Genomic DNA, 144,179 nt, shown 5'->3' on the forward strand with positions numbered 1-144,179 from the left:
AAGTATATCTTAGAATTTGCAGAAAAACTCAATTCAACCAGAACGTGCTACTTTTGATCCAAAGCTCAGATCCGAAAAACAAACGTATATTGGTAGTGTCCTGAGTCGGGAATGCTAAAAAACCAACCCATTTTGTGATCTGATGTTTCCCTGGGGAGTTACACCCAAGTATATCTTAGAATTTGCAGAAAATGTCAATTGAACCAGAACGTGTAACTTTTGAACCAAAGCTCAGATTCGAAAAACAAACGTATATTAGTAGTGTCCTGAGTCGGGAATGCTAAAAAACCAACCCATTTTGTGATCTGATGTTTCCCTGGGGAGTTACACCAAAGTATATCTTAGAATTTGCAGAAAAACTCAATTCAACCAGAACGTGCTACTTTTGATCCAAAGCTCAGATTGGAAAAACAAACGTATATTAGTAGTGTCCTGAGTCGGGAATGCTAAAAAACCAACCCATTTTGTGATCTGATGTTTCCCTGGGGAGTTACATCCAAGTATATCTTAGAATTTGCAGAAAATCTCAATTGAACCAGAACGTGTAACTTTTGAACCAAAGCTCAGATCCTTAAAAGAAACGTATATTAGTAGTGTCCTGAGTCGGGAATGCTAAAAAACCAACCCATTTTGTGATCTGATGTTTCCCTGGGGAGTTACACCCAAGCATATCTTAGAATTTGCAGAAAATCTCAATTGAACCAGAACGTGTTAGTTTTGAACCAAAGCTCAGATCCGAAAAACAAACGTATATTAGTAGTGTCCTGAGTCGGGAATGCTAAAAAACCAACCCATTTTGTGATCTGATGTTTCCCTGGGGAGTTACACCCAAGTATATCTTAGAATTTGCAGAAAATGTCAATTGAACCAGAACGTGTAACTTTTGAACCAAAGCTCAGATTCGAAAAACAAACGTATATTAGTAGTGTCCTGAGTCGGGAATGCTAAAAAACCAACCCATTTTGTGATCTGATGTTTCCCTGGGGAGTTACACCAAAGTATATCTTAGAATTTGCAGAAAAACTCAATTCAACCAGAACGTGCTACTTTTGATCCAAAGCTCAGATTGGAAAAACAAACGTATATTAGTAGTGTCCAGAGTCGGGAATGCTAAAAAACCAACCCATTTTGTGATCTGATGTTTCCCTGGGGAGTTACACCCAAGTATATCTTAGAATTTGCAGAAAATGTCAATTGAACCAGAACGTGTTAGTTTTGAACCAAAGCTCAGATCCGAAAAACAAACGTATATTAGTAGTGTCCTGAGTCGGGAATGCTAAAAAACCAACCCATTTTGTGATCTGATGTTTCCCTGGGGAGTTACATCCAAGTATATCTTAGAATTTGCAGAAAATGTCAATTGAACCAGAACGTGTAACTTTTGAACCAAAGCTCAGATTCGAAAAACAAACGTATATTAGTAGTGTCCTGAGTCGGGAATGCTAAAAAACCAACCCATTTTGTGATCTGATGTTTCCCTGGGGAGTTACACCCAAGTATATCTTAGAATTTGCAGAAAAACTCAATTCAACCAGAACGTGTAACTTTTGAACCAAAGCTCAGATCCGAAAAACAAACGTATATTAGTAGTGTCCTGAGTCAGGAATGCTAAAAAACCATTCCATTTTGTGGTCTGATGTTTCCCTGGGGAGTTACACCAAAGTATATCTTAGAATTTGCAGAAAATCTCAATTGAACCAGACGTGTAACTTTTGAACCAAAGCTCAGATTCGAAAAACAATCATATATTGGTAGTGTCCTGAGTCAGGAATGCTAAAAAACCAATCCATTTTGTGGTCTGATGTTTCCCTGGGGAGTTACACCAAAGTATATCTTAGAATTTGCAGAAAACCTCAATTCAACCAGAACGTGTTAGTTTTGAACCAAAGCTCAGATCCGAAAAACAAACGTATATTGGTAGTGTCCTGAGTCGGGAATGCTAAAAAACCAACCCATTTTGTGATCTGATGTTTCCCTGTGGAGTTACTCCAAAGTATATCTTAGAATTTGCAGAAAATCTCAATTGAACCAGAATGTGTTAGTTTTGAACCAAAGCTCAGATCCGAACAACAAACGTATATTAGTAGTGTCCTGAGTCGGGAATGCTAAAAAACCAACCCATTTTGTGATCTGATGTTTCCCTGGGGAGTTACACCCAAGTATATCTTAGAATTTGCAGAAAAACTCAATTGAACCAGAACAAATAACTTTTGAACCAAAGCTCAGATTCGAAAAACAAACGTATATTAGTACTGTCCTGAGTCGGGAATGCTAAAAAACCAACCCATTTTGTGATCTGATGTTTCCCTGGGGAGTTACACCAAAGTATATCTTAGAATTTGCAGAAAATCTCAATTGAACCAGACATGTAACTTTTGAACCAAAGCTCAGATCCGAAAAACAAACGTATATTAGTAGTGTCCTGAGTCAGGAATGCTAAAAAACCAATCCATTTTGTGATCTGATGTTTCCCTGGGGAGTTACACCAAAGTATATCTTAGAATTTGCAGAAAATCTCAATTGAACCAGAACGTGTAACTTTTGAACCAAAGCTCAGATTCGAAAAACAAACGTATATTAGTAGTGTCCTGAGTCGGGAATGCTAAAAACCAACCCATTTTGTGATCTGATGTTTCCCTGGGGAGTTACACCCAAGTATATCTTAGAATTTGCAGAAAAACTCAATTGAACCAGAACAAATAACTTTTGAACCAAAGCTCAGATTCGAAAAACAAACGTATATTAGTACTGTCCTGAGTCGGGAATCCTAAAAAACCAACCCATTTTGTGATCTGATGTTTCCCTGGGGAGTTACACCCAAGTATATCTTAGAATTTGCAGAAAATCTCAATTGAACCAGACATGTAACTTTTGAACCAAAGCTCAGATCCGAAAAACAAACGTATATTAGTAGTGTCCTGAGTCAGGAATGCTAAAAAACCAATCCATTTTGTGATCTGATGTTTCCCTGGGGAGTTACACCAAAGTATATCTTAGAATTTGCAGAAAATCTCAATTGAACCAGACGTGCAACTTTTGAACCAAAGCTCAGATTCGAAAAACAATCATATATTGGTAGTGTCCTGAGTCAGGAATGCTAAAAAACCAACCCATTTTGTGATCTGATGTGTCCCTGGGGAGTTACACCCAAGTATATCTTAGAATTTGCAGAAAATCTCAATTGAACCAGAACGTGTTAGTTTTGAACCAAAGCTCAGATCCGAAAAACAAACGTATATTAATAGTGTCCTGAGTCGGGAATGCTAAAAAACCAACCCATTTTGTGATCTGATGTTTCCCTGGGGAGTTACATCCAAGTATATCTTAGAATTTGCAGAAAAACTCAATTCAACCAGAACGTGTTACTTTTGATCCAAAGCTCAGATTCGAAAAACAAACGTATATTAGTAGTGTCCTGAGTCGGGAATGCAAAAAACCAACCCATTTTGTGATCTGATGTTTCCCTGGGGAGTTACACCCAAGTATATCTTAGAATTTGCAGAAAAACTCAATTGAACCAGAACAAATAACTTTTGAACCAAAGCTCAGATTCGAAAAACAAACGTATATTAGTAGTGTCCTGAGTCGGGAATGCTAAAAAACCAACCCATTTTGTGATCTGATGTTTCCCTGGGGAGTTACACCAAAGTATATCTTAGAATTTGCAGAAAATCTCAATTGAACCAGACATGTAACTTTTGAACCAAAGCTCAGATCCGAAAAACAAACGTATATTAGTAGTGTCCTGAGTCAGGAATGCTAAAAAACCAATCCATTTTGTGGTCTGATGTTTCCCTGGGGAGTTACACCAAAGTATATCTTAGAATTTGCAGAAAATCTCAATTCAACCAGAACGTGTTAGTTTTGAACCGAAGCTCAGATCCGAAAAACAAACATATATTGGTAGTGTCCTGAGTCGGGAATGCTAAAAAACCAACCCATTTTGTGATCTGATGTTTCCCTGGGGAGTTACACCAAAGTATATCTTAGAATTTGCAGAAAAACTCAATTCAACCAGAACGTGCTACTTTTGATCCAAAGCTCAGATCCGAAAAACAAACGTATATTGGTAGTGTCCTGAGTCGGGAATGCTAAAAAACCAACCCATTTTGTGATCTGATGTTTCCCTGGGGAGTTACACCCAAGTATATCTTAGAATTTGCAGAAAATGTCAATTGAACCAGAACGTGTAACTTTTGAACCAAAGCTCAGATTCGAAAAACAAACGTATATTAGTAGTGTCCTGAGTCGGGAATGCTAAAAAACCAACCCATTTTGTGATCTGATGTTTCCCTGGGGAGTTACACCAAAGTATATCTTAGAATTTGCAGAAAAACTCAATTCAACCAGAACGTGCTACTTTTGATCCAAAGCTCAGATTGGAAAAACAAACGTATATTAGTAGTGTCCTGAGTCGGGAATGCTAAAAAACCAACCCATTTTGTGATCTGATGTTTCCCTGGGGAGTTACATCCAAGTATATCTTAGAATTTGCAGAAAATCTCAATTGAACCAGAACGTGTAACTTTTGAACCAAAGCTCAGATCCTTAAAAGAAACGTATATTAGTAGTGTCCTGAGTCGGGAATGCTAAAAAACCAACCCATTTTGTGATCTGATGTTTCCCTGGGGAGTTACACCCAAGCATATCTTAGAATTTGCAGAAAATCTCAATTGAACCAGAACGTGTTAGTTTTGAACCAAAGCTCAGATCCGAAAAACAAACGTATATTAGTAGTGTCCTGAGTCGGGAATGCTAAAAAACCAACCCATTTTGTGATCTGATGTTTCCCTGGGGAGTTACACCCAAGTATATCTTAGAATTTGCAGAAAATGTCAATTGAACCAGAACGTGTAACTTTTGAACCAAAGCTCAGATTCGAAAAACAAACGTATATTAGTAGTGTCCTGAGTCGGGAATGCTAAAAAACCAACCCATTTTGTGATCTGATGTTTCCCTGGGGAGTTACACCAAAGTATATCTTAGAATTTGCAGAAAAACTCAATTCAACCAGAACGTGCTACTTTTGATCCAAAGCTCAGATTGGAAAAACAAACGTATATTAGTAGTGTCCAGAGTCGGGAATGCTAAAAAACCAACCCATTTTGTGATCTGATGTTTCCCTGGGGAGTTACACCCAAGTATATCTTAGAATTTGCAGAAAATGTCAATTGAACCAGAACGTGTTAGTTTTGAACCAAAGCTCAGATCCGAAAAACAAACGTATATTAGTAGTGTCCTGAGTCGGGAATGCTAAAAAACCAACCCATTTTGTGATCTGATGTTTCCCTGGGGAGTTACATCCAAGTATATCTTAGAATTTGCAGAAAATGTCAATTGAACCAGAACGTGTAACTTTTGAACCAAAGCTCAGATTCGAAAAACAAACGTATATTAGTAGTGTCCTGAGTCGGGAATGCTAAAAAACCAACCCATTTTGTGATCTGATGTTTCCCTGGGGAGTTACACCCAAGTATATCTTAGAATTTGCAGAAAAACTCAATTCAACCAGAACGTGTTACTTTTGATCCAAAGCTCAGATTCGAAAAACAAACGTATATTAGTAGTGTCCTGAGTCGGGAATGCTAAAAAACCAACCCATTTTGTGATCTGATGTTTCCCTGGGGAGTTACACCAAAGTATATCTTAGAATTTGCAGAAAATCTCAATTGAACCAGACATGTAACTTTTGAACCAAAGCTCAGATCCGAAAAACAAACGTATATTAGTAGTGTCCTGAGTCAGGAATGCTAAAAAACCATTCCATTTTGTGGTCTGATGTTTCCCTGGGGAGTTACACCAAAGTATATCTTAGAATTTGCAGAAAATCTCAATTGAACCAGACGTGTAACTTTTGAACCAAAGCTCAGATTCGAAAAACAATCATATATTGGTAGTGTCCTGAGTCAGGAATGCTAAAAAACCAATCCATTTTGTGGTCTGATGTTTCCCTGGGGAGTTACACCAAAGTATATCTTAGAATTTGCAGAAAACCTCAATTCAACCAGAACGTGTTAGTTTTGAACCAAAGCTCAGATCCGAAAAACAAACGTATATTGGTAGTGTCCTGAGTCGGGAATGCTAAAAAACCAACCCATTTTGTGATCTGATGTTTCCCTGTGGAGTTACTCCAAAGTATATCTTAGAATTTGCAGAAAATCTCAATTCAACCAGAATGTGTTAGTTTTGAACCAAAGCTCAGATCCGAACAACAAACGTATATTAGTAGTGTCCTGAGTCGGGAATGCTAAAAAACCAACCCATTTTGTGATCTGATGTTTCCCTGGGGAGTTACACCCAAGTATATCTTAGAATTTGCAGAAAAACTCAATTGAACCAGAACAAATAACTTTTGAACCAAAGCTCAGATTCGAAAAACAAACGTATATTAGTACTGTCCTGAGTCGGGAATGCTAAAAAACCAACCCATTTTGTGATCTGATGTTTCCCTGGGGAGTTACACCAAAGTATATCTTAGAATTTGCAGAAAATCTCAATTGAACCAGACATGTAACTTTTGAACCAAAGCTCAGATCCGAAAAACAAACGTATATTAGTAGTGTCCTGAGTCAGGAATGCTAAAAAACCAATCCATTTTGTGATCTGATGTTTCCCTGGGGAGTTACACCAAAGTATATCTTAGAATTTGCAGAAAATCTCAATTGAACCAGACGTGTAACTTTTGAACCAAAGCTCAGATTCGAAAAACAATCATATATTGGTAGTGTCCTGAGTCAGGAATGCTAAAAAACCAACCCATTTTGTGATCTGATGTGTCCCTGGGGAGTTACACCCAAGTATATCTTAGAATTTGCAGAAAATCTCAATTGAACCAGAACGTGTTAGTTTTGAACCAAAGCTCAGATCCGAAAAACAAACGTATATTAGTAGTGTCCTGAGTCGGGAATGCTAAAAAACCAACCCATTTTGTGATCTGATGTTTCCCTGGGGAGTTACATCCAAGTATATCTTAGAATTTGCAGAAAATGTCAATTGAACCAGAACGTGTAACTTTTGAACCAAAGCTCAGATCCGAAAAACAAACGTATATTAGTAGTGTCCTGAGTCAGGAATGCTAAAAAACCAATCCATTTTGTGGTCTGATGTTTCCCTGGGGAGTTACACCAAAGTATATCTTAGAATTTGCAGAAAATCTCAATTCAACCAGAACGTGTTAGTTTTGAACCGAAGCTCAGATCCGAAAAACAAACATATATTGGTAGTGTCCTGAGTCGGGAATGCTAAAAAACCAACCCATTTTGTGATCTGATGTTTCCCTGGGGAGTTACACCAAAGTATATCTTAGAATTTGCAGAAAAACTCAATTCAACCAGAACGTGCTACTTTTGATCCAAAGCTCAGATCCGAAAAACAATCATATATTGGTAGTGTCCTGAGTCAGGAATGCTAAAAAACCAACCCATTTTGTGATCTGATGTGTCCCTGGGGAGTTACACCCAAGTATATCTTAGAATTTGCAGAAAATCTCAATTGAACCAGAACGTGTTAGTTTTGAACCAAAGCTCAGATCCGAAAAACAAACGTATATTAGTAGTGTCCTGAGTCGGGAATGCTAAAAAACCAACCCATTTTGTGATCTGATGTTTCCCTGGGGAGTTACATCCAAGTATATCTTAGAATTTGCAGAAAATGTCAATTGAACCAGAACGTGTAACTTTTGAACCAAAGCTCAGATTCGAAAAACAAACGTATATTAGTAGTGTCCTGAGTCGGGAATGCTAAAAAACCAACCCATTTTGTGATCTGATGTTTCCCTGGGGAGTTACACCCAAGTATATCTTAGAATTTGCAGAAAAACTCAATTCAACCAGAACGTGTTACTTTTGATCCAAAGCTCAGATTCGAAAAACAAACGTATATTAGTAGTGTCCTGAGTCGGGAATGCTAAAAAACCAACCCATTGTGTGATCTGATGTTTCCCTGGGGAGTTACACCAAAGTATATCTTAGAATTTGCAGAAAAACTCATTGAACCAGAACGTGTTACTTTTGATCCAAAGCTCAGATTCGAAAAACAAACGTATATTAGTAGTGTCCTGAGTCGGGAATGCAAAAAACCAACCCATTTTGTGATCTGATGTTTCCCTGGGGAGTTACACCCAAGTATATCTTAGAATTTGCAGAAAAACTCAATTGAACCAGAACAAATAACTTTTGAACCAAAGCTCAGATTCGAAAAACAAACGTATATTAGTTGTGTCCTGAGTCGGGAATGCTAAAAAACCAACCCATTTTGTGATCTGATGTTTCCCTGGGGAGTTACACCAAAGTATATCTTAGAATTTGCAGAAAAACTCAATTCAACCAGAACGTGCTACTTTTGATCCAAAGCTCAGATTGGAAAAACAAACGTATATTAGTAGTGTCCTGAGTCGGGAATGCTAAAAAACCAACCCATTTTGTGATCTGATGTTCCCTGGGGAGTTACATCCAAGTATATCTTAGAATTTGCAGAAAATCTCAATTGAACCAGAACGTGTAACTTTTGAACCAAAGCTCAGATCCTTAAAAGAAACGTATATTAGTAGTGTCCTGAGTCGGGAATGCTAAAAAACCAACCCATTTTGTGATCTGATGTTTCCCTGGGGAGTTACACCCAAGTATATCTTAGAATTTGCAGAAAATCTCAATTGAACCAGAACGTGTTAGTTTTGAACCAAAGCTCAGATCCGAAAAACAAACGTATATTAGTAGTGTCCTGAGTCGGGAATGCTAAAAAACCAACCCATTTTGTGATCTGATGTTTCCCTGGGGAGTTACACCCAAGTATATCTTAGAATTTGCAGAAAATCTCAATTGAACCAGAACGTGTAACTTTTGAACCAAAGCTCAGATCCGAAAAACAAACGTATATTAGTAGTGTCCTGAGTCGGGAATGCTAAAAAACCAACCCATTTTGTGATCTGATTTTCCCTGGGGAGTTACATCCAAGTATATCTTAGAATTTGCAGAAAAATGTCAATTGAACCAGAACGTGTAACTTTTGAACCAAAGCTCAGATTCGAAAAAACAAACGTATATTAGTAGTGTCCTGAGTCGGGAATGCTAAAAAACCAACCCATTTTGTGATCTGATGTTTCCCTGGGGAGTTACACCCAAATCTTAGAATTTGCAGAAAAACTCAATTCAACCAGAACGTGTTACTTTTGATCCAAAGCTCAGATTCGAAAAACAAACGTATATTAGTAGTGTCCTGAGTCGGGAATGCTAAAAACCAACCCATTGTGTGATCTGATGTTTCCCTGGGGAGTTACACCAAAGTATATCTTAGAATTTGCAGAAAAACTCAATTTGAACCAGAACGTGTTACTTTTGATCCAAAGCTCAGATTCGAAAAACAAACGTATATTAGTAGTGTCCTGAGTCGGGAATGCAAAAAACCAACCCATTTTGTGATCTGATGTTTCCCTGGGGAGTTACACCCAAGTATATCTTAGAATTTGCAGAAAAACTCAATTGAACCAGAACAAATAACTTTTGAACCAAAGCTCAGATTCGAAAAACAAACGTATATTAGTTGTGTCCTGAGTCGGGAATGCTAAAAAACCAACCCATTTTGTGATCTGATGTTTCCCTGGGGAGTTACACCAAAGTATATCTTAGAATTTGCAGAAAAACTCAATTCAACCAGAACGTGCTACTTTTGATCCAAAGCTCAGATTGGAAAAACAAACGTATATTAGTAGTGTCCTGAGTCGGGAATGCTAAAAAACCAACCCATTTTGTGATCTGATGTTTCCCTGGGGATTTACATCCAAGTATATCTTAGAATTTGCAGAAAATCTCAATTGAACCAGAACGTGTAACTTTTGAACCAAAGCTCAGATCCTTAAAAGAAACGTATATTAGTAGTGTCCTGAGTCGGGAATGCTAAAAAACCAACCCATTTTGTGATCTGATGTTTCCCTGGGGAGTTACACCCAAGTATATCTTAGAATTTGCAGAAAATCTCAATTGAACCAGAACGTGTTAGTTTTGAACCAAAGCTCAGATCCGAAAAACAAACGTATATTAGTAGTGTCCTGAGTCGGGAATGCTAAAAAACCAACCCATTTTGTGATCTGATGTTTCCCTGGGGAGTTACACCCAAGTATATCTTAGAATTTGCAGAAAATGTCAATTGAACCAAAACGTGTAACTTTTGAACCAAAGCTCAGATTCGAAAAACAAACGTATATTAGTAGTGTCCTGAGTCGGGAATGCTAAAAAACCAACCCATTTTGTGATCTGATGTTTCCCTGGGGAGTTACACCAAAGTATATCTTAGAATTTGCAGAAAACTCAATTCAACCAGAACGTGCTACTTTTGATCCAAAGCTCAGATTGGAAAAACAAACGTATATTAGTAGTGTCCTGAGTCGGGAATGCTAAAAAACCAACCCATTTTGTGATCTGATGTTTCCCTGGGGAGTTACACCCAAGTATATCTTAGAATTTGCAGAAAATGTCAATTGAACCAGAACGTGTAACTTTTGAACCAAAGCTCAGATTCGAAAAACAAACGTATATTAGTAGTGTCCTGAGTCGGGAATGCTAAAAAACCAACCCATTTTGTGATCTGATGTTTCCCTGGGGAGTTACACCAAAGTATATCTTAGAATTTGCAGAAAAACTCAATTCAACCAGAACGTGCTACTTTTGATCCAAAGCTCAGATTGGAAAAACAAACGTATATTAGTAGTGTCCTGAGTCGGGAATGCTAAAAAACCAACCCATTTTGTGATCTGATGTTTCCCTGGGGAGTTACACCCAAGTATATCTTAGAATTTGCAGAAAATCTCAATTGAACCAGAACGTGTAACTTTTGAACCAAAGCTCAGATTCGAAAAAACAAACGTATATTAGTAGTGTCCTGAGTCGGGAATGCTAAAAACCAACCCATTTTGTGATCTGATGTTTCCCTGGGGAGTTACACCCAAGTATATCTTAGAATTTGCAGAAAAACTCAATTGAACCAGAACAAATAACTTTTGAACCAAAGCTCAGATTCGAAAAACAAACGTATATTAGTACTGTCCTGAGTCGGGAATGCTAAAAAACCAACCCATTTTGTGATCTGATGTTTCCCTGGGGAGTTACACCCAAGTATATCTTAGAATTTGCAGAAAATCTCAATTGAACCAGACATGTAACTTTTGAACCAAAGCTCAGATCCGAAAAACAAACGTATATTAGTAGTGTCCTGAGTCAGGAATGCTAAAAAACCAATCCATTTTGTGATCTGATGTTTCCCTGGGGAGTTACACCAAAGTATATCTTAGAATTTGCAGAAAATCTCAATTGAACCAGACGTGCAACTTTTGAACCAAAGCTCAGATTCGAAAAACAATCATATATTGGTAGTGTCCTGAGTCAGGAATGCTAAAAAACCAACCCATTTTGTGATCTGATGTGTCCCTGGGGAGTTACACCCAAGTATATCTTAGAATTTGCAGAAAATCTCAATTGAACCAGAACGTGTTAGTTTTGAACCAAAGCTCAGATCCGAAAAACAAACGTATATTAGTAGTGTCCTGAGTCGGGAATGCTAAAAAACCAACCCATTTTGTGATCTGATGTTTCCCTGGGGAGTTACATCCAAGTATATCTTAGAATTTGCAGAAAAACTCAATTCAACCAGAACGTGTTACTTTTGATCCAAAGCTCAGATTCGAAAAACAAACGTATATTAGTAGTGTCCTGAGTCGGGAATGCAAAAAACCAACCCATTTTGTGATCTGATGTTTCCCTGGGGAGTTACACCCAAGTATATCTTAGAATTTGCAGAAAAACTCAATTGAACCAGAACAAATAACTTTGAACCAAAGCTCAGATTCGAAAAACAAACGTATATTAGTACTGTCCTGAGTCGGGAATGCTAAAAAACCAACCCATTTTGTGATCTGATGTTTCCCTGGGGAGTTACACCCAAGTATATCTTAGAATTTGCAGAAAATCTCAATTGAACCAGACATGTAACTTTTGAACCAAAGCTCAGATCCGAAAAACAAACGTATATTAGTAGTGTCCTGAGTCAGGAATGCTAAAAAACCAATCCATTTTGTGATCTGATGTTTCCCTGGGGAGTTACACCAAAGTATATCTTAGAATTTGCAGAAAATCTCAATTGAACCAGACGTGCAACTTTTGAACCAAAGCTCAGATTCGAAAAACAATCATATATTGGTAGTGTCCTGAGTCAGGAATGCTAAAAAACCAACCCATTTTGTGATCTGATGTGTCCCTGGGGAGTTACACCCAAGTATATCTTAGAATTTGCAGAAAATCTCAATTGAACCAGAACGTGTTAGTTTTGAACCAAAGCTCAGATCCGAAAAACAAACGTATATTAGTAGTGTCCTGAGTCGGGAATGCTAAAAAACCAACCCATTTTGTGATCTGATGTTTCCCTGGGGAGTTACATCCAAGTATATCTTAGAATTTGCAGAAAAACTCAATTCAACCAGAACGTGTTACTTTTGATCCAAAGCTCAGATTCGAAAAACAAACGTATATTAGTAGTGTCCTGAGTCGGGAATGCTAAAAACCAACCCATTTTGTGATCTGATGTTTCCCTGGGGAGTTACACCCAAGTATATCTTAGAATTTGCAGAAAAACTCAATTGAACCAGAACAAATAACTTTTGAACCAAAGCTCAGATTCGAAAAACAAACGTATATTAGTACTGTCCTGAGTCGGGAATGCTAAAAAACCAACCCATTTTGTGATCTGATGTTTCCCTGGGGAGTTACACCCAAGTATATCTTAGAATTTGCAGAAAATCTCAATTGAACCAGACATGTAACTTTTGAACCAAAGCTCAGATCCGAAAAACAAACGTATATTAGTAGTGTCCTGAGTCAGGAATGCTAAAAAACCAATCCATTTTGTGATCTGATGTTTCCCTGGGGAGTTACACCAAAGTATATCTTAGAATTTGCAGAAAATCTCAATTGAACCAGACGTGCAACTTTTGAACCAAAGCTCAGATTCGAAAAACAATCATATATTGGTAGTGTCCTGAGTCAGGAATGCTAAAAAACCAACCCATTTTGTGATCTGATGTGTCCCTGGGGAGTTACACCCAAGTATATCTTAGAATTTGCAGAAAATCTCAATTGAACCAGAACGTGTTAGTTTTGAACCAAAGCTCAGATCCGAAAAACAAACGTATATTAGTAGTGTCCTGAGTCGGGAATGCTAAAAAACCAACCCATTTTGTGATCTGATGTTTCCCTGGGGAGTTACATCCAAGTATATCTTAGAATTTGCAGAAAAACTCAATTCAACCAGAACGTGTTACTTTTGATCCAAAGCTCATATTCGAAAAACAAACGTATATTAGTAGTGTCCTGAGTCGGGAATGCAAAAAACCAACCCATTTTGTGATCTGATGTTTCCCTGGGGAGTTACACCCAAGTATATCTTAGAATTTGCAGAAAAACTCAATTGAACCAGAACAAATAACTTTTGAACCAAAGCTCAGATTCGAAAAACAAACGTATATTAGTAGTGTCCTGAGTCGGGAATGCTAAAAAACCAACCCATTTTGTGATCTGATGTTTCCCTGGGGAGTTACACCAAAGTATATCTTAGAATTTGCAGAAAATCTCAATTGAACCAGACGTGTAACTTTTGAACCAAAGCTCAGATTCGAAAAACAATCATATATTGGTAGTGTCCTGAGTCGGGAATGCTAAAAAACCAACCCATTTTGTGATCTGATGTGTCCCTGGGGAGTTACACCCAAGTATATCTTAGAATTTGCAGAAAATCTCAATTGAACCAGACGTGTAACTTTTGAACCAAAGCTCAGATCCGAAAAACAAACGTATATTAGTAGTGTCCTGAGTCAGGAATGCTAAAAAACCAATCCATTTTGTGATCTGATGTTTCCCTGGGGAGTTACACCAAAGTATATCTTAGAATTTGCAGAAAATCTCAATTGAACCAGACGTGTAACTTTTGAACCAAAGCTCAGATTCGAAAAACAATCATATATTGGTAGTGTCCTGAGTCAGGAATGCTAAAAAACCAATCCATTTTGTGGTCTGATGTTTCCCTGGGGAGTTACACCAAAGTATATCTTAGAATTTGCAGAAAATCTCAATTCAACCAGAACGTGTTAGTTTTGAACCAAAGCTCAGATCCGAAAAACAAACGTATATTGGTAGTGTCCTGAGTCGGGAATGCTAAAAAACCAACCCATTTTGTGATCTGATGTTTCCCTGGGGAGTTACATCCAAGTATATCTTAGAATTTGCAGAAAAACTCAATTCAACCAGAACGTGTTACTTTTGATCCAAAGCTCAGATTCGAAAAACAAACGTATATTAGTAGTGTCCTGAGTCGGGAATGCAAAAAACCAACCCATTTTGTGATCTGATGTTTCCCTGGGGAGTTACACCCAAGTATATCTTAGAATTTGCAGAAAAACTCAATTGAACCAGAACAAATAACTTTTGAACCAAAGCTCAGATTCGAAAAACAAACGTATATTAGTAGTGTCCTGAGTCGGGAATGCTAAAAAACCAACCCATTTTGTGATCTGATGTTTCCCTGGGGAGTTACACCAAAGTATATCTTAGAATTTGCAGAAAATCTCAATTGAACCAGACGTGTAACTTTTGAACCAAAGCTCAGATTCGAAAAACAATCATATATTGGTAGTGTCCTGAGTCGGGAATGCTAAAAAACCAACCCATTTTGTGATCTGATGTGTCCCTGGGGAGTTACACCCAAGTATATCTTAGAATTTGCAGAAAATCTCAATTGAACCAGACGTGTAACTTTTGAACCAAAGCTCAGATCCGAAAAACAAACGTATATTAGTAGTGTCCTGAGTCAGGAATGCTAAAAAACCAATCCATTTTGTGATCTGATGTTTCCCTGGGGAGTTACACCAAAGTATATCTTAGAATTTGCAGAAAATCTCAATTGAACCAGACGTGTAACTTTTGAACCAAAGCTCAGATTCGAAAAACAATCATATATTGGTAGTGTCCTGAGTCAGGAATGCTAAAAAACCAATCCATTTTGTGGTCTGATGTTTCCCTGGGGAGTTACACCAAAGTATATCTTAGAATTTGCAGAAAATCTCAATTCAACCAGAACGTGTTAGTTTTGAACCAAAGCTCAGATCCGAAAAACAAACGTATATTGGTAGTGTCCTGAGTCGGGAATGCTAAAAAACCAACCCATTTTGTGATCTGATGTTTCCCTGGGGAGTTACACCAAAGTATATCTTAGAATTTGCAGAAAAACTCAATTCAACCAGAACGTGCTACTTTTGATCCAAAGCTCAGATCCGAAAAACAAACGTATATTGGTAGTGTCCTGAGTCGGGAATGCTAAAAAACCAACCCATTTTGTGATCTGATGTTTCCCTGGGGAGTTACACCCAAGTATATCTTAGAATTTGCAGAAAATGTCAATTGAACCAGAACGTGTAACTTTTGAACCAAAGCTCAGATTCGAAAAACAAACGTATATTAGTAGTGTCCTGAGTCAGGAATGCTAAAAAACCAATCCATTTTGTGATCTGATGTTTCCCTGGGGAGTTACACCAAAGTATATCTTAGAATTTGCAGAAAAACTCAATTGAACCAGACGTGTAACTTTTGAACCAAAGCTCAGATTCGAAAAACAATCATATATTGGTAGTGTCCTGAGTCAGGAATGCTAAAAAACCAATCCATTTTGTGATCTGATGTTTCCCTGGGGAGTTACACCAAAGTATATCTTAGAATTTGCAGAAAATCTCAATTCAACCAGAACGTGTTAGTTTTGAACCAAAGCTCAGATCCGAAAAACAAACGTATATTGGTAGTGTCCTGAGTCGGGAATGCTAAAAAACCAACCCATTTTGTGATCTGATGTTTCCCTGGGGAGTTACACCAAAGTATATCTTAGAATTTGCAGAAAAACTCAATTCAACCAGAACGTGCTACTTTTGAACCAAAGCTCAGATCCGAAAAACAAACGTATATTAGTAGTGTCCTGAGTCGGGAATGCTAAAAAACCAACCCATTTTGTGATCTGATGTTTCCCTGGGGAGTTACATCCAAGTATATCTTAGAATTTGCAGAAAATGTCAATTGAACCAGAACGTGCAACTTTTGAACCAAAGCTCAGATTCGAAAAACAAACGTATATTAGTAGTGTCCTGAGTCGGGAATGCTAAAAAACCAACCCATTTTGTGATCTGATGTTTCCCTGGGGAGTTACACCCAAGTATATCTTAGAATTTGCAGAAAAACTCAATTCAACCAGAACGTGTTACTTTTGATCCAAAGCTCAGATTCGAAAAACAAACGTATATTAGTAGTGTCCTGAGTCAGGAATGCTAAAAAACCATTCCATTTTGTGGTCTGATGTTTCCCTGGGGAGTTACACCAAAGTATATCTTAGAATTTGCAGAAAATCTCAATTGAACCAGACGTGTAACTTTTGAACCAAAGCTCAGATTCGAAAAACAATCATATATTGGTAGTGTCCTGAGTCAGGAATGCTAAAAAACCAATCCATTTTGTGGTCTGATGTTTCCCTGGGGAGTTACACCAAAGTATATCTTAGAATTTGCAGAAAACCTCAATTCAACCAGAACGTGTTAGTTTTGAACCAAAGCTCAGATCCGAAAAACAAACGTATATTGGTAGTGTCCTGAGTCGGGAATGCTAAAAAACCAACCCATTTTGTGATCTGATGTTTCCCTGTGGAGTTACTCCAAAGTATATCTTAGAATTTGCAGAAAATCTCAATTGAACCAGAATGTGTTAGTTTTGAACCAAAGCTCAGATCCGAACAACAAACGTATATTAGTAGTGTCCTGAGTCGGGAATGCTAAAAAACCAACCCATTTTGTGATCTGATGTTTCCCTGGGGAGTTACACCCAAGTATATCTTAGAATTTGCAGAAAATCTCAATTGAACCAGACATGTAACTTTTGAACCAAAGCTCAGATCCGAAAAACAAACGTATATTAGTAGTGTCCTGAGTCAGGAATGCTAAAAAACCATTCCATTTTGTGGTCTGATGTTTCCCTGGGGAGTTACACCAAAGTATATCTTAGAATTTGCAGAAAATCTCAATTGAACCAGACGTGTAACTTTTGAACCAAAGCTCAGATTCGAAAAACAATCATATATTGGTAGTGTCCTGAGTCAGGAATGCTAAAAAACCAATCCATTTTGTGGTCTGATGTTTCCCTGGGGAGTTACACCAAAGTATATCTTAGAATTTGCAGAAAACCTCAATTCAACCAGAACGTGTTAGTTTTGAACCAAAGCTCAGATCCGAAAAACAAACGTATATTGGTAGTGTCCTGAGTCGGGAATGCTAAAAAAACAACCCATTTTGTGATCTGATGTTTCCCTGTGGAGTTACTCCAAAGTATATCTTAGAATTTGCAGAAAATCTCAATTGAACCAGAATGTGTTAGTTTTGAACCAAAGCTCAGATCCGAACAACAAACGTATATTAGTAGTGTCCTGAGTCGGGAATGCTAAAAAACCAACCCATTGTGTGATCTGATGTTTCCCTGGGGAGTTACACCAAAGTATATCTTAGAATTTGCAGAAAAACTCAATTGAACCAGAACGTGTTACTTTTGATCCAAAGCTCAGATTCGAAAAACAAACGTATATTAGTAGTGTCCTGAGTCGGGAATGCAAAAAACCAACCCATTTTGTGATCTGATGTTTCCCTGGGGAGTTACACCCAAGTATATCTTAGAATTTGCAGAAAAACTCAATTGAACCAGAACAAATAACTTTTGAACCAAAGCTCAGATTCGAAAAACAAACGTATATTAGTTGTGTCCTGAGTCGGGAATGCTAAAAAACCAACCCATTTTGTGATCTGATGTTTCCCTGGGGAGTTACACCAAAGTATATCTTAGAATTTGCAGAAAAACTCAATTCAACCAGAACGTGCTACTTTTGATCCAAAGCTCAGATTGGAAAAACAAACGTATATTAGTAGTGTCCTGAGTCGGGAATGCTAAAAAACCAACCCATTTTGTGATCTGATGTTTCCCTGGGGATTTACATCCAAGTATATCTTAGAATTTGCAGAAAATCTCAATTGAACCAGAACGTGTAACTTTTGAACCAAAGCTCAGATCCTTAAAAGAAACGTATATTAGTAGTGTCCTGAGTCGGGAATGCTAAAAAACCAACCCATTTTGTGATCTGATGTTTCCCTGGGGAGTTACACCCAAGTATATCTTAGAATTTGCAGAAAATCTCAATTGAACCAGAACGTGTTAGTTTTGAACCAAAGCTCAGATCCGAAAAACAAACGTATATTAGTAGTGTCCTGAGTCGGGAATGCTAAAAAACCAACCCATTTTGTGATCTGATGTTTCCCTGGGGAGTTACACCCAAGTATATCTTAGAATTTGCAGAAAATGTCAATTGAACCAAAACGTGTAACTTTTGAACCAAAGCTCAGATTCGAAAAACAAACGTATATTAGTAGTGTCCTGAGTCGGGAATGCTAAAAAACCAACCCATTTTGTGATCTGATGTTTCCCTGGGGAGTTACACCAAAGTATATCTTAGAATTTGCAGAAAAACTCAATTCAACCAGAACGTGCTACTTTTGATCCAAAGCTCAGATTGGAAAAACAAACGTATATTAGTAGTGTCCTGAGTCAGGAATGCTAAAAAACCAATCCATTTTGTGGTCTGATGTTTCCCTGGGGAGTTACACCAAAGTATATCTTAGAATTTGCAGAAAACCTCAATTCAACCAGAACGTGTTAGTTTTGAACCAAAGCTCAGATCCGAAAAACAAACGTATATTGGTAGTGTCCTGAGTCGGGAATGCTAAAAAACCAACCCATTTTGTGATCTGATGTTTCCCTGTGGAGTTACTCCAAAGTATATCTTAGAATTTGCAGAAAATCTCAATTGAACCAGAATGTGTTAGTTTTGAACCAAAGCTCAGATCCGAACAACAAACGTATATTAGTAGTGTCCTGAGTCGGGAATGCTAAAAAACCAACCCATTTTGTGATCTGATGTTTCCCTGGGGAGTTACACCCAAGTATATCTTAGAATTTGCAGAAAATCTCAATTGAACCAGACATGTAACTTTTGAACCAAAGCTCAGATCCGAAAAACAAACGTATATTAGTAGTGTCCTGAGTCAGGAATGCTAAAAAACCATTCCATTTTGTGGTCTGATGTTTCCCTGGGGAGTTACACCAAAGTATATCTTAGAATTTGCAGAAAATCTCAATTGAACCAGACGTGTAACTTTTGAACCAAAGCTCAGATTCGAAAAACAATCATATATTGGTAGTGTCCTGAGTCAGGAATGCTAAAAAACCAATCCATTTTGTGGTCTGATGTTTCCCTGGGGAGTTACACCAAAGTATATCTTAGAATTTGCAGAAAACCTCAATTCAACCAGAACGTGTTAGTTTTGAACCAAAGCTCAGATCCGAAAAACAAACGTATATTGGTAGTGTCCTGAGTCGGGAATGCTAAAAAAACAACCCATTTTGTGATCTGATGTTTCCCTGTGGAGTTACTCCAAAGTATATCTTAGAATTTGCAGAAAATCTCAATTGAACCAGAATGTGTTAGTTTTGAACCAAAGCTCAGATCCGAACAACAAACGTATATTAGTAGTGTCCTGAGTCGGGAATGCTAAAAAACCAACCCATTGTGTGATCTGATGTTTCCCTGGGGAGTTACACCAAAGTATATCTTAGAATTTGCAGAAAAACTCAATTGAACCAGAACGTGTTACTTTTGATCCAAAGCTCAGATTCGAAAAACAAACGTATATTAGTAGTGTCCTGAGTCGGGAATGCAAAAAACCAACCCATTTTGTGATCTGATGTTTCCCTGGGGAGTTACACCCAAGTATATCTTAGAATTTGCAGAAAAACTCAATTGAACCAGAACAAATAACTTTTGAACCAAAGCTCAGATTCGAAAAACAAACGTATATTAGTTGTGTCCTGAGTCGGGAATGCTAAAAAACCAACCCATTTTGTGATCTGATGTTTCCCTGGGGAGTTACACCAAAGTATATCTTAGAATTTGCAGAAAAACTCAATTCAACCAGAACGTGCTACTTTTGATCCAAAGCTCAGATTGGAAAAACAAACGTATATTAGTAGTGTCCTGAGTCGGGAATGCTAAAAAACCAACCCATTTTGTGATCTGATGTTTCCCTGGGGATTTACATCCAAGTATATCTTAGAATTTGCAGAAAATCTCAATTGAACCAGAACGTGTAACTTTTGAACCAAAGCTCAGATCCTTAAAAGAAACGTATATTAGTAGTGTCCTGAGTCGGGAATGCTAAAAAACCAACCCATTTTGTGATCTGATGTTTCCCTGGGGAGTTACACCCAAGTATATCTTAGAATTTGCAGAAAATCTCAATTGAACCAGAACGTGTTAGTTTTGAACCAAAGCTCAGATCCGAAAAACAAACGTATATTAGTAGTGTCCTGAGTCGGGAATGCTAAAAAACCAACCCATTTTGTGATCTGATGTTTCCCTGGGGAGTTACACCCAAGTATATCTTAGAATTTGCAGAAAATGTCAATTGAACCAAAACGTGTAACTTTTGAACCAAAGCTCAGATTCGAAAAACAAACGTATATTAGTAGTGTCCTGAGTCGGGAATGCTAAAAAACCAACCCATTTTGTGATCTGATGTTTCCCTGGGGAGTTACACCAAAGTATATCTTAGAATTTGCAGAAAAACTCAATTCAACCAGAACGTGCTACTTTTGATCCAAAGCTCAGATTGGAAAAACAAACGTATATTAGTAGTGTCCTGAGTCGGGAATGCTAAAAAACCAACCCATTTTGTGATCTGATGTTTCCCTGGGGAGTTACACCCAAGTATATCTTAGAATTTGCAGAAAATGTCAATTGAACCAGAACGTGTAACTTTTGAACCAAAGCTCAGATTCGAAAAACAAACGTATATTAGTAGTGTCCTGAGTCGGGAATGCTAAAAAACCAACCCATTTTGTGATCTGATGTTTCCCTGGGGAGTTACACCAAAGTATATCTTAGAATTTGCAGAAAAACTCAATTCAACCAGAACGTGCTACTTTTGATCCAAAGCTCAGATTGGAAAAACAAACGTATATTAGTAGTGTCCTGAGTCGGGAATGCTAAAAAACCAACCCATTTTGTGATCTGATGTTTCCCTGGGGAGTTACACCCAAGTATATCTTAGAATTTGCAGAAAATCTCAATTGAACCAGAACGTGTAACTTTTGAACCAAAGCTCAGATTCGAAAAACAAACGTATATTAGTAGTGTCCTGAGTCGGGAATGCTAAAAACCAACCCATTTTGTGATCTGATGTTTCCCTGGGGAGTTACACCCAAGTATATCTTAGAATTTGCAGAAAAACTCAATTGAACCAGAACAAATAACTTTTGAACCAAAGCTCAGATTCGAAAAACAAACGTATATTAGTACTGTCCTGAGTCGGGAATGCTAAAAAACCAACCCATTTTGTGATCTGATGTTTCCCTGGGGAGTTACACCCAAGTATATCTTAGAATTTGCAGAAAATCTCAATTGAACCAGACATGTAACTTTTGAACCAAAGCTCAGATCCGAAAAACAAACGTATATTAGTAGTGTCCTGAGTCAGGAATGCTAAAAAACCAATCCATTTTGTGATCTGATGTTTCCCTGGGGAGTTACACCAAAGTATATCTTAGAATTTGCAGAAAATCTCAATTGAACCAGACGTGCAACTTTTGAACCAAAGCTCAGATTCGAAAAACAATCATATATTGGTAGTGTCCTGAGTCAGGAATGCTAAAAAACCAACCCATTTTGTGATCTGATGTGTCCCTGGGGAGTTACACCCAAGTATATCTTAGAATTTGCAGAAAATCTCAATTGAACCAGAACGTGTTAGTTTTGAACCAAAGCTCAGATCCGAAAAACAAACGTATATTAGTAGTGTCCTGAGTCGGGAATGCTAAAAAACCAACCCATTTTGTGATCTGATGTTTCCCTGGGGAGTTACATCCAAGTATATCTTAGAATTTGCAGAAAAACTCAATTCAACCAGAACGTGTTACTTTTGATCCAAAGCTCAGATTCGAAAAACAAACGTATATTAGTAGTGTCCTGAGTCGGGAATGCAAAAAACCAACCCATTTTGTGATCTGATCTTTCCCTGGGGAGTTACACCCAAGTATATCTTAGAATTTGCAGAAAAACTCAATTGAACCAGAACAAATAACTTTTGAACCAAAGCTCAGATTCGAAAAACAAACGTATATTAGTAGTGTCCTGAGTCGGGAATGCTAAAAAACCAACCCATTTTGTGATCTGATGTTTCCCTGGGGAGTTACACCAAAGTATATCTTAGAATTTGCAGAAAATCTCAATTGAACCAGACGTGTAACTTTTGAACCAAAGCTCAGATTCGAAAAACAATCATATATTGGTAGTGTCCTGAGTCGGGAATGCTAAAAAACCAACCCATTTTGTGATCTGATGTGTCCCTGGGGAGTTACACCCAAGTATATCTTAGAATTTGCAGAAAATCTCAATTGAACCAGACGTGTAACTTTTGAACCAAAGCTCAGATCCGAAAAACAAACGTATATTAGTAGTGTCCTGAGTCAGGAATGCTAAAAAACCAATCCATTTTGTGATCTGATGTTTCCCTGGGGAGTTACACCAAAGTATATCTTAGAATTTGCAGAAAATCTCAATTGAACCAGACGTGTAACTTTTGAACCAAAGCTCAGATTCGAAAAACAATCATATATTGGTAGTGTCCTGAGTCAGGAATGCTAAAAAACCAATCCATTTTGTGGTCTGATGTTTCCCTGGGGAGTTACACCAAAGTATATCTTAGAATTTGCAGAAAATCTCAATTCAACCAGAACGTGTTAGTTTTGAACCAAAGCTCAGATCCGAAAAACAAACGTATATTGGTAGTGTCCTGAGTCGGGAATGCTAAAAAACCAACCCATTTTGTGATCTGATGTTTCCCTGGGGAGTTACACCAAAGTATATCTTAGAATTTGCAGAAAAACTCAATTCAACCAGAACGTGCTACTTTTGATCCAAAGCTCAGATCCGAAAAACAAACGTATATTGGTAGTGTCCTGAGTCGGGAATGCTAAAAAACCAACCCATTTTGTGATCTGATGTTTCCCTGGGGAGTTACACCCAAGTATATCTTAGAATTTGCAGAAAATGTCAATTGAACCAGAACGTGTAACTTTTGAACCAAAGCTCAGATTCGAAAAACAAACGTATATTAGTAGTGTCCTGAGTCAGGAATGCTAAAAAACCAATCCATTTTGTGATCTGATGTTTCCCTGGGGAGTTACACCAAAGTATATCTTAGAATTTGCAGAAAAACTCAATTGAACCAGACGTGTAACTTTTGAACCAAAGCTCAGATTCGAAAAACAATCATATATTGGTAGTGTCCTGAGTCAGGAATGCTAAAAAACCAATCCATTTTGTGATCTGATGTTTCCCTGGGGAGTTACACCAAAGTATATCTTAGAATTTGCAGAAAATCTCAATTCAACCAGAACGTGTTAGTTTTGAACCAAAGCTCAGATCCGAAAAACAAACGTATATTGGTAGTGTCCTGAGTCGGGAATGCTAAAAAACCAACCCATTTTGTGATCTGATGTTTCCCTGGGGAGTTACACCAAAGTATATCTTAGAATTTGCAGAAAAACTCAATTCAACCAGAACGTGCTACTTTTGAACCAAAGCTCAGATCCGAAAAACAAACGTATATTAGTAGTGTCCTGAGTCGGGAATGCTAAAAAACCAACCCATTTTGTGATCTGATGTTTCCCTGGGGAGTTACATCCAAGTATATCTTAGAATTTGCAGAAAATCTCAATTGAACCAGAACGTGTAACTTTTGAACCAAAGCTCAGATCCGAAAAACAAACGTATATTAGTAGTGTCCTGAGTCGGGAATGCTAAAAAACCAACCCATTTTGTGATCTGATGTTTCCCTGGGGAGTTACACCCAAGTATATCTTAGAATTTGCAGAAAATCTCAATTGAACCAGAACGTGTTAGTTTTGAACCAAAGCTCAGATCCGAAAAACAAACGTATATTAGTAGTGTCCTGAGTCGGGAATGCTAAAAAACCAACCCATTTTGTGATCTGATGTTTCCCTGGGGAGTTACACCAAAGTATATCTTAGAATTTGCAGAAAATCTCAATTGAACCAGACGTGTAACTTTTGAACCAAAGCTCAGATTCGAAAAACAATCATATATTGGTAGTGTCCTGAGTCAGGAATGCTAAAAAACCAATCCATTTTGTGATCTGATGTTTCCCTGGGGAGTTACACCAAAGTATATCTTAGAATTTGCAGAAAAACTCAATTCAACCAGAACGTGCTACTTTTGATCCAAAGCTCAGATTGGAAAAACAAACGTATATTAGTAGTGTCCTGAGTCGGGAATGCTAAAAAACCAACCCATTTTGTGATCTGATGTTTCCCTGGGGAGTTACATCCAAGTATATCTTAGAATTTGCAGAAAATCTCAATTGAACCAGAACGTGTAACTTTTGAACCAAAGCTCAGATCCTTAAAAGAAACGTATATTAGTAGTGTCCTGAGTCGGGAATGCTAAAAAACCAACCCATTTTGTGATCTGATGTTTCCCTGGGGAGTTACACCCAAGCATATCTTAGAATTTGCAGAAAATCTCAATTGAACCAGAACGTGTTAGTTTTGAACCAAAGCTCAGATCCGAAAAACAAACGTATATTAGTAGTGTCCTGAGTCGGGAATGCTAAAAAACCAACCCATTTTGTGATCTGATGTTTCCCTGGGGAGTTACACCCAAGTATATCTTAGAATTTGCAGAAAATGTCAATTGAACCAGAACGTGTAACTTTTGAACCAAAGCTCAGATTCGAAAAACAAACGTATATTAGTAGTGTCCTGAGTCGGGAATGCTAAAAAACCAACCCATTTTGTGATCTGATGTTTCCCTGGGGAGTTACACCAAAGTATATCTTAGAATTTGCAGAAAAACTCAATTCAACCAGAACGTGCTACTTTTGATCCAAAGCTCAGATTGGAAAAACAAACGTATATTAGTAGTGTCCTGAGTCGGGAATGCTAAAAAACCAACCCATTTTGTGATCTGATGTTTCCCTGGGGAGTTACACCCAAGTATATCTTAGAATTTGCAGAAAATGTCAATTGAACCAGAACGTGTTAGTTTTGAACCAAAGCTCAGATCCGAAAAACAAACGTATATTAGTAGTGTCCTGAGTCGGGAATGCTAAAAAACCAACCCATTTTGTGATCTGATGTTTCCCTGGGGAGTTACATCCAAGTATATCTTAGAATTTGCAGAAAATGTCAATTGAACCAGAACGTGTAACTTTTGAACCAAAGCTCAGATTCGAAAAACAAACGTATATTAGTAGTGTCCTGAGTCGGGAATGCTAAAAAACCAACCCATTTTGTGATCTGATGTTTCCCTGGGGAGTTACACCCAAGTATATCTTAGAATTTGCAGAAAAACTCAATTCAACCAGAACGTGTTACTTTTGATCCAAAGCTCAGATTCGAAAAACAAACGTATATTAGTAGTGTCCTGAGTCAGGAATGCTAAAAAACCATTCCATTTTGTGGTCTGATGTTTCCCTGGGGAGTTACACCAAAGTATATCTTAGAATTTGCAGAAAATCTCAATTGAACCAGACGTGTAACTTTTGAACCAAAGCTCAGATTCGAAAAACAATCATATATTGGTAGTGTCCTGAGTCAGGAATGCTAAAAAACCAATCCATTTTGTGGTCTGATGTTTCCCTGGGGAGTTACACCAAAGTATATCTTAGAATTTGCAGAAAACCTCAATTCAACCAGAACGTGTTAGTTTTGAACCAAAGCTCAGATCCGAAAAACAAACGTATATTGGTAGTGTCCTGAGTCGGGAATGCTAAAAAACCAACCCATTTTGTGATCTGATGTTTCCCTGTGGAGTTACTCCAAAGTATATCTTAGAATTTGCAGAAAATCTCAATTGAACCAGAATGTGTTAGTTTTGAACCAAAGCTCAGATCCGAACAACAAACGTATATTAGTAGTGTCCTGAGTCGGGAATGCTAAAAAACCAACCCATTTTGTGATCTGATGTTTCCCTGGGGAGTTACACCCAAGTATATCTTAGAATTTGCAGAAAATCTCAATTGAACCAGACATGTAACTTTTGAACCAAAGCTCAGATCCGAAAAACAAACGTATATTAGTAGTGTCCTGAGTCAGGAATGCTAAAAAACCATTCCATTTTGTGGTCTGATGTTTCCCTGGGGAGTTACACCAAAGTATATCTTAGAATTTGCAGAAAATCTCAATTGAACCAGACGTGTAACTTTTGAACCAAAGCTCAGATTCGAAAAACAATCATATATTGGTAGTGTCCTGAGTCAGGAATGCTAAAAAACCAATCCATTTTGTGGTCTGATGTTTCCCTGGGGAGTTACACCAAAGTATATCTTAGAATTTGCAGAAAACCTCAATTCAACCAGAACGTGTTAGTTTTGAACCAAAGCTCAGATCCGAAAAACAAACGTATATTGGTAGTGTCCTGAGTCGGGAATGCTAAAAAAACAACCCATTTTGTGATCTGATGTTTCCCTGTGGAGTTACTCCAAAGTATATCTTAGAATTTGCAGAAAATCTCAATTGAACCAGAATGTGTTAGTTTTGAACCAAAGCTCAGATCCGAACAACAAACGTATATTAGTAGTGTCCTGAGTCGGGAATGCAAAAAACCAACCCATTTTGTGATCTGATGTTTCCCTGGGGAGTTACACCCAAGTATATCTTAGAATTTGCAGAAAAACTCAATTGAACCAGAACGTGTAACTTTTGAACCAAAGCTCAGATTCGAAAAACAAACGTATATTAGTAGTGTCCTGAGTCGGGAATGCTAAAAAACCAACCCATTTTGTGATCTGATGTTTCCCTGGGGAGTTACACCAAAGTATATCTTAGAATTTGCAGAAAAACTCAATTCAACCAGAACGTGCTACTTTTGATCCAAAGCTCAGATTGGAAAAACAAACGTATATTAGTAGTGTCCTGAGTCGGGAATGCTAAAAAACCAACCCATTTTGTGATCTGATGTTTCCCTGGGGAGTTACACCCAAGTATATCTTAGAATTTGCAGAAAATCTCAATTGAACCAGAACGTGTAACTTTTGAACCAAAGCTCAGATTCGAAAAACAAACGTATATTAGTAGTGTCCTGAGTCGGGAATGCTAAAAACCAACCCATTTTGTGATCTGATGTTTCCCTGGGGAGTTACACCCAAGTATATCTTAGAATTTGCAGAAAAACTCAATTGAACCAGAACAAATAACTTTTGAACCAAAGCTCAGATTCGAAAAACAAACGTATATTAGTACTGTCCTGAGTCGGGAATGCTAAAAAACCAACCCATTTTGTGATCTGATGTTTCCCTGGGGAGTTACACCCAAGTATATCTTAGAATTTGCAGAAAATCTCAATTGAACCAGACATGTAACTTTTGAACCAAAGCTCAGATCCGAAAAACAAACGTATATTAGTAGTGTCCTGAGTCAGGAATGCTAAAAAACCAATCCATTTTGTGATCTGATGTTTCCCTGGGGAGTTACACCAAAGTATATCTTAGAATTTGCAGAAAATCTCAATTGAACCAGACGTGCAACTTTTGAACCAAAGCTCAGATTCGAAAAACAATCATATATTGGTAGTGTCCTGAGTCAGGAATGCTAAAAAACCAACCCATTTTGTGATCTGATGTGTCCCTGGGGAGTTACACCCAAGTATATCTTAGAATTTGCAGAAAATCTCAATTGAACCAGAACGTGTTAGTTTTGAACCAAAGCTCAGATCCGAAAAACAAACGTATATTAGTAGTGTCCTGAGTCGGGAATGCTAAAAAACCAACCCATTTTGTGATCTGATGTTTCCCTGGGGAGTTACATCCAAGTATATCTTAGAATTTGCAGAAAAACTCAATTCAACCAGAACGTGTTACTTTTGATCCAAAGCTCATATTCGAAAAACAAACGTATATTAGTAGTGTCCTGAGTCGGGAATGCAAAAAACCAACCCATTTTGTGATCTGATGTTTCCCTGGGGAGTTACACCCAAGTATATCTTAGAATTTGCAGAAAAACTCAATTGAACCAGAACAAATAACTTTTGAACCAAAGCTCAGATTCGAAAAACAAACGTATATTAGTAGTGTCCTGAGTCGGGAATGCTAAAAAACCAACCCATTTTGTGATCTGATGTTTCCCTGGGGAGTTACACCAAAGTATATCTTAGAATTTGCAGAAAATCTCAATTGAACCAGACGTGTAACTTTTGAACCAAAGCTCAGATTCGAAAAACAATCATATATTGGTAGTGTCCTGAGTCGGGAATGCTAAAAAACCAACCCATTTTGTGATCTGATGTGTCCCTGGGGAGTTACACCCAAGTATATCTTAGAATTTGCAGAAAATCTCAATTGAACCAGACGTGTAACTTTTGAACCAAAGCTCAGATCCGAAAAACAAACGTATATTAGTAGTGTCCTGAGTCAGGAATGCTAAAAAACCAATCCATTTTGTGATCTGATGTTTCCCTGGGGAGTTACACCAAAGTATATCTTAGAATTTGCAGAAAATCTCAATTGAACCAGACGTGTAACTTTTGAACCAAAGCTCAGATTCGAAAAACAATCATATATTGGTAGTGTCCTGAGTCAGGAATGCTAAAAAACCAATCCATTTTGTGGTCTGATGTTTCCCTGGGGAGTTACACCAAAGTATATCTTAGAATTTGCAGAAAATCTCAATTCAACCAGAACGTGTTAGTTTTGAACCAAAGCTCAGATCCGAAAAACAAACGTATATTGGTAGTGTCCTGAGTCGGGAATGCTAAAAAACCAACCCATTTTGTGATCTGATGTTTCCCTGGGGAGTTACACCAAAGTATATCTTAGAATTTGCAGAAAAACTCAATTCAACCAGAACGTGCTACTTTTGATCCAAAGCTCAGATCCGAAAAACAAACGTATATTGGTAGTGTCCTGAGTCGGGAATGCTAAAAAACCAACCCATTTTGTGATCTGATGTTTCCCTGGGGAGTTACACCCAAGTATATCTTAGAATTTGCAGAAAATGTCAATTGAACCAGAACGTGTAACTTTTGAACCAAAGCTCAGATTCGAAAAACAAACGTATATTAGTAGTGTCCTGAGTCAGGAATGCTAAAAAACCAATCCATTTTGTGATCTGATGTTTCCCTGGGGAGTTACACCAAAGTATATCTTAGAATTTGCAGAAAAACTCAATTGAACCAGACGTGTAACTTTTGAACCAAAGCTCAGATTCGAAAAACAATCATATATTGGTAGTGTCCTGAGTCAGGAATGCTAAAAAACCAATCCATTTTGTGATCTGATGTTTCCCTGGGGAGTTACACCAAAGTATATCTTAGAATTTGCAGAAAATCTCAATTCAACCAGAACGTGTTAGTTTTGAACCAAAGCTCAGATCCGAAAAACAAACGTATATTGGTAGTGTCCTGAGTCGGGAATGCTAAAAAACCAACCCATTTTGTGATCTGATGTTTCCCTGGGGAGTTACACCAAAGTATATCTTAGAATTTGCAGAAAAACTCAATTCAACCAGAACGTGCTACTTTTGAACCAAAGCTCAGATCCGAAAAACAAACGTATATTAGTAGTGTCCTGAGTCGGGAATGCTAAAAAACCAACCCATTTTGTGATCTGATGTTTCCCTGGGGAGTTACATCCAAGTATATCTTAGAATTTGCAGAAAATCTCAATTGAACCAGAACGTGTAACTTTTGAACCAAAGCTCAGATCCGAAAAACAAACGTATATTAGTAGTGTCCTGAGTCGGGAATGCTAAAAAACCAACCCATTTTGTGATCTGATGTTTCCCTGGGGAGTTACACCCAAGTATATCTTAGAATTTGCAGAAAATCTCAATTGAACCAGAACGTGTTAGTTTTGAACCAAAGCTCAGATCCGAAAAACAAACGTATATTAGTAGTGTCCTGAGTCGGGAATGCTAAAAAACCAACCCATTTTGTGATCTGATGTTTCCCTGGGGAGTTACACCAAAGTATATCTTAGAATTTGCAGAAAATCTCAATTGAACCAGACGTGTAACTTTTGAACCAAAGCTCAGATTCGAAAAACAATCATATATTGGTAGTGTCCTGAGTCAGGAATGCTAAAAAACCAATCCATTTTGTGATCTGATGTTTCCCTGGGGAGTTACACCAAAGTATATCTTAGAATTTGCAGAAAAACTCAATTCAACCAGAACGTGCTACTTTTGATCCAAAGCTCAGATTGGAAAAACAAACGTATATTAGTAGTGTCCTGAGTCGGGAATGCTAAAAAACCAACCCATTTTGTGATCTGATGTTTCCCTGGGGAGTTACATCCAAGTATATCTTAGAATTTGCAGAAAATCTCAATTGAACCAGAACGTGTAACTTTTGAACCAAAGCTCAGATCCTTAAAAGAAACGTATATTAGTAGTGTCCTGAGTCGGGAATGCTAAAAAACCAACCCATTTTGTGATCTGATGTTTCCCTGGGGAGTTACACCCAAGCATATCTTAGAATTTGCAGAAAATCTCAATTGAACCAGAACGTGTTAGTTTTGAACCAAAGCTCAGATCCGAAAAACAAACGTATATTAGTAGTGTCCTGAGTCGGGAATGCTAAAAAACCAACCCATTTTGTGATCTGATGTTTCCCTGGGGAGTTACACCCAAGTATATCTTAGAATTTGCAGAAAATGTCAATTGAACCAGAACGTGTAACTTTTGAACCAAAGCTCAGATTCGAAAAACAAACGTATATTAGTAGTGTCCTGAGTCGGGAATGCTAAAAAACCAACCCATTTTGTGATCTGATGTTTCCCTGGGGAGTTACACCAAAGTATATCTTAGAATTTGCAGAAAAACTCAATTCAACCAGAACGTGCTACTTTTGATCCAAAGCTCAGATTGGAAAAACAAACGTATATTAGTAGTGTCCTGAGTCGGGAATGCTAAAAAACCAACCCATTTTGTGATCTGATGTTTCCCTGGGGAGTTACACCCAAGTATATCTTAGAATTTGCAGAAAATGTCAATTGAACCAGAACGTGTTAGTTTTGAACCAAAGCTCAGATCCGAAAAACAAACGTATATTAGTAGTGTCCTGAGTCGGGAATGCTAAAAAACCAACCCATTTTGTGATCTGATGTTTCCCTGGGGAGTTACATCCAAGTATATCTTAGAATTTGCAGAAAATGTCAATTGAACCAGAACGTGTAACTTTTGAACCAAAGCTCAGATTCGAAAAACAAACGTATATTAGTAGTGTCCTGAGTCGGGAATGCTAAAAAACCAACCCATTTTGTGATCTGATGTTTCCCTGGGGAGTTACACCCAAGTATATCTTAGAATTTGCAGAAAAACTCAATTCAACCAGAACGTGTTACTTTTGATCCAAAGCTCAGATTCGAAAAACAAACGTATATTAGTAGTGTCCTGAGTCGGGAATGCTAAAAAACCAACCCATTTTGTGATCTGATGTTTCCCTGGGGAGTTACACCAAAGTATATCTTAGAATTTGCAGAAAATCTCAATTGAACCAGACATGTAACTTTTGAACCAAAGCTCAGATCCGAAAAACAAACGTATATTAGTAGTGTCCTGAGTCAGGAATGCTAAAAAACCATTCCATTTTGTGGTCTGATGTTTCCCTGGGGAGTTACACCAAAGTATATCTTAGAATTTGCAGAAAATCTCAATTGAACCAGACGTGTAACTTTTGAACCAAAGCTCAGATTCGAAAAACAATCATATATTGGTAGTGTCCTGAGTCAGGAATGCTAAAAAACCAATCCATTTTGTGGTCTGATGTTTCCCTGGGGAGTTACACCAAAGTATATCTTAGAATTTGCAGAAAACCTCAATTCAACCAGAACGTGTTAGTTTTGAACCAAAGCTCAGATCCGAAAAACAAACGTATATTGGTAGTGTCCTGAGTCGGGAATGCTAAAAAACCAACCCATTTTGTGATCTGATGTTTCCCTGTGGAGTTACTCCAAAGTATATCTTAGAATTTGCAGAAAATCTCAATTGAACCAGAATGTGTTAGTTTTGAACCAAAGCTCAGATCCGAACAACAAACGTATATTAGTAGTGTCCTGAGTCGGGAATGCTAAAAAACCAACCCATTTTGTGATCTGATGTTTCCCTGGGGAGTTACACCCAAGTATATCTTAGAATTTGCAGAAAATCTCAATTGAACCAGACATGTAACTTTTGAACCAAAGCTCAGATCCGAAAAACAAACGTATATTAGTAGTGTCCTGAGTCAGGAATGCTAAAAAACCATTCCATTTTGTGGTCTGATGTTTCCCTGGGGAGTTACACCAAAGTATATCTTAGAATTTGCAGAAAATCTCAATTGAACCAGACGTGTAACTTTTGAACCAAAGCTCAGATTCGAAAAACAATCATATATTGGTAGTGTCCTGAGTCAGGAATGCTAAAAAACCAATCCATTTTGTGGTCTGATGTTTCCCTGGGGAGTTACACCAAAGTATATCTTAGAATTTGCAGAAAACCTCAATTCAACCAGAACGTGTTAGTTTTGAACCAAAGCTCAGATCCGAAAAACAAACGTATATTGGTAGTGTCCTGAGTCGGGAATGCTAAAAAAACAACCCATTTTGTGATCTGATGTTTCCCTGTGGAGTTACTCCAAAGTATATCTTAGAATTTGCAGAAAATCTCAATTGAACCAGAATGTGTTAGTTTTGAACCAAAGCTCAGATCCGAACAACAAACGTATATTAGTAGTGTCCTGAGTCGGGAATGCTAAAAAACCAACCCATTTTGTGATCTGATGTTTCCCTGGGGAGTTACACCCAAGTATATCTTAGAATTTGCAGAAAAACTCAATTGAACCAGACATGTAACTTTTGAACCAAAGCTCAGATCCGAAAAACAAACGTATATTAGTAGTGTCCTGAGTCAGGAATGCTAAAAAACCAATCCATTTTGTGATCTGATGTTTCCCTGGGGAGTTACACCAAAGTATATCTTAGAATTTGCAGAAAATCTCAATTGAACCAGACGTGTAACTTTTGAACCAAAGCTCAGATTCGAAAAACAATCATATATTGGTAGTGTCCTGAGTCAGGAATGCTAAAAAACCAACCCATTTTGTGATCTGATGTGTCCCTGGGGAGTTACACCCAAGTATATCTTAGAATTTGCAGAAAATCTCAATTGAACCAGAACGTGTTAGTTTTGAACCAAAGCTCAGATCCGAAAAACAAACGTATATTAGTAGTGTCCTGAGTCGGGAATGCTAAAAAACCAACCCATTTTGTGATCTGATGTTTCCCTGGGGAGTTACATCCAAGTATATCTTAGAATTTGCAGAAAATGTCAATTGAACCAGAACGTGTAACTTTTGAACCAAAGCTCAGATTCGAAAAACAAACGTATATTAGTAGTGTCCTGAGTCGGGAATGCTAAAAAACCAACCCATTTTGTGATCTGATGTTTCCCTGGGGAGTTACACCCAAGTATATCTTAGAATTTGCAGAAAAACTCAATTCAACCAGAACGTGTTACTTTTGATCCAAAGCTCAGATTCGAAAAACAAACGTATATTAGTAGTGTCCTGAGTCGGGAATGCTAAAAAACCAACCCATTGTGTGATCTGATGTTTCCCTGGGGAGTTACACCAAAGTATATCTTAGAATTTGCAGAAAAACTCAATTGAACCAGAACGTGTTACTTTTGATCCAAAGCTCAGATTCGAAAAACAAACGTATATTAGTAGTGTCCTGAGTCGGGAATGCAAAAAACCAACCCATTTTGTGATCTGATGTTTCCCTGGGGAGTTACACCCAAGTATATCTTAGAATTTGCAGAAAAACTCAATTGAACCAGAACAAATAACTTTTGAACCAAAGCTCAGATTCGAAAAACAAACGTATATTAGTAGTGTCCTGAGTCGGGAATGCTAAAAAACCAACCCATTTTGTGATCTGATGTTTCCCTGGGGAGTTACACCAAAGTATATCTTAGAATTTGCAGAAAATCTCAATTGAACCAGACATGTAACTTTTGAACCAAAGCTCAGATCCGAAAAACAAACGTATATTAGTAGTGTCCTGAGTCAGGAATGCTAAAAAACCATTCCATTTTGTGATCTGATGTTTCCCTGGGGAGTTACACCAAAGTATATCTTAGAATTTGCAGAAAATCTCAATTGAACCAGACGTGTAACTTTTGAACCAAAGCTCAGATTCGAAAAACAAACGTATATTAGTACTGTCCTGAGTCGGGAATGCTAAAAAACCAACCCATTTTGTGATCTGATGTTTCCCTGGGGAGTTACACCCAAGTATATCTTAGAATTTGCAGAAAATCTCAATTGAACCAGACATGTAACTTTTGAACCAAAGCTCAGATCCGAAAAACAAACGTATATTAGTAGTGTCCTGAGTCAGGAATGCTAAAAAACCAATCCATTTTGTGATCTGATGTTTCCCTGGGGAGTTACACCAAAGTATATCTTAGAATTTGCAGAAAATCTCAATTGAACCAGACGTGTAACTTTTGAACCAAAGCTCAGATTCGAAAAACAATCATATATTGGTAGTGTCCTGAGTCAGGAATGCTAAAAAACCAATCCATTTTGTGGTCTGATGTTTCCCTGGGGAGTTACAACAAAGTATATCTTAGAATTTGCAGAAAATCTCAATTCAACCAGAACGTGTTAGTTTTGAACCGAAGCTCAGATCCGAAAAACAAACGTATATTGGTAGTGTCCTGAGTCGGGAATGCTAAAAAACCAACCCATTTTGTGATCTGATGTTTCCCTGGGGAGTTACACCAAAGTATATCTTAGAATTTGCAGAAAAACTCAATTCAACCAGAACGTGCTACTTTTGATCCAAAGCTCAGATCCGAAAAACAAACGTATATTGGTAGTGTCCTGAGTCGGGAATGCTAAAAAACCAACCCATTTTGTGATCTGATGTGTCCCTGGGGAGTTACACCCAAGTATATCTTAGAATTTGCAGAAAATCTCAATTGAACCAGAACGTGTTAGTTTTGAACCAAAGCTCAGATCCGAAAAACAAACGTATATTAGTAGTGTCCTGAGTCGGGAATGCTAAAAAACCAACCCATTTTGTGATCTGATGTTTCCCTGGGGAGTTACATCCAAGTATATCTTAGAATTTGCAGAAAATGTCAATTGAACCAGAACGTGTAACTTTTGAACCAAAGCTCAGATTCGAAAAACAAACGTATATTAGTAGTGTCCTGAGTCGGGAATGCTAAAAAACCAACCCATTTTGTGATCTGATGTTTCCCTGGGGAGTTACACCCAAGTATATCTTAGAATTTGCATAAAAACTCAATTCAACCAGAACGTGTTACTTTTGATCCAAAGCTCAGATTCGAAAAACAAACGTATATTAGTAGTGTCCTGAGTCGGGAATGCTAAAAAACCAACCCATTGTGTGATCTGATGTTTCCCTGGGGAGTTACACCAAAGTATATCTTAGAATTTGCAGAAAAACTCAATTGAACCAGAACGTGTTACTTTTGATCCAAAGCTCAGATTCGAAAAACAAACGTATATTAGTAGTGTCCTGAGTCGGGAATGCAAAAAACCAACCCATTTTGTGATCTGATGTTTCCCTGGGGAGTTACACCCAAGTATATCTTAGAATTTGCAGAAAAACTCAATTGAACCAGAACAAATAACTTTTGAACCAAAGCTCAGATTCGAAAAACAAACGTATATTAGTAGTGTCCTGAGTCGGGAATGCTAAAAAACCAACCCATTTTGTGATCTGATGTTTCCCTGGGGAGTTACACCAAAGTATATCTTAGAATTTGCAGAAAATCTCAATTGAACCAGACATGTAACTTTTGAACCAAAGCTCAGATCCGAAAAACAAACGTATATTAGTAGTGTCCTGAGTCAGGAATGCTAAAAAACCATTCCATTTTGTGATCTGATGTTTCCCTGGGGAGTTACACCAAAGTATATCTTAGAATTTGCAGAAAATCTCAATTGAACCAGACGTGTAACTTTTGAACCAAAGCTCAGATTCGAAAAACAATCATATATTGGTAGTGTCCTGAGTCGGGAATGCTAAAAAACCAACCCATTTTGTGATCTGATGTGTCCCTGGGGAGTTACACCCAAGTATATCTTAGAATTTGCAGAAAATCTCAATTGAACCAGAATGTGTTAGTTTTGAACCAAAGCTCAGATCCGAACAACAAACGTATATTAGTAGTGTCCTGAGTCGGGAATGCTAAAAAACCAACCCATTTTGTGATCTGATGTTTCCCTGGGGAGTTACACCCAAGTATATCTTAGAATTTGCAGAAAATCTCAATTGAACCAGACATGTAACTTTTGAACCAAAGCTCAGATTCGAAAAACAATCATATATTGGTAGTGTCCTGAGTCAGGAATGCTAAAAAACCAATCCATTTTGTGGTCTGATGTTTCCCTGGGGAGTTACACCAAAGTATATCTTAGAATTTGCAGAAAATCTCAATTCAACCAGAACGTGTTAGTTTTGAACCGAAGCTCAGATCCGAAAAACAAACGTATATTGGTAGTGTCCTGAGTCGGGAATGCTAAAAAACCAACCCATTTTGTGATCTGATGTTTCCCTGGGGAGTTACACCAAAGTATATCTTAGAATTTGCAGAAAAACTCAATTCAACCAGAACGTGCTACTTTTGATCCAAAGCTCAGATCCGAAAAACAAACGTATATTGGTAGTGTCCTGAGTCGGGAATGCTAAAAAACCAACCCATTTTGTGATCTGATGTTTCCCTGGGGAGTTACACCCAAGTATATCTTAGAATTTGCAGAAAATGTCAATTGAACCAGAACGTGTAACTTTTGAAACAAAGCTCAGATTCGAAAAACAAACGTATATTAGTAGTGTCCTGAGTCGGGAATGCTAAAAAACCAACCCATTTTGTGATCTGATGTTTCCCTGGGGAGTTACACCAAAGTATATCTTAGAATTTGCAGAAAAACTCAATTCAACCAGAACGTGCTACTTTTGATCCAAAGCTCAGATTGGAAAAACAAACGTATATTAGTAGTGTCCTGAGTCGGGAATGCTAAAAAACCAACCCATTTTGTGATCTGATGTTTCCCTGGGGAGTTACATCCAAGTATATCTTAGAATTTGCAGAAAATCTCAATTGAACCAGAACGTGTAACTTTTGAACCAAAGCTCAGATCCTTAAAAGAAACGTATATTAGTAGTGTCCTGAGTCGGGAATGCTAAAAAACCAACCCATTTTGTGATCTGATGTTTCCCTGGGGAGTTACACCCAAGTATATCTTAGAATTTGCAGAAAATCTCAATTGAACCAGAACGTGTTAGTTTTGAACCAAAGCTCAGATCCGAAAAACAAACGTATATTAGTAGTGTCCTGAGTCGGGAATGCTAAAAAACCAACCCATTTTGTGATCTGATGTTTCCCTGGGGAGTTACACCCAAGTATATCTTAGAATTTGCAGAAAATGTCAATTGAACCAGAACGTGTAACTTTTGAACCAAAGCTCAGATTCGAAAAACAAACGTATATTAGTAGTGTCCTGAGTCGGGAATGCTAAAAAACCAACCCATTTTGTGATCTGATGTTTCCCTGGGGAGTTACACCAAAGTATATCTTAGAATTTGCAGAAAAACTCAATTCAACCAGAACGTGCTACTTTTGATCCAAAGCTCAGATTGGAAAAACAAACGTATATTAGTAGTGTCCTGAGTCGGGAATGCTAAAAAACCAACCCATTTTGTGATCTGATGTTTCCCTGGGGAGTTACACCCAAGTATATCTTAGAATTTGCAGAAAATGTCAATTGAACCAGAACGTGTAACTTTTGAACCAAAGCTCAGATTCGAAAAACAAACGTATATTAGTAGTGTCCTGAGTCGGGAATGCTAAAAAACCAACCCATTTTGTGATCTGATGTTTCCCTGGGGAGTTACACCCAAGTATATCTTAGAATTTGCAGAAAAACTCAATTGAACCAGAACAAATAACTTTTGAACCAAAGCTCAGATTCGAAAAACAAACGTATATTAGTAGTGTCCTCAGTCGGGAATGCTAAAAAACCAACCGATTTTGTGATCTGATGTTTCCCTGGGGAGTTACACCCAAGTATATCTTAGAATTTGCAGAAAATCTCAATTGAACCAGAACGTGTAACTTTTGAACCAAAGCTCAGATCCGAAAAACAAACGTATATTAGTAGTGTCCTGAGTCGGGAATGCTAAAAACCAACCCATTTTGTGATCTGATGTTTCCCTGGGGAGTTACACCCAAGTATATCTTAGAATTTGCAGAAAAACTCAATTGAACCAGAACAAATAACTTTTGAACCAAAGCTCAGATTCGAAAAACAAACGTATATTAGTACTGTCCTGAGTCGGGAATGCTAAAAAACCAACCCATTTTGTGATCTGATGTTTCCCTGAGGAGTTACACCCAAGTATATCTTAGAATTTGCAGAAAATCTCAATTGAACCAGACATGTAACTTTTGAACCAAAGCTCAGATCCGAAAAACAAACGTATATTAGTAGTGTCCTGAGTCAGGAATGCTAAAAAACCAATCCATTTTGTGATCTGATGTTTCCCTGGGGAGTTACACCAAAGTATATCTTAGAATTTGCAGAAAAACTCAATTGAACCAGACGTGTAACTTTTGAACCAAAGCTCAGATTCGAAAAACAATCATATATTGGTAGTGTCCTGAGTCAGGAATGCTAAAAAACCAATCCATTTTGTGATCTGATGTTTCCCTGGGGAGTTACACCAAAGTATATCTTAGAATTTGCAGAAAATCTCAATTCAACCAGAACGTGTTAGTTTTGAACCAAAGCTCAGATCCGAAAAACAAACGTATATTGGTAGTGTCCTGAGTCGGGAATGCTAAAAAACCAACCCATTTTGTGATCTGATGTTTCCCTGGGGAGTTACACCAAAGTATATCTTAGAATTTGCAGAAAAACTCAATTCAACCAGAACGTGCTACTTTTGAACCAAAGCTCAGATCCGAAAAACAAACGTATATTAGTAGTGTCCTGAGTCGGGAATGCTAAAAAACCAACCCATTTTGTGATCTGATGTTTCCCTGGGGAGTTACATCCAAGTATATCTTAGAATTTGCAGAAAATCTCAATTGAACCAGAACGTGTAACTTTTGAACCAAAGCTCAGATCCGAAAAACAAACGTATATTAGTAGTGTCCTGAGTCGGGAATGCTAAAAAACCAACCCATTTTGTGATCTGATGTTTCCCTGGGGAGTTACACCCAAGTATATCTTAGAATTTGCAGAAAATCTCAATTGAACCAGAACGTGTTAGTTTTGAACCAAAGCTCAGATCCGAAAAACAAACGTATATTAGTAGTGTCCTGAGTCGGGAATGCTAAAAAACCAACCCATTTTGTGATCTGATGTTTCCCTGGGGAGTTACACCAAAGTATATCTTAGAATTTGCAGAAAATCTCAATTGAACCAGACGTGTAACTTTTGAACCAAAGCTCAGATTCGAAAAACAATCATATATTGGTAGTGTCCTGAGTCAGGAATGCTAAAAAACCAATCCATTTTGTGATCTGATGTTTCCCTGGGGAGTTACACCAAAGTATATCTTAGAATTTGCAGAAAATCTCAATTCAACCAGAACGTGTTAGTTTTGAACCAAAGCTCAGATCCGAAAAACAAACGTATATTGGTAGTGTCCTGAGTCGGGAATGCTAAAAAACCAACCCATTTTGTGATCTGATGTTTCCCTGGGGAGTTACACCAAAGTATATCTTAGAATTTGCAGAAAAACTCAATTCAACCAGAACGTGCTACTTTTGATCCAAAGCTCAGATCCGAAAAACAAACGTATATTGGTAGTGTCCTGAGTCGGGAATGCTAAAAAACCAATCCATTTTGTGATCTGATGTTTCCCTGGGGAGTTACACCAAAGTATATCTTAGAATTTGCAGAAAATCTCAATTCAACCAGAACGTGTTAGTTTTGAACCAAAGCTCAGATCCGAAAAACAAACGTATATTGGTAGTGTCCTGAGTCGGGAATGCTAAAAAACCAACCCATTTTGTGATCTGATGTTTCCCTGGGGAGTTACACCAAAGTATATCTTAGAATTTGCAGAAAAACTCAATTCAACCAGAACGTGCTACTTTTGAACCAAAGCTCAGATCCGAAAAACAAACGTATATTAGTAGTGTCCTGAGTCGGGAATGCTAAAAAACCAACCCATTTTGTGATCTGATGTTTCCCTGGGGAGTTACATCCAAGTATATCTTAGAATTTGCAGAAAATCTCAATTGAACCAGAACGTGTAACTTTTGAACCAAAGCTCAGATCCGAAAAACAAACGTATATTAGTAGTGTCCTGAGTCGGGAATGCTAAAAAACCAACCCATTTTGTGATCTGATGTTTCCCTGGGGAGTTACACCCAAGTATATCTTAGAATTTGCAGAAAATCTCAATTGAACCAGAACGTGTTAGTTTTGAACCAAAGCTCAGATCCGAAAAACAAACGTATATTAGTAGTGTCCTGAGTCGGGAATGCTAAAAAACCAACCCATTTTGTGATCTGATGTTTCCCTGGGGAGTTACACCAAAGTATATCTTAGAATTTGCAGAAAATCTCAATTGAACCAGACGTGTAACTTTTGAACCAAAGCTCAGATTCGAAAAACAATCATATATTGGTAGTGTCCTGAGTCAGGAATGCTAAAAAACCAATCCATTTTGTGATCTGATGTTTCCCTGGGGAGTTACACCAAAGTATATCTTAGAATTTGCAGAAAATCTCAATTCAACCAGAACGTGTTAGTTTTGAACCAAAGCTCAGATCCGAAAAACAAACGTATATTGGTAGTGTCCTGAGTCGGGAATGCTAAAAAACCAACCCATTTTGTGATCTGATGTTTCCCTGGGGAGTTACACCAAAGTATATCTTAGAATTTGCAGAAAAACTCAATTCAACCAGAACGTGCTACTTTTGATCCAAAGCTCAGATCCGAAAAACAAACGTATATTGGTAGTGTCCTGAGTCGGGAATGCTAAAAAACCAATCCATTTTGTGATCTGATGTTTCCCTGGGGAGTTACACCAAAGTATATCTTAGAATTTGCAGAAAATCTCAATTCAACCAGAACGTGTTAGTTTTGAACCAAAGCTCAGATCCGAAAAACAAACGTATATTGGTAGTGTCCTGAGTCGGGAATGCTAAAAAACCAACCCATTTTGTGATCTGATGTTTCCCTGGGGAGTTACACCAAAGTATATCTTAGAATTTGCAGAAAAACTCAATTCAACCAGAACGTGCTACTTTTGAACCAAAGCTCAGATCCGAAAAACAAACGTATATTAGTAGTGTCCTGAGTCGGGAATGCTAAAAAACCAACCCATTTTGTGATCTGATGTTTCCCTGGGGAGTTACATCCAAGTATATCTTAGAATTTGCAGAAAATCTCAATTGAACCAGAACGTGTAACTTTTGAACCAAAGCTCAGATCCGAAAAACAAACGTATATTAGTAGTGTCCTGAGTCGGGAATGCTAAAAAACCAACCCATTTTGTGATCTGATGTTTCCCTGGGGAGTTACACCCAAGTATATCTTAGAATTTGCAGAAAATCTCAATTGAACCAGAACGTGTTAGTTTTGAACCAAAGCTCAGATCCGAAAAACAAACGTATATTAGTAGTGTCCTGAGTCGGGAATGCTAAAAAACCAACCCATTTTGTGATCTGATGTTTCCCTGGGGAGTTACACCAAAGTATATCTTAGAATTTGCAGAAAATCTCAATTGAACCAGACGTGTAACTTTTGAACCAAAGCTCAGATTCGAAAAACAATCATATATTGGTAGTGTCCTGAGTCAGGAATGCTAAAAAACCAATCCATTTTGTGATCTGATGTTTCCCTGGGGAGTTACACCAAAGTATATCTTAGAATTTGCAGAAAATCTCAATTCAACCAGAACGTGTTAGTTTTGAACCAAAGCTCAGATTCGAAAAACAAACGTATATTAGTAGTGTCCTGAGTCGGGAATGCTAAAAAACCAACCCATTTTGTGATCTGATGTTTCCCTGGGGAGTTACACCAAAGTATATCTTAGAATTTGCAGAAAATCTCAATTCAACCAGAACGTGTAACTTTTGAACCAAAGCTCAGATTCGAAAAACAAACGTATATTAGTAGTGTCCTGAGTCGGGAATGCTAAAAAACCAACCCATTTTGTGATCTGATGTTTCCCTGGGGAGTTACACCAAAGTATATCTTAGAATTTGCAGAAAAACTCAATTCAACCAGAACGTGCTACTTTTGATCCAAAGCTCAGATTGGAAAAACAAACGTATATTAGTAGTGTCCTGAGTCGGGAATGCTAAAAAACCAACCCATTTTGTGATCTGATGTTTCCCTGGGGAGTTACACCCAAGTATATCTTAGAATTTGCAGAAAATGTCAATTGAACCAGAACGTGTTAGTTTTGAACCAAAGCTCAGATCCGAAAAACAAACGTATATTAGTAGTGTCCTGAGTCGGGAATGCTAAAAAACCAACCCATTTTGTGATCTGATGTTTCCCTGGGGAGTTACATCCAAGTATATCTTAGAATTTGCAGAAAATGTCAATTGAACCAGAACGTGTAACTTTTGAACCAAAGCTCAGATTCGAAAAACAAACGTATATTAGTAGTGTCCTGAGTCGGGAATGCTAAAAAACCAACCCATTTTGTGATCTGATGTTTCCCTGGGGAGTTACACCCAAGTATATCTTAGAATTTGCAGAAAAACTCAATTCAACCAGAACGTGTTACTTTTGATCCAAAGCTCAGATTCGAAAAACAAACGTATATTAGTAGTGTCCTGAGTCAGGAATGCTAAAAAACCATTCCATTTTGTGGTCTGATGTTTCCCTGGGGAGTTACACCAAAGTATATCTTAGAATTTGCAGAAAATCTCAATTGAACCAGACGTGTAACTTTTGAACCAAAGCTCAGATTCGAAAAACAATCATATATTGGTAGTGTCCTGAGTCAGGAATGCTAAAAAACCAATCCATTTTGTGGTCTGATGTTTCCCTGGGGAGTTACACCAAAGTATATCTTAGAATTTGCAGAAAACCTCAATTCAACCAGAACGTGTTAGTTTTGAACCAAAGCTCAGATCCGAAAAACAAACGTATATTGGTAGTGTCCTGAGTCGGGAATGCTAAAAAACCAACCCATTTTGTGATCTGATGTTTCCCTGTGGAGTTACTCCAAAGTATATCTTAGAATTTGCAGAAAATCTCAATTGAACCAGAATGTGTTAGTTTTGAACCAAAGCTCAGATCCGAACAACAAACGTATATTAGTAGTGTCCTGAGTCGGGAATGCTAAAAAACCAACCCATTTTGTGATCTGATGTTTCCCTGGGGAGTTACACCCAAGTATATCTTAGAATTTGCAGAAAATCTCAATTGAACCAGACATGTAACTTTTGAACCAAAGCTCAGATCCGAAAAACAAACGTATATTAGTAGTGTCCTGAGTCAGGAATGCTAAAAAACCATTCCATTTTGTGGTCTGATGTTTCCCTGGGGAGTTACACCAAAGTATATCTTAGAATTTGCAGAAAATCTCAATTGAACCAGACGTGTAACTTTTGAACCAAAGCTCAGATTCGAAAAACAATCATATATTGGTAGTGTCCTGAGTCAGGAATGCTAAAAAACCAATCCATTTTGTGGTCTGATGTTTCCCTGGGGAGTTACACCAAAGTATATCTTAGAATTTGCAGAAAACCTCAATTCAACCAGAACGTGTTAGTTTTGAACCAAAGCTCAGATCCGAAAAACAAACGTATATTGGTAGTGTCCTGAGTCGGGAATGCTAAAAAAACAACCCATTTTGTGATCTGATGTTTCCCTGTGGAGTTACTCCAAAGTATATCTTAGAATTTGCAGAAAATCTCAATTGAACCAGAATGTGTTAGTTTTGAACCAAAGCTCAGATCCGAACAACAAACGTATATTAGTAGTGTCCTGAGTCGGGAATGCTAAAAAACCAACCCATTGTGTGATCTGATGTTTCCCTGGGGAGTTACACCAAAGTATATCTTAGAATTTGCAGAAAAACTCAATTGAACCAGAACGTGTTACTTTTGATCCAAAGCTCAGATTCGAAAAACAAACGTATATTAGTAGTGTCCTGAGTCGGGAATGCAAAAAACCAACCCATTTTGTGATCTGATGTTTCCCTGGGGAGTTACACCCAAGTATATCTTAGAATTTGCAGAAAAACTCAATTGAACCAGAACAAATAACTTTTGAACCAAAGCTCAGATTCGAAAAACAAACGTATATTAGTTGTGTCCTGAGTCGGGAATGCTAAAAAACCAACCCATTTTGTGATCTGATGTTTCCCTGGGGAGTTACACCAAAGTATATCTTAGAATTTGCAGAAAAACTCAATTCAACCAGAACGTGCTACTTTTGATCCAAAGCTCAGATTGGAAAAACAAACGTATATTAGTAGTGTCCTGAGTCGGGAATGCTAAAAAACCAACCCATTTTGTGATCTGATGTTTCCCTGGGGATTTACATCCAAGTATATCTTAGAATTTGCAGAAAATCTCAATTGAACCAGAACGTGTAACTTTTGAACCAAAGCTCAGATCCTTAAAAGAAACGTATATTAGTAGTGTCCTGAGTCGGGAATGCTAAAAAACCAACCCATTTTGTGATCTGATGTTTCCCTGGGGAGTTACACCCAAGTATATCTTAGAATTTGCAGAAAATCTCAATTGAACCAGAACGTGTTAGTTTTGAACCAAAGCTCAGATCCGAAAAACAAACGTATATTAGTAGTGTCCTGAGTCGGGAATGCTAAAAAACCAACCCATTTTGTGATCTGATGTTTCCCTGGGGAGTTACACCCAAGTATATCTTAGAATTTGCAGAAAATGTCAATTGAACCAAAACGTGTAACTTTTGAACCAAAGCTCAGATTCGAAAAACAAACGTATATTAGTAGTGTCCTGAGTCGGGAATGCTAAAAAACCAACCCATTTTGTGATCTGATGTTTCCCTGGGGAGTTACACCAAAGTATATCTTAGAATTTGCAGAAAAACTCAATTCAACCAGAACGTGCTACTTTTGATCCAAAGCTCAGATTGGAAAAACAAACGTATATTAGTAGTGTCCTGAGTCGGGAATGCTAAAAAACCAACCCATTTTGTGATCTGATGTTTCCCTGGGGAGTTACACCCAAGTATATCTTAGAATTTGCAGAAAATGTCAATTGAACCAGAACGTGTAACTTTTGAACCAAAGCTCAGATTCGAAAAACAAACGTATATTAGTAGTGTCCTGAGTCGGGAATGCTAAAAAACCAACCCATTTTGTGATCTGATGTTTCCCTGGGGAGTTACACCAAAGTATATCTTAGAATTTGCAGAAAAACTCAATTCAACCAGAACGTGCTACTTTTGATCCAAAGCTCAGATTGGAAAAACAAACGTATATTAGTAGTGTCCTGAGTCGGGAATGCTAAAAAACCAACCCATTTTGTGATCTGATGTTTCCCTGGGGAGTTACACCCAAGTATATCTTAGAATTTGCAGAAAATCTCAATTGAACCAGAACGTGTAACTTTTGAACCAAAGCTCAGATTCGAAAAACAAACGTATATTAGTAGTGTCCTGAGTCGGGAATGCTAAAAACCAACCCATTTTGTGATCTGATGTTTCCCTGGGGAGTTACACCCAAGTATATCTTAGAATTTGCAGAAAAACTCAATTGAACCAGAACAAATAACTTTTGAACCAAAGCTCAGATTCGAAAAACAAACGTATATTAGTACTGTCCTGAGTCGGGAATGCTAAAAAACCAACCCATTTTGTGATCTGATGTTTCCCTGGGGAGTTACACCCAAGTATATCTTAGAATTTGCAGAAAATCTCAATTGAACCAGACATGTAACTTTTGAACCAAAGCTCAGATCCGAAAAACAAACGTATATTAGTAGTGTCCTGAGTCAGGAATGCTAAAAAACCAATCCATTTTGTGATCTGATGTTTCCCTGGGGAGTTACACCAAAGTATATCTTAGAATTTGCAGAAAATCTCAATTGAACCAGACGTGCAACTTTTGAACCAAAGCTCAGATTCGAAAAACAATCATATATTGGTAGTGTCCTGAGTCAGGAATGCTAAAAAACCAACCCATTTTGTGATCTGATGTGTCCCTGGGGAGTTACACCCAAGTATATCTTAGAATTTGCAGAAAATCTCAATTGAACCAGAACGTGTTAGTTTTGAACCAAAGCTCAGATCCGAAAAACAAACGTATATTAGTAGTGTCCTGAGTCGGGAATGCTAAAAAACCAACCCATTTTGTGATCTGATGTTTCCCTGGGGAGTTACATCCAAGTATATCTTAGAATTTGCAGAAAAACTCAATTCAACCAGAACGTGTTACTTTTGATCCAAAGCTCAGATTCGAAAAACAAACGTATATTAGTAGTGTCCTGAGTCGGGAATGCAAAAAACCAACCCATTTTGTGATCTGATGTTTCCCTGGGGAGTTACACCCAAGTATATCTTAGAATTTGCAGAAAAACTCAATTGAACCAGAACAAATAACTTTTGAACCAAAGCTCAGATTCGAAAAACAAACGTATATTAGTAGTGTCCTGAGTCGGGAATGCTAAAAAACCAACCCATTTTGTGATCTGATGTTTCCCTGGGGAGTTACACCAAAGTATATCTTAGAATTTGCAGAAAATCTCAATTGAACCAGACGTGTAACTTTTGAACCAAAGCTCAGATTCGAAAAACAATCATATATTGGTAGTGTCCTGAGTCGGGAATGCTAAAAAACCAACCCATTTTGTGATCTGATGTGTCCCTGGGGAGTTACACCCAAGTATATCTTAGAATTTGCAGAAAATCTCAATTGAACCAGACGTGTAACTTTTGAACCAAAGCTCAGATCCGAAAAACAAACGTATATTAGTAGTGTCCTGAGTCAGGAATGCTAAAAAACCAATCCATTTTGTGATCTGATGTTTCCCTGGGGAGTTACACCAAAGTATATCTTAGAATTTGCAGAAAATCTCAATTGAACCAGACGTGTAACTTTTGAACCAAAGCTCAGATTCGAAAAACAATCATATATTGGTAGTGTCCTGAGTCAGGAATGCTAAAAAACCAATCCATTTTGTGGTCTGATGTTTCCCTGGGGAGTTACACCAAAGTATATCTTAGAATTTGCAGAAAATCTCAATTCAACCAGAACGTGTTAGTTTTGAACCAAAGCTCAGATCCGAAAAACAAACGTATATTGGTAGTGTCCTGAGTCGGGAATGCTAAAAAACCAACCCATTTTGTGATCTGATGTTTCCCTGGGGAGTTACACCAAAGTATATCTTAGAATTTGCAGAAAAACTCAATTCAACCAGAACGTGCTACTTTTGATCCAAAGCTCAGATCCGAAAAACAAACGTATATTGGTAGTGTCCTGAGTCGGGAATGCTAAAAAACCAACCCATTTTGTGATCTGATGTTTCCCTGGGGAGTTACACCCAAGTATATCTTAGAATTTGCAGAAAATGTCAATTGAACCAGAACGTGTAACTTTTGAACCAAAGCTCAGATTCGAAAAACAAACGTATATTAGTAGTGTCCTGAGTCAGGAATGCTAAAAAACCAATCCATTTTGTGATCTGATGTTTCCCTGGGGAGTTACACCAAAGTATATCTTAGAATTTGCAGAAAAACTCAATTGAACCAGACGTGTAACTTTTGAACCAAAGCTCAGATTCGAAAAACAATCATATATTGGTAGTGTCCTGAGTCAGGAATGCTAAAAAACCAATCCATTTTGTGATCTGATGTTTCCCTGGGGAGTTACACCAAAGTATATCTTAGAATTTGCAGAAAATCTCAATTCAACCAGAACGTGTTAGTTTTGAACCAAAGCTCAGATCCGAAAAACAAACGTATATTGGTAGTGTCCTGAGTCGGGAATGCTAAAAAACCAACCCATTTTGTGATCTGATGTTTCCCTGGGGAGTTACACCAAAGTATATCTTAGAATTTGCAGAAAAACTCAATTCAACCAGAACGTGCTACTTTTGAACCAAAGCTCAGATCCGAAAAACAAACGTATATTAGTAGTGTCCTGAGTCGGGAATGCTAAAAAACCAACCCATTTTGTGATCTGATGTTTCCCTGGGGAGTTACATCCAAGTATATCTTAGAATTTGCAGAAAATCTCAATTGAACCAGAACGTGTAACTTTTGAACCAAAGCTCAGATCCGAAAAACAAACGTATATTAGTAGTGTCCTGAGTCGGGAATGCTAAAAAACCAACCCATTTTGTGATCTGATGTTTCCCTGGGGAGTTACACCCAAGTATATCTTAGAATTTGCAGAAAATCTCAATTGAACCAGAACGTGTTAGTTTTGAACCAAAGCTCAGATCCGAAAAACAAACGTATATTAGTAGTGTCCTGAGTCGGGAATGCTAAAAAACCAACCCATTTTGTGATCTGATGTTTCCCTGGGGAGTTACACCAAAGTATATCTTAGAATTTGCAGAAAATCTCAATTGAACCAGACGTGTAACTTTTGAACCAAAGCTCAGATTCGAAAAACAATCATATATTGGTAGTGTCCTGAGTCAGGAATGCTAAAAAACCAATCCATTTTGTGATCTGATGTTTCCCTGGGGAGTTACACCAAAGTATATCTTAGAATTTGCAGAAAAACTCAATTCAACCAGAACGTGCTACTTTTGATCCAAAGCTCAGATTGGAAAAACAAACGTATATTAGTAGTGTCCTGAGTCGGGAATGCTAAAAAACCAACCCATTTTGTGATCTGATGTTTCCCTGGGGAGTTACATCCAAGTATATCTTAGAATTTGCAGAAAATCTCAATTGAACCAGAACGTGTAACTTTTGAACCAAAGCTCAGATCCTTAAAAGAAACGTATATTAGTAGTGTCCTGAGTCGGGAATGCTAAAAAACCAACCCATTTTGTGATCTGATGTTTCCCTGGGGAGTTACACCCAAGCATATCTTAGAATTTGCAGAAAATCTCAATTGAACCAGAACGTGTTAGTTTTGAACCAAAGCTCAGATCCGAAAAACAAACGTATATTAGTAGTGTCCTGAGTCGGGAATGCTAAAAAACCAACCCATTTTGTGATCTGATGTTTCCCTGGGGAGTTACACCCAAGTATATCTTAGAATTTGCAGAAAATGTCAATTGAACCAGAACGTGTAACTTTTGAACCAAAGCTCAGATTCGAAAAACAAACGTATATTAGTAGTGTCCTGAGTCGGGAATGCTAAAAAACCAACCCATTTTGTGATCTGATGTTTCCCTGGGGAGTTACACCAAAGTATATCTTAGAATTTGCAGAAAAACTCAATTCAACCAGAACGTGCTACTTTTGATCCAAAGCTCAGATTGGAAAAACAAACGTATATTAGTAGTGTCCTGAGTCGGGAATGCTAAAAAACCAACCCATTTTGTGATCTGATGTTTCCCTGGGGAGTTACACCCAAGTATATCTTAGAATTTGCAGAAAATGTCAATTGAACCAGAACGTGTTAGTTTTGAACCAAAGCTCAGATCCGAAAAACAAACGTATATTAGTAGTGTCCTGAGTCGGGAATGCTAAAAAACCAACCCATTTTGTGATCTGATGTTTCCCTGGGGAGTTACATCCAAGTATATCTTAGAATTTGCAGAAAATGTCAATTGAACCAGAACGTGTAACTTTTGAACCAAAGCTCAGATTCGAAAAACAAACGTATATTAGTAGTGTCCTGAGTCGGGAATGCTAAAAAACCAACCCATTTTGTGATCTGATGTTTCCCTGGGGAGTTACACCCAAGTATATCTTAGAATTTGCAGAAAAACTCAATTCAACCAGAACGTGTTACTTTTGATCCAAAGCTCAGATTCGAAAAACAAACGTATATTAGTAGTGTCCTGAGTCAGGAATGCTAAAAAACCATTCCATTTTGTGGTCTGATGTTTCCCTGGGGAGTTACACCAAAGTATATCTTAGAATTTGCAGAAAATCTCAATTGAACCAGACGTGTAACTTTTGAACCAAAGCTCAGATTCGAAAAACAATCATATATTGGTAGTGTCCTGAGTCAGGAATGCTAAAAAACCAATCCATTTTGTGGTCTGATGTTTCCCTGGGGAGTTACACCAAAGTATATCTTAGAATTTGCAGAAAACCTCAATTCAACCAGAACGTGTTAGTTTTGAACCAAAGCTCAGATCCGAAAAACAAACGTATATTGGTAGTGTCCTGAGTCGGGAATGCTAAAAAACCAACCCATTTTGTGATCTGATGTTTCCCTGTGGAGTTACTCCAAAGTATATCTTAGAATTTGCAGAAAATCTCAATTGAACCAGAATGTGTTAGTTTTGAACCAAAGCTCAGATCCGAACAACAAACGTATATTAGTAGTGTCCTGAGTCGGGAATGCTAAAAAACCAACCCATTTTGTGATCTGATGTTTCCCTGGGGAGTTACACCCAAGTATATCTTAGAATTTGCAGAAAATCTCAATTGAACCAGACATGTAACTTTTGAACCAAAGCTCAGATCCGAAAAACAAACGTATATTAGTAGTGTCCTGAGTCAGGAATGCTAAAAAACCATTCCATTTTGTGGTCTGATGTTTCCCTGGGGAGTTACACCAAAGTATATCTTAGAATTTGCAGAAAATCTCAATTGAACCAGACGTGTAACTTTTGAACCAAAGCTCAGATTCGAAAAACAATCATATATTGGTAGTGTCCTGAGTCAGGAATGCTAAAAAACCAATCCATTTTGTGGTCTGATGTTTCCCTGGGGAGTTACACCAAAGTATATCTTAGAATTTGCAGAAAACCTCAATTCAACCAGAACGTGTTAGTTTTGAACCAAAGCTCAGATCCGAAAAACAAACGTATATTGGTAGTGTCCTGAGTCGGGAATGCTAAAAAAACAACCCATTTTGTGATCTGATGTTTCCCTGTGGAGTTACTCCAAAGTATATCTTAGAATTTGCAGAAAATCTCAATTGAACCAGAATGTGTTAGTTTTGAACCAAAGCTCAGATCCGAACAACAAACGTATATTAGTAGTGTCCTGAGTCGGGAATGCAAAAAACCAACCCATTTTGTGATCTGATGTTTCCCTGGGGAGTTACACCCAAGTATATCTTAGAATTTGCAGAAAAACTCAATTGAACCAGAACGTGTAACTTTTGAACCAAAGCTCAGATTCGAAAAACAAACGTATATTAGTAGTGTCCTGAGTCGGGAATGCTAAAAAACCAACCCATTTTGTGATCTGATGTTTCCCTGGGGAGTTACACCAAAGTATATCTTAGAATTTGCAGAAAAACTCAATTCAACCAGAACGTGCTACTTTTGATCCAAAGCTCAGATTGGAAAAACAAACGTATATTAGTAGTGTCCTGAGTCGGGAATGCTAAAAAACCAACCCATTTTGTGATCTGATGTTTCCCTGGGGAGTTACACCCAAGTATATCTTAGAATTTGCAGAAAATCTCAATTGAACCAGAACGTGTAACTTTTGAACCAAAGCTCAGATTCGAAAAACAAACGTATATTAGTAGTGTCCTGAGTCGGGAATGCTAAAAACCAACCCATTTTGTGATCTGATGTTTCCCTGGGGAGTTACACCCAAGTATATCTTAGAATTTGCAGAAAAACTCAATTGAACCAGAACAAATAACTTTTGAACCAAAGCTCAGATTCGAAAAACAAACGTATATTAGTACTGTCCTGAGTCGGGAATGCTAAAAAACCAACCCATTTTGTGATCTGATGTTTCCCTGGGGAGTTACACCCAAGTATATCTTAGAATTTGCAGAAAATCTCAATTGAACCAGACATGTAACTTTTGAACCAAAGCTCAGATCCGAAAAACAAACGTATATTAGTAGTGTCCTGAGTCAGGAATGCTAAAAAACCAATCCATTTTGTGATCTGATGTTTCCCTGGGGAGTTACACCAAAGTATATCTTAGAATTTGCAGAAAATCTCAATTGAACCAGACGTGCAACTTTTGAACCAAAGCTCAGATTCGAAAAACAATCATATATTGGTAGTGTCCTGAGTCAGGAATGCTAAAAAACCAACCCATTTTGTGATCTGATGTGTCCCTGGGGAGTTACACCCAAGTATATCTTAGAATTTGCAGAAAATCTCAATTGAACCAGAACGTGTTAGTTTTGAACCAAAGCTCAGATCCGAAAAACAAACGTATATTAGTAGTGTCCTGAGTCGGGAATGCTAAAAAACCAACCCATTTTGTGATCTGATGTTTCCCTGGGGAGTTACATCCAAGTATATCTTAGAATTTGCAGAAAAACTCAATTCAACCAGAACGTGTTACTTTTGATCCAAAGCTCATATTCGAAAAACAAACGTATATTAGTAGTGTCCTGAGTCGGGAATGCAAAAAACCAACCCATTTTGTGATCTGATGTTTCCCTGGGGAGTTACACCCAAGTATATCTTAGAATTTGCAGAAAAACTCAATTGAACCAGAACAAATAACTTTTGAACCAAAGCTCAGATTCGAAAAACAAACGTATATTAGTAGTGTCCTGAGTCGGGAATGCTAAAAAACCAACCCATTTTGTGATCTGATGTTTCCCTGGGGAGTTACACCAAAGTATATCTTAGAATTTGCAGAAAATCTCAATTGAACCAGACGTGTAACTTTTGAACCAAAGCTCAGATTCGAAAAACAATCATATATTGGTAGTGTCCTGAGTCGGGAATGCTAAAAAACCAACCCATTTTGTGATCTGATGTGTCCCTGGGGAGTTACACCCAAGTATATCTTAGAATTTGCAGAAAATCTCAATTGAACCAGACGTGTAACTTTTGAACCAAAGCTCAGATCCGAAAAACAAACGTATATTAGTAGTGTCCTGAGTCAGGAATGCTAAAAAACCAATCCATTTTGTGATCTGATGTTTCCCTGGGGAGTTACACCAAAGTATATCTTAGAATTTGCAGAAAATCTCAATTGAACCAGACGTGTAACTTTTGAACCAAAGCTCAGATTCGAAAAACAATCATATATTGGTAGTGTCCTGAGTCAGGAATGCTAAAAAACCAATCCATTTTGTGGTCTGATGTTTCCCTGGGGAGTTACACCAAAGTATATCTTAGAATTTGCAGAAAATCTCAATTCAACCAGAACGTGTTAGTTTTGAACCAAAGCTCAGATCCGAAAAACAAACGTATATTGGTAGTGTCCTGAGTCGGGAATGCTAAAAAACCAACCCATTTTGTGATCTGATGTTTCCCTGGGGAGTTACACCAAAGTATATCTTAGAATTTGCAGAAAAACTCAATTCAACCAGAACGTGCTACTTTTGAACCAAAGCTCAGATCCGAAAAACAAACGTATATTAGTAGTGTCCTGAGTCGGGAATGCTAAAAAACCAACCCATTTTGTGATCTGATGTTTCCCTGGGGAGTTACATCCAAGTATATCTTAGAATTTGCAGAAAATCTCAATTGAACCAGAACGTGTAACTTTTGAACCAAAGCTCAGATCCGAAAAACAAACGTATATTAGTAGTGTCCTGAGTCGGGAATGCTAAAAAACCAACCCATTTTGTGATCTGATGTTTCCCTGGGGAGTTACACCCAAGTATATCTTAGAATTTGCAGAAAATCTCAATTGAACCAGAACGTGTTAGTTTTGAACCAAAGCTCAGATCCGAAAAACAAACGTATATTAGTAGTGTCCTGAGTCGGGAATGCTAAAAAACCAACCCATTTTGTGATCTGATGTTTCCCTGGGGAGTTACACCAAAGTATATCTTAGAATTTGCAGAAAATCTCAATTGAACCAGACGTGTAACTTTTGAACCAAAGCTCAGATTCGAAAAACAATCATATATTGGTAGTGTCCTGAGTCAGGAATGCTAAAAAACCAATCCATTTTGTGATCTGATGTTTCCCTGGGGAGTTACACCAAAGTATATCTTAGAATTTGCAGAAAAACTCAATTCAACCAGAACGTGCTACTTTTGATCCAAAGCTCAGATTGGAAAAACAAACGTATATTAGTAGTGTCCTGAGTCGGGAATGCTAAAAAACCAACCCATTTTGTGATCTGATGTTTCCCTGGGGAGTTACATCCAAGTATATCTTAGAATTTGCAGAAAATCTCAATTGAACCAGAACGTGTAACTTTTGAACCAAAGCTCAGATCCTTAAAAGAAACGTATATTAGTAGTGTCCTGAGTCGGGAATGCTAAAAAACCAACCCATTTTGTGATCTGATGTTTCCCTGGGGAGTTACACCCAAGCATATCTTAGAATTTGCAGAAAATCTCAATTGAACCAGAACGTGTTAGTTTTGAACCAAAGCTCAGATCCGAAAAACAAACGTATATTAGTAGTGTCCTGAGTCGGGAATGCTAAAAAACCAACCCATTTTGTGATCTGATGTTTCCCTGGGGAGTTACACCCAAGTATATCTTAGAATTTGCAGAAAATGTCAATTGAACCAGAACGTGTAACTTTTGAACCAAAGCTCAGATTCGAAAAACAATCATATATTGGTAGTGTCCTGAGTCAGGAATGCTAAAAAACCAATCCATTTTGTGATCTGATGTTTCCCTGGGGAGTTACACCAAAGTATATCTTAGAATTTGCAGAAAATCTCAATTCAACCAGAACGTGTTAGTTTTGAACCAAAGCTCAGATCCGAAAAACAAACGTATATTGGTAGTGTCCTGAGTCGGGAATGCTAAAAAACCAACCCATTTTGTGATCTGATGTTTCCCTGGGGAGTTACACCAAAGTATATCTTAGAATTTGCAGAAAAACTCAATTCAACCAGAACGTGCTACTTTTGAACCAAAGCTCAGATCCGAAAAACAAACGTATATTAGTAGTGTCCTGAGTCGGGAATGCTAAAAAACCAACCCATTTTGTGATCTGATGTTTCCCTGGGGAGTTACATCCAAGTATATCTTAGAATTTGCAGAAAATCTCAATTGAACCAGAACGTGTAACTTTTGAACCAAAGCTCAGATCCGAAAAACAAACGTATATTAGTAGTGTCCTGAGTCGGGAATGCTAAAAAACCAACCCATTTTGTGATCTGATGTTTCCCTGGGGAGTTACACCCAAGTATATCTTAGAATTTGCAGAAAATCTCAATTGAACCAGAACGTGTTAGTTTTGAACCAAAGCTCAGATCCGAAAAACAAACGTATATTAGTAGTGTCCTGAGTCGGGAATGCTAAAAAACCAACCCATTTTGTGATCTGATGTTTCCCTGGGGAGTTACACCAAAGTATATCTTAGAATTTGCAGAAAATCTCAATTGAACCAGACGTGTAACTTTTGAACCAAAGCTCAGATTCGAAAAACAATCATATATTGGTAGTGTCCTGAGTCAGGAATGCTAAAAAACCAATCCATTTTGTGATCTGATGTTTCCCTGGGGAGTTACACCAAAGTATATCTTAGAATTTGCAGAAAAACTCAATTCAACCAGAACGTGCTACTTTTGATCCAAAGCTCAGATTGGAAAAACAAACGTATATTAGTAGTGTCCTGAGTCGGGAATGCTAAAAAACCAACCCATTTTGTGATCTGATGTTTCCCTGGGGAGTTACATCCAAGTATATCTTAGAATTTGCAGAAAATCTCAATTGAACCAGAACGTGTAACTTTTGAACCAAAGCTCAGATCCTTAAAAGAAACGTATATTAGTAGTGTCCTGAGTCGGGAATGCTAAAAAACCAACCCATTTTGTGATCTGATGTTTCCCTGGGGAGTTACACCCAAGCATATCTTAGAATTTGCAGAAAATCTCAATTGAACCAGAACGTGTTAGTTTTGAACCAAAGCTCAGATCCGAAAAACAAACGTATATTAGTAGTGTCCTGAGTCGGGAATGCTAAAAAACCAACCCATTTTGTGATCTGATGTTTCCCTGGGGAGTTACACCCAAGTATATCTTAGAATTTGCAGAAAATGTCAATTGAACCAGAACGTGTAACTTTTGAACCAAAGCTCAGATTCGAAAAACAAACGTATATTAGTAGTGTCCTGAGTCGGGAATGCTAAAAAACCAACCCATTTTGTGATCTGATGTTTCCCTGGGGAGTTACACCAAAGTATATCTTAGAATTTGCAGAAAAACTCAATTCAACCAGAACGTGCTACTTTTGATCCAAAGCTCAGATTGGAAAAACAAACGTATATTAGTAGTGTCCTGAGTCGGGAATGCTAAAAAACCAACCCATTTTGTGATCTGATGTTTCCCTGGGGAGTTACACCCAAGTATATCTTAGAATTTGCAGAAAATGTCAATTGAACCAGAACGTGTTAGTTTTGAACCAAAGCTCAGATCCGAAAAACAAACGTATATTAGTAGTGTCCTGAGTCGGGAATGCTAAAAAACCAACCCATTTTGTGATCTGATGTTTCCCTGGGGAGTTACATCCAAGTATATCTTAGAATTTGCAGAAAATGTCAATTGAACCAGAACGTGTAACTTTTGAACCAAAGCTCAGATTCGAAAAACAAACGTATATTAGTAGTGTCCTGAGTCGGGAATGCTAAAAAACCAACCCATTTTGTGATCTGATGTTTCCCTGGGGAGTTACACCCAAGTATATCTTAGAATTTGCAGAAAAACTCAATTCAACCAGAACGTGTTACTTTTGATCCAAAGCTCAGATTCGAAAAACAAACGTATATTAGTAGTGTCCTGAGTCAGGAATGCTAAAAAACCATTCCATTTTGTGGTCTGATGTTTCCCTGGGGAGTTACACCAAAGTATATCTTAGAATTTGCAGAAAATCTCAATTGAACCAGACGTGTAACTTTTGAACCAAAGCTCAGATTCGAAAAACAATCATATATTGGTAGTGTCCTGAGTCAGGAATGCTAAAAAACCAATCCATTTTGTGGTCTGATGTTTCCCTGGGGAGTTACACCAAAGTATATCTTAGAATTTGCAGAAAACCTCAATTCAACCAGAACGTGTTAGTTTTGAACCAAAGCTCAGATCCGAAAAACAAACGTATATTGGTAGTGTCCTGAGTCGGGAATGCTAAAAAACCAACCCATTTTGTGATCTGATGTTTCCCTGTGGAGTTACTCCAAAGTATATCTTAGAATTTGCAGAAAATCTCAATTGAACCAGAATGTGTTAGTTTTGAACCAAAGCTCAGATCCGAACAACAAACGTATATTAGTAGTGTCCTGAGTCGGGAATGCTAAAAAACCAACCCATTTTGTGATCTGATGTTTCCCTGGGGAGTTACACCCAAGTATATCTTAGAATTTGCAGAAAATCTCAATTGAACCAGACATGTAACTTTTGAACCAAAGCTCAGATCCGAAAAACAAACGTATATTAGTAGTGTCCTGAGTCAGGAATGCTAAAAAACCATTCCATTTTGTGGTCTGATGTTTCCCTGGGGAGTTACACCAAAGTATATCTTAGAATTTGCAGAAAATCTCAATTGAACCAGACGTGTAACTTTTGAACCAAAGCTCAGATTCGAAAAACAATCATATATTGGTAGTGTCCTGAGTCAGGAATGCTAAAAAACCAATCCATTTTGTGGTCTGATGTTTCCCTGGGGAGTTACACCAAAGTATATCTTAGAATTTGCAGAAAACCTCAATTCAACCAGAACGTGTTAGTTTTGAACCAAAGCTCAGATCCGAAAAACAAACGTATATTGGTAGTGTCCTGAGTCGGGAATGCTAAAAAAACAACCCATTTTGTGATCTGATGTTTCCCTGTGGAGTTACTCCAAAGTATATCTTAGAATTTGCAGAAAATCTCAATTGAACCAGAATGTGTTAGTTTTGAACCAAAGCTCAGATCCGAACAACAAACGTATATTAGTAGTGTCCTGAGTCGGGAATGCAAAAAACCAACCCATTTTGTGATCTGATGTTTCCCTGGGGAGTTACACCCAAGTATATCTTAGAATTTGCAGAAAAACTCAATTGAACCAGAACGTGTAACTTTTGAACCAAAGCTCAGATTCGAAAAACAAACGTATATTAGTAGTGTCCTGAGTCGGGAATGCTAAAAAACCAACCCATTTTGTGATCTGATGTTTCCCTGGGGAGTTACACCAAAGTATATCTTAGAATTTGCAGAAAAACTCAATTCAACCAGAACGTGCTACTTTTGATCCAAAGCTCAGATTGGAAAAACAAACGTATATTAGTAGTGTCCTGAGTCGGGAATGCTAAAAAACCAACCCATTTTGTGATCTGATGTTTCCCTGGGGAGTTACACCCAAGTATATCTTAGAATTTGCAGAAAATCTCAATTGAACCAGAACGTGTAACTTTTGAACCAAAGCTCAGATTCGAAAAACAAACGTATATTAGTAGTGTCCTGAGTCGGGAATGCTAAAAACCAACCCATTTTGTGATCTGATGTTTCCCTGGGGAGTTACACCCAAGTATATCTTAGAATTTGCAGAAAAACTCAATTGAACCAGAACAAATAACTTTTGAACCAAAGCTCAGATTCGAAAAACAAACGTATATTAGTACTGTCCTGAGTCGGGAATGCTAAAAAACCAACCCATTTTGTGATCTGATGTTTCCCTGGGGAGTTACACCCAAGTATATCTTAGAATTTGCAGAAAATCTCAATTGAACCAGACATGTAACTTTTGAACCAAAGCTCAGATCCGAAAAACAAACGTATATTAGTAGTGTCCTGAGTCAGGAATGCTAAAAAACCAATCCATTTTGTGATCTGATGTTTCCCTGGGGAGTTACACCAAAGTATATCTTAGAATTTGCAGAAAATCTCAATTGAACCAGACGTGCAACTTTTGAACCAAAGCTCAGATTCGAAAAACAATCATATATTGGTAGTGTCCTGAGTCAGGAATGCTAAAAAACCAACCCATTTTGTGATCTGATGTGTCCCTGGGGAGTTACTCCCAAGTATATCTTAGAATTTGCAGAAAATCTCAATTGAACCAGAACGTGTTAGTTTTGAACCAAAGCTCAGATCCGAAAAACAAACGTATATTAGTAGTGTCCTGAGTCGGGAATGCTAAAAAACCAACCCATTTTGTGATCTGATGTTTCCCTGGGGAGTTACATCCAAGTATATCTTAGAATTTGCAGAAAAACTCAATTCAACCAGAACGTGTTACTTTTGATCCAAAGCTCATATTCGAAAAACAAACGTATATTAGTAGTGTCCTGAGTCGGGAATGCAAAAAACCAACCCATTTTGTGATCTGATGTTTCCCTGGGGAGTTACACCCAAGTATATCTTAGAATTTGCAGAAAAACTCAATTGAACCAGAACAAATAACTTTTGAACCAAAGCTCAGATTCGAAAAACAAACGTATATTAGTAGTGTCCTGAGTCGGGAATGCTAAAAAACCAACCCATTTTGTGATCTGATGTTTCCCTGGGGAGTTACACCAAAGTATATCTTAGAATTTGCAGAAAATCTCAATTGAACCAGACGTGTAACTTTTGAACCAAAGCTCAGATTCGAAAAACAATCATATATTGGTAGTGTCCTGAGTCGGGAATGCTAAAAAACCAACCCATTTTGTGATCTGATGTGTCCCTGGGGAGTTACACCCAAGTATATCTTAGAATTTGCAGAAAATCTCAATTGAACCAGACGTGTAACTTTTGAACCAAAGCTCAGATCCGAAAAACAAACGTATATTAGTAGTGTCCTGAGTCAGGAATGCTAAAAAACCAATCCATTTTGTGATCTGATGTTTCCCTGGGGAGTTACACCAAAGTATATCTTAGAATTTGCAGAAAATCTCAATTGAACCAGACGTGTAACTTTTGAACCAAAGCTCAGATTCGAAAAACAATCATATATTGGTAGTGTCCTGAGTCAGGAATGCTAAAAAACCAATCCATTTTGTGGTCTGATGTTTCCCTGGGGAGTTACACCAAAGTATATCTTAGAATTTGCAGAAAATCTCAATTCAACCAGAACGTGTTAGTTTTGAACCAAAGCTCAGATCCGAAAAACAAACGTATATTGGTAGTGTCCTGAGTCGGGAATGCTAAAAAACCAACCCATTTTGTGATCTGATGTTTCCCTGGGGAGTTACACCAAAGTATATCTTAGAATTTGCAGAAAAACTCAATTCAACCAGAACGTGCTACTTTTGATCCAAAGCTCAGATCCGAAAAACAAACGTATATTGGTAGTGTCCTGAGTCGGGAATGCTAAAAAACCAACCCATTTTGTGATCTGATGTTTCCCTGGGGAGTTACACCCAAGTATATCTTAGAATTTGCAGAAAATGTCAATTGAACCAGAACGTGTAACTTTTGAACCAAAGCTCAGATTCGAAAAACAAACGTATATTAGTAGTGTCCTGAGTCAGGAATGCTAAAAAACCAATCCATTTTGTGATCTGATGTTTCCCTGGGGAGTTACACCAAAGTATATCTTAGAATTTGCAGAAAAACTCAATTGAACCAGACGTGTAACTTTTGAACCAAAGCTCAGATTCGAAAAACAATCATATATTGGTAGTGTCCTGAGTCAGGAATGCTAAAAAACCAATCCATTTTGTGATCTGATGTTTCCCTGGGGAGTTACACCAAAGTATATCTTAGAATTTGCAGAAAATCTCAATTCAACCAGAACGTGTTAGTTTTGAACCAAAGCTCAGATCCGAAAAACAAACGTATATTGGTAGTGTCCTGAGTCGGGAATGCTAAAAAACCAACCCATTTTGTGATCTGATGTTTCCCTGGGGAGTTACACCAAAGTATATCTTAGAATTTGCAGAAAAACTCAATTCAACCAGAACGTGCTACTTTTGAACCAAAGCTCAGATCCGAAAAACAAACGTATATTAGTAGTGTCCTGAGTCGGGAATGCTAAAAAACCAACCCATTTTGTGATCTGATGTTTCCCTGGGGAGTTACATCCAAGTATATCTTAGAATTTGCAGAAAATCTCAATTGAACCAGAACGTGTAACTTTTGAACCAAAGCTCAGATCCGAAAAACAAACGTATATTAGTAGTGTCCTGAGTCGGGAATGCTAAAAAACCAACCCATTTTGTGATCTGATGTTTCCCTGGGGAGTTACACCCAAGTATATCTTAGAATTTGCAGAAAATCTCAATTGAACCAGAACGTGTTAGTTTTGAACCAAAGCTCAGATCCGAAAAACAAACGTATATTAGTAGTGTCCTGAGTCGGGAATGCTAAAAAACCAACCCATTTTGTGATCTGATGTTTCCCTGGGGAGTTACACCAAAGTATATCTTAGAATTTGCAGAAAATCTCAATTGAACCAGACGTGTAACTTTTGAACCAAAGCTCAGATTCGAAAAACAATCATATATTGGTAGTGTCCTGAGTCAGGAATGCTAAAAAACCAATCCATTTTGTGATCTGATGTTTCCCTGGGGAGTTACACCAAAGTATATCTTAGAATTTGCAGAAAAACTCAATTCAACCAGAACGTGCTACTTTTGATCCAAAGCTCAGATTGGAAAAACAAACGTATATTAGTAGTGTCCTGAGTCGGGAATGCTAAAAAACCAACCCATTTTGTGATCTGATGTTTCCCTGGGGAGTTACATCCAAGTATATCTTAGAATTTGCAGAAAATCTCAATTGAACCAGAACGTGTAACTTTTGAACCAAAGCTCAGATCCTTAAAAGAAACGTATATTAGTAGTGTCCTGAGTCGGGAATGCTAAAAAACCAACCCATTTTGTGATCTGATGTTTCCCTGGGGAGTTACACCCAAGCATATCTTAGAATTTGCAGAAAATCTCAATTGAACCAGAACGTGTTAGTTTTGAACCAAAGCTCAGATCCGAAAAACAAACGTATATTAGTAGTGTCCTGAGTCGGGAATGCTAAAAAACCAACCCATTTTGTGATCTGATGTTTCCCTGGGGAGTTACACCCAAGTATATCTTAGAATTTGCAGAAAATGTCAATTGAACCAGAACGTGTAACTTTTGAACCAAAGCTCAGATTCGAAAAACAAACGTATATTAGTAGTGTCCTGAGTCGGGAATGCTAAAAAACCAACCCATTTTGTGATCTGATGTTTCCCTGGGGAGTTACACCAAAGTATATCTTAGAATTTGCAGAAAAACTCAATTCAACCAGAACGTGCTACTTTTGATCCAAAGCTCAGATTGGAAAAACAAACGTATATTAGTAGTGTCCTGAGTCGGGAATGCTAAAAAACCAACCCATTTTGTGATCTGATGTTTCCCTGGGGAGTTACACCCAAGTATATCTTAGAATTTGCAGAAAATGTCAATTGAACCAGAACGTGTTAGTTTTGAACCAAAGCTCAGATCCGAAAAACAAACGTATATTAGTAGTGTCCTGAGTCGGGAATGCTAAAAAACCAACCCATTTTGTGATCTGATGTTTCCCTGGGGAGTTACATCCAAGTATATCTTAGAATTTGCAGAAAATGTCAATTGAACCAGAACGTGTAACTTTTGAACCAAAGCTCAGATTCGAAAAACAAACGTATATTAGTAGTGTCCTGAGTCGGGAATGCTAAAAAACCAACCCATTTTGTGATCTGATGTTTCCCTGGGGAGTTACACCCAAGTATATCTTAGAATTTGCAGAAAAACTCAATTCAACCAGAACGTGTTACTTTTGATCCAAAGCTCAGATTCGAAAAACAAACGTATATTAGTAGTGTCCTGAGTCGGGAATGCTAAAAAACCAACCCATTTTGTGATCTGATGTTTCCCTGGGGAGTTACACCAAAGTATATCTTAGAATTTGCAGAAAATCTCAATTGAACCAGACATGTAACTTTTGAACCAAAGCTCAGATCCGAAAAACAAACGTATATTAGTAGTGTCCTGAGTCAGGAATGCTAAAAAACCATTCCATTTTGTGGTCTGATGTTTCCCTGGGGAGTTACACCAAAGTATATCTTAGAATTTGCAGAAAATCTCAATTGAACCAGACGTGTAACTTTTGAACCAAAGCTCAGATTCGAAAAACAATCATATATTGGTAGTGTCCTGAGTCAGGAATGCTAAAAAACCAATCCATTTTGTGGTCTGATGTTTCCCTGGGGAGTTACACCAAAGTATATCTTAGAATTTGCAGAAAACCTCAATTCAACCAGAACGTGTTAGTTTTGAACCAAAGCTCAGATCCGAAAAACAAACGTATATTGGTAGTGTCCTGAGTCGGGAATGCTAAAAAACCAACCCATTTTGTGATCTGATGTTTCCCTGTGGAGTTACTCCAAAGTATATCTTAGAATTTGCAGAAAATCTCAATTGAACCAGAATGTGTTAGTTTTGAACCAAAGCTCAGATCCGAACAACAAACGTATATTAGTAGTGTCCTGAGTCGGGAATGCTAAAAAACCAACCCATTTTGTGATCTGATGTTTCCCTGGGGAGTTACACCCAAGTATATCTTAGAATTTGCAGAAAATCTCAATTGAACCAGACATGTAACTTTTGAACCAAAGCTCAGATCCGAAAAACAAACGTATATTAGTAGTGTCCTGAGTCAGGAATGCTAAAAAACCATTCCATTTTGTGGTCTGATGTTTCCCTGGGGAGTTACACCAAAGTATATCTTAGAATTTGCAGAAAATCTCAATTGAACCAGACGTGTAACTTTTGAACCAAAGCTCAGATTCGAAAAACAATCATATATTGGTAGTGTCCTGAGTCAGGAATGCTAAAAAACCAATCCATTTTGTGGTCTGATGTTTCCCTGGGGAGTTACACCAAAGTATATCTTAGAATTTGCAGAAAACCTCAATTCAACCAGAACGTGTTAGTTTTGAACCAAAGCTCAGATCCGAAAAACAAACGTATATTGGTAGTGTCCTGAGTCGGGAATGCTAAAAAAACAACCCATTTTGTGATCTGATGTTTCCCTGTGGAGTTACTCCAAAGTATATCTTAGAATTTGCAGAAAATCTCAATTGAACCAGAATGTGTTAGTTTTGAACCAAAGCTCAGATCCGAACAACAAACGTATATTAGTAGTGTCCTGAGTCGGGAATGCTAAAAAACCAACCCATTTTGTGATCTGATGTTTCCCTGGGGAGTTACACCCAAGTATATCTTAGAATTTGCAGAAAAACTCAATTGAACCAGACATGTAACTTTTGAACCAAAGCTCAGATCCGAAAAACAAACGTATATTAGTAGTGTCCTGAGTCAGGAATGCTAAAAAACCAATCCATTTTGTGATCTGATGTTTCCCTGGGGAGTTACACCAAAGTATATCTTAGAATTTGCAGAAAATCTCAATTGAACCAGACGTGTAACTTTTGAACCAAAGCTCAGATTCGAAAAACAATCATATATTGGTAGTGTCCTGAGTCAGGAATGCTAAAAAACCAACCCATTTTGTGATCTGATGTGTCCCTGGGGAGTTACACCCAAGTATATCTTAGAATTTGCAGAAAATCTCAATTGAACCAGAACGTGTTAGTTTTGAACCAAAGCTCAGATCCGAAAAACAAACGTATATTAGTAGTGTCCTGAGTCGGGAATGCTAAAAAACCAACCCATTTTGTGATCTGATGTTTCCCTGGGGAGTTACATCCAAGTATATCTTAGAATTTGCAGAAAATGTCAATTGAACCAGAACGTGTAACTTTTGAACCAAAGCTCAGATTCGAAAAACAAACGTATATTAGTAGTGTCCTGAGTCGGGAATGCTAAAAAACCAACCCATTTTGTGATCTGATGTTTCCCTGGGGAGTTACACCCAAGTATATCTTAGAATTTGCAGAAAAACTCAATTCAACCAGAACGTGTTACTTTTGATCCAAAGCTCAGATTCGAAAAACAAACGTATATTAGTAGTGTCCTGAGTCGGGAATGCTAAAAAACCAACCCATTGTGTGATCTGATGTTTCCCTGGGGAGTTACACCAAAGTATATCTTAGAATTTGCAGAAAAACTCAATTGAACCAGAACGTGTTACTTTTGATCCAAAGCTCAGATTCGAAAAACAAACGTATATTAGTAGTGTCCTGAGTCGGGAATGCAAAAAACCAACCCATTTTGTGATCTGATGTTTCCCTGGGGAGTTACACCCAAGTATATCTTAGAATTTGCAGAAAAACTCAATTGAACCAGAACAAATAACTTTTGAACCAAAGCTCAGATTCGAAAAACAAACGTATATTAGTAGTGTCCTGAGTCGGGAATGCTAAAAAACCAACCCATTTTGTGATCTGATGTTTCCCTGGGGAGTTACACCAAAGTATATCTTAGAATTTGCAGAAAATCTCAATTGAACCAGACATGTAACTTTTGAACCAAAGCTCAGATCCGAAAAACAAACGTATATTAGTAGTGTCCTGAGTCAGGAATGCTAAAAAACCATTCCATTTTGTGATCTGATGTTTCCCTGGGGAGTTACACCAAAGTATATCTTAGAATTTGCAGAAAATCTCAATTGAACCAGACGTGTAACTTTTGAACCAAAGCTCAGATTCGAAAAACAAACGTATATTAGTACTGTCCTGAGTCGGGAATGCTAAAAAACCAACCCATTTTGTGATCTGATGTTTCCCTGGGGAGTTACACCCAAGTATATCTTAGAATTTGCAGAAAATCTCAATTGAACCAGACATGTAACTTTTGAACCAAAGCTCAGATCCGAAAAACAAACGTATATTAGTAGTGTCCTGAGTCAGGAATGCTAAAAAACCAATCCATTTTGTGATCTGATGTTTCCCTGGGGAGTTACACCAAAGTATATCTTAGAATTTGCAGAAAATCTCAATTGAACCAGACGTGTAACTTTTGAACCAAAGCTCAGATTCGAAAAACAATCATATATTGGTAGTGTCCTGAGTCAGGAATGCTAAAAAACCAATCCATTTTGTGGTCTGATGTTTCCCTGGGGAGTTACAACAAAGTATATCTTAGAATTTGCAGAAAATCTCAATTCAACCAGAACGTGTTAGTTTTGAACCGAAGCTCAGATCCGAAAAACAAACGTATATTGGTAGTGTCCTGAGTCGGGAATGCTAAAAAACCAACCCATTTTGTGATCTGATGTTTCCCTGGGGAGTTACACCAAAGTATATCTTAGAATTTGCAGAAAAACTCAATTCAACCAGAACGTGCTACTTTTGATCCAAAGCTCAGATCCGAAAAACAAACGTATATTGGTAGTGTCCTGAGTCGGGAATGCTAAAAAACCAACCCATTTTGTGATCTGATGTGTCCCTGGGGAGTTACACCCAAGTATATCTTAGAATTTGCAGAAAATCTCAATTGAACCAGAACGTGTTAGTTTTGAACCAAAGCTCAGATCCGAAAAACAAACGTATATTAGTAGTGTCCTGAGTCGGGAATGCAAAAAACCAACCCATTTTGTGATCTGATGTTTCCCTGGGGAGTTACACCCAAGTATATCTTAGAATTTGCAGAAAAACTCAATTGAACCAGAACAAATAACTTTTGAACCAAAGCTCAGATTCGAAAAACAAACGTATATTAGTAGTGTCCTGAGTCGGGAATGCTAAAAAACCAACCCATTTTGTGATCTGATGTTTCCCTGGGGAGTTACACCAAAGTATATCTTAGAATTTGCAGAAAATCTCAATTGAACCAGACATGTAACTTTTGAACCAAAGCTCAGATCCGAAAAACAAACGTATATTAGTAGTGTCCTGAGTCAGGAATGCTAAAAAACCATTCCATTTTGTGATCTGATGTTTCCCTGGGGAGTTACACCAAAGTATATCTTAGAATTTGCAGAAAATCTCAATTGAACCAGACGTGTAACTTTTGAACCAAAGCTCAGATTCGAAAAACAATCATATATTGGTAGTGTCCTGAGTCGGGAATGCTAAAAAACCAACCCATTTTGTGATCTGATGTGTCCCTGGGGAGTTACACCCAAGTATATCTTAGAATTTGCAGAAAATCTCAATTGAACCAGAATGTGTTAGTTTTGAACCAAAGCTCAGATCCGAACAACAAACGTATATTAGTAGTGTCCTGAGTCGGGAATGCTAAAAAACCAACCCATTTTGTGATCTGATGTTTCCCTGGGGAGTTACACCCAAGTATATCTTAGAATTTGCAGAAAATCTCAATTGAACCAGACATGTAACTTTTGAACCAAAGCTCAGATTCGAAAAACAATCATATATTGGTAGTGTCCTGAGTCAGGAATGCTAAAAAACCAATCCATTTTGTGGTCTGATGTTTCCCTGGGGAGTTACACCAAAGTATATCTTAGAATTTGCAGAAAATCTCAATTCAACCAGAACGTGTTAGTTTTGAACCGAAGCTCAGATCCGAAAAACAAACGTATATTGGTAGTGTCCTGAGTCGGGAATGCTAAAAAACCAACCCATTTTGTGATCTGATGTTTCCCTGGGGAGTTACACCAAAGTATATCTTAGAATTTGCAGAAAAACTCAATTCAACCAGAACGTGCTACTTTTGATCCAAAGCTCAGATCCGAAAAACAAACGTATATTGGTAGTGTCCTGAGTCGGGAATGCTAAAAAACCAACCCATTTTGTGATCTGATGTTTCCCTGGGGAGTTACACCCAAGTATATCTTAGAATTTGCAGAAAATGTCAATTGAACCAGAACGTGTAACTTTTGAAACAAAGCTCAGATTCGAAAAACAAACGTATATTAGTAGTGTCCTGAGTCGGGAATGCTAAAAAACCAACCCATTTTGTGATCTGATGTTTCCCTGGGGAGTTACACCAAAGTATATCTTAGAATTTGCAGAAAAACTCAATTCAACCAGAACGTGCTACTTTTGATCCAAAGCTCAGATTGGAAAAACAAACGTATATTAGTAGTGTCCTGAGTCGGGAATGCTAAAAAACCAACCCATTTTGTGATCTGATGTTTCCCTGGGGAGTTACATCCAAGTATATCTTAGAATTTGCAGAAAATCTCAATTGAACCAGAACGTGTAACTTTTGAACCAAAGCTCAGATCCTTAAAAGAAACGTATATTAGTAGTGTCCTGAGTCGGGAATGCTAAAAAACCAACCCATTTTGTGATCTGATGTTTCCCTGGGGAGTTACACCCAAGTATATCTTAGAATTTGCAGAAAATCTCAATTGAACCAGAACGTGTTAGTTTTGAACCAAAGCTCAGATCCGAAAAACAAACGTATATTAGTAGTGTCCTGAGTCGGGAATGCTAAAAAACCAACCCATTTTGTGATCTGATGTTTCCCTGGGGAGTTACACCCAAGTATATCTTAGAATTTGCAGAAAATGTCAATTGAACCAGAACGTGTAACTTTTGAACCAAAGCTCAGATTCGAAAAACAAACGTATATTAGTAGTGTCCTGAGTCGGGAATGCTAAAAAACCAACCCATTTTGTGATCTGATGTTTCCCTGGGGAGTTACACCAAAGTATATCTTAGAATTTGCAGAAAAACTCAATTCAACCAGAACGTGCTACTTTTGATCCAAAGCTCAGATTGGAAAAACAAACGTATATTAGTAGTGTCCTGAGTCGGGAATGCTAAAAAACCAACCCATTTTGTGATCTGATGTTTCCCTGGGGAGTTACACCCAAGTATATCTTAGAATTTGCAGAAAATGTCAATTGAACCAGAACGTGTAACTTTTGAACCAAAGCTCAGATTCGAAAAACAAACGTATATTAGTAGTGTCCTGAGTCGGGAATGCTAAAAAACCAACCCATTTTGTGATCTGATGTTTCCCTGGGGAGTTACACCCAAGTATATCTTAGAATTTGCAGAAAAACTCAATTCAACCAGAACGTGCTACTTTTGATCCAAAGCTCAGATCCGAAAAACAAACGTATATTGGTAGTGTCCTGAGTCGGGAATGCTAAAAAACCAACCCATTTTGTGATCTGATGTTTCCCTGGGGAGTTACACCCAAGTATATCTTAGAATTTGCAGAAAATGTCAATTGAACCAGAACGTGTAACTTTTGAAACAAAGCTCAGATTCGAAAAACAAACGTATATTAGTAGTGTCCTGAGTCGGGAATGCTAAAAAACCAACCCATTTTGTGATCTGATGTTTCCCTGGGGAGTTACACCAAAGTATATCTTAGAATTTGCAGAAAAACTCAATTCAACCAGAACGTGCTACTTTTGATCCAAAGCTCAGATTGGAAAAACAAACGTATATTAGTAGTGTCCTGAGTCGGGAATGCTAAAAAACCAACCCATTTTGTGATCTGATGTTTCCCTGGGGAGTTACATCCAAGTATATCTTAGAATTTGCAGAAAATCTCAATTGAACCAGAACGTGTAACTTTTGAACCAAAGCTCAGATCCTTAAAAGAAACGTATATTAGTAGTGTCCTGAGTCGGGAATGCTAAAAAACCAACCCATTTTGTGATCTGATGTTTCCCTGGGGAGTTACACCCAAGTATATCTTAGAATTTGCAGAAAATCTCAATTGAACCAGAACGTGTTAGTTTTGAACCAAAGCTCAGATCCGAAAAACAAACGTATATTAGTAGTGTCCTGAGTCGGGAATGCTAAAAAACCAACCCATTTTGTGATCTGATGTTTCCCTGGGGAGTTACACCCAAGTATATCTTAGAATTTGCAGAAAATGTCAATTGAACCAGAACGTGTAACTTTTGAACCAAAGCTCAGATTCGAAAAACAAACGTATATTAGTAGTGTCCTGAGTCGGGAATGCTAAAAAACCAACCCATTTTGTGATCTGATGTTTCCCTGGGGAGTTACACCAAAGTATATCTTAGAATTTGCAGAAAAACTCAATTCAACCAGAACGTGCTACTTTTGATCCAAAGCTCAGATTGGAAAAACAAACGTATATTAGTAGTGTCCTGAGTCGGGAATGCTAAAAAACCAACCCATTTTGTGATCTGATGTTTCCCTGGGGAGTTACACCCAAGTATATCTTAGAATTTGCAGAAAATGTCAATTGAACCAGAACGTGTAACTTTTGAACCAAAGCTCAGATTCGAAAAACAAACGTATATTAGTAGTGTCCTGAGTCGGGAATGCTAAAAAACCAACCCATTTTGTGATCTGATGTTTCCCTGGGGAGTTACACCCAAGTATATCTTAGAATTTGCAGAAAAACTCAATTGAACCAGAACAAATAACTTTTGAACCAAAGCTCAGATTCGAAAAACAAACGTATATTAGTAGTGTCCTCAGTCGGGAATGCTAAAAAACCAACCGATTTTGTGATCTGATGTTTCCATGGGGAGTTACACCCAAGTATATCTTAGAATTTGCAGAAAATCTCAATTGAACCAGAACGTGTAACTTTTGAACCAAAGCTCAGATCCGAAAAACAAACGTATATTAGTAGTGTCCTGAGTCGGGAATGCTAAAAACCAACCCATTTTGTGATCTGATGTTTCCCTGGGGAGTTACACCCAAGTATATCTTAGAATTTGCAGAAAAACTCAATTGAACCAGAACAAATAACTTTTGAACCAAAGCTCAGATTCGAAAAACAAACGTATATTAGTACTGTCCTGAGTCGGGAATGCTAAAAAACGAACCCATTTTGTGATCTGATGTTTCCCTGAGGAGTTACACCCAAGTATATCTTAGAATTTGCAGAAAATCTCAATTGAACCAGACATGTAACTTTTGAACCAAAGCTCAGATCCGAAAAACAAACGTATATTAGTAGTGTCCTGAGTCAGGAATGCTAAAAAACCAATCCATTTTGTGATCTGATGTTTCCCTGGGGAGTTACACCAAAGTATATCTTAGAATTTGCAGAAAAACTCAATTGAACCAGACGTGTAACTTTTGAACCAAAGCTCAGATTCGAAAAACAATCATATATTGGTAGTGTCCTGAGTCAGGAATGCTAAAAAACCAATCCATTTTGTGATCTGATGTTTCCCTGGGGAGTTACACCAAAGTATATCTTAGAATTTGCAGAAAATCTCAATTCAACCAGAACGTGTTAGTTTTGAACCAAAGCTCAGATCCGAAAAACAAACGTATATTGGTAGTGTCCTGAGTCGGGAATGCTAAAAAACCAACCCATTTTGTGATCTGATGTTTCCCTGGGGAGTTACACCAAAGTATATCTTAGAATTTGCAGAAAAACTCAATTCAACCAGAACGTGCTACTTTTGAACCAAAGCTCAGATCCGAAAAACAAACGTATATTAGTAGTGTCCTGAGTCGGGAATGCTAAAAAACCAACCCATTTTGTGATCTGATGTTTCCCTGGGGAGTTACATCCAAGTATATCTTAGAATTTGCAGAAAATCTCAATTGAACCAGAACGTGTAACTTTTGAACCAAAGCTCAGATCCGAAAAACAAACGTATATTAGTAGTGTCCTGAGTCGGGAATGCTAAAAAACCAACCCATTTTGTGATCTGATGTTTCCCTGGGGAGTTACACCCAAGTATATCTTAGAATTTGCAGAAAATCTCAATTGAACCAGAACGTGTTAGTTTTGAACCAAAGCTCAGATCCGAAAAACAAACGTATATTAGTAGTGTCCTGAGTCGGGAATGCTAAAAAACCAACCCATTTTGTGATCTGATGTTTCCCTGGGGAGTTACACCAAAGTATATCTTAGAATTTGCAGAAAATCTCAATTGAACCAGACGTGTAACTTTTGAACCAAAGCTCAGATTCGAAAAACAATCATATATTGGTAGTGTCCTGAGTCAGGAATGCTAAAAAACCAATCCATTTTGTGATCTGATGTTTCCCTGGGGAGTTACACCAAAGTATATCTTAGAATTTGCAGAAAATCTCAATTCAACCAGAACGTGTTAGTTTTGAACCAAAGCTCAGATCCGAAAAACAAACGTATATTGGTAGTGTCCTGAGTCGGGAATGCTAAAAAACCAACCCATTTTGTGATCTGATGTTTCCCTGGGGAGTTACACCAAAGTATATCTTAGAATTTGCAGAAAAACTCAATTCAACCAGAACGTGCTACTTTTGATCCAAAGCTCAGATCCGAAAAACAAACGTATATTGGTAGTGTCCTGAGTCGGGAATGCTAAAAAACCAATCCATTTTGTGATCTGATGTTTCCCTGGGGAGTTACACCAAAGTATATCTTAGAATTTGCAGAAAATCTCAATTCAACCAGAACGTGTTAGTTTTGAACCAAAGCTCAGATCCGAAAAACAAACGTATATTGGTAGTGTCCTGAGTCGGGAATGCTAAAAAACCAACCCATTTTGTGATCTGATGTTTCCCTGGGGAGTTACACCAAAGTATATCTTAGAATTTGCAGAAAAACTCAATTCAACCAGAACGTGCTACTTTTGAACCAAAGCTCAGATCCGAAAAACAAACGTATATTAGTAGTGTCCTGAGTCGGGAATGCTAAAAAACCAACCCATTTTGTGATCTGATGTTTCCCTGGGGAGTTACATCCAAGTATATCTTAGAATTTGCAGAAAATCTCAATTGAACCAGAACGTGTAACTTTTGAACCAAAGCTCAGATCCGAAAAACAAACGTATATTAGTAGTGTCCTGAGTCGGGAATGCTAAAAAACCAACCCATTTTGTGATCTGATGTTTCCCTGGGGAGTTACACCCAAGTATATCTTAGAATTTGCAGAAAATCTCAATTGAACCAGAACGTGTTAGTTTTGAACCAAAGCTCAGATCCGAAAAACAAACGTATATTAGTAGTGTCCTGAGTCGGGAATGCTAAAAAACCAACCCATTTTGTGATCTGATGTTTCCCTGGGGAGTTACACCAAAGTATATCTTAGAATTTGCAGAAAATCTCAATTGAACCAGACGTGTAACTTTTGAACCAAAGCTCAGATTCGAAAAACAATCATATATTGGTAGTGTCCTGAGTCAGGAATGCTAAAAAACCAATCCATTTTGTGATCTGATGTTTCCCTGGGGAGTTACACCAAAGTATATCTTAGAATTTGCAGAAAATCTCAATTCAACCAGAACGTGTTAGTTTTGAACCAAAGCTCAGATCCGAAAAACAAACGTATATTGGTAGTGTCCTGAGTCGGGAATGCTAAAAAACCAACCCATTTTGTGATCTGATGTTTCCCTGGGGAGTTACACCAAAGTATATCTTAGAATTTGCAGAAAAACTCAATTCAACCAGAACGTGCTACTTTTGATCCAAAGCTCAGATCCGAAAAACAAACGTATATTGGTAGTGTCCTGAGTCGGGAATGCTAAAAAACCAACCCATTTTGTGATCTGATGTTTCCCTGGGGAGTTACACCCAAGTATATCTTAGAATTTGCAGAAAATGTCAATTGAACCAGAACGTGTAACTTTTGAACCAAAGCTCAGATTCGAAAAACAAACGTATATTAGTAGTGTCCTGAGTCGGGAATGCTAAAAAACCAACCCATTTTGTGATCTGATGTTTCCCTGGGGAGTTACACCAAAGTATATCTTAGAATTTGCAGAAAAACTCAATTCAACCAGAACGTGCTACTTTTGATCCAAAGCTCAGATCCGAAAAACAAACGTATATTGGTAGTGTCCTGAGTCGGGAATGCTAAAAAACCAACCCATTTTGTGATCTGATGTTTCCCTGGGGAGTTACACCCAAGTATATCTTAGAATTTGCAGAAAATGTCAATTGAACCAGAACGTGTAACTTTTGAACCAAAGCTCAGATTCGAAAAACAAATGTATATTAGTAGTGTCCTGAGTCAGGAATGCTAAAAAACCAATCCATTTTGTGATCTGATGTTTCCCTGGGGAGTTACACCAAAGTATATCTTAGAATTTGCAGAAAAACTCAATTGAACCAGACGTGTAACTTTTGAACCAAAGCTCAGATTCGAAAAACAATCATATATTGGTAGTGTCCTGAGTCAGGAATGCTAAAAAACCAATCCATTTTGTGATCTGATGTTTCCCTGGGGAGTTACACCAAAGTATATCTTAGAATTTGCAGAAAATCTCAATTCAACCAGAACGTGTTAGTTTTGAACCAAAGCTCAGATCCGAAAAACAAACGTATATTGGTAGTGTCCTGAGTCGGGAATGCTAAAAAACCAACCCATTTTGTGATCTGATGTTTCCCTGGGGAGTTACACCAAAGTATATCTTAGAATTTGCAGAAAAACTCAATTCAACCAGAACGTGCTACTTTTGAACCAAAGCTCAGATCCGAAAAACAAACGTATATTAGTAGTGTCCTGAGTCGGGAATGCTAAAAAACCAACCCATTTTGTGATCTGATGTTTCCCTGGGGAGTTACATCCAAGTATATCTTAGAATTTGCAGAAAATCTCAATTGAACCAGAACGTGTAACTTTTGAACCAAAGCTCAGATCCGAAAAACAAACGTATATTAGTAGTGTCCTGAGTCGGGAATGCTAAAAAACCAACCCATTTTGTGATCTGATGTTTCCCTGGGGAGTTACACCCAAGTATATCTTAGAATTTGCAGAAAATCTCAATTGAACCAGAACGTGTTAGTTTTGAACCAAAGCTCAGATCCGAAAAACAAACGTATATTAGTAGTGTCCTGAGTCGGGAATGCTAAAAAACCAACCCATTTTGTGATCTGATGTTTCCCTGGGGAGTTACACCAAAGTATATCTTAGAATTTGCAGAAAATCTCAATTGAACCAGACGTGTAACTTTTGAACCAAAGCTCAGATTCGAAAAACAATCATATATTGGTAGTGTCCTGAGTCAGGAATGCTAAAAAACCAATCCATTTTGTGATCTGATGTTTCCCTGGGGAGTTACACCAAAGTATATCTTAGAATTTGCAGAAAATCTCAATTCAACCAGAACGTGTAACTTTTGAACCAAAGCTCAGATTCGAAAAACAATCATATATTGGTAGTGTCCTGAGTCAGGAATGCTAAAAAACCAACCCATTTTGTGATCTGATGTGTCCCTGGGGAGTTACACCCAAGTATATCTTAGAATTTGCAGAAAATCTCAATTGAACCAGAACGTGTTAGTTTTGAACCAAAGCTCAGATCCGAAAAACAAACGTATATTAGTAGTGTCCTGAGTCGGGAATGCTAAAAAACCAACCCATTTTGTGATCTGATGTTTCCCTGGGGAGTTACATCTAAGTATATCTTAGAATTTGCAGAAAATGTCAATTGAACCAGAACGTGTAACTTTTGAACCAAAGCTCAGATTCGAAAAACAAACGTATATTAGTAGTGTCCTGAGTCGGGAATGCTAAAAAACCAACCCATTTTGTGATCTGATGTTTCCCTGGGGAGTTACACCCAAGTATATCTTAGAATTTGCAGAAAAACTCAATTCAACCAGAACGTGTTACTTTTGATCCAAAGCTCAGATTCGAAAAACAAACGTATATTAGTAGTGTCCTGAGTCGGGAATGCTAAAAAACCAACCCATTTTGTGATCTGATGTTTCCCTGGGGAGTTACATCAAAGTATATCTTAGAATTTGCAGAAAAACTCAATTGAACCAGAACGTGTTACTTTTGATACAAAGCTCAGATTCGAAAAACAAACGTATATTAGTAGTGTCCTGAGTCGGGAATGCAAAAAACCAACCCATTTTGTGATCTGATGTTTCCCTGGGGAGTTACACCCAAGTATATCTTAGAATTTGCAGAAAAACTCAATTGAACCAGAACAAATAACTTTTGAACCAAAGCTCAGATTCGAAAAACAAACGTATATTAGTAGTGTCCTGAGTCGGGAATGCTAAAAAACCAACCCATTTTGTGATCTGATGTTTCCCTGGGGAGTTACACCAAAGTATATCTTAGAATTTGCCGAAAATCTCAATTGAACCAGACATGTAACTTTTGAACCAAAGCTCAGATCCGAAAAACAAACGTATATTAGTAGTGTCCTGAGTCAGGAATGCTAAAAAACCATTCCATTTTGTGATCTGATGTTTCCCTGGGGAGTTACACCAAAGTATATCTTAGAATTTGCAGAAAATCTCAATTGAACCAGACGTGTAACTTTTGAACCAAAGCTCAGATTCGAAAAACAATCATATATTGGTAGTGTCCTGAGTCGGGAATGCTAAAAAACCAACCCATTTTGTGATCTGATGTGTCCCTGGGGAGTTACACCCAAGTATATCTTAGAATTTGCAGAAAATCTCAATTGAACCAGACGTGTAACTTTTGAACCAAAGCTCAGATCCGAAAAACAAACGTATATTAGTAGTGTCCTGAGTCAGGAATGCTAAAAAACCAATCCGTTTTGTGATCTGATGTTTCCCTGGGGAGTTACACCAAAGTATATCTTAGAATTTGCAGAAAATCTCAATTGAACCAGACGTGTAACTTTTGAACCAAAGCTCAGATTCGAAAAACAATCATATATTGGTAGTGTCCTGAGTCAGGAATGCTAAAAAACCAATCCATTTTGTGGTCTGATGTTTCCCTGGGGAGTTACACCAAAGTATATCTTAGAATTTGCAGAAAATCTCAATTCAACCAGAACGTGTTAGTTTTGAACCAAAGCTCAGATCCGAAAAACAAACGTATATTGGTAGTGTCCTGAGTCGGGAATGCTAAAAAACCAACCCATTTTGTGATCTGATGTTTCCCTGGGGAGTTACACCAAAGTATATCTTAGAATTTGCAGAAAAACTCAATTCAACCAGAACGTGCTACTTTTGATCCAAAGCTCAGATCCGAAGAACAAACGTATATTGGTAGTGTCCTGAGTCGGGAATGCTAAAAAACCAACCCATTTTGTGATCTGATGTTTCCCTGGGGAGTTACACCCAAGTATATCTTAGAATTTGCAGAAAATGTCAATTGAACCAGAACGTGTAACTTTTGAACCAAAGCTCAGATTCGAAAAACAAACGTATATTAGTAGTGTCCTGAGTCAGGAATGCTAAAAAACCAATCCATTTTGTGATCTGATGTTTCCCTGGGGAGTTACACCAAAGTATATCTTAGAATTTGCAGAAAAACTCAATTGAACCAGACGTGTAACTTTTGAACCAAAGCTCAGATTCGAAAAACAATCATATATTGGTAGTGTCCTGAGTCAGGAATGCTAAAAAACCAATCCATTTTGTGATCTGATGTTTCCCTGGGGAGTTACACCAAAGTATATCTTAGAATTTGCAGAAAATCTCAATTCAACCAGAACGTGTTAGTTTTGAACCAAAGCTCAGATCCGAAAAACAAACGTATATTGGTAGTGTCCTGAGTCGGGAATGCTAAAAAACCAACCCATTTTGTGATCTGATGTTTCCCTGGGGAGTTACACCAAAGTATATCTTAGAATTTGCAGAAAAACTCAATTCAACCAGAACGTGCTACTTTTGAACCAAAGCTCAGATCCGAAAAACAAACGTATATTAGTAGTGTCCTGAGTCGGGAATGCTAAAAAACCAACCCATTTTGTGATCTGATGTTTCCCTGGGGAGTTACATCCAAGTATATCTTAGAATTTGCAGAAAATCTCAATTGAACCAGAACGTGTAACTTTTGAACCAAAGCTCAGATCCGAAAAACAAACGTATATTAGTAGTGTCCTGAGTCGGGAATGCTAAAAAACCAACCCATTTTGTGATCTGATGTTTCCCTGGGGAGTTACACCCAAGTATATCTTAGAATTTGCAGAAAATCTCAATTGAACCAGAACGTGTTAGTTTTGAACCAAAGCTCAGATCCGAAAAACAAACGTATATTAGTAGTGTCCTGAGTCGGGAATGCTAAAAAACCAACCCATTTTGTGATCTGATGTTTCCCTGGGGAGTTACACCAAAGTATATCTTAGAATTTGCAGAAAATCTCAATTGAACCAGACGTGTAACTTTTGAACCAAAGCTCAGATTCGAAAAACAATCATATATTGGTAGTGTCCTGAGTCAGGAATGCTAAAAAACCAATCCATTTTGTGATCTGATGTTTCCCTGGGGAGTTACACCAAAGTATATCTTAGAATTTGCAGAAAATCTCAATTCAACCAGAACGTGTTAGTTTTGAACCAAAGCTCAGATCCGAAAAACAAACGTATATTGGTAGTGTCCTGAGTCGGGAATGCTAAAAAACCAACCCATTTTGTGATCTGATGTTTCCCTGGGGAGTTACACCAAAGTATATCTTAGAATTTGCAGAAAAACTCAATTCAACCAGAACGTGCTACTTTTGATCCAAAGCTCAGATCCGAAAAACAAACGTATATTGGTAGTGTCCTGAGTCGGGAATGCTAAAAAACCAACCCATTTTGTGATCTGATGTTTCCCTGGGGAGTTACACCCAAGTATATCTTAGAATTTGCAGAAAATGTCAATTGAACCAGAACGTGTAACTTTCGAACCAAAGCTCAGATTCGAAAAACAAACGTATATTAGTAGTGTCCTGAGTCGGGAATGCTAAAAAACCAACCCATTTTGTGATCTGATGTTTCCCTGGGGAGTTACACCAAAGTATATCTTAGAATTTGCAGAAAAACTCAATTCAACCAGAACGTGCTACTTTTGATCCAAAGCTCAGATCCGAAAAACAAACGTATATTGGTTGTGTCCTGAGTCGGGAATGCTAAAAAACCAACCCATTTTGTGATCTGATGTTTCCCTGGGGAGTTACACCCAAGTATATCTTAGAATTTGCAGAAAATGTCAATTGAACCAGAACGTGTAACTTTTGAACCAAAGCTCAGATTCGAAAAACAAATGTATATTAGTAGTGTCCTGAGTCAGGAATGCTAAAAAACCAATCCATTTTGTGATCTGATGTTTCCCTGGGGAGTTACACCAAAGTATATCTTAGAATTTGCAGAAAAACTCAATTGAACCAGACGTGTAACTTTTGAACCAAAGCTCAGATTCGAAAAACAATCATATATTGGTAGTGTCCTGAGTCAGGAATGCTAAAAAACCAATCCATTTTGTGATCTGATGTTTCCCTGGGGAGTTACACCAAAGTATATCTTAGAATTTGCAGAAAATCTCAATTCAACCAGAACGTGTTAGTTTTGAACCAAAGCTCAGATCCGAAAAACAAACGTATATTGGTAGTGTCCTGAGTCGGGAATGCTAAAAAACCAACCCATTTTGTGATCTGATGTTTCCCTGGGGAGTTACACCAAAGTATATCTTAGAATTTGCAGAAAAACTCAATTCAACCAGAACGTGCTACTTTTGAACCAAAGCTCAGATCCGAAAAACAAACGTATATTAGTAGTGTCCTGAGTCGGGAATGCTAAAAAACCAACCCATTTTGTGATCTGATGTTTCCCTGGGGAGTTACATCCAAGTATATCTTAGAATTTGCAGAAAATCTCAATTGAACCAGAACGTGTAACTTTTGAACCAAAGCTCAGATCCGAAAAACAAACGTATATTAGTAGTGTCCTGAGTCGGGAATGCTAAAAAACCAACCCATTTTGTGATCTGATGTTTCCCTGGGGAGTTACACCCAAGTATATCTTAGAATTTGCAGAAAATCTCAATTGAACCAGAACGTGTTAGTTTTGAACCAAAGCTCAGATCCGAAAAACAAACGTATATTAGTAGTGTCCTGAGTCGGGAATGCTAAAAAACCAACCCATTTTGTGATCTGATGTTTCCCTGGGGAGTTACACCAAAGTATATCTTAGAATTTGCAGAAAATCTCAATTGAACCAGACGTGTAACTTTTGAACCAAAGCTCAGATTCGAAAAACAATCATATATTGGTAGTGTCCTGAGTCAGGAATGCTAAAAAACCAATCCATTTTGTGATCTGATGTTTCCCTGGGGAGTTACACCAAAGTATATCTTAGAATTTGCAGAAAATCTCAATTCAACCAGAACGTGTTAGTTTTGAACCAAAGCTCAGATCCGAAAAACAAACGTATATTGGTAGTGTCCTGAGTCGGGAATGCTAAAAAACCAACCCATTTTGTGATCTGATGTTTCCCTGGGGAGTTACACCAAAGTATATCTTAGAATTTGCAGAAAAACTCAATTCAACCAGAACGTGCTACTTTTGATCCAAAGCTCAGATCCGAAAAACAAACGTATATTGGTAGTGTCCTGAGTCGGGAATGCTAAAAAACCAACCCATTTTGTGATCTGATGTTTCCCTGGGGAGTTACACCCAAGTATATCTTAGAATTTGCAGAAAATGTCAATTGAACCAGAACGTGTAACTTTTGAACCAAAGCTCAGATTCGAAAAACAAACGTATATTAGTAGTGTCCTGAGTCGGGAATGCTAAAAAACCAACCCATTTTGTGATCTGATGTTTCCCTGGGGAGTTACACCAAAGTATATCTTAGAATTTGCAGAAAAACTCAATTCAACCAGAACGTGCTACTTTTGATCCAAAGCTCAGATTGGAAAAACAAACGTATATTAGTAGTGTCCTGAGTCGGGAATGCTAAAAAACCAACCCATTTTGTGATCTGATGTTTCCCTGGGGAGTTACACCCAAGTATATCTTAGAATTTGCAGAAAATGTCAATTGAACCAGAACGTGTAACTTTTGAACCAAAGCTCAGATTCGAAAAACAAACGTATATTAGTAGTGTCCTGAGTCGGGAATGCTAAAAAACCAACCCATTTTGTGATCTGATGTTTCCCTGGGGAGTTACACCCAAGTATATCTTAGAATTTGCAGAAAATCCCAATTGAACCAGAACGTGTTAGTTTTGAACCAAAGCTCAGATCCGAAAAACAAACGTATATTAGTAGTGTCCTGAGTCGGGAATGCTAAAAAACTACTCCATTTTGTGATCTGATGTTTCCCTGGGGAGTTACACCCAAGTATATCTTAGAATTTGCAGAAAATCTCAATTGAACCAGAACGTGTTAGTTTTGAACCAAAGCTCAGATCCGAAAAACAAACGTATATTGGTAGTGTCCTGAGTCGGGAATGCTAAAAAACCAACCCATTTTGTGATCTGATGTTTCCCTGGGGAGTTACATCCAAGTATATATTAGAATTTGCAGAAAATCTCAATTGAACCAGACATGTAACTTTTGAACCAAAGCTCAGATCCGAAAAACAAACGTATATTAGTAGTGTCCTGAGTCAGGAATGCTAAAAAACCAATCCATTTTGTGATCTGATGTTTCCCTGGGGAGTTACACCAAAGTATATCTTAGAATTTGCAGAAAATCTCAATTGAACCAGACGTGTAACTTTTGAACCAAAGCTCAGATTCGAAAAACAATCATATATTGGTAGTGTCCTGAGTCAGGAATGCTAAAAAACCAATCCATTTTGTGGTCTGATGTTTCCCTGGGGAGTTACACCAAAGTATATCTTAGAATTTGCAGAAAATCTCAATTCAACCAGAACGTGTTAGTTTTGAACCGAAGCTCAGATCCGAAAAACAAACGTATATTGGTAGTGTCCTGAGTCTGGAATGCTAAAAAACCAACCCATTTTGTGATCTGATGTTTCCCTGGGGAGTTACACCAAAGTATATCTTAGAATTTGCAGAAAAACTCAATTCAACCAGAACGTGCTACTTTTGATCCAAAGCTCAGATCCGAAAAACAAACGTATATTGGTAGTGTCCTGAGTCGGGAATGCTAAAAAACCAACCCATTTTGTGATCTGATGTTTCCCTGGGGAGTTACACCCAAGTATATCTTAGAATTTGCAGAAAATGTCAATTGAACCAGAACGTGTAACTTTTGAACCAAAGCTCAGATTCGAAAAACAAACGTATATTAGTAGTGTCCTGAGTCGGGAATGCTAAAAAACCAACCCATTTTGTGATCTGATGTTTCCCTGGGGAGTTACATCCAAGTATATCTTAGAATTTGCAGAAAATCTCAATTGAACCAGAACGTGTAACTTTTGAACCAAAGCTCAGATCCGAAAAACAAACGTATATTAGTAGTGTCCTGAGTCGGGAATGCTAAAAAACCAACCCATTTTGTGATCTGATGTTTCCCTGGGGAGTTACACCCAAGTATATCTTAGAATTTGCAGAAAATCTCAATTGAACCAGAACGTGTTAGTTTTGAACCAAAGCTCAGATCCGAAAAACAAACGTATATTAGTAGTGTCCTGAGTCGGGAATGCTAAAAAACCAACCCATTTTGTGATCTGATGTTTCCCTGGGGAGTTACACCAAAGTATATCTTAGAATTTGCAGAAAATCTCAATTGAACCAGACGTGTAACTTTTGAACCAAAGCTCAGATTCGAAAAACAATCATATATTGGTAGTGTCCTGAGTCAGGAATGCTAAAAAACCAATCCATTTTGTGATCTGATGTTTCCCTGGGGAGTTACACCAAAGTATATCTTAGAATTTGCAGAAAATCTCAATTCAACCAGAACGTGTAAGTTTTGAACCAAAGCTCAGATCCGAAAAACAAACGTATATTGGTAGTGTCCTGAGTCGGGAATGCTAAAAAACCAACCCATTTTGTGATCTGATGTTTCCCTGGGGAGTTACACCAAAGTATATCTTAGAATTTGCAGAAAAACTCAATTCAACCAGAACGTGCTACTTTTGATCCAAAGCTCAGATCCGAAAAACAAACGTATATTGGTAGTGTCCTGAGTCGGGAATGCTAAAAAACCAACCCATTTTGTGATCTGATGTTTCCCTGGGGAGTTACACCCAAGTATATCTTAGAATTTGCAGAAAATGTCAATTGAACCAGAACGTGTAACTTTTGAACCAAAGCTCAGATTCGAAAAACAAACGTATATTAGTAGTGTCCTGAGTCGGGAATGCTAAAAAACCAACCCATTTTGTGATCTGATGTTTCCCTGGGGAGTTACACCAAAGTATATCTTAGAATTTGCAGAAAAACTCAATTCAACCAGAACGTGCTACTTTTGATGCAAAGCTCAGATTGGAAAAACAAACGTATATTAGTAGTGTCCTGAGTCGGGAATGCTAAAAAACCAACCCATTTTGTGATCTGATGTTTCCCTGGGGAGTTACACCCAAGTATATCTTAGAATTTGCAGAAAATGTCAATTGAACCAGAACGTGTAACTTTTGAACCAAAGCTCAGATTCGAAAAACAAACGTATATTAGTAGTGTCCTGAGTCGGGAATGCTAAAAAACCAACCCATTTTGTGATCTGATGTTTCCCTGGGGAGTTACACCCAAGTATATCTTAGAATTTGCAGAAAATCCCAATTGAACCAGAACGTGTTAGTTTTGAACCAAAGCTCAGATCCGAAAAACAAACGTATATTAGTAGTGTCCTGAGTCGGGAATGCTAAAAAACTACTCCATTTTGTGATCTGATGTTTCCCTGGGGAGTTACACCCAAGTATATCTTAGAATTTGCAGAAAATCTCAATTGAACCAGAACGTGTTAGTTTTGAACCAAAGCTCAGATCCGAAAAACAAACGTATATTAGTAGTGTCCTGAGTCGGGAATGCTAAAAAACCATATATCTTAGAATTTGCAGAAAATCTCAATTGAACCAGAACGTGTTAGTTTTGAACCAAAGCTCAGATCCGAAAAACAAACGTATATTAGTAGTGTCCTGAGTCGGGAATGCTAAAAAACCAACCCATTTTGTGATCTGATGTTTCCCTGGGGAGTTACATCCAAGTATATATTAGAATTTGCAGAAAATCTCAATTGAACCAGACATGTAACTTTTGAACCAAAGCTCAGATCCGAAAAACAAACGTATATTAGTAGTGTCCTGAGTCAGGAATGCTAAAAAACCAATCCATTTTGTGATCTGATGTTTCCCTGGGGAGTTACACCAAAGTATATCTTAGAATTTGCAGAAAATCTCAATTGAACCAGACGTGTAACTTTTGAACCAAAGCTCAGATTCGAAAAACAATCATATATTGGTAGTGTCCTGAGTCAGGAATGCTAAAAAACCAATCCATTTTGTGGTCTGATGTTTCCCTGGGGAGTTACACCAAAGTATATCTTAGAATTTGCAGAAAATCTCAATTCAACCAGAACGTGTTAGTTTTGAACCGAAGCTCAGATCCGAAAAACAAACGTATATTGGTAGTGTCCTGAGTCTGGAATGCTAAAAAACCAACCCATTTTGTGATCTGATGTTTCCCTGGGGAGTTACACCAAAGTATATCTTAGAATTTGCAGAAAAACTCAATTCAACCAGAACGTGCTACTTTTGATCCAAAGCTCAGATCCGAAAAACAAACGTATATTGGTAGTGTCCTGAGTCGGGAATGCTAAAAAACCAACCCATTTTGTGATCTGATGTTTCCCTGGGGAGTTACACCCAAGTATATCTTAGAATTTGCAGAAAATGTCAATTGAACCAGAACGTGTAACTTTTGAACCAAAGCTCAGATTCGAAAAACAAACGTATATTAGTAGTGTCCTGAGTCGGGAATGCTAAAAAACCAACCCATTTTGTGATCTGATGTTTCCCTGGGGAGTTACACCAAAGTATATCTTAGAATTTGCAGAAAAACTCAATTCAACCAGAACGTGCTACTTTTGATCCAAAGCTCAGATTGGAAAAACAAACGTATATTAGTAGTGTCCTGAGTCGGGAATGCTAAAAAACCAACCCATTTTGTGATCTGATGTTTCCCTGGGGAGTTACATCCAAGTATATCTTAGAATTTGCAGAAAATCTCAATTGAACCAGAACGTGTAACTTTTGAACCAAAGCTCAGATCCTTAAAAGAAACGTATATTAGTAGTGTCCTGAGTCGGGAATGCTAAAAAACCAACCCATTTTGTGATCTGATGTTTCCCTGGGGAGTTACACCCAAGTATATCTTAGAATTTGCAGAAAATCTCAATTGAACCAGAACGTGTTAGTTTTGAACCAAAGCTCAGATCCGAAAAACAAACGTATATTAGTAGTGTCCTGAGTCGGGAATGCTAAAAAACCAACCCATTTCGTGATCTGATGTTTCCCTGGGGAGTTACACCCAAGTATATCTTAGAATTTGCAGAAAATGTCAATTGAACCAGAACGTGTAACTTTTGAACCAAAGCTCAGATTCGAAAAACAAACGTATATTAGTAGTGTCCTGAGTCGGGAATGCTAAAAAACCAACCCATTTTGTGATCTGATGTTTCCCTGGGGAGTTACACCAAAGTATATCTTAGAATTTGCAGAAAAACTCAATTCAACCAGAACGTGCTACTTTTGATCCAAAGCTCAGATTGGAAAAACAAACGTATATTAGTAGTGTCCTGAGTCGGGAATGCTAAAAAACCAACCCATTTTGTGATCTGATGTTTCCCTGGGGAGTTACACCCAAGTATATCTTAGAATTTGCAGAAAATGTCAATTGAACCAGAACGTGTAACTTTTGAACCAAAGCTCAGATTCGAAAAACAAACGTATATTGTGCGGGAATGCTAAAAAACCAACCCATTTTGTGATCTGATGTTTCCCTGGGGAGTTACACCCAAGGCAGAAAACTCAATTGAACCAGAACAAAATCAACCCATTTTGTGATCTGATGTTCCCTGGGGAGTTACATTGCAGAAAATCTCAATTGAACCAGAACATGTAACTTTTGAACCAAAGCTCAGATCCGAAAAACAAACGTATATTAGTAGTGTCCTGAGTCGGGAATGCTAAAAAACCAACCCATTTTGTGATCTGATGTTTCCCTGGGGAGTTACACCAAAGTATATCTTAGAATTTGCAGAAATACTCAATTCAACCAGAACGTGTTACTTTTGATCCAAAGCTCAGATTCGAAAAACAAACGTATATTAGTAGTGTCCTGAGTCGGGAATGCTAAAAACCAACCCATTTTGTGATCTGATGTTTCCCTGGGGAGTTACACCCAAGTATATCTTAGAATTTGCAGAAAAACTCAATTGAACCAGAACAAATAACTTTTGAACCAAAGCTCAGATTCGAAAAACAAACGTATATTAGTAGTGTCCTGAGTCGGGAATGCTAAAAAACCAACCCATTTTGTGATCTGATGTTTCCCTGGGGAGTTACACCAAAGTATATCTTAGAATTTGCAGAAAATCTCAATTGAACCAGACATGTAACTTTTGAACCAAAGCTCAGATCCGAAAAACAAACGTATATTAGTAGTGTCCTGAGTCAGGAATGCTAAAAAACCATTCCATTTTGTGATCTGATGTTTCCCTGGGGAGTTACACCAAAGTATATCTTAGAATTTGCAGAAAATCTCAATTGAACCAGACGTGTAACTTTTGAACCAAAGCTCAGATTCGAAAAACAATCATATATTGGTAGTGTCCTGAGTCAGGAACGCTAAAAAACCAACCCATTTTGTGATCTGATGTGTCCCTGGGGAGTTACACCCAAGTATATCTTAGAATTTGCAGAAAATCTCAATTGAACCAGACGTGTAACTTTTGAACCAAAGCTCAGATTCGAAAAACAATCATATATTGGTAGTGTCCTGAGTCAGGAATGCTAAAAAACCAATCCATTTTGTGGTCTGATGTTTCCCTGGGGAGTTACACCAAAGTATATCTTAGAATTTGCAGAAAATCTCAATTCAACCAGAACGTGTTAGTTTTGAACCGAAGCTCAGATCCGAAAAACAAACGTATATTGGTAGTGTCCTGAGTCGGGAATGCTAAAAAACCAACCCATTTTGTGATCTGATGTTTCCCTGGGAGTTACACCCAAGTATATCTTAGAATTTGCAGAAAAACTCAATTCAACCAGAACGTGCTACTTTTGATCCAAAGCTCAGATCCGAAAAACAAACGTATATTGGTAGTGTCCTGAGTCGGGAATGCTAAAAAACCAACCCATTTTGTGATCTGATGTTTCCCTGGGGAGTTACACCCAAGTATATCTTAGAATTTGCAGAAAATGTCAATTGAACCAGAACGTGTAACTTTTGAACCAAAGCTCAGATTCGAAAAACAAACGTATATTAGTAGTGTCCTGAGTCGGGAATGCTAAAAAACCAACCCATTTTGTGATCTGATGTTTCCCTGGGGAGTTACACCAAAGTATATCTTAGAATTTGCAGAAAAACTCAATTCAACCAGAACGTGCTACTTTTGATCCAAAGCTCAGATTGGAAAAACAAACGTATATTAGTAGTGTCCTGAGTCGGGAATGCTAAAAAACCAACCCATTTTGTGATCTGATGTTTCCCTGGGGAGTTACATCCAAGTATATCTTAGAATTTGCAGAAAATCTCAATTGAACCAGAACGTGTAACTTTTGAACCAAAGCTCAGATCCTTAAAAGAAACGTATATTAGTAGTGTCCTGAGTCGGGAATGCTAAAAAACCAACCCATTTTGTGATCTGATGTTTCCCTGGGGAGTTACACCCAAGTATATCTTAGAATTTGCAGAAAATCTCAATTGAACCAGAACGTGTTAGTTTTGAACCAAAGCTCAGATCCGAAAAACAAACGTATATTAGTAGTGTCCTGAGTCGGGAATGCTAAAAAACCAACCCATTTCGTGATCTGATGTTTCCCTGGGGAGTTACACCCAAGTATATCTTAGAATTTGCAGAAAATGTCAATTGAACCAGAACGTGTAACTTTTGAACCAAAGCTCAGATTCGAAAAACAAACGTATATTAGTAGTGTCCTGAGTCGGGAATGCTAAAAAACCAACCCATTTTGTGATCTGATGTTTCCCTGGGGAGTTACACCAAAGTATATCTTAGAATTTGCAGAAAAACTCAATTCAACCAGAACGTGCTACTTTTGATCCAAAGCTCAGATTGGAAAAACAAACGTATATTAGTAGTGTCCTGAGTCGGGAATGCTAAAAAACCAACCCATTTTGTGATCTGATGTTTCCCTGGGGAGTTACACCCAAGTATATCTTAGAATTTGCAGAAAATGTCAATTGAACCAGAACGTGTAACTTTTGAACCAAAGCTCAGATTCGAAAAACAAACGTATATTAGTAGTGTCCTGAGTCGGGAATGCTAAAAAACCAACCCATTTTGTGATCTGATGTTTCCCTGGGGAGTTACACCCAAGTATATCTTAGAATTTGCAGAAAAACTCAATTGAACCAGAACAAATAACTTTTGAACCAAAGCTCAGATTCGAAAAACAAACGTATATTAGTAGTGTCCTCAGTCGGGAATGCTAAAAAACCAACCCATTTTGTGATCTGATGTTTCCCTGGGGAGTTACACCCAAGTATATCTTAGAATTTGCAGAAAATCTCAATTGAACCAGAACATGTAACTTTTGAACCAAAGCTCAGATCCGAAAAACAAACGTATATTAGTAGTGTCCTGAGTCGGGAATGCTAAAAAACCAACCCATTTTGTGATCTGATGTTTCCCTGGGGAGTTACACCAAAGTATATCTTAGAATTTGCAGAAATACTCAATTCAACCAGAACGTGTTACTTTTGATCCAAAGCTCAGATTCGAAAAACAAACGTATATTAGTAGTGTCCTGAGTCGGGAATGCTAAAAACCAACCCATTTTGTGATCTGATGTTTCCCTGGGGAGTTACACCCAAGTATATCTTAGAATTTGCAGAAAAACTCAATTGAACCAGAACAAATAACTTTTGAACCAAAGCTCAGATTCGAAAAACAAACGTATATTAGTAGTGTCCTGAGTCGGGAATGCTAAAAAACCAACCCATTTTGTGATCTGATGTTTCCCTGGGGAGTTACACCAAAGTATATCTTAGAATTTGCAGAAAATCTCAATTGAACCAGACATGTAACTTTTGAACCAAAGCTCAGATCCGAAAAACAAACGTATATTAGTAGTGTCCTGAGTCAGGAATGCTAAAAAAACCATTCCATTTTGTGATCTGATGTTTCCCTGGGGAGTTACACCAAAGTATATCTTAGAATTTGCAGAAAATCTCAATTGAACCAGACGTGTAACTTTTGAACCAAAGCTCAGATTCGAAAAACAATCATATATTGGTAGTGTCCTGAGTCAGGAACGCTAAAAAACCAACCCATTTTGTGATCTGATGTGTCCCTGGGGAGTTACACCCAAGTATATCTTAGAATTTGCAGAAAATCTCAATTGAACCAGACGTGTAACTTTTGAACCAAAGCTCAGATTCGAAAAACAATCATATATTGGTAGTGTCCTGAGTCAGGAATGCTAAAAAACCAATCCATTTTGTGGTCTGATGTTTCCCTGGGGAGTTACACCAAAGTATATCTTAGAATTTGCAGAAAATCTCAATTCAACCAGAACGTGTTAGTTTTGAACCGAAGCTCAGATCCGAAAAACAAACGTATATTGGTAGTGTCCTGAGTCGGGAATGCTAAAAAACCAACCCATTTTGTGATCTGATGTTTCCCTGGGGAGTTACACCCAAGTATATCTTAGAATTTGCAGAAAAACTCAATTCAACCAGAACGTGCTACTTTTGATCCAAAGCTCAGATCCGAAAAACAAACGTATATTGGTAGTGTCCTGAGTCGGGAATGCTAAAAAACCAACCCATTTTGTGATCTGATGTTTCCCTGGGGAGTTACACCCAAGTATATCTTAGAATTTGCAGAAAATGTCAATTGAACCAGAACGTGTAACTTTTGAACCAAAGCTCAGATTCGAAAAACAAACGTATATTAGTAGTGTCCTGAGTCGGGAATGCTAAAAAACCAACCCATTTTGTGATCTGATGTTTCCCTGGGGAGTTACACCAAAGTATATCTTAGAATTTGCAGAAAAACTCAATTCAACCAGAACGTGCTACTTTTGATCCAAAGCTCAGATTGGAAAAACAAACGTATATTAGTAGTGTCCTGAGTCGGGAATGCTAAAAAACCAACCCATTTTGTGATCTGATGTTTCCCTGGGGAGTTACATCCAAGTATATCTTAGAATTTGCAGAAAATCTCAATTGAACCAGAACGTGTAACTTTTGAACCAAAGCTCAGATCCTTAAAAGAAACGTATATTAGTAGTGTCCTGAGTCGGGAATGCTAAAAAACCAACCCATTTTGTGATCTGATGTTTCCCTGGGGAGTTACACCCAAGTATATCTTAGAATTTGCAGAAAATCTCAATTGAACCAGAACGTGTTAGTTTTGAACCAAAGCTCAGATCCGAAAAACAAACGTATATTAGTAGTGTCCTGAGTCGGGAATGCTAAAAAACCAACCCATTTTGTGATCTGATGTTTCCCTGGGGAGTTACACCCAAGTATATCTTAGAATTTGCAGAAAATGTCAATTGAACCAGAACGTGTAACTTTTGAACCAAAGCTCAGATTCGAAAAACAAACGTATATTAGTAGTGTCCTGAGTCGGGAATGCTAAAAAACCAACCCATTTTGTGATCTGATGTTTCCCTGGGGAGTTACACCAAAGTATATCTTAGAATTTGCAGAAAAACTCAATTCAACCAGAACGTGCTACTTTTGATCCAAAGCTCAGATTGGAAAAACAAACGTATATTAGTAGTGTCCTGAGTCGGGAATGCTAAAAAACCAACCCATTTTGTGATCTGATGTTTCCCTGGGGAGTTACACCCAAGTATATCTTAGAATTTGCAGAAAATGTCAATTGAACCAGAACGTGTAACTTTTGAACCAAAGCTCAGATTCGAAAAACAAACGTATATTAGTAGTGTCCTGAGTCGGGAATGCTAAAAAACCAACCCATTTTGTGATCTGATGTTTCCCTGGGGAGTTACACCCAAGTATATCTTAGAATTTGCAGAAAAACTCAATTGAACCAGAACAAATAACTTTTGAACCAAAGCTCAGATTCGAAAAACAAACGTATATTAGTAGTGTCCTCAGTCGGGAATGCTAAAAAACCAACCCATTTTGTGATCTGATGTTTCCCTGGGGAGTTACACCCAAGTATATCTTAGAATTTGCAGAAAATCTCAATTGAACCAGAACGTGTAACTTTTGAACCAAAGCTCAGATCCGAAAAACAAACGTATATTAGTAGTGTCCTGAGTCGGGAATGCTAAAAAACCAACCCATTTTGTGATCTGATGTTTCCCTGGGGAGTTACACCAAAGTATATCTTAGAATTTGCAGAAATACTCAATTCAACCAGAACGTGTTACTTTTGATCCAAAGCTCAGATTCGAAAAACAAACGTATATTAGTAGTGTCCTGAGTCGGGAATGCTAAAAACCAACCCATTTTGTGATCTGATGTTTCCCTGGGGAGTTACACCCAAGTATATCTTAGAATTTGCAGAAAAACTCAATTGAACCAGAACAAATAACTTTTGAACCAAAGCTCAGATTCGAAAAACAAACATATATTAGTAGTGTCCTGAGTCGGGAATGCTAAAAACCAACCCATTTTGTGATCTGATGTTTCCCTGGGGAGTTACACCAAAGTATATCTTAGAATTTGCAGAAAATCTCAATTGAACCAGCATGTAACTTTTGAACCAAAGCTCAGATCCGAAAAACAAACGTATATTAGTAGTGTCCTGAGTCAGGAATGCTAAAAAAACCATTCCATTTTGTGATCTGATGTTTCCCTGGGGAGTTACACCAAAGTATATCTTAGAATTTGCAGAAAATCTCAATTGAACCAGACGTGTAACTTTTGAACCAAAGCTCAGATTCGAAAAACAATCATATATTGGTAGTGTCCTGAGTCAGGAACGCTAAAAAACCAACCCATTTTGTGATCTGATGTGTCCCTGGGGAGTTACACCCAAGTATATCTTAGAATTTGCAGAAAATCTCAATTGAACCAGACGTGTAACTTTTGAACCAAAGCTCAGATCCGAAAAACAAACGTATATTAGTAGTGTCCTGAGTCAGGAATGCTAAAAAACCAATCCATTTTGTGATCTGATGTTTCCCTGGGGAGTTACACCAAAGTATATCTTAGAATTTGCAGAAAATCTCAATTGAACCAGACGTGTAACTTTTGAACCAAAGCTCAGATTCGAAAAACAATCATATATTGGTAGTGTCCTGAGTCAGGAATGCTAAAAAAACCAATCCATTTTGTGGTCTGATGTTTCCCTGGGGAGTTACACCAAAGTATATCTTAGAATTTGCAGAAAATCTCAATTCAACCAGAACGTGTTAGTTTTGAACCAAAGCTCAGGATCCGAAAAACAAACGTATATTGGTAGTGTCCTGAGTCGGGAATGCTAAAAACCAACCCATTTTGTGATCTGATGTTTCCCTGGGGAGTTACACCAAAGTATATCTTAGAATTTGCAGAAAAACTCAATTCAACCAGAACGTGCTACTTTTGATCCAAAGCTCAGATCCGAAAAACAAACGTATATTGGTAGTGTCCTGAGTCGGGAATGCTAAAAAACCAAACCCATTTGTGATCTGATGTTTCCCTGGGGAGTTACACCCAAGTATATCTTAGAATTTGCAGAAAATGTCAATTGAACCAGAACGTGTTACTTTTGAACCAAAGCTCAGATTCGAAAAACAAACGTATATTAGTAGTGTCCTGAGTCGGGAATGCTAAAAACCAACCCATTTTGTGATCTGATGTTTCCCTGGGGAGTTACACCCAAGTATATCTTAGAATTTGCAGAAAAACTCAATTGAACCAGAACAAATAACTTTTGAACCAAAGCTCAGATTCGAAAAACAAACGTATATTAGTAGTGTCCTGAGTCGGGAATGCTACAAAACCAACCCATTTTGTGATCTGATGTTTCCCTGGGGAGTTACACCAAAGTATATCTTAGAATTTGCAGAAAATCTCAATTGAACCAGACATGTAACTTTTGAACCAAAGCTCAGATCCGAAAAACAAACGTATATTAGTAGTGTCCTGAGTCAGGAATGCTAAAAAACCATTCCATTTTGTGATCTGATGTTTCCCTGGGGAGTTACACCAAAGTATATCTTAGAATTTGCAGAAAATCTCAATTCAACCAGAACGTGTTAGTTTTGAACCAAAGCTCAGATCCGAAAAACAAACGTATATTGGTAGTGTCCTGAGTCGGGAATGCTAAAAACCAACCATTTTGTGATCTGATGTTTCCCTGGGGAGTTACACCAAAGTATATCTTAGAATTTGCAGAAAAACTCAATTGAACCAGAACAAATAACTTTTGAACCAAAGCTCAGATTCGAAAAAAACGTATATTAGTAGTGTCCTGAGTCGGGAATGCTAAAAAACTACTCCATTTTGTGATCTGATGTTTCCCTGGGGAGTTACACCAAAGTATATCTTAGAATTTGCAGAAAATCTCAATTCAACCAGAACGTGTTAGTTTTGAACCAAAGCTCAGATCCGAAAAACAAACGTATATTGGTAGTGTCCTGAGTCGGGAATGCTAAAAAAACCAACCCATTTTGTGATCTGATGTTTCCCTGGGGAGTTACACCCAAGTATATCTTAGAATTTGCAGAAAATGTCAATTGAACCAGAACGTGTAACTTTTGAAACAAAGCTCAGATTCGAAAAACAAACGTATATTAGTAGTGTCCTGAGTCGGGAATGCTAAAAAACCAACCCATTTTGTGATCTGATGTTTCCCTGGGGAGTTACACCAAAGTATATCTTAGAATTTGCAGAAAAACTCAATTCAACCAGAACGTGCTACTTTTGATCCAAAGCTCAGATTGGAAAAACAAACGTATATTAGTAGTGTCCTGAGTCGGGAATGCTAAAAAACCAACCCATTTTGTGATCTGATGTTTCCCTGGGGAGTTACATCCAAGTATATCTTAGAATTTGCAGAAAATCTCAATTGAACCAGAACGTGTAACTTTTGAACCAAAGCTCAGATCCTTAAAAGAAACGTATATTAGTAGTGTCCTGAGTCGGGAATGCTAAAAAACCAACCCATTTTGTGATCTGATGTTTCCCTGGGGAGTTACACCCAAGTATATCTTAGAATTTGCAGAAAATCTCAATTGAACCAGAACGTGTTAGTTTTGAACCAAAGCTCAGATCCGAAAAACAAACGTATATTAGTAGTGTCCTGAGTCGGGAATGCTAAAAAACCAACCCATTTTGTGATCTGATGTTTCCCTGGGGAGTTACACCCAAGTATATCTTAGAATTTGCAGAAAAACTCAATTGAACCAGAACAAATAACTTTTGAACCAAAGCTCAGATTCGAAAAACAAACGTATATTAGTAGTGTCCTCAGTCGGGAATGCTAAAAAACCAACCCATTTTGTGATCTGATGTTTCCCTGGGGAGTTACACCCAAGTATATCTTAGAATTTGCAGAAAATCTCAATTGAACCAGAACGTGTAACTTTTGAACCAAAGCTCAGATCCGAAAAACAAACGTATATTAGTAGTGTCCTGAGTCGGGAATGCTAAAAAACCAACCCATTTTGTGATCTGATGTTTCCCTGGGGAGTTACACCAAAGTATATCTTAGAATTTGCAGAAATACTCAATTCAACCAGAACGTGTTACTTTTGATCCAAAGCTCAGATTCGAAAAACAAACGTATATTAGTAGTGTCCTGAGTCGGGAATGCTAAAAACCAACCCATTTTGTGATCTGATGTTTCCCTGGGGAGTTACACCCAAGTATATCTTAGAATTTGCAGAAAAACTCAATTGAACCAGAACAAATAACTTTTGAACCAAAGCTCAGATTCGAAAAACAAACATATATTAGTAGTGTCCTGAGTCGGGAATGCTAAAAAACCAACCCATTTTGTGATCTGATGTTTCCCTGGGGAGTTACACCAAAGTATATCTTAGAATTTGCAGAAAATCTCAATTGAACCAGACATGTAACTTTTGAACCAAAGCTCAGATCCGAAAAACAAACGTATATTAGTAGTGTCCTGAGTCAGGAATGCTAAAAAACCATTCCATTTTGTGATCTGATGTTTCCCTGGGGAGTTACACCAAAGTATATCTTAGAATTTGCAGAAAATCTCAATTGAACCAGACGTGTAACTTTTGAACCAAAGCTCAGATTCGAAAAACAATCATATATTGGTAGTGTCCTGAGTCAGGAACGCTAAAAAACCAACCCATTTTGTGATCTGATGTGTCCCTGGGGAGTTACACCCAAGTATATCTTAGAATTTGCAGAAAATCTCAATTGAACCAGACGTGTAACTTTTGAACCAAAGCTCAGATCCGAAAAACAAACGTATATTAGTAGTGTCCTGAGTCAGGAATGCTAAAAAACCAATCCATTTTGTGATCTGATGTTTCCCTGGGGAGTTACACCAAAGTATATCTTAGAATTTGCAGAAAATCTCAATTGAACCAGACGTGTAACTTTTGAACCAAAGCTCAGATTCGAAAAACAATCATATATTGGTAGTGTCCTGAGTCAGGAATGCTAAAAAACCAATCCATTTTGTGGTCTGATGTTTCCCTGGGGAGTTACACCAAAGTATATCTTAGAATTTGCAGAAAATCTCAATTCAACCAGAACGTGTTAGTTTTGAACCAAAGCTCAGATCCGAAAAACAAACGTATATTGGTAGTGTCCTGAGTCGGGAATGCTAAAAAACCAACCCATTTTGTGATCTGATGTTTCCCTGGGGAGTTACACCAAAGTATATCTTAGAATTTGCAGAAAAACTCAATTCAACCAGAACGTGCTACTTTTGATCCAAAGCTCAGATCCGAAAAACAAACGTATATTGGTAGTGTCCTGAGTCGGGAATGCTAAAAAACCAACCCATTTTGTGATCTGATGTTTCCCTGGGGAGTTACACCCAAGTATATCTTAGAATTTGCAGAAAATGTCAATTGAACCAGAACGTGTTACTTTTGAACCAAAGCTCAGATTCGAAAAACAAACGTATATTAGTAGTGTCCTGAGTCGGGAATGCTAAAAACCAACCCATTTTGTGATCTGATGTTTCCCTGGGGAGTTACACCCAAGTATATCTTAGAATTTGCAGAAAAACTCAATTGAACCAGAACAAATAACTTTTGAACCAAAGCTCAGATTCGAAAAACAAACGTATATTAGTAGTGTCCTGAGTCGGGAATGCTAAAAAACCAACCCATTTTGTGATCTGATGTTTCCCTGGGGAGTTACACCAAAGTATATCTTAGAATTTGCAGAAAATCTCAATTGAACCAGACATGTAACTTTTGAACCAAAGCTCAGATCCGAAAAACAAACGTATATTAGTAGTGTCCTGAGTCAGGAATGCTAAAAAACCATTCCATTTTGTGATCTGATGTTTCCCTGGGGAGTTACACCAAAGTATATCTTAGAATTTGCAGAAAATCTCAATTCAACCAGAACGTGTTAGTTTTGAACCAAAGCTCAGATCCGAAAAACAAACGTATATTGGTAGTGTCCTGAGTCGGGAATGCTAAAAAACCAACCCATTTTGTGATCTGATGTTTCCCTGGGGAGTTACACCAAAGTATATCTTAGAATTTGCAGAAAAACTCAATTGAACCAGAACAAATAACTTTTGAACCAAAGCTCAGATTCGAAAAACAAACGTATATTAGTAGTGTCCTGAGTCGGGAATGCTAAAAAACTACTCCATTTTGTGATCTGATGTTTCCCTGGGGAGTTACACCAAAGTATATCTTAGAATTTGCAGAAAATCTCAATTCAACCAGAACGTGTTAGTTTTGAACCAAAGCTCAGATCCGAAAAACAAACGTATATTGGTAGTGTCCTGAGTCGGGAATGCTAAAAAACCAACCCATTTTGTGATCTGATGTTTCCCTGGGGAGTTACACCCAAGTATATCTTAGAATTTGCAGAAAATGTCAATTGAACCAGAACGTGTAACTTTTGAAACAAAGCTCAGATTCGAAAAACAAACGTATATTAGTAGTGTCCTGAGTCGGGAATGCTAAAAAACCAACCCATTTTGTGATCTGATGTTTCCCTGGGGAGTTACACCAAAGTATATCTTAGAATTTGCAGAAAAACTCAATTCAACCAGAACGTGCTACTTTTGATCCAAAGCTCAGATTGGAAAAACAAACGTATATTAGTAGTGTCCTGAGTCGGGAATGCTAAAAAACCAACCCATTTTGTGATCTGATGTTTCCCTGGGGAGTTACATCCAAGTATATCTTAGAATTTGCAGAAAATCTCAATTGAACCAGAACGTGTAACTTTTGAACCAAAGCTCAGATCCTTAAAAGAAACGTATATTAGTAGTGTCCTGAGTCGGGAATGCTAAAAAACCAACCCATTTTGTGATCTGATGTTTCCCTGGGGAGTTACACCCAAGTATATCTTAGAATTTGCAGAAAATCTCAATTGAACCAGAACGTGTTAGTTTTGAACCAAAGCTCAGATCCGAAAAACAAACGTATATTAGTAGTGTCCTGAGTCGGGAATGCTAAAAAACCAACCCATTTTGTGATCTGATGTTTCCCTGGGGAGTTACACCCAAGTATATCTTAGAATTTGCAGAAAATGTCAATTGAACCAGAACGTGTAACTTTTGAACCAAAGCTCAGATTCGAAAAACAAACGTATATTAGTAGTGTCCTGAGTCGGGAATGCTAAAAAACCAACCCATTTTGTGATCTGATGTTTCCCTGGGGAGTTACACCAAAGTATATCTTAGAATTTGCAGAAAAACTCAATTCAACCAGAACGTGCTACTTTTGATCCAAAGCTCAGATTGGAAAAACAAACGTATATTAGTAGTGTCCTGAGTCGGGAATGCTAAAAAACCAACCCATTTTGTGATCTGATGTTTCCCTGGGGAGTTACACCCAAGTATATCTTAGAATTTGCAGAAAATGTCAATTGAACCAGAACGTGTAACTTTTGAACCAAAGCTCAGATTCGAAAAACAAACGTATATTAGTAGTGTCCTGAGTCGGGAATGCTAAAAAACCAACCCATTTTGTGATCTGATGTTTCCCTGGGGAGTTACACCCAAGTATATCTTAGAATTTGCAGAAAAACTCAATTGAACCAGAACAAATAACTTTTGAACCAAAGCTCAGATTCGAAAAACAAACGTATATTAGTAGTGTCCTCAGTCGGGAATGCTAAAAAACCAACCGATTTTGTGATCTGATGTTTCCCTGGGGAGTTACACCCAAGTATATCTTAGAATTTGCAGAAAATCTCAATTGAACCAGAACGTGTAACTTTTGAACCAAAGCTCAGATTCGAAAAACAAACGTATATTAGTAGTGTCCTGAGTCGGGAATGCTAAAAACCAACCCATTTTGTGATCTGATGTTTCCCTGGGGAGTTACACCCAAGTATATCTTAGAATTTGCAGAAAAACTCAATTGAACCAGAACAAATAACTTTTGAACCAAAGCTCAGATTCGAAAAACAAACGTATATTAGTAGTGTCCTGAGTCGGGAATGCTAAAAAACCAACCCATTTTGTGATCTGATGTTTCCCTGGGGAGTTACATCCAAGTATATCTTAGAATTTGCAGAAAATGTCAATTGAACCAGAACGTGTAACTTTTGAACCAAAGCTCAGATTCGAAAAACAAACGTATATTAGTAGTGTCCTGAGTCGGGAATGCTAAAAAACCAACCCATTTTGTGATCTGATGTTTCCCTGGGGAGTTACACCCAAGTATATCTTAGAATTTGCAGAAAAACTCAATTCAACCAGAACGTGTTACTTTTGATCCAAAGCTCAGATTCGAAAAACAAACGTATATTAGTAGTGTCCTGAGTCGGGAATGCTAAAAAACCAACCCATTTTGTGATCTGATGTTTCCCTGGGGAGTTACATCAAAGTATATCTTAGAATTTGCAGAAAAACTCAATTGAACCAGAACGTGTTACTTTTGATCCAAAGCTCAGATTCGAAAAACAAACGTATATTAGTAGTGTCCTGAGTCGGGAATGCAAAAAACCAACCCATTTTGTGATCTGATGTTTCCCTGGGGAGTTACACCCAAGTATATCTTAGAATTTGCAGAAAAACTCAATTGAACCAGAACAAATAACTTTTGAACCAAAGCTCAGATTCGAAAAACAAACGTATATTAGTAGTGTCCTGAGTCGGGAATGCTAAAAAACCAACCCATTTTGTGATCTGATGTTTCCCTGGGGAGTTACACCAAAGTATATCTTAGAATTTGCAGAAAATCTCAATTGAACCAGACATGTAACTTTTGAACCAAAGCTCAGATCCGAAAAACAAACGTATATTAGTAGTGTCCTGAGTCAGGAATGCTAAAAAACCATTCCATTTTGTGATCTGATGTTTCCCTGGGGAGTTACACCAAAGTATATCTTAGAATTTGCAGAAAATCTCAATTGAACCAGACGTGTAACTTTTGAACCAAAGCTCAGATTCGAAAAACAATCATATATTGGTAGTGTCCTGAGTCGGGAATGCTAAAAAACCAACCCATTTTGTGATCTGATGTGTCCCTGGGGAGTTACACCCAAGTATATCTTAGAATTTGCAGAAAATCTCAATTGAACCAGACGTGTAACTTTTGAACCAAAGCTCAGATCCGAAAAACAAACGTATATTAGTAGTGTCCTGAGTCAGGAATGCTAAAAAACCAATCCGTTTTGTGATCTGATGTTTCCCTGGGGAGTTACACCAAAGTATATCTTAGAATTTGCAGAAAATCTCAATTGAACCAGACGTGTAACTTTTGAACCAAAGCTCAGATTCGAAAAACAATCATATATTGGTAGTGTCCTGAGTCAGGAATGCTAAAAAACCAATCCATTTTGTGGTCTGATGTTTCCCTGGGGAGTTACACCAAAGTATATCTTAGAATTTGCAGAAAATCTCAATTCAACCAGAACGTGTTAGTTTTGAACCAAAGCTCAGATCCGAAAAACAAACGTATATTGGTAGTGTCCTGAGTCGGGAATGCTAAAAAACCAACCCATTTTGTGATCTGATGTTTCCCTGGGGAGTTACACCAAAGTATATCTTAGAATTTGCAGAAAAACTCAATTCAACCAGAACGTGCTACTTTTGATCCAAAGCTCAGATCCGAAAAACAAACGTATATTGGTAGTGTCCTGAGTCGGGAATGCTAAAAAACCAACCCATTTTGTGATCTGATGTTTCCCTGGGGAGTTACACCCAAGTATATCTTAGAATTTGCAGAAAATGTCAATTGAACCAGAACGTGTAACTTTTGAACCAAAGCTCAGATTCGAAAAACAAACGTATATTAGTAGTGTCCTGAGTCAGGAATGCTAAAAAACCAATCCATTTTGTGATCTGATGTTTCCCTGGGGAGTTACACCAAAGTATATCTTAGAATTTGCAGAAAAACTCAATTGAACCAGACGTGTAACTTTTGAACCAAAGCTCAGATTCGAAAAACAATCGTATATTGGTAGTGTCCTGAGTCAGGAATGCTAAAAAACCAATCCATTTTGTGATCAGATGTTTCCCTGGGGAGTTACACCAAAGTATATCTTAGAATTTGCAGAAAATCTCAATTCAACCAGAACGTGTTAGTTTTGAACCAAAGCTCAGATCCGAAAAACAAACGTATATTGGTAGTGTCCTGAGTCGGGAATGCTAAAAAACCAACCCATTTTGTGATCTGATGTTTCCCTGGGGAGTTACACCAAAGTATATCTTAGAATTTGCAGAAAAACTCAATTCAACCAGAACGTGCTACTTTTGAACCAAAGCTCAGATCCGAAAAACAAACGTATATTAGTAGTGTCCTGAGTCGGGAATGCTAAAAAACCAACCCATTTTGTGATCTGATGTTTCCCTGGGGAGTTACATCCAAGTATATCTTAGAATTTGCAGAAAATCTCAATTGAACCAGAACGTGTAACTTTTGAACCAAAGCTCAGATCCGAAAAACAAACGTATATTAGTAGTGTCCTGAGTCGGGAATGCTAAAAAACCAACCCATTTTGTGATCTGATGTTTCCCTGGGGAGTTACACCCAAGTATATCTTAGAATTTGCAGAAAATCTCAATTGAACCAGAACGTGTTAGTTTTGAACCAAAGCTCAGATCCGAAAAACAAACGTATATTAGTAGTGTCCTGAGTCGGGAATGCTAAAAAACCAACCCATTTTGTGATCTGATGTTTCCCTGGGGAGTTACACCAAAGTATATCTTAGAATTTGCAGAAAATCTCAATTGAACCAGACGTGTAACTTTTGAACCAAAGCTCAGATTCGAAAAACAATCATATATTGGTAGTGTCCTGAGTCAGGAATGCTAAAAAACCAATCCATTTTGTGATCTGATGTTTCCCTGGGGAGTTACACCAAAGTATATCTTAGAATTTGCAGAAAATCTCAATTCAACCAGAACGTGGTAGTTTTGAACCAAAGCTCAGATCCGAAAAACAAACGTATATTGGTAGTGTCCTGAGTCGGGAATGCTAAAAAACCAACCCATTTTGTGATCTGATGTTTCCCTGGGGAGTTACACCAAAGTATATCTTAGAATTTGCAGAAAAACTCAATTCAACCAGAACGTGCTACTTTTGATCCAAAGCTCAGATCCGAAAAACAAACGTATATTGGTAGTGTCCTGAGTCGGGAATGCTAAAAAACCAACCCATTTTGTGATCTGATGTTTCCCTGGGGAGTTACACCCAAGTATATCTTAGAATTTGCAGAAAATGTCAATTGAACCAGAACGTGTAACTTTTGAACCAAAGCTCAGATTCGAAAAACAAACGTATATTAGTAGTGTCCTGAGTCGGGAATGCTAAAAAACCAACCCATTTTGTGATCTGATGTTTCCCTGGGGAGTTACACCAAAGTATATCTTAGAATTTGCAGAAAAACTCAATTCAACCAGAACGTGCTACTTTTGATCCAAAGCTCAGATCCGAAAAACAAACGTATATTGGTAGTGTCCTGAGTCGGGAATGCTAAAAAACCAACCCATTTTGTGATCTGATGTTTCCCTGGGGAGTTACACCCAAGTATATCTTAGAATTTGCAGAAAATGTCAATTGAACCAGAACGTGTAACTTTTGAACCAAAGCTCAGATTCGAAAAACAAATGTATATTAGTAGTGTCCTGAGTCAGGAATGCTAAAAAACCAATCCATTTTGTGATCTGATATTTCCCTGGGGAGTTACACCAAAGTATATCTTAGAATTTGCAGAAAAACTCAATTGAACCAGACGTGTAAATTTTGAACCAAAGCTCAGATTCGAAAAACAATCATATATTGGTAGTGTCCTGAGTCAGGAATGCTAAAAAACCAATCCATTTTGTGATCTGATGTTTCCCTGGGGAGTTACACCAAAGTATATCTTAGAATTTGCAGAAAATCTCAATTCAACCAGAACGTGTTAGTTTTGAACCAAAGCTCAGATCCGAAAAACAAACGTATATTGGTAGTGTCCTGAGTCGGGAATGCTAAAAAACCAACCCATTTTGTGATCTGATGTTTCCCTGGGGAGTTACACCAAAGTATATCTTAGAATTTGCAGAAAAACTCAATTCAACCAGAACGTGCTACTTTTGAACCAAAGCTCAGATCCGAAAAACAAACGTATATTAGTAGTGTCCTGAGTCGGGAATGCTAAAAAACCAACCCATTTTGTGATCTGATGTTTCCCTGGGGAGTTACATCCAAGTATATCTTAGAATTTGCAGAAAATCTCAATTGAACCAGAACGTGTAACTTTTGAACCAAAGCTCAGATCCGAAAAACAAACGTATATTAGTAGTGTCCTGAGTCGGGAATGCTAAAAAACCAACCCATTTTGTGATCTGATGTTTCCCTGGGGAGTTACACCCAAGTATATCTTAGAATTTGCAGAAAATCTCAATTGAACCAGAACGTGTTAGTTTTGAACCAAAGCTCAGATCCGAAAAACAAACGTATATTAGTAGTGTCCTGAGTCGGGAATGCTAAAAAACCAACCCATTTTGTGATCTGATGTTTCCCTGGGGAGTTACACCAAAGTATATCTTAGAATTTGCAGAAAATCTCAATTGAACCAGACGTGTAACTTTTGAACCAAAGCTCAGATTCGAAAAACAATCATATATTGGTAGTGTCCTGAGTCAGGAATGCTAAAAAACCAATCCATTTTGTGATCTGATGTTTCCCTGGGGAGTTACACCAAAGTATATCTTAGAATTTGCAGAAAATCTCAATTCAACCAGAACGTGTTAGTTTTGAACCAAAGCTCAGATCCGAAAAACAAACGTATATTGGTAGTGTCCTGAGTCGGGAATGCTAAAAAACCAACCCATTTTGTGATCTGATGTTTCCCTGGGGAGTTACACCAAAGTATATCTTAGAATTTGCAGAAAAACTCAATTCAACCAGAACGTGCTACTTTTGATCCAAAGCTCAGATCCGAAAAACAAACGTATATTGGTAGTGTCCTGAGTCGGGAATGCTAAAAAACCAACCCATTTTGTGATCTGATGTTTCCCTGGGGAGTTACACCCAAGTATATCTTAGAATTTGCAGAAAATGTCAATTGAACCAGAACGTGTAACTTTTGAACCAAAGCTCAGATTCGAAAAACAAACGTATATTAGTAGTGTCCTGAGTCGGGAATGCTAAAAAACCAACCCATTTTGTGATCTGATGTTTCCCTGGGGAGTTACACCAAAGTATATCTTAGAATTTGCAGAAAAACTCAATTCAACCAGAACGTGCTACTTTTGATGCAAAGCTCAGATTGGAAAAACAAACGTATATTAGTAGTGTCCTGAGTCGGGAATGCTAAAAAACCAACCCATTTTGTGATCTGATGTTTCCCTGGGGAGTTACACCCAAGTATATCTTAGAATTTGCAGAAAATGTCAATTGAACCAGAACGTGTAACTTTTGAACCAAAGCTCAGATTCGAAAAACAAACGTATATTAGTAGTGTCCTGAGTCGGGAATGCTAAAAAACCAACCCATTTTGTGATCTGATGTTTCCCTGGGGAGTTACACCCAAGTATATCTTAGAATTTGCAGAAAATCCCAATTGAACCAGAACGTGTTAGTTTTGAACCAAAGCTCAGATCCGAAAAACAAACGTATATTAGTAGTGTCCTGAGTCGGGAATGCTAAAAAACTACTCCATTTTGTGATCTGATGTTTCCCTGGGGAGTTACACCCAAGTATATCTTAGAATTTGCAGAAAATCTCAATTGAACCAGAACGTGTTAGTTTTGAACCAAAGCTCAGATCCGAAAAACAAACGTATATTAGTAGTGTCCTGAGTCGGGAATGCTAAAAAACCAACCCATTTTGTGATCTGATGTTTCCCTGGGGAGTTACATCCAAGTATATATTAGAATTTGCAGAAAATCTCAATTGAACCAGACATGTAACTTTTGAACCAAAGCTCAGATCCGAAAAACAAACGTATATTAGTAGTGTCCTGAGTCAGGAATGCTAAAAAACCAATCCATTTTGTGATCTGATGTTTCCCTGGGGAGTTACACCAAAGTATATCTTAGAATTTGCAGAAAATCTCAATTGAACCAGACGTGTAACTTTTGAACCAAAGCTCAGATTCGAAAAACAATCATATATTGGTAGTGTCCTGAGTCAGGAATGCTAAAAAACCAATCCATTTTGTGGTCTGATGTTTCCCTGGGGAGTTACACCAAAGTATATCTTAGAATTTGCAGAAAATCTCAATTCAACCAGAACGTGTTAGTTTTGAACCGAAGCTCAGATCCGAAAAACAAACGTATATTGGTAGTGTCCTGAGTCTGGAATGCTAAAAAACCAACCCATTTTGTGATCTGATGTTTCCCTGGGGAGTTACACCAAAGTATATCTTAGAATTTGCAGAAAAACTCAATTCAACCAGAACGTGCTACTTTTGATCCAAAGCTCAGATTGGAAAAACAAACGTATATTAGTAGTGTCCTGAGTCGGGAATGCTAAAAAACCAACCCATTTTGTGATCTGATGTTTCCCTGGGGAGTTACATCCAAGTATATCTTAGAATTTGCAGAAAATCTCAATTGAACCAGAACGTGTAACTTTTGAACCAAAGCTCAGATCCTTAAAAGAAACGTATATTAGTAGTGTCCTGAGTCGGGAATGCTAAAAAACCAACCCATTTTGTGATCTGATGTTTCCCTGGGGAGTTACACCCAAGTATATCTTAGAATTTGCAGAAAATCTCAATTGAACCAGAACGTGTTAGTTTTGAACCAAAGCTCAGATCCGAAAAACAAACGTATATTAGTAGTGTCCTGAGTCGGGAATGCTAAAAAACCAACCCATTTTGTGATCTGATGTTTCCCTGGGGAGTTACACCCAAGTATATCTTAGAATTTGCAGAAAATGTCAATTGAACCAGAACGTGTAACTTTTGAACCAAAGCTCAGATTCGAAAAACAAACGTATATTAGTAGTGTCCTGAGTCGGGAATGCTAAAAAACCAACCCATTTTGTGATCTGATGTTTCCCTGGGGAGTTACACCAAAGTATATCTTAGAATTTGCAGAAAAACTCAATTCAACCAGAACGTGCTACTTTTGATCCAAAGCTCAGATTGGAAAAACAAACGTATATTAGTAGTGTCCTGAGTCGGGAATGCTAAAAAACCAACCCATTTTGTGATCTGATGTTTCCCTGGGGAGTTACACCCAAGTATATCTTAGAATTTGCAGAAAATGTCAATTGAACCAGAACGTGTAACTTTTGAACCAAAGCTCAGATTCGAAAAACAAACGTATATTAGTAGTGTCCTGAGTCGGGAATGCTAAAAAACCAACCCATTTTGTGATCTGATGTTTCCCTGGGGAGTTACACCCAAGTATATCTTAGAATTTGCAGAAAAACTCAATTGAACCAGAACAAATAACTTTTGAACCAAAGCTCAGATTCGAAAAACAAACGTATATTAGTAGTGTCCTCAGTCGGGAATGCTAAAAAACCAACCCATTTTGTGATCTGATGTTTCCCTGGGGAGTTACACCCAAGTATATCTTAGAATTTGCAGAAAATCTCAATTGAACCAGAACATGTAACTTTTGAACCAAAGCTCAGATCCGAAAAACAAACGTATATTAGTAGTGTCCTGAGTCGGGAATGCTAAAAAACCAACCCATTTTGTGATCTGATGTTTCCCTGGGGAGTTACACCAAAGTATATCTTAGAATTTGCAGAAATACTCAATTCAACCAGAACGTGTTACTTTTGATCCAAAGCTCAGATTCGAAAAACAAACGTATATTAGTAGTGTCCTGAGTCAGGAATGCTAAAAAACCATTCCATTTTGTGATCTGATGTTTCCCTGGGGAGTTACACCAAAGTATATCTTAGAATTTGCAGAAAATCTCAATTGAACCAGACGTGTAACTTTTGAACCAAAGCTCAGATTCGAAAAACAATCATATATTGGTAGTGTCCTGAGTCAGGAACGCTAAAAAACCAACCCATTTTGTGATCTGATGTGTCCCTGGGGAGTTACACCCAAGTATATCTTAGAATTTGCAGAAAATCTCAATTGAACCAGACGTGTAACTTTTGAACCAAAGCTCAGATTCGAAAAACAATCATATATTGGTAGTGTCCTGAGTCAGGAATGCTAAAAAACCAATCCATTTTGTGGTCTGATGTTTCCCTGGGGAGTTACACCAAAGTATATCTTAGAATTTGCAGAAAATCTCAATTCAACCAGAACGTGTTAGTTTTGAACCGAAGCTCAGATCCGAAAAACAAACGTATATTGGTAGTGTCCTGAGTCGGGAATGCTAAAAAACCAACCCATTTTGTGATCTGATGTTTCCCTGGGGAGTTACACCAAAGTATATCTTAGAATTTGCAGAAAAACTCAATTCAACCAGAACGTGCTACTTTTGATCCAAAGCTCAGATCCGAAAAACAAACGTATATTGGTAGTGTCCTGAGTCGGGAATGCTAAAAAACCAACCCATTTTGTGATCTGATGTTTCCCTGGGGAGTTACACCCAAGTATATCTTAGAATTTGCAGAAAATGTCAATTGAACCAGAACGTGTAACTTTTGAACCAAAGCTCAGATTCGAAAAACAAACGTATATTAGTAGTGTCCTGAGTCGGGAATGCTAAAAAACCAACCCATTTTGTGATCTGATGTTTCCCTGGGGAGATACACCAAAGTATATCTTAGAATTTGCAGAAAAACTCAATTCAACCAGAACGTGCTACTTTTGATCCAAAGCTCAGATTGGAAAAACAAACGTATATTAGTAGTGTCCTGAGTCGGGAATGCTAAAAAACCAACCCATTTTGTGATCTGATGTTTCCCTGGGGAGTTACACCAAAGTATATCTTAGAATTTGCAGAAAAACTCAATTCAACCAGAACGTGCTACTTTTGATCCAAAGCTCAGATCCGAAAAACAAACGTATATTGGTAGTGTCCTGAGTCGGGAATGCTAAAAAACCAACCCATTTTGTGATCTGATGTTTCCCTGGGGAGTTACACCCAAGTATATCTTAGAATTTGCAGAAAATGTCAATTGAACCAGAACGTGTAACTTTTGAACCAAAGCTCAGATTCGAAAAACAAACGTATATTAGTAGTGTCCTGAGTCGGGAATGCTAAAAAACCAACCCATTTTGTGATCTGATGTTTCCCTGGGGAGTTACACCAAAGTATATCTTAGAATTTGCAGAAAAACTCAATTCAACCAGAACGTGCTACTTTTGATCCAAAGCTCAGATCCGAAAAACAAACGTATATTGGTAGTGTCCTGAGTCGGGAATGCTAAAAAACCAACCCATTTTGTGATCTGATGTTTCCCTGGGGAGTTACACCCAAGTATATCTTAGAATTTGCAGAAAATGTCAATTGAACCAGAACGTGTAACTTTTGAACCAAAGCTCAGATTCGAAAAACAAACGTATATTAGTAGTGTCCTGAGTCGGGAATGCTAAAAAACCAACCCATTTTGTGATCTGATGTTTCCCTGGGGAGTTACACCAAAGTATATCTTAGAATTTGCAGAAAAACTCAATTCAACCAGAACGTGCTACTTTTGATGCAAAGCTCAGATTGGAAAAACAAACGTATATTAGTAGTGTCCTGAGTCGGGAATGCTAAAAAACCAACCCATTTTGTGATCTGATGTTTCCCTGGGGAGTTACACCCAAGTATATCTTAGAATTTGCAGAAAATGTCAATTGAACCAGAACGTGTAACTTTTGAACCAAAGCTCAGATTCGAAAAACAAACGTATATTAGTAGTGTCCTGAGTCGGGAATGCTAAAAAACCAACCCATTTTGTGATCTGATGTTTCCCTGGGGAGTTACACCCAAGTATATCTTAGAATTTGCAGAAAATCCCAATTGAACCAGAACGTGTTAGTTTTGAACCAAAGCTCAGATCCGAAAAACAAACGTATATTAGTAGTGTCCTGAGTCGGGAATGCTAAAAAACTACTCCATTTTGTGATCTGATGTTTCCCTGGGGAGTTACACCCAAGTATATCTTAGAATTTGCAGAAAATCTCAATTGAACCAGAACGTGTTAGTTTTGAACCAAAGCTCAGATCCGAAAAACAAACGTATATTAGTAGTGTCCTGAGTCGGGAATGCTAAAAAACCAACCCATTTTGTGATCTGATGTTTCCCTGGGGAGTTACATCCAAGTATATATTAGAATTTGCAGAAAATCTCAATTGAACCAGACATGTAACTTTTGAACCAAAGCTCAGATCCGAAAAACAAACGTATATTAGTAGTGTCCTGAGTCAGGAATGCTAAAAAACCAATCCATTTTGTGATCTGATGTTTCCCTGGGGAGTTACACCAAAGTATATCTTAGAATTTGCAGAAAATCTCAATTGAACCAGACGTGTAACTTTTGAACCAAAGCTCAGATTCGAAAAACAATCATATATTGGTAGTGTCCTGAGTCAGGAATGCTAAAAAACCAATCCATTTTGTGGTCTGATGTTTCCCTGGGGAGTTACACCAAAGTATATCTTAGAATTTGCAGAAAATCTCAATTCAACCAGAACGTGTTAGTTTTGAACCGAAGCTCAGATCCGAAAAACAAACGTATATTGGTAGTGTCCTGAGTCTGGAATGCTAAAAAACCAACCCATTTTGTGATCTGATGTTTCCCTGGGGAGTTACACCAAAGTATATCTTAGAATTTGCAGAAAAACTCAATTCAACCAGAACGTGCTACTTTTGATCCAAAGCTCAGATCCGAAAAACAAACGTATATTGGTAGTGTCCTGAGTCGGGAATGCTAAAAAACCAACCCATTTTGTGATCTGATGTTTCCCTGGGGAGTTACACCCAAGTATATCTTAGAATTTGCAGAAAATGTCAATTGAACCAGAACGTGTAACTTTTGAACCAAAGCTCAGATTCGAAAAACAAACGTATATTAGTAGTGTCCTGAGTCGGGAATGCTAAAAAACCAACCCATTTTGTGATCTGATGTTTCCCTGGGGAGTTACACCAAAGTATATCTTAGAATTTGCAGAAAAACTCAATTCAACCAGAACGTGCTACTTTTGATCCAAAGCTCAGATTGGAAAAACAAACGTATATTAGTAGTGTCCTGAGTCGGGAATGCTAAAAAACCAACCCATTTTGTGATCTGATGTTTCCCTGGGGAGTTACATCCAAGTATATCTTAGAATTTGCAGAAAATCTCAATTGAACCAGAACGTGTAACTTTTGAACCAAAGCTCAGATCCTTAAAAGAAACGTATATTAGTAGTGTCCTGAGTCGGGAATGCTAAAAAACCAACCCATTTTGTGATCTGATGTTTCCCTGGGGAGTTACACCCAAGTATATCTTAGAATTTGCAGAAAATCTCAATTGAACCAGAACGTGTTAGTTTTGAACCAAAGCTCAGATCCGAAAAACAAACGTATATTAGTAGTGTCCTGAGTCGGGAATGCTAAAAAACCAACCCATTTTGTGATCTGATGTTTCCCTGGGGAGTTACACCCAAGTATATCTTAGAATTTGCAGAAAATGTCAATTGAACCAGAACGTGTAACTTTTGAACCAAAGCTCAGATTCGAAAAACAAACGTATATTAGTAGTGTCCTGAGTCGGGAATGCTAAAAAACCAACCCATTTTGTGATCTGATGTTTCCCTGGGGAGTTACACCAAAGTATATCTTAGAATTTGCAGAAAAACTCAATTCAACCAGAACGTGCTACTTTTGATCCAAAGCTCAGATTGGAAAAACAAACGTATATTAGTAGTGTCCTGAGTCGGGAATGCTAAAAAACCAACCCATTTTGTGATCTGATGTTTCCCTGGGGAGTTACACCCAAGTATATCTTAGAATTTGCAGAAAATGTCAATTGAACCAGAACGTGTAACTTTTGAACCAAAGCTCAGATTCGAAAAACAAACGTATATTAGTAGTGTCCTGAGTCGGGAATGCTAAAAAACCAACCCATTTTGTGATCTGATGTTTCCCTGGGGAGTTACACCCAAGTATATCTTAGAATTTGCAGAAAAACTCAATTGAACCAGAACAAATAACTTTTGAACCAAAGCTCAGATTCGAAAAACAAACGTATATTAGTAGTGTCCTCAGTCGGGAATGCTAAAAAACCAACCCATTTTGTGATCTGATGTTTCCCTGGGGAGTTACACCCAAGTATATCTTAGAATTTGCAGAAAATCTCAATTGAACCAGAACATGTAACTTTTGAACCAAAGCTCAGATCCGAAAAACAAACGTATATTAGTAGTGTCCTGAGTCGGGAATGCTAAAAAACCAACCCATTTTGTGATCTGATGTTTCCCTGGGGAGTTACACCAAAGTATATCTTAGAATTTGCAGAAATACTCAATTCAACCAGAACGTGTTACTTTTGATCCAAAGCTCAGATTCGAAAAACAAACGTATATTAGTAGTGTCCTGAGTCGGGAATGCTAAAAACCAACCCATTTTGTGATCTGATGTTTCCCTGGGGAGTTACACCCAAGTATATCTTAGAATTTGCAGAAAAACTCAATTGAACCAGAACAAATAACTTTTGAACCAAAGCTCAGATTCGAAAAACAAACGTATATTAGTAGTGTCCTGAGTCGGGAATGCTAAAAAACCAACCCATTTTGTGATCTGATGTTTCCCTGGGGAGTTACACCAAAGTATATCTTAGAATTTGCAGAAAATCTCAATTGAACCAGACATGTAACTTTTGAACCAAAGCTCAGATCCGAAAAACAAACGTATATTAGTAGTGTCCTGAGTCAGGAATGCTAAAAAACCATTCCATTTTGTGATCTGATGTTTCCCTGGGGAGTTACACCAAAGTATATCTTAGAATTTGCAGAAAATCTCAATTGAACCAGACGTGTAACTTTTGAACCAAAGCTCAGATTCGAAAAACAATCATATATTGGTAGTGTCCTGAGTCAGGAACGCTAAAAAACCAACCCATTTTGTGATCTGATGTGTCCCTGGGGAGTTACACCCAAGTATATCTTAGAATTTGCAGAAAATCTCAATTGAACCAGACGTGTAACTTTTGAACCAAAGCTCAGATTCGAAAAACAATCATATATTGGTAGTGTCCTGAGTCAGGAATGCTAAAAAACCAATCCATTTTGTGGTCTGATGTTTCCCTGGGGAGTTACACCAAAGTATATCTTAGAATTTGCAGAAAATCTCAATTCAACCAGAACGTGTTAGTTTTGAACCGAAGCTCAGATCCGAAAAACAAACGTATATTGGTAGTGTCCTGAGTCGGGAATGCTAAAAAACCAACCCATTTTGTGATCTGATGTTTCCCTGGGGAGTTACACCAAAGTATATCTTAGAATTTGCAGAAAAACTCAATTCAACCAGAACGTGCTACTTTTGATCCAAAGCTCAGATCCGAAAAACAAACGTATATTGGTAGTGTCCTGAGTCGGGAATGCTAAAAAACCAACCCATTTTGTGATCTGATGTTTCCCTGGGGAGTTACACCCAAGTATATCTTAGAATTTGCAGAAAATGTCAATTGAACCAGAACGTGTAACTTTTGAACCAAAGCTCAGATTCGAAAAACAAACGTATATTAGTAGTGTCCTGAGTCGGGAATGCTAAAAAACCAACCCATTTTGTGATCTGATGTTTCCCTGGGGAGTTACACCAAAGTATATCTTAGAATTTGCAGAAAAACTCAATTCAACCAGAACGTGCTACTTTTGATCCAAAGCTCAGATTGGAAAAACAAACGTATATTAGTAGTGTCCTGAGTCGGGAATGCTAAAAAACCAACCCATTTTGTGATCTGATGTTTCCCTGGGGAGTTACATCCAAGTATATCTTAGAATTTGCAGAAAATCTCAATTGAACCAGAACGTGTAACTTTTGAACCAAAGCTCAGATCCTTAAAAGAAACGTATATTAGTAGTGTCCTGAGTCGGGAATGCTAAAAAACCAACCCATTTTGTGATCTGATGTTTCCCTGGGGAGTTACACCCAAGTATATCTTAGAATTTGCAGAAAATCTCAATTGAACCAGAACGTGTTAGTTTTGAACCAAAGCTCAGATCCGAAAAACAAACGTATATTAGTAGTGTCCTGAGTCGGGAATGCTAAAAAACCAACCCATTTTGTGATCTGATGTTTCCCTGGGGAGTTACACCCAAGTATATCTTAGAATTTGCAGAAAATGTCAATTGAACCAGAACGTGTAACTTTTGAACCAAAGCTCAGATTCGAAAAACAAACGTATATTAGTAGTGTCCTGAGTCGGGAATGCTAAAAAACCAACCCATTTTGTGATCTGATGTTTCCCTGGGGAGTTACACCAAAGTATATCTTAGAATTTGCAGAAAAACTCAATTCAACCAGAACGTGCTACTTTTGATCCAAAGCTCAGATTGGAAAAACAAACGTATATTAGTAGTGTCCTGAGTCGGGAATGCTAAAAAACCAACCCATTTTGTGATCTGATGTTTCCCTGGGGAGTTACACCCAAGTATATCTTAGAATTTGCAGAAAATGTCAATTGAACCAGAACGTGTAACTTTTGAACCAAAGCTCAGATTCGAAAAACAAACGTATATTAGTAGTGTCCTGAGTCGGGAATGCTAAAAAACCAACCCATTTTGTGATCTGATGTTTCCCTGGGGAGTTACACCCAAGTATATCTTAGAATTTGCAGAAAAACTCAATTGAACCAGAACAAATAACTTTTGAACCAAAGCTCAGATTCGAAAAACAAACGTATATTAGTAGTGTCCTCAGTCGGGAATGCTAAAAAACCAACCCATTTTGTGATCTGATGTTTCCCTGGGGAGTTACACCCAAGTATATCTTAGAATTTGCAGAAAATCTCAATTGAACCAGAACGTGTAACTTTTGAACCAAAGCTCAGATCCGAAAAACAAACGTATATTAGTAGTGTCCTGAGTCGGGAATGCTAAAAAACCAACCCATTTTGTGATCTGATGTTTCCCTGGGGAGTTACACCAAAGTATATCTTAGAATTTGCAGAAATACTCAATTCAACCAGAACGTGTTACTTTTGATCCAAAGCTCAGATTCGAAAAACAAACGTATATTAGTAGTGTCCTGAGTCGGGAATGCTAAAAACCAACCCATTTTGTGATCTGATGTTTCCCTGGGGAGTTACACCCAAGTATATCTTAGAATTTGCAGAAAAACTCAATTGAACCAGAACAAATAACTTTTGAACCAAAGCTCAGATTCGAAAAACAAACATATATTAGTAGTGTCCTGAGTCGGGAATGCTAAAAAACCAACCCATTTTGTGATCTGATGTTTCCCTGGGGAGTTACACCAAAGTATATCTTAGAATTTGCAGAAAATCTCAATTGAACCAGACATGTAACTTTTGAACCAAAGCTCAGATCCGAAAAACAAACGTATATTAGTAGTGTCCTGAGTCAGGAATGCTAAAAAACCATTCCATTTTGTGATCTGATGTTTCCCTGGGGAGTTACACCAAAGTATATCTTAGAATTTGCAGAAAATCTCAATTGAACCAGACGTGTAACTTTTGAACCAAAGCTCAGATTCGAAAAACAATCATATATTGGTAGTGTCCTGAGTCAGGAACGCTAAAAAACCAACCCATTTTGTGATCTGATGTGTCCCTGGGGAGTTACACCCAAGTATATCTTAGAATTTGCAGAAAATCTCAATTGAACCAGACGTGTAACTTTTGAACCAAAGCTCAGATCCGAAAAACAAACGTATATTAGTAGTGTCCTGAGTCAGGAATGCTAAAAAACCAATCCATTTTGTGATCTGATGTTTCCCTGGGGAGTTACACCAAAGTATATCTTAGAATTTGCAGAAAATCTCAATTGAACCAGACGTGTAACTTTTGAACCAAAGCTCAGATTCGAAAAACAATCATATATTGGTAGTGTCCTGAGTCAGGAATGCTAAAAAACCAATCCATTTTGTGGTCTGATGTTTCCCTGGGGAGTTACACCAAAGTATATCTTAGAATTTGCAGAAAATCTCAATTCAACCAGAACGTGTTAGTTTTGAACCAAAGCTCAGATCCGAAAAACAAACGTATATTGGTAGTGTCCTGAGTCGGGAATGCTAAAAAACCAACCCATTTTGTGATCTGATGTTTCCCTGGGGAGTTACACCAAAGTATATCTTAGAATTTGCAGAAAAACTCAATTCAACCAGAACGTGCTACTTTTGATCCAAAGCTCAGATCCGAAAAACAAACGTATATTGGTAGTGTCCTGAGTCGGGAATGCTAAAAAACCAACCCATTTTGTGATCTGATGTTTCCCTGGGGAGTTACACCCAAGTATATCTTAGAATTTGCAGAAAATGTCAATTGAACCAGAACGTGTTACTTTTGAACCAAAGCTCAGATTCGAAAAACAAACGTATATTAGTAGTGTCCTGAGTCGGGAATGCTAAAAACCAACCCATTTTGTGATCTGATGTTTCCCTGGGGAGTTACACCCAAGTATATCTTAGAATTTGCAGAAAAACTCAATTGAACCAGAACAAATAACTTTTGAACCAAAGCTCAGATTCGAAAAACAAACGTATATTAGTAGTGTCCTGAGTCGGGAATGCTAAAAAACCAACCCATTTTGTGATCTGATGTTTCCCTGGGGAGTTACACCAAAGTATATCTTAGAATTTGCAGAAAATCTCAATTGAACCAGACATGTAACTTTTGAACCAAAGCTCAGATCCGAAAAACAAACGTATATTAGTAGTGTCCTGAGTCAGGAATGCTAAAAAACCATTCCATTTTGTGATCTGATGTTTCCCTGGGGAGTTACACCAAAGTATATCTTAGAATTTGCAGAAAATCTCAATTCAACCAGAACGTGTTAGTTTTGAACCAAAGCTCAGATCCGAAAAACAAACGTATATTGGTAGTGTCCTGAGTCGGGAATGCTAAAAAACCAACCCATTTTGTGATCTGATGTTTCCCTGGGGAGTTACACCAAAGTATATCTTAGAATTTGCAGAAAAACTCAATTCAACCAGAACGTGCTACTTTTGATCCAAAGCTCAGATCCGAAAAACAAACGTATATTGGTAGTGTCCTGAGTCGGGAATGCTAAAAAACCAACCCATTTTGTGATCTGATGTTTCCCTGGGGAGTTACACCCAAGTATATCTTAGAATTTGCAGAAAATGTCAATTGAACCAGAACGTGTAACTTTTGAACCAAAGCTCAGATTCAAAAAACAAACGTATATTAGTAGTGTCCTGAGTCGGGAATGCTAAAAAACCAACCCATTTTGTGATCTGATGTTTCCCTGGGGAGTTACACCAAAGTATATCTTAGAATTTGCAGAAAAACTCAATTCAACCAGAACGTGCTACTTTTGATCCAAAGCTCAGATTGGAAAAACAAACGTATATTAGTAGTGTCCTGAGTCGGGAATGCTAAAAAACCAACCCATTTTGTGATCTGATGTTTCCCTGGGGAGTTACATCCAAGTATATCTTAGAATTTGCAGAAAATCTCAATTGAACCAGAACGTGTAACTTTTGAACCAAAGCTCAGATCCTTAAAAGAAACGTATATTAGTAGTGTCCTGAGTCGGGAATGCTAAAAAACCAACCCATTTTGTGATCTGATGTTTCCCTGGGGAGTTACACCCAAGTATATCTTAGAATTTGCAGAAAATCTCAATTGAACCAGAACGTGTTAGTTTTGAACCAAAGCTCAGATCCGAAAAACAAACGTATATTAGTAGTGTCCTGAGTCGGGAATGCTAAAAAACCAACCCATTTTGTGATCTGATGTTTCCCTGGGGAGTTACACCCAAGTATATCTTAGAATTTGCAGAAAAACTCAATTGAACCAGAACAAATAACTTTTGAACCAAAGCTCAGATTCGAAAAACAAACGTATATTAGTAGTGTCCTCAGTCGGGAATGCTAAAAAACCAACCCATTTTGTGATCTGATGTTTCCCTGGGGAGTTACACCCAAGTATATCTTAGAATTTGCAGAAAATCTCAATTGAACCAGAACGTGTAACTTTTGAACCAAAGCTCAGATCCGAAAAACAAACGTATATTAGTAGTGTCCTGAGTCGGGAATGCTAAAAAACCAACCCATTTTGTGATCTGATGTTTCCCTGGGGAGTTACACCAAAGTATATCTTAGAATTTGCAGAAATACTCAATTCAACCAGAACGTGTTACTTTTGATCCAAAGCTCAGATTCGAAAAACAAACGTATATTAGTAGTGTCCTGAGTCGGGAATGCTAAAAACCAACCCATTTTGTGATCTGATGTTTCCCTGGGGAGTTACACCCAAGTATATCTTAGAATTTGCAGAAAAACTCAATTGAACCAGAACAAATAACTTTTGAACCAAAGCTCAGATTCGAAAAACAAACATATATTAGTAGTGTCCTGAGTCGGGAATGCTAAAAAACCAACCCATTTTGTGATCTGATGTTTCCCTGGGGAGTTACACCAAAGTATATCTTAGAATTTGCAGAAAATCTCAATTGAACCAGACATGTAACTTTTGAACCAAAGCTCAGATCCGAAAAACAAACGTATATTAGTAGTGTCCTGAGTCAGGAATGCTAAAAAACCATTCCATTTTGTGATCTGATGTTTCCCTGGGGAGTTACACCAAAGTATATCTTAGAATTTGCAGAAAATCTCAATTGAACCAGACGTGTAACTTTTGAACCAAAGCTCAGATTCGAAAAACAATCATATATTGGTAGTGTCCTGAGTCAGGAACGCTAAAAAACCAACCCATTTTGTGATCTGATGTGTCCCTGGGGAGTTACACCCAAGTATATCTTAGAATTTGCAGAAAATCTCAATTGAACCAGACGTGTAACTTTTGAACCAAAGCTCAGATCCGAAAAACAAACGTATATTAGTAGTGTCCTGAGTCAGGAATGCTAAAAAACCAATCCATTTTGTGATCTGATGTTTCCCTGGGGAGTTACACCAAAGTATATCTTAGAATTTGCAGAAAATCTCAATTGAACCAGACGTGTAACTTTTGAACCAAAGCTCAGATTCGAAAAACAATCATATATTGGTAGTGTCCTGAGTCAGGAATGCTAAAAAACCAATCCATTTTGTGGTCTGATGTTTCCCTGGGGAGTTACACCAAAGTATATCTTAGAATTTGCAGAAAATCTCAATTCAACCAGAACGTGTTAGTTTTGAACCAAAGCTCAGATCCGAAAAACAAACGTATATTGGTAGTGTCCTGAGTCGGGAATGCTAAAAAACCAACCCATTTTGTGATCTGATGTTTCCCTGGGGAGTTACACCAAAGTATATCTTAGAATTTGCAGAAAAACTCAATTCAACCAGAACGTGCTACTTTTGATCCAAAGCTCAGATCCGAAAAACAAACGTATATTGGTAGTGTCCTGAGTCGGGAATGCTAAAAAACCAACCCATTTTGTGATCTGATGTTTCCCTGGGGAGTTACACCCAAGTATATCTTAGAATTTGCAGAAAATGTCAATTGAACCAGAACGTGTTACTTTTGAACCAAAGCTCAGATTCGAAAAACAAACGTATATTAGTAGTGTCCTGAGTCGGGAATGCTAAAAACCAACCCATTTTGTGATCTGATGTTTCCCTGGGGAGTTACACCCAAGTATATCTTAGAATTTGCAGAAAAACTCAATTGAACCAGAACAAATAACTTTTGAACCAAAGCTCAGATTCGAAAAACAAACGTATATTAGTAGTGTCCTGAGTCGGGAATGCTAAAAAACCAACCCATTTTGTGATCTGATGTTTCCCTGGGGAGTTACACCAAAGTATATCTTAGAATTTGCAGAAAATCTCAATTGAACCAGACATGTAACTTTTGAACCAAAGCTCAGATCCGAAAAACAAACGTATATTAGTAGTGTCCTGAGTCAGGAATGCTAAAAAACCATTCCATTTTGTGATCTGATGTTTCCCTGGGGAGTTACACCAAAGTATATCTTAGAATTTGCAGAAAATCTCAATTCAACCAGAACGTGTTAGTTTTGAACCAAAGCTCAGATCCGAAAAACAAACGTATATTGGTAGTGTCCTGAGTCGGGAATGCTAAAAAACCAACCCATTTTGTGATCTGATGTTTCCCTGGGGAGTTACACCAAAGTATATCTTAGAATTTGCAGAAAAACTCAATTGAACCAGAACAAATAACTTTTGAACCAAAGCTCAGATTCGAAAAACAAACGTATATTAGTAGTGTCCTGAGTCGGGAATGCTAAAAAACTACTCCATTTTGTGATCTGATGTTTCCCTGGGGAGTTACACCAAAGTATATCTTAGAATTTGCAGAAAATCTCAATTCAACCAGAACGTGTTAGTTTTGAACCAAAGCTCAGATCCGAAAAACAAACGTATATTGGTAGTGTCCTGAGTCGGGAATGCTAAAAAACCAACCCATTTTGTGATCTGATGTTTCCCTGGGGAGTTACACCCAAGTATATCTTAGAATTTGCAGAAAATGTCAATTGAACCAGAACGTGTAACTTTTGAAACAAAGCTCAGATTCGAAAAACAAACGTATATTAGTAGTGTCCTGAGTCGGGAATGCTAAAAAACCAACCCATTTTGTGATCTGATGTTTCCCTGGGGAGTTACACCAAAGTATATCTTAGAATTTGCAGAAAAACTCAATTCAACCAGAACGTGCTACTTTTGATCCAAAGCTCAGATTGGAAAAACAAACGTATATTAGTAGTGTCCTGAGTCGGGAATGCTAAAAAACCAACCCATTTTGTGATCTGATGTTTCCCTGGGGAGTTACATCCAAGTATATCTTAGAATTTGCAGAAAATCTCAATTGAACCAGAACGTGTAACTTTTGAACCAAAGCTCAGATCCTTAAAAGAAACGTATATTAGTAGTGTCCTGAGTCGGGAATGCTAAAAAACCAACCCATTTTGTGATCTGATGTTTCCCTGGGGAGTTACACCCAAGTATATCTTAGAATTTGCAGAAAATCTCAATTGAACCAGAACGTGTTAGTTTTGAACCAAAGCTCAGATTCGAAAAACAAACGTATATTAGTAGTGTCCTGAGTCGGGAATGCTAAAAAACCAACCCATTTTGTGATCTGATGTTTCCCTGGGGAGTTACACCCAAGTATATCTTAGAATTTGCAGAAAATGTCAATTGAACCAGAACGTGTAACTTTTGAACCAAAGCTCAGATTCGAAAAACAAACGTATATTAGTAGTGTCCTGAGTCGGGAATGCTAAAAAACCAACCCATTTTGTGATCTGATGTTTCCCTGGGGAGTTACACCAAAGTATATCTTAGAATTTGCAGAAAAACTCAATTCAACCAGAACAAATAACTTTTGAACCAAAGCTCAGATTCGAAAAACAAACGTATATTAGTAGTGTCCTCAGTCGGGAATGCTAAAAAACCAACCGATTTTGTGATCTGATGTTTCCCTGGGGAGTTACACCCAAGTATATCTTAGAATTTGCAGAAAATCTCAATTGAACCAGAACGTGTAACTTTTGAACCAAAGCTCAGATTCGAAAAACAAACGTATATTAGTAGTGTCCTGAGTCGGGAATGCTAAAAACCAACCCATTTTGTGATCTGATGTTTCCCTGGGGAGTTACACCCAAGTATATCTTAGAATTTGCAGAAAAACTCAATTGAACCAGAACAAATAACTTTTGAACCAAAGCTCAGATTCGAAAAACAAACGTATATTAGTAGTGTCCTGAGTCGGGAATGCTAAAAAACCAACCCATTTTGTGATCTGATGTTTCCCTGGGGAGTTACATCCAAGTATATCTTAGAATTTGCAGAAAATGTCAATTGAACCAGAACGTGTAACTTTTGAACCAAAGCTCAGATTCGAAAAACAAACGTATATTAGTAGTGTCCTGAGTCGGGAATGCTAAAAAACCAACCCATTTTGTGATCTGATGTTTCCCTGGGGAGTTACACCCAAGTATATCTTAGAATTTGCAGAAAAACTCAATTCAACCAGAACGTGTTACTTTTGATCCAAAGCTCAGATTCGAAAAACAAACGTATATTAGTAGTGTCCTGAGTCGGGAATGCTAAAAAACCAACCCATTTTGTGATCTGATGTTTCCCTGGGGAGTTACATCAAAGTATATCTTAGAATTTGCAGAAAAACTCAATTGAACCAGAACGTGTTACTTTTGATCCAAAGCTCAGATTCGAAAAACAAACGTATATTAGTAGTGTCCTGAGTCGGGAATGCAAAAAACCAACCCATTTTGTGATCTGATGTTTCCCTGGGGAGTTACACCCAAGTATATCTTAGAATTTGCAGAAAAACTCAATTGAACCAGAACAAATAACTTTTGAACCAAAGCTCAGATTCGAAAAACAAACGTATATTAGTAGTGTCCTGAGTCGGGAATGCTAAAAAACCAACCCATTTTGTGATCTGATGTTTCCCTGGGGAGTTACACCAAAGTATATCTTAGAATTTGCAGAAAATCTCAATTGAACCAGACATGTAACTTTTGAACCAAAGCTCAGATCCGAAAAACAAACGTATATTAGTAGTGTCCTGAGTCAGGAATGCTAAAAAACCATTCCATTTTGTGATCTGATGTTTCCCTGGGGAGTTACACCAAAGTATATCTTAGAATTTGCAGAAAATCTCAATTGAACCAGACGTGTAACTTTTGAACCAAAGCTCAGATTCGAAAAACAATCATATATTGGTAGTGTCCTGAGTCGGGAATGCTAAAAAACCAACCCATTTTGTGATCTGATGTGTCCCTGGGGAGTTACACCCAAGTATATCTTAGAATTTGCAGAAAATCTCAATTGAACCAGACGTGTAACTTTTGAACCAAAGCTCAGATCCGAAAAACAAACGTATATTAGTAGTGTCCTGAGTCAGGAATGCTAAAAAACCAATCCGTTTTGTGATCTGATGTTTCCCTGGGGAGTTACACCAAAGTATATCTTAGAATTTGCAGAAAATCTCAATTGAACCAGACGTGTAACTTTTGAACCAAAGCTCAGATTCGAAAAACAATCATATATTGGTAGTGTCCTGAGTCAGGAATGCTAAAAAACCAATCCATTTTGTGGTCTGATGTTTCCCTGGGGAGTTACACCAAAGTATATCTTAGAATTTGCAGAAAATCTCAATTCAACCAGAACGTGTTAGTTTTGAACCAAAGCTCAGATCCGAAAAACAAACGTATATTGGTAGTGTCCTGAGTCGGGAATGCTAAAAAACCAACCCATTTTGTGATCTGATGTTTCCCTGGGGAGTTACACCAAAGTATATCTTAGAATTTGCAGAAAAACTCAATTCAACCAGAACGTGCTACTTTTGATCCAAAGCTCAGATCCGAAAAACAAACGTATATTGGTAGTGTCCTGAGTCGGGAATGCTAAAAAACCAACCCATTTTGTGATCTGATGTTTCCCTGGGGAGTTACACCCAAGTATATCTTAGAATTTGCAGAAAATGTCAATTGAACCAGAACGTGTAACTTTTGAACCAAAGCTCAGATTCGAAAAACAAACGTATATTAGTAGTGTCCTGAGTCAGGAATGCTAAAAAACCAATCCATTTTGTGATCTGATGTTTCCCTGGGGAGTTACACCAAAGTATATCTTAGAATTTGCAGAAAAACTCAATTGAACCAGACGTGTAACTTTTGAACCAAAGCTCAGATTCGAAAAACAATCGTATATTGGTAGTGTCCTGAGTCAGGAATGCTAAAAAACCAATCCATTTTGTGATCAGATGTTTCCCTGGGGAGTTACACCAAAGTATATCTTAGAATTTGCAGAAAATCTCAATTCAACCAGAACGTGTTAGTTTTGAACCAAAGCTCAGATCCGAAAAACAAACGTATATTGGTAGTGTCCTGAGTCGGGAATGCTAAAAAACCAACCCATTTTGTGATCTGATGTTTCCCTGGGGAGTTACACCAAAGTATATCTTAGAATTTGCAGAAAAACTCAATTCAACCAGAACGTGCTACTTTTGAACCAAAGCTCAGATCCGAAAAACAAACGTATATTAGTAGTGTCCTGAGTCGGGAATGCTAAAAAACCAACCCATTTTGTGATCTGATGTTTCCCTGGGGAGTTACATCCAAGTATATCTTAGAATTTGCAGAAAATCTCAATTGAACCAGAACGTGTAACTTTTGAACCAAAGCTCAGATCCGAAAAACAAACGTATATTAGTAGTGTCCTGAGTCGGGAATGCTAAAAAACCAACCCATTTTGTGATCTGATGTTTCCCTGGGGAGTTACACCCAAGTATATCTTAGAATTTGCAGAAAATCTCAATTGAACCAGAACGTGTTAGTTTTGAACCAAAGCTCAGATCCGAAAAACAAACGTATATTAGTAGTGTCCTGAGTCGGGAATGCTAAAAAACCAACCCATTTTGTGATCTGATGTTTCCCTGGGGAGTTACACCAAAGTATATCTTAGAATTTGCAGAAAATCTCAATTGAACCAGACGTGTAACTTTTGAACCAAAGCTCAGATTCGAAAAACAATCATATATTGGTAGTGTCCTGAGTCAGGAATGCTAAAAAACCAATCCATTTTGTGATCTGATGTTTCCCTGGGGAGTTACACCAAAGTATATCTTAGAATTTGCAGAAAATCTCAATTCAACCAGAACGTGTTAGTTTTGAACCAAAGCTCAGATCCGAAAAACAAACGTATATTGGTAGTGTCCTGAGTCGGGAATGCTAAAAAACCAACCCATTTTGTGATCTGATGTTTCCCTGGGGAGTTACACCAAAGTATATCTTAGAATTTGCAGAAAAACTCAATTCAACCAGAACGTGCTACTTTTGATCCAAAGCTCAGATCCGAAAAACAAACGTATATTGGTAGTGTCCTGAGTCGGGAATGCTAAAAAACCAACCCATTTTGTGATCTGATGTTTCCCTGGGGAGTTACACCCAAGTATATCTTAGAATTTGCAGAAAATGTCAATTGAACCAGAACGTGTAACTTTTGAACCAAAGCTCAGATTCGAAAAACAAACGTATATTAGTAGTGTCCTGAGTCGGGAATGCTAAAAAACCAACCCATTTTGTGATCTGATGTTTCCCTGGGGAGTTACACCAAAGTATATCTTAGAATTTGCAGAAAAACTCAATTCAACCAGAACGTGCTACTTTTGATCCAAAGCTCAGATCCGAAAAACAAACGTATATTGGTAGTGTCCTGAGTCGGGAATGCTAAAAAACCAACCCATTTTGTGATCTGATGTTTCCCTGGGGAGTTACACCCAAGTATATCTTAGAATTTGCAGAAAATGTCAATTGAACCAGAACGTGTAACTTTTGAACCAAAGCTCAGATTCGAAAAACAAATGTATATTAGTAGTGTCCTGAGTCAGGAATGCTAAAAAACCAATCCATTTTGTGATCTGATGTTTCCCTGGGGAGTTACACCAAAGTATATCTTAGAATTTGCAGAAAAACTCAATTGAACCAGACGTGTAAATTTTGAACCAAAGCTCAGATTCGAAAAACAATCATATATTGGTAGTGTCCTGAGTCAGGAATGCTAAAAAACCAATCCATTTTGTGATCTGATGTTTCCCTGGGGAGTTACACCAAAGTATATCTTAGAATTTGCAGAAAATCTCAATTCAACCAGAACGTGTTAGTTTTGAACCAAAGCTCAGATCCGAAAAACAAACGTATATTGGTAGTGTCCTGAGTCGGGAATGCTAAAAAACCAACCCATTTTGTGATCTGATGTTTCCCTGGGGAGTTACACCAAAGTATATCTTAGAATTTGCAGAAAAACTCAATTCAACCAGAACGTGCTACTTTTGAACCAAAGCTCAGATCCGAAAAACAAACGTATATTAGTAGTGTCCTGAGTCGGGAATGCTAAAAAACCAACCCATTTTGTGATCTGATGTTTCCCTGGGGAGTTACATCCAAGTATATCTTAGAATTTGCAGAAAATCTCAATTGAACCAGAACGTGTAACTTTTGAACCAAAGCTCAGATCCGAAAAACAAACGTATATTAGTAGTGTCCTGAGTCGGGAATGCTAAAAAACCAACCCATTTTGTGATCTGATGTTTCCCTGGGGAGTTACACCCAAGTATATCTTAGAATTTGCAGAAAATCTCAATTGAACCAGAACGTGTTAGTTTTGAACCAAAGCTCAGATCCGAAAAACAAACGTATATTAGTAGTGTCCTGAGTCGGGAATGCTAAAAAACCAACCCATTTTGTGATCTGATGTTTCCCTGGGGAGTTACACCAAAGTATATCTTAGAATTTGCAGAAAATCTCAATTGAACCAGACGTGTAACTTTTGAACCAAAGCTCAGATTCGAAAAACAATCATATATTGGTAGTGTCCTGAGTCAGGAATGCTAAAAAACCAATCCATTTTGTGATCTGATGTTTCCCTGGGGAGTTACACCAAAGTATATCTTAGAATTTGCAGAAAATCTCAATTCAACCAGAACGTGTTAGTTTTGAACCAAAGCTCAGATCCGAAAAACAAACGTATATTGGTAGTGTCCTGAGTCGGGAATGCTAAAAAACCAACCCATTTTGTGATCTGATGTTTCCCTGGGGAGTTACACCAAAGTATATCTTAGAATTTGCAGAAAAACTCAATTCAACCAGAACGTGCTACTTTTGATCCAAAGCTCAGATCCGAAAAACAAACGTATATTGGTAGTGTCCTGAGTCGGGAATGCTAAAAAACCAACCCATTTTGTGATCTGATGTTTCCCTGGGGAGTTACACCCAAGTATATCTTAGAATTTGCAGAAAATGTCAATTGAACCAGAACGTGTAACTTTTGAACCAAAGCTCAGATTCGAAAAACAAACGTATATTAGTAGTGTCCTGAGTCGGGAATGCTAAAAAACCAACCCATTTTGTGATCTGATGTTTCCCTGGGGAGTTACACCAAAGTATATCTTAGAATTTGCAGAAAAACTCAATTCAACCAGAACGTGCTACTTTTGATGCAAAGCTCAGATTGGAAAAACAAACGTATATTAGTAGTGTCCTGAGTCGGGAATGCTAAAAAACCAACCCATTTTGTGATCTGATGTTTCCCTGGGGAGTTACACCCAAGTATATCTTAGAATTTGCAGAAAATGTCAATTGAACCAGAACGTGTAACTTTTGAACCAAAGCTCAGATTCGAAAAACAAACGTATATTAGTAGTGTCCTGAGTCGGGAATGCTAAAAAACCAACCCATTTTGTGATCTGATGTTTCCCTGGGGAGTTACACCCAAGTATATCTTAGAATTTGCAGAAAATCCCAATTGAACCAGAACGTGTTAGTTTTGAACCAAAGCTCAGATCCGAAAAACAAACGTATATTAGTAGTGTCCTGAGTCGGGAATGCTAAAAAACTACTCCATTTTGTGATCTGATGTTTCCCTGGGGAGTTACACCCAAGTATATCTTAGAATTTGCAGAAAATCTCAATTGAACCAGAACGTGTTAGTTTTGAACCAAAGCTCAGATCCGAAAAACAAACGTATATTAGTAGTGTCCTGAGTCGGGAATGCTAAAAAACCAACCCATTTTGTGATCTGATGTTTCCCTGGGGAGTTACATCCAAGTATATATTAGAATTTGCAGAAAATCTCAATTGAACCAGACATGTAACTTTTGAACCAAAGCTCAGATCCGAAAAACAAACGTATATTAGTAGTGTCCTGAGTCAGGAATGCTAAAAAACCAATCCATTTTGTGATCTGATGTTTCCCTGGGGAGTTACACCAAAGTATATCTTAGAATTTGCAGAAAATCTCAATTGAACCAGACGTGTAACTTTTGAACCAAAGCTCAGATTCGAAAAACAATCATATATTGGTAGTGTCCTGAGTCAGGAATGCTAAAAAACCAATCCATTTTGTGGTCTGATGTTTCCCTGGGGAGTTACACCAAAGTATATCTTAGAATTTGCAGAAAATCTCAATTCAACCAGAACGTGTTAGTTTTGAACCGAAGCTCAGATCCGAAAAACAAACGTATATTGGTAGTGTCCTGAGTCTGGAATGCTAAAAAACCAACCCATTTTGTGATCTGATGTTTCCCTGGGGAGTTACACCAAAGTATATCTTAGAATTTGCAGAAAAACTCAATTCAACCAGAACGTGCTACTTTTGATCCAAAGCTCAGATTGGAAAAACAAACGTATATTAGTAGTGTCCTGAGTCGGGAATGCTAAAAAACCAACCCATTTTGTGATCTGATGTTTCCCTGGGGAGTTACATCCAAGTATATCTTAGAATTTGCAGAAAATCTCAATTGAACCAGAACGTGTAACTTTTGAACCAAAGCTCAGATCCTTAAAAGAAACGTATATTAGTAGTGTCCTGAGTCGGGAATGCTAAAAAACCAACCCATTTTGTGATCTGATGTTTCCCTGGGGAGTTACACCCAAGTATATCTTAGAATTTGCAGAAAATCTCAATTGAACCAGAACGTGTTAGTTTTGAACCAAAGCTCAGATCCGAAAAACAAACGTATATTAGTAGTGTCCTGAGTCGGGAATGCTAAAAAACCAACCCATTTTGTGATCTGATGTTTCCCTGGGGAGTTACACCCAAGTATATCTTAGAATTTGCAGAAAATGTCAATTGAACCAGAACGTGTAACTTTTGAACCAAAGCTCAGATTCGAAAAACAAACGTATATTAGTAGTGTCCTGAGTCGGGAATGCTAAAAAACCAACCCATTTTGTGATCTGATGTTTCCCTGGGGAGTTACACCAAAGTATATCTTAGAATTTGCAGAAAAACTCAATTCAACCAGAACGTGCTACTTTTGATCCAAAGCTCAGATTGGAAAAACAAACGTATATTAGTAGTGTCCTGAGTCGGGAATGCTAAAAAACCAACCCATTTTGTGATCTGATGTTTCCCTGGGGAGTTACACCCAAGTATATCTTAGAATTTGCAGAAAATGTCAATTGAACCAGAACGTGTAACTTTTGAACCAAAGCTCAGATTCGAAAAACAAACGTATATTAGTAGTGTCCTGAGTCGGGAATGCTAAAAAACCAACCCATTTTGTGATCTGATGTTTCCCTGGGGAGTTACACCCAAGTATATCTTAGAATTTGCAGAAAAACTCAATTGAACCAGAACAAATAACTTTTGAACCAAAGCTCAGATTCGAAAAACAAACGTATATTAGTAGTGTCCTCAGTCGGGAATGCTAAAAAACCAACCCATTTTGTGATCTGATGTTTCCCTGGGGAGTTACACCCAAGTATATCTTAGAATTTGCAGAAAATCTCAATTGAACCAGAACATGTAACTTTTGAACCAAAGCTCAGATCCGAAAAACAAACGTATATTAGTAGTGTCCTGAGTCGGGAATGCTAAAAAACCAACCCATTTTGTGATCTGATGTTTCCCTGGGGAGTTACACCAAAGTATATCTTAGAATTTGCAGAAATACTCAATTCAACCAGAACGTGTTACTTTTGATCCAAAGCTCAGATTCGAAAAACAAACGTATATTAGTAGTGTCCTGAGTCAGGAATGCTAAAAAACCATTCCATTTTGTGATCTGATGTTTCCCTGGGGAGTTACACCAAAGTATATCTTAGAATTTGCAGAAAATCTCAATTGAACCAGACGTGTAACTTTTGAACCAAAGCTCAGATTCGAAAAACAATCATATATTGGTAGTGTCCTGAGTCAGGAACGCTAAAAAACCAACCCATTTTGTGATCTGATGTGTCCCTGGGGAGTTACACCCAAGTATATCTTAGAATTTGCAGAAAATCTCAATTGAACCAGACGTGTAACTTTTGAACCAAAGCTCAGATTCGAAAAACAATCATATATTGGTAGTGTCCTGAGTCAGGAATGCTAAAAAACCAATCCATTTTGTGGTCTGATGTTTCCCTGGGGAGTTACACCAAAGTATATCTTAGAATTTGCAGAAAATCTCAATTCAACCAGAACGTGTTAGTTTTGAACCGAAGCTCAGATCCGAAAAACAAACGTATATTGGTAGTGTCCTGAGTCGGGAATGCTAAAAAACCAACCCATTTTGTGATCTGATGTTTCCCTGGGGAGTTACACCAAAGTATATCTTAGAATTTGCAGAAAAACTCAATTCAACCAGAACGTGCTACTTTTGATCCAAAGCTCAGATCCGAAAAACAAACGTATATTGGTAGTGTCCTGAGTCGGGAATGCTAAAAAACCAACCCATTTTGTGATCTGATGTTTCCCTGGGGAGTTACACCCAAGTATATCTTAGAATTTGCAGAAAATGTCAATTGAACCAGAACGTGTAACTTTTGAACCAAAGCTCAGATTCGAAAAACAAACGTATATTAGTAGTGTCCTGAGTCGGGAATGCTAAAAAACCAACCCATTTTGTGATCTGATGTTTCCCTGGGGAGATACACCAAAGTATATCTTAGAATTTGCAGAAAAACTCAATTCAACCAGAACGTGCTACTTTTGATCCAAAGCTCAGATTGGAAAAACAAACGTATATTAGTAGTGTCCTGAGTCGGGAATGCTAAAAAACCAACCCATTTTGTGATCTGATGTTTCCCTGGGGAGTTACACCAAAGTATATCTTAGAATTTGCAGAAAAACTCAATTCAACCAGAACGTGCTACTTTTGATCCAAAGCTCAGATCCGAAAAACAAACGTATATTGGTAGTGTCCTGAGTCGGGAATGCTAAAAAACCAACCCATTTTGTGATCTGATGTTTCCCTGGGGAGTTACACCCAAGTATATCTTAGAATTTGCAGAAAATGTCAATTGAACCAGAACGTGTAACTTTTGAACCAAAGCTCAGATTCGAAAAACAAACGTATATTAGTAGTGTCCTGAGTCGGGAATGCTAAAAAACCAACCCATTTTGTGATCTGATGTTTCCCTGGGGAGTTACACCAAAGTATATCTTAGAATTTGCAGAAAAACTCAATTCAACCAGAACGTGCTACTTTTGATCCAAAGCTCAGATCCGAAAAACAAACGTATATTGGTAGTGTCCTGAGTCGGGAATGCTAAAAAACCAACCCATTTTGTGATCTGATGTTTCCCTGGGGAGTTACACCCAAGTATATCTTAGAATTTGCAGAAAATGTCAATTGAACCAGAACGTGTAACTTTTGAACCAAAGCTCAGATTCGAAAAACAAACGTATATTAGTAGTGTCCTGAGTCGGGAATGCTAAAAAACCAACCCATTTTGTGATCTGATGTTTCCCTGGGGAGTTACACCAAAGTATATCTTAGAATTTGCAGAAAAACTCAATTCAACCAGAACGTGCTACTTTTGATGCAAAGCTCAGATTGGAAAAACAAACGTATATTAGTAGTGTCCTGAGTCGGGAATGCTAAAAAACCAACCCATTTTGTGATCTGATGTTTCCCTGGGGAGTTACACCCAAGTATATCTTAGAATTTGCAGAAAATGTCAATTGAACCAGAACGTGTAACTTTTGAACCAAAGCTCAGATTCGAAAAACAAACGTATATTAGTAGTGTCCTGAGTCGGGAATGCTAAAAAACCAACCCATTTTGTGATCTGATGTTTCCCTGGGGAGTTACACCCAAGTATATCTTAGAATTTGCAGAAAATCCCAATTGAACCAGAACGTGTTAGTTTTGAACCAAAGCTCAGATCCGAAAAACAAACGTATATTAGTAGTGTCCTGAGTCGGGAATGCTAAAAAACTACTCCATTTTGTGATCTGATGTTTCCCTGGGGAGTTACACCCAAGTATATCTTAGAATTTGCAGAAAATCTCAATTGAACCAGAACGTGTTAGTTTTGAACCAAAGCTCAGATCCGAAAAACAAACGTATATTAGTAGTGTCCTGAGTCGGGAATGCTAAAAAACCAACCCATTTTGTGATCTGATGTTTCCCTGGGGAGTTACATCCAAGTATATATTAGAATTTGCAGAAAATCTCAATTGAACCAGACATGTAACTTTTGAACCAAAGCTCAGATCCGAAAAACAAACGTATATTAGTAGTGTCCTGAGTCAGGAATGCTAAAAAACCAATCCATTTTGTGATCTGATGTTTCCCTGGGGAGTTACACCAAAGTATATCTTAGAATTTGCAGAAAATCTCAATTGAACCAGACGTGTAACTTTTGAACCAAAGCTCAGATTCGAAAAACAATCATATATTGGTAGTGTCCTGAGTCAGGAATGCTAAAAAACCAATCCATTTTGTGGTCTGATGTTTCCCTGGGGAGTTACACCAAAGTATATCTTAGAATTTGCAGAAAATCTCAATTCAACCAGAACGTGTTAGTTTTGAACCGAAGCTCAGATCCGAAAAACAAACGTATATTGGTAGTGTCCTGAGTCTGGAATGCTAAAAAACCAACCCATTTTGTGATCTGATGTTTCCCTGGGGAGTTACACCAAAGTATATCTTAGAATTTGCAGAAAAACTCAATTCAACCAGAACGTGCTACTTTTGATCCAAAGCTCAGATCCGAAAAACAAACGTATATTGGTAGTGTCCTGAGTCGGGAATGCTAAAAAACCAACCCATTTTGTGATCTGATGTTTCCCTGGGGAGTTACACCCAAGTATATCTTAGAATTTGCAGAAAATGTCAATTGAACCAGAACGTGTAACTTTTGAACCAAAGCTCAGATTCGAAAAACAAACGTATATTAGTAGTGTCCTGAGTCGGGAATGCTAAAAAACCAACCCATTTTGTGATCTGATGTTTCCCTGGGGAGTTACACCAAAGTATATCTTAGAATTTGCAGAAAAACTCAATTCAACCAGAACGTGCTACTTTTGATCCAAAGCTCAGATTGGAAAAACAAACGTATATTAGTAGTGTCCTGAGTCGGGAATGCTAAAAAACCAACCCATTTTGTGATCTGATGTTTCCCTGGGGAGTTACATCCAAGTATATCTTAGAATTTGCAGAAAATCTCAATTGAACCAGAACGTGTAACTTTTGAACCAAAGCTCAGATCCTTAAAAGAAACGTATATTAGTAGTGTCCTGAGTCGGGAATGCTAAAAAACCAACCCATTTTGTGATCTGATGTTTCCCTGGGGAGTTACACCCAAGTATATCTTAGAATTTGCAGAAAATCTCAATTGAACCAGAACGTGTTAGTTTTGAACCAAAGCTCAGATCCGAAAAACAAACGTATATTAGTAGTGTCCTGAGTCGGGAATGCTAAAAAACCAACCCATTTTGTGATCTGATGTTTCCCTGGGGAGTTACACCCAAGTATATCTTAGAATTTGCAGAAAATGTCAATTGAACCAGAACGTGTAACTTTTGAACCAAAGCTCAGATTCGAAAAACAAACGTATATTAGTAGTGTCCTGAGTCGGGAATGCTAAAAAACCAACCCATTTTGTGATCTGATGTTTCCCTGGGGAGTTACACCAAAGTATATCTTAGAATTTGCAGAAAAACTCAATTCAACCAGAACGTGCTACTTTTGATCCAAAGCTCAGATTGGAAAAACAAACGTATATTAGTAGTGTCCTGAGTCGGGAATGCTAAAAAACCAACCCATTTTGTGATCTGATGTTTCCCTGGGGAGTTACACCCAAGTATATCTTAGAATTTGCAGAAAATGTCAATTGAACCAGAACGTGTAACTTTTGAACCAAAGCTCAGATTCGAAAAACAAACGTATATTAGTAGTGTCCTGAGTCGGGAATGCTAAAAAACCAACCCATTTTGTGATCTGATGTTTCCCTGGGGAGTTACACCCAAGTATATCTTAGAATTTGCAGAAAAACTCAATTGAACCAGAACAAATAACTTTTGAACCAAAGCTCAGATTCGAAAAACAAACGTATATTAGTAGTGTCCTCAGTCGGGAATGCTAAAAAACCAACCCATTTTGTGATCTGATGTTTCCCTGGGGAGTTACACCCAAGTATATCTTAGAATTTGCAGAAAATCTCAATTGAACCAGAACATGTAACTTTTGAACCAAAGCTCAGATCCGAAAAACAAACGTATATTAGTAGTGTCCTGAGTCGGGAATGCTAAAAAACCAACCCATTTTGTGATCTGATGTTTCCCTGGGGAGTTACACCAAAGTATATCTTAGAATTTGCAGAAATACTCAATTCAACCAGAACGTGTTACTTTTGATCCAAAGCTCAGATTCGAAAAACAAACGTATATTAGTAGTGTCCTGAGTCGGGAATGCTAAAAACCAACCCATTTTGTGATCTGATGTTTCCCTGGGGAGTTACACCCAAGTATATCTTAGAATTTGCAGAAAAACTCAATTGAACCAGAACAAATAACTTTTGAACCAAAGCTCAGATTCGAAAAACAAACGTATATTAGTAGTGTCCTGAGTCGGGAATGCTAAAAAACCAACCCATTTTGTGATCTGATGTTTCCCTGGGGAGTTACACCAAAGTATATCTTAGAATTTGCAGAAAATCTCAATTGAACCAGACATGTAACTTTTGAACCAAAGCTCAGATCCGAAAAACAAACGTATATTAGTAGTGTCCTGAGTCAGGAATGCTAAAAAACCATTCCATTTTGTGATCTGATGTTTCCCTGGGGAGTTACACCAAAGTATATCTTAGAATTTGCAGAAAATCTCAATTGAACCAGACGTGTAACTTTTGAACCAAAGCTCAGATTCGAAAAACAATCATATATTGGTAGTGTCCTGAGTCAGGAACGCTAAAAAACCAACCCATTTTGTGATCTGATGTGTCCCTGGGGAGTTACACCCAAGTATATCTTAGAATTTGCAGAAAATCTCAATTGAACCAGACGTGTAACTTTTGAACCAAAGCTCAGATTCGAAAAACAATCATATATTGGTAGTGTCCTGAGTCAGGAATGCTAAAAAACCAATCCATTTTGTGGTCTGATGTTTCCCTGGGGAGTTACACCAAAGTATATCTTAGAATTTGCAGAAAATCTCAATTCAACCAGAACGTGTTAGTTTTGAACCGAAGCTCAGATCCGAAAAACAAACGTATATTGGTAGTGTCCTGAGTCGGGAATGCTAAAAAACCAACCCATTTTGTGATCTGATGTTTCCCTGGGGAGTTACACCAAAGTATATCTTAGAATTTGCAGAAAAACTCAATTCAACCAGAACGTGCTACTTTTGATCCAAAGCTCAGATCCGAAAAACAAACGTATATTGGTAGTGTCCTGAGTCGGGAATGCTAAAAAACCAACCCATTTTGTGATCTGATGTTTCCCTGGGGAGTTACACCCAAGTATATCTTAGAATTTGCAGAAAATGTCAATTGAACCAGAACGTGTAACTTTTGAACCAAAGCTCAGATTCGAAAAACAAACGTATATTAGTAGTGTCCTGAGTCGGGAATGCTAAAAAACCAACCCATTTTGTGATCTGATGTTTCCCTGGGGAGTTACACCAAAGTATATCTTAGAATTTGCAGAAAAACTCAATTCAACCAGAACGTGCTACTTTTGATCCAAAGCTCAGATTGGAAAAACAAACGTATATTAGTAGTGTCCTGAGTCGGGAATGCTAAAAAACCAACCCATTTTGTGATCTGATGTTTCCCTGGGGAGTTACATCCAAGTATATCTTAGAATTTGCAGAAAATCTCAATTGAACCAGAACGTGTAACTTTTGAACCAAAGCTCAGATCCTTAAAAGAAACGTATATTAGTAGTGTCCTGAGTCGGGAATGCTAAAAAACCAACCCATTTTGTGATCTGATGTTTCCCTGGGGAGTTACACCCAAGTATATCTTAGAATTTGCAGAAAATCTCAATTGAACCAGAACGTGTTAGTTTTGAACCAAAGCTCAGATCCGAAAAACAAACGTATATTAGTAGTGTCCTGAGTCGGGAATGCTAAAAAACCAACCCATTTTGTGATCTGATGTTTCCCTGGGGAGTTACACCCAAGTATATCTTAGAATTTGCAGAAAATGTCAATTGAACCAGAACGTGTAACTTTTGAACCAAAGCTCAGATTCGAAAAACAAACGTATATTAGTAGTGTCCTGAGTCGGGAATGCTAAAAAACCAACCCATTTTGTGATCTGATGTTTCCCTGGGGAGTTACACCAAAGTATATCTTAGAATTTGCAGAAAAACTCAATTCAACCAGAACGTGCTACTTTTGATCCAAAGCTCAGATTGGAAAAACAAACGTATATTAGTAGTGTCCTGAGTCGGGAATGCTAAAAAACCAACCCATTTTGTGATCTGATGTTTCCCTGGGGAGTTACACCCAAGTATATCTTAGAATTTGCAGAAAATGTCAATTGAACCAGAACGTGTAACTTTTGAACCAAAGCTCAGATTCGAAAAACAAACGTATATTAGTAGTGTCCTGAGTCGGGAATGCTAAAAAACCAACCCATTTTGTGATCTGATGTTTCCCTGGGGAGTTACACCCAAGTATATCTTAGAATTTGCAGAAAAACTCAATTGAACCAGAACAAATAACTTTTGAACCAAAGCTCAGATTCGAAAAACAAACGTATATTAGTAGTGTCCTCAGTCGGGAATGCTAAAAAACCAACCCATTTTGTGATCTGATGTTTCCCTGGGGAGTTACACCCAAGTATATCTTAGAATTTGCAGAAAATCTCAATTCAACCAGAACGTGTTAGTTTTGAACCAAAGCTCAGATCCGAAAAACAAACGTATATTGGTAGTGTCCTGAGTCGGGAATGCTAAAAAACCAACCCATTTTGTGATCTGATGTTTCCCTGGGGAGTTACACCAAAGTATATCTTAGAATTTGCAGAAAAACTCAATTCAACCAGAACGTGCTACTTTTGATCCAAAGCTCAGATCCGAAAAACAAACGTATATTGGTAGTGTCCTGAGTCGGGAATGCTAAAAAACCAACCCATTTTGTGATCTGATGTTTCCCTGGGGAGTTACACCCAAGTATATCTTAGAATTTGCAGAAAATGTCAATTGAACCAGAACGTGTTACTTTTGAACCAAAGCTCAGATTCGAAAAACAAACGTATATTAGTAGTGTCCTGAGTCGGGAATGCTAAAAACCAACCCATTTTGTGATCTGATGTTTCCCTGGGGAGTTACACCCAAGTATATCTTAGAATTTGCAGAAAAACTCAATTGAACCAGAACAAATAACTTTTGAACCAAAGCTCAGATTCGAAAAACAAACGTATATTAGTAGTGTCCTGAGTCGGGAATGCTAAAAAACCAACCCATTTTGTGATCTGATGTTTCCCTGGGGAGTTACACCAAAGTATATCTTAGAATTTGCAGAAAATCTCAATTGAACCAGACATGTAACTTTTGAACCAAAGCTCAGATCCGAAAAACAAACGTATATTAGTAGTGTCCTGAGTCAGGAATGCTAAAAAACCATTCCATTTTGTGATCTGATGTTTCCCTGGGGAGTTACACCAAAGTATATCTTAGAATTTGCAGAAAATCTCAATTCAACCAGAACGTGTTAGTTTTGAACCAAAGCTCAGATCCGAAAAACAAACGTATATTGGTAGTGTCCTGAGTCGGGAATGCTAAAAAACCAACCCATTTTGTGATCTGATGTTTCCCTGGGGAGTTACACCAAAGTATATCTTAGAATTTGCAGAAAAACTCAATTCAACCAGAACGTGCTACTTTTGATCCAAAGCTCAGATCCGAAAAACAAACGTATATTGGTAGTGTCCTGAGTCGGGAATGCTAAAAAACCAACCCATTTTGTGATCTGATGTTTCCCTGGGGAGTTACACCCAAGTATATCTTAGAATTTGCAGAAAATGTCAATTGAACCAGAACGTGTAACTTTTGAACCAAAGCTCAGATTCAAAAAACAAACGTATATTAGTAGTGTCCTGAGTCGGGAATGCTAAAAAACCAACCCATTTTGTGATCTGATGTTTCCCTGGGGAGTTACACCAAAGTATATCTTAGAATTTGCAGAAAAACTCAATTCAACCAGAACGTGCTACTTTTGATGCAAAGCTCAGATTGGAAAAACAAACGTATATTAGTAGTGTCCTGAGTCGGGAATGCTAAAAAACCAACCCATTTTGTGATCTGATGTTTCCCTGGGGAGTTACACCCAAGTATATCTTAGAATTTGCAGAAAATGTCAATTGAACCAGAACGTGTAACTTTTGAACCAAAGCTCAGATTCGAAAAACAAACGTATATTAGTAGTGTCCTGAGTCGGGAATGCTAAAAAACCAACCCATTTTGTGATCTGATGTTTCCCTGGGGAGTTACACCCAAGTATATCTTAGAATTTGCAGAAAATCCCAATTGAACCAGAACGTGTTAGTTTTGAACCAAAGCTCAGATCCGAAAAACAAACGTATATTAGTAGTGTCCTGAGTCGGGAATGCTAAAAAACTACTCCATTTTGTGATCTGATGTTTCCCTGGGGAGTTACACCCAAGTATATCTTAGAATTTGCAGAAAATCTCAATTGAACCAGAACGTGTTAGTTTTGAACCAAAGCTCAGATCCGAAAAACAAACGTATATTAGTAGTGTCCTGAGTCGGGAATGCTAAAAAACCAACCCATTTTGTGATCTGATGTTTCCCTGGGGAGTTACATCCAAGTATATATTAGAATTTGCAGAAAATCTCAATTGAACCAGACATGTAACTTTTGAACCAAAGCTCAGATCCGAAAAACAAACGTATATTAGTAGTGTCCTGAGTCAGGAATGCTAAAAAACCAATCCATTTTGTGATCTGATGTTTCCCTGGGGAGTTACACCAAAGTATATCTTAGAATTTGCAGAAAATCTCAATTGAACCAGACGTGTAACTTTTGAACCAAAGCTCAGATTCGAAAAACAATCATATATTGGTAGTGTCCTGAGTCAGGAATGCTAAAAAACCAATCCATTTTGTGGTCTGATGTTTCCCTGGGGAGTTACACCAAAGTATATCTTAGAATTTGCAGAAAATCTCAATTCAACCAGAACGTGTTAGTTTTGAACCGAAGCTCAGATCCGAAAAACAAACGTATATTGGTAGTGTCCTGAGTCTGGAATGCTAAAAAACCAACCCATTTTGTGATCTGATGTTTCCCTGGGGAGTTACACCAAAGTATATCTTAGAATTTGCAGAAAAACTCAATTCAACCAGAACGTGCTACTTTTGATCCAAAGCTCAGATCCGAAAAACAAACGTATATTGGTAGTGTCCTGAGTCGGGAATGCTAAAAAACCAACCCATTTTGTGATCTGATGTTTCCCTGGGGAGTTACACCCAAGTATATCTTAGAATTTGCAGAAAATGTCAATTGAACCAGAACGTGTAACTTTTGAACCAAAGCTCAGATTCGAAAAACAAACGTATATTAGTAGTGTCCTGAGTCGGGAATGCTAAAAAACCAACCCATTTTGTGATCTGATGTTTCCCTGGGGAGTTACACCAAAGTATATCTTAGAATTTGCAGAAAAACTCAATTCAACCAGAACGTGCTACTTTTGATCCAAAGCTCAGATTGGAAAAACAAACGTATATTAGTAGTGTCCTGAGTCGGGAATGCTAAAAAACCAACCCATTTTGTGATCTGATGTTTCCCTGGGGAGTTACATCCAAGTATATCTTAGAATTTGCAGAAAATCTCAATTGAACCAGAACGTGTAACTTTTGAACCAAAGCTCAGATCCTTAAAAGAAACGTATATTAGTAGTGTCCTGAGTCGGGAATGCTAAAAAACCAACCCATTTTGTGATCTGATGTTTCCCTGGGGAGTTACACCCAAGTATATCTTAGAATTTGCAGAAAATCTCAATTGAACCAGAACGTGTTAGTTTTGAACCAAAGCTCAGATCCGAAAAACAAACGTATATTAGTAGTGTCCTGAGTCGGGAATGCTAAAAAACCAACCCATTTTGTGATCTGATGTTTCCCTGGGGAGTTACACCCAAGTATATCTTAGAATTTGCAGAAAATGTCAATTGAACCAGAACGTGTAACTTTTGAACCAAAGCTCAGATTCGAAAAACAAACGTATATTAGTAGTGTCCTGAGTCGGGAATGCTAAAAAACCAACCCATTTTGTGATCTGATGTTTCCCTGGGGAGTTACACCAAAGTATATCTTAGAATTTGCAGAAAAACTCAATTCAACCAGAACGTGCTACTTTTGATCCAAAGCTCAGATTGGAAAAACAAACGTATATTAGTAGTGTCCTGAGTCGGGAATGCTAAAAAACCAACCCATTTTGTGATCTGATGTTTCCCTGGGGAGTTACACCCAAGTATATCTTAGAATTTGCAGAAAATGTCAATTGAACCAGAACGTGTAACTTTTGAACCAAAGCTCAGATTCGAAAAACAAACGTATATTAGTAGTGTCCTGAGTCGGGAATGCTAAAAAACCAACCCATTTTGTGATCTGATGTTTCCCTGGGGAGTTACACCCAAGTATATCTTAGAATTTGCAGAAAAACTCAATTGAACCAGAACAAATAACTTTTGAACCAAAGCTCAGATTCGAAAAACAAACGTATATTAGTAGTGTCCTCAGTCGGGAATGCTAAAAAACCAACCCATTTTGTGATCTGATGTTTCCCTGGGGAGTTACACCCAAGTATATCTTAGAATTTGCAGAAAATCTCAATTGAACCAGAACATGTAACTTTTGAACCAAAGCTCAGATCCGAAAAACAAACGTATATTAGTAGTGTCCTGAGTCGGGAATGCTAAAAAACCAACCCATTTTGTGATCTGATGTTTCCCTGGGGAGTTACACCAAAGTATATCTTAGAATTTGCAGAAATACTCAATTCAACCAGAACGTGTTACTTTTGATCCAAAGCTCAGATTCGAAAAACAAACGTATATTAGTAGTGTCCTGAGTCGGGAATGCTAAAAACCAACCCATTTTGTGATCTGATGTTTCCCTGGGGAGTTACACCCAAGTATATCTTAGAATTTGCAGAAAAACTCAATTGAACCAGAACAAATAACTTTTGAACCAAAGCTCAGATTCGAAAAACAAACGTATATTAGTAGTGTCCTGAGTCGGGAATGCTAAAAAACCAACCCATTTTGTGATCTGATGTTTCCCTGGGGAGTTACACCAAAGTATATCTTAGAATTTGCAGAAAATCTCAATTGAACAAGACATGTAACTTTTGAACCAAAGCTCAGATCCGAAAAACAAACGTATATTAGTAGTGTCCTGAGTCAGGAATGCTAAAAAACCATTCCATTTTGTGATCTGATGTTTCCCTGGGGAGTTACACCAAAGTATATCTTAGAATTTGCAGAAAATCTCAATTGAACCAGACGTGTAACTTTTGAACCAAAGCTCAGATTCGAAAAACAATCATATATTGGTAGTGTCCTGAGTCAGGAACGCTAAAAAACCAACCCATTTTGTGATCTGATGTGTCCCTGGGGAGTTACACCCAAGTATATCTTAGAATTTGCAGAAAATCTCAATTGAACCAGACGTGTAACTTTTGAACCAAAGCTCAGATTCGAAAAACAATCATATATTGGTAGTGTCCTGAGTCAGGAATGCTAAAAAACCAATCCATTTTGTGGTCTGATGTTTCCCTGGGGAGTTACACCAAAGTATATCTTAGAATTTGCAGAAAATCTCAATTCAACCAGAACGTGTTAGTTTTGAACCGAAGCTCAGATCCGAAAAACAAACGTATATTGGTAGTGTCCTGAGTCGGGAATGCTAAAAAACCAACCCATTTTGTGATCTGATGTTTCCCTGGGGAGTTACACCAAAGTATATCTTAGAATTTGCAGAAAAACTCAATTCAACCAGAACGTGCTACTTTTGATCCAAAGCTCAGATCCGAAAAACAAACGTATATTGGTAGTGTCCTGAGTCGGGAATGCTAAAAAACCAACCCATTTTGTGATCTGATGTTTCCCTGGGGAGTTACACCCAAGTATATCTTAGAATTTGCAGAAAATGTCAATTGAACCAGAACGTGTAACTTTTGAACCAAAGCTCAGATTCGAAAAACAAACGTATATTAGTAGTGTCCTGAGTCGGGAATGCTAAAAAACCAACCCATTTTGTGATCTGATGTTTCCCTGGGGAGTTACACCAAAGTATATCTTAGAATTTGCAGAAAAACTCAATTCAACCAGAACGTGCTACTTTTGATCCAAAGCTCAGATTGGAAAAACAAACGTATATTAGTAGTGTCCTGAGTCGGGAATGCTAAAAAACCAACCCATTTTGTGATCTGATGTTTCCCTGGGGAGTTACACCCAAGTATATCTTAGAATTTGCAGAAAATGTCAATTGAACCAGAACGTGTAACTTTTGAACCAAAGCTCAGATTCGAAAAACAAACGTATATTAGTAGTGTCCTGAGTCGGGAATGCTAAAAAACCAACCCATTTTGTGATCTGATGTTTCCCTGGGGAGTTACACCCAAGTATATCTTAGAATTTGCAGAAAAACTCAATTGAACCAGAACAAATAACTTTTGAACCAAAGCTCAGATTCGAAAAACAAACGTATATTAGTAGTGTCCTCAGTCGGGAATGCTAAAAAACCAACCCATTTTGTGATCTGATGTTTCCCTGGGGAGTTACACCCAAGTATATCTTAGAATTTGCAGAAAATCTCAATTGAACCAGAACGTGTAACTTTTGAACCAAAGCTCAGATCCGAAAAACAAACGTATATTAGTAGTGTCCTGAGTCGGGAATGCTAAAAAACCAACCCATTTTGTGATCTGATGTTTCCCTGGGGAGTTACACCAAAGTATATCTTAGAATTTGCAGAAATACTCAATTCAACCAGAACGTGTTACTTTTGATCCAAAGCTCAGATTCGAAAAACAAACGTATATTAGTAGTGTCCTGAGTCGGGAATGCTAAAAACCAACCCATTTTGTGATCTGATGTTTCCCTGGGGAGTTACACCCAAGTATATCTTAGAATTTGCAGAAAAACTCAATTGAACCAGAACAAATAACTTTTGAACCAAAGCTCAGATTCGAAAAACAAACATATATTAGTAGTGTCCTGAGTCGGGAATGCTAAAAAACCAACCCATTTTGTGATCTGATGTTTCCCTGGGGAGTTACACCAAAGTATATCTTAGAATTTGCAGAAAATCTCAATTGAACCAGACATGTAACTTTTGAACCAAAGCTCAGATCCGAAAAACAAACGTATATTAGTAGTGTCCTGAGTCAGGAATGCTAAAAAACCATTCCATTTTGTGATCTGATGTTTCCCTGGGGAGTTACACCAAAGTATATCTTAGAATTTGCAGAAAATCTCAATTGAACCAGACGTGTAACTTTTGAACCAAAGCTCAGATTCGAAAAACAATCATATATTGGTAGTGTCCTGAGTCAGGAACGCTAAAAAACCAACCCATTTTGTGATCTGATGTGTCCCTGGGGAGTTACACCCAAGTATATCTTAGAATTTGCAGAAAATCTCAATTGAACCAGACGTGTAACTTTTGAACCAAAGCTCAGATCCGAAAAACAAACGTATATTAGTAGTGTCCTGAGTCAGGAATGCTAAAAAACCAATCCATTTTGTGATCTGATGTTTCCCTGGGGAGTTACACCAAAGTATATCTTAGAATTTGCAGAAAATCTCAATTGAACCAGACGTGTAACTTTTGAACCAAAGCTCAGATTCGAAAAACAATCATATATTGGTAGTGTCCTGAGTCAGGAATGCTAAAAAACCAATCCATTTTGTGGTCTGATGTTTCCCTGGGGAGTTACACCAAAGTATATCTTAGAATTTGCAGAAAATCTCAATTCAACCAGAACGTGTTAGTTTTGAACCAAAGCTCAGATCCGAAAAACAAACGTATATTGGTAGTGTCCTGAGTCGGGAATGCTAAAAAACCAACCCATTTTGTGATCTGATGTTTCCCTGGGGAGTTACACCAAAGTATATCTTAGAATTTGCAGAAAAACTCAATTCAACCAGAACGTGCTACTTTTGATCCAAAGCTCAGATCCGAAAAACAAACGTATATTGGTAGTGTCCTGAGTCGGGAATGCTAAAAAACCAACCCATTTTGTGATCTGATGTTTCCCTGGGGAGTTACACCCAAGTATATCTTAGAATTTGCAGAAAATGTCAATTGAACCAGAACGTGTTACTTTTGAACCAAAGCTCAGATTCGAAAAACAAACGTATATTAGTAGTGTCCTGAGTCGGGAATGCTAAAAACCAACCCATTTTGTGATCTGATGTTTCCCTGGGGAGTTACACCCAAGTATATCTTAGAATTTGCAGAAAAACTCAATTGAACCAGAACAAATAACTTTTGAACCAAAGCTCAGATTCGAAAAACAAACGTATATTAGTAGTGTCCTGAGTCGGGAATGCTAAAAAACCAACCCATTTTGTGATCTGATGTTTCCCTGGGGAGTTACACCAAAGTATATCTTAGAATTTGCAGAAAATCTCAATTGAACCAGACATGTAACTTTTGAACCAAAGCTCAGATCCGAAAAACAAACGTATATTAGTAGTGTCCTGAGTCAGGAATGCTAAAAAACCATTCCATTTTGTGATCTGATGTTTCCCTGGGGAGTTACACCAAAGTATATCTTAGAATTTGCAGAAAATCTCAATTGAACCAGACGTGTAACTTTTGAACCAAAGCTCAGATTCGAAAAACAATCATATATTGGTAGTGTCCTGAGTCAGGAATGCTAAAAAACCAACCCATTTTGTGATCTGATGTGTCCCTGGGGAGTTACACCCAAGTATATCTTAGAATTTGCAGAAAATCTCAATTGAACCAGACGTGTAACTTTTGAACCAAAGCTCAGATCCGAAAAACAAACGTATATTAGTAGTGTCCTGAGTCAGGAATGCTAAAAAACCAATCCATTTTGTGATCTGATGTTTCCCTGGGGAGTTACACCAAAGTATATCTTAGAATTTGCAGAAAATCTCAATTGAACCAGACGTGTAACTTTTGAACCAAAGCTCAGATTCGAAAAACAATCATATATTGGTAGTGTCCTGAGTCAGGAATGCTAAAAAACCAATCCATTTTGTGGTCTGATGTTTCCCTGGGGAGTTACACCAAAGTATATCTTAGAATTTGCAGAAAATCTCAATTCAACCAGAACGTGTTAGTTTTGAACCAAAGCTCAGATCCGAAAAACAAACGTATATTGGTAGTGTCCTGAGTCGGGAATGCTAAAAAACCAACCCATTTTGTGATCTGATCTTTCCCTGGGGAGTTACACCAAAGTATATCTTAGAATTTGCAGAAAAACTCAATTCAACCAGAACGTGCTACTTTTGATCCAAAGCTCAGATCCGAAAAACAAACGTATATTGGTAGTGTCCTGAGTCGGGAATGCTAAAAAACCAACCCATTTTGTGATCTGATGTTTCCCTGGGGAGTTACACCCAAGTATATCTTAGAATTTGCAGAAAATGTCAATTGAACCAGAACGTGTAACTTTTGAACCAAAGCTCAGATCCGAAAAACAAACGTATATTAGTAGTGTCCTGAGTCAGGAATGCTAAAAAACCAATCCATTTTGTGATCTGATGTTTCCCTGGGGAGTTACACCAAAGTATATCTTAGAATTTGCAGAAAATCTCAATTGAACCAGACGTGTAACTTTTGAACCAAAGCTCAGATTCGAAAAACAATCATATATTGGTAGTGTCCTGAGTCAGGAATGCTAAAAAACCAATCCATTTTGTGGTCTGATGTTTCCCTGGGGAGTTACACCAAAGTATATCTTAGAATTTGCAGAAAATCTCAATTCAACCAGAACGTGTAACTTTTGAACCAAAGCTCAGATTCGAAAAACAAACGTATATTAGTAGTGTCCTGAGTCGGGAATGCTAAAAAACCAACCCATTTTGTGATCTGATGTTTCCCTGGGGAGTTACACCCAAGTATATCTTAGAATTTGCAGAAAATCCCAATTGAACCAGAACGTGTTAGTTTTGAACCAAAGCTCAGATCCGAAAAACAAACGTATATTAGTAGTGTCCTGAGTCGGGAATGCTAAAAAACTACTCCATTTTGTGATCTGATGTTTCCCTGGGGAGTTACACCCAAGTATATCTTAGAATTTG

The sequence above is a fragment of the Thamnophis sirtalis genome, unplaced genomic scaffold (genome assembly GCF_051295495.1).
Source record: "Thamnophis sirtalis isolate CommonGarterSnake01/CBP01778 unplaced genomic scaffold, rThaSir2_p1.2 scaffold_8, whole genome shotgun sequence".
NCBI lineage: Eukaryota > Metazoa > Chordata > Lepidosauria > Squamata > Natricidae > Thamnophis > Thamnophis sirtalis.